The sequence below is a fragment of the Pipistrellus kuhlii genome, unplaced genomic scaffold (assembly GCF_014108245.1).
Source record: "Pipistrellus kuhlii isolate mPipKuh1 unplaced genomic scaffold, mPipKuh1.p scaffold_m20_p_5, whole genome shotgun sequence".
NCBI classification, from domain to species: domain Eukaryota; kingdom Metazoa; phylum Chordata; class Mammalia; order Chiroptera; family Vespertilionidae; genus Pipistrellus; species Pipistrellus kuhlii.
This window is the reverse complement of record NW_023425551.1, coordinates 74,634,376-74,756,271: the sequence shown is the minus strand read 5'-3', so window position 1 is coordinate 74,756,271 and position 121,896 is coordinate 74,634,376. Positions and strand designations below refer to the sequence as shown.

The 121,896-nt window shown below is 54.2% G+C and overlaps 6 protein-coding genes and 1 long non-coding RNA gene across 17 annotated transcripts in view; 3 read left to right on the top strand and 4 right to left on the bottom strand.

Annotated features, from left to right (window-relative positions):
* Positions 1–223: 223 nt before the first annotated feature.
* TAF8 (TATA-box binding protein associated factor 8) lies at positions 224–24,090 on the top strand. Of its 8 annotated transcripts, none has more exons than XM_036413688.2 (10): positions 275–703; positions 1,448–1,604; positions 4,550–4,648; positions 4,934–4,996; positions 6,056–6,180; positions 10,162–10,309; positions 11,652–11,794; positions 14,990–15,126; positions 15,676–15,706; positions 15,744–16,586. In XM_036413688.2, the coding sequence occupies exons 1-10, from the start codon at positions 401–403 to the stop codon at positions 15,777–15,779; spliced, it is 1,242 nt and encodes a 413-aa protein (XP_036269581.1). In that variant the 5' UTR covers positions 275–400; the 3' UTR covers positions 15,780–16,586. The 8 variants fall into 8 exon arrangements, 7 of the variants coding, with proteins under 7 accessions (XP_045429081.1, XP_045429080.1, XP_045429079.1 ...); XR_006740074.1 differs by having other exon boundaries at positions 292–703; positions 15,437–15,706; XM_045573123.1 differs by having other exon boundaries at positions 272–703; positions 15,676–16,586.
* Positions 19,873–22,926, bottom strand: LOC118705235. The gene is made up of 3 exons (XR_004983642.1): positions 22,914–22,926; positions 21,201–21,203; positions 19,873–19,958 (listed from the first exon to the last, which is right to left on the bottom strand). It is a non-coding gene; the product is annotated as an uncharacterized LOC118705235 (long non-coding RNA).
* A 6,456-nt stretch (positions 24,091–30,546) lies between the features above and the next one.
* CUNH6orf132 (chromosome unknown C6orf132 homolog) lies at positions 30,547–64,193 on the bottom strand. Its single transcript, XM_036413702.2, has 5 exons — positions 64,052–64,193; positions 52,166–52,272; positions 39,149–39,224; positions 33,500–36,449; positions 30,547–32,815 (listed from the first exon to the last, which is right to left on the bottom strand). The coding sequence occupies exons 1-5, from the start codon at positions 64,191–64,193 to the stop codon at positions 32,710–32,712; spliced, it is 3,381 nt and encodes a 1,126-aa protein (XP_036269595.1). The 3' UTR covers positions 30,547–32,709.
* Positions 64,194–64,210: 17 nt separating this feature from the next.
* On the top strand, positions 64,211–82,646 carry GUCA1ANB (GUCA1A neighbor). The gene is made up of 2 exons (XM_036413699.2): positions 64,211–64,363; positions 82,110–82,646. The coding sequence occupies exons 1-2, from the start codon at positions 64,265–64,267 to the stop codon at positions 82,443–82,445; spliced, it is 435 nt and encodes a 144-aa protein (XP_036269592.1). The 5' UTR covers positions 64,211–64,264; the 3' UTR covers positions 82,446–82,646.
* Positions 82,647–88,583: 5,937 nt separating this feature from the next.
* On the top strand, positions 88,584–94,234 carry LOC118706052 (guanylyl cyclase-activating protein 1). Its single transcript, XM_036415183.1, has 4 exons — positions 88,584–88,784; positions 93,300–93,449; positions 93,743–93,836; positions 94,071–94,234. Exons 1-4 carry the CDS (start codon positions 88,584–88,586, stop codon positions 94,232–94,234), a joined length of 609 nt encoding a protein of 202 aa, XP_036271076.1.
* A 2,622-nt stretch (positions 94,235–96,856) lies between these two features.
* GUCA1B (guanylate cyclase activator 1B) lies at positions 96,857–107,927 on the bottom strand. Its single transcript, XM_036413916.2, has 4 exons — positions 107,355–107,927; positions 101,543–101,692; positions 98,656–98,776; positions 96,857–97,804 (listed from the first exon to the last, which is right to left on the bottom strand). Exons 1-4 carry the CDS (start codon positions 107,559–107,561, stop codon positions 97,677–97,679), a joined length of 606 nt encoding a protein of 201 aa, XP_036269809.1. The 5' UTR covers positions 107,562–107,927; the 3' UTR covers positions 96,857–97,676.
* Positions 107,928–115,352: 7,425 nt separating this feature from the next.
* The window catches only part of MRPS10 (mitochondrial ribosomal protein S10), a 12,356-nt gene continuing 5,812 nt past the window's right edge, over positions 115,353–121,896 (bottom strand). For all 4 annotated transcript variants that reach the window (XM_036413911.1, XM_036413912.1, XM_036413914.2 and 1 more), the window contains exons 4-7: positions 119,927–120,063; positions 118,740–118,848; positions 117,002–117,091; positions 115,353–115,681 (exon numbers count right to left, since the gene is read on the bottom strand). In XM_036413911.1, the coding sequence (XP_036269804.1) occupies positions 115,598–115,681; positions 117,002–117,091; positions 118,740–118,848; positions 119,927–120,063 (420 nt within the window). In that variant the 3' untranslated portion in view covers positions 115,353–115,597. The remainder of the gene's footprint in view (positions 115,682–117,001; positions 117,092–118,739; positions 118,849–119,926; positions 120,064–121,896) is intronic.

Below are 121,896 nucleotides of genomic sequence, written 5' to 3'. Positions count from 1 at the left end.
AGACTAAGGTGCGATGAGGGCCCTGCAAGAAGAACCCCCATCCGGAGGGGCTGGCGAGCAAGTGAATAGAAAACCCGCAGGCACCAAAGGCTCTGGGAGCGAGGCGGGCAAGGGCAGAGCCGCCTGCCTTCTGCGCCTCCCTGCCAGCTTGGCGAACACCGGCGGGCTGAGGGCAGCAGACCGCAATGGGAGACCTGGACGAGGCTGCAAAGAGGGCCATTGGCGGGCTGCAGACTCGCAGCACAACCTTACATCTCCCCAAAGCTCCCGCTCCAGAAGCATCACCTGGAGAGGTGAACAACACGTGGTCTCGGCCCCTCCCGCAGACAGCGAGGCACTGATCCTGGGCGGGACCTAGCCAGGTGTTGCTAACAGTCACGTTTGGGGCGCTCCAGGGGGGATGCTCTTTATGAGAAACGATTTCAGGGGGAAAGAGGTGTGCAAGCGAGGACGCATTTCCCGGGCCAATTCCGAGGGTCACAGCAACCCGTCGCTCAGTGTGGGTCACGTGCCCAGGGTCATCAGAACCCCCCATCCCCCGCCTCGGCAGGGCTTTGGAAAACCCAGAGGTGCGAGCGCCGCCTCGCCCCGCCCCTCCCCGCCGGGCGACTACAAATCCCATCCTGCCCTGCGCTCGCGCACGTTACGCCAGAGCAAGATGGCCGACACGACGGCCTCTGCGGGGGCTGGCAGCTCCGGAATGGTAAGGGCGGGAGGCGCGGGGTTGAAGCTGAGAGAGTCGGGGCATTCTGCAGCTTTCCCCTAGCCGGGGCCACAAGCTCATCCCCGGACATCCAGCCCCGCCATGAGCTCCGTATGGAGGAGGGCCTTTCAGGCCGTACGTGCCCCCCCTCTCTGGGACTTGGCGGCGGCCTCCCGAGTTGGTGGACCTGTGTGCCGATTGGCTGGTTTCGGGGTTGGGAACCCGGAACACCTCCTAATTGGTCCGAAGAGGCCGTTTCCGCCTTCTTATTGGCTAGCCAAAGTTGGGAGGGATTCCTGTTTCAAAATATTATCTTTCCTACTTTCTGGTGCTGTTATCCTTTGCCCTCCTCTCCTCAGCATTATGTGTTATTATTTTAATTTCCCTTGTTAGTGAAGATGGGAGGAACAAGAGAGATTTTTTTTCTGAGAACTAGAAATAAATTCGGTCTCATACGTGTTTCTTCAAGCTGTATATCCTGATAATCTGCGAAAATAGAAAGTAAGAAACAGCCATTTGTGTTATCAGAATTTTACGCATTAGGGAAGCAAAAAGGCTGTCTCCGTATTTAGAGCCCCTTGGCTGCTCAATTATTACTTATTTGGCTATCACATTTTGTTAAGCACTGGTAAGTAAGTATTTAGCAAATGAATGTTTGCTCGCCATGACGATGTGTGAACTATGTGATTGCATCCTTGTTTAGTGGATGAAAATCTTCTCTCTTTCTGGGCTGCTGATTCACAGAGATCAGGAAGTAAACAGTCCACTAACCCTGCTGACAATTACCATCTGGCCCGGAGGCGAACCCTGCAAGTGGTTGTGAGCTCCTTGCTGACGGAGGCCGGGTTTGAGAGTGCTGAGAAAGCATCCGTGGAAACACTGACAGAGATGCTTCAGAGCTGTAAGTATCAGGAACAATAGGCCTTCTTCAAGTCAACCAGACATCAGTGCTGTGTCCTGCATTGTGATCGTGTTAGAGAGGATTTAAGAAAAAGAACATAGTCAAGTGACTTACAGGCTTTAGAATCAGATAGGCCTGAGTGTAAGTCATCACTCTACCACTTAATAGTTGGGGCAAGTTGCTAGACCCCCTGACTCTTAATTTCCTCATTTGTGAAATGGAATAATAATCTGCACCTCATGGAATTGTGAGTATAAATGAGGCATATATGTAAGTCATTCCATACTTGGAGCATTGTAAGCTCTTGATGACTTGCAGGTGCATAATAGCTGTTTATGTTCTATACTCAAAGAACCTATAATTTTATTGGAGAGTTAAGATTAATTTCTACAAAATAGATGCCACCACATAATATAATAAAACTAGAGGCCTGGTGCATGAAATTCGTGCATGGGGGGAGGAGAGACCCTCAGCCCAGCCTGCACCCTCTCACAATCCTGGACCGATGGCTCCTAATCACTCACCTGCCTGCCTGCCTGATCACCCCTAACTGCCCCCCTGCTGGCCTAGTTGCCCATGAAGCCTGTTTGTTCAGTTGTTTGGTCGTCCCTAACTACCCACCCTGGTCATAGGCAGCCATCTTGTGAGGGTGTGGGGGTCGATTTGCATATTACCTCTTTATTATATAGGATGCTGTATTGTATATGAAGATACAAAGGGTAAGGGTGAATATGTTTTATAGAATGGGGGAGAAAACACACTTTTAAGAGGAAATGCCTTGAGTCCTAGCTGGTTTGGCTCAGTGAATAGAGGTCAGCCTGCTGATTGAAAGGTCCTGAGTTCAATTCTGATCAGGGACATATGCCAGGATTGTGGGCTTGATCCTCCCTTGAGGGGGGTGTGCAGGAGGCAGCAGATCAATGACTTTTCTCTTATTGATGTTTCTATCTCTCCCTCTCCCTCTCCCTTCCTCTCTGAAATCAATAAAAATATATTTAAAAAAAAAAAAAAAAAAAGGAAATACCTTGAGATTTAGGACCTCAGAATGGTCTCATACTGGCTTTTCTGCATATACAATGTATTTCCCTATTTGGGCCTTTTAGTGACTAGGATAGGATGAGGGATGGAGATACAAATATAAATACATATGTGTATATATTTTGCCACATTAGAAAGTAAAACAGAACATTTAAAACATGAGCGTGAACAAGACCCATTATCCACCGGAGCCATGATGTCATCCCTGGTCAGATTTCCTCTGGAAAACTGCCTCAGAGAATGAGTAGAAAAATTAAAAAATGTCTTAATTTGATTATGAGTCCTAGCTGGTTTGGCTCAGTGGATAGAGCATTGCCCTGCAGACTAAAGGGTCCCAGGTTTGATTCCAGTGAAGGGCACATGCCCAGGTTGTGGGCTCGATCCCCAGTAGGGGGCATGCAGGAGGCAGCCAATCAAAGATTCCCTCTCATTATTAATGTTTCTATCTCTCCCTTTCCGTTCCTCTCTGAAATCAATAAAAATATATTTTTTAAACAATTGATTACAAAAACACTTTTGACCTGTGGACTGTGGAAAGGTTTATAGGGTCGCCTAGGGATTCCAGACCATGCTTTGAGAACTTTTGTCCAAAAGGAATGGACTAATAGTCCCCATTAGATCCCCCCCACACACACACCCCCTTTCTTTCCTCCCAAGTAAACATGCTGCCCACCGTTTTCCTGTGTGGAGGCTAGGATTAGTGGCTTACTCAGGGTAGCATGGCAAGTTGGTGATAGGTTTTCAGTAAGACACCTTTCCCTACTTGCTTTTATCTTCTGAACCTTTTTGGATCCCTTACATCTGATGAATTCTGTGGACCCATTCCTGGAAAAGGGCTGTGTGTGTGTGTGTGTGTGTATGTGTGTAAAATTGAGCACAATTTTATGTTTCATGGAACCTCCCATTTCTTTTGAAACCCATTCATGGAGTCTAATTCATACTTTCCCCTTTCTCTGAAGGACTAAAGCATGACTATTAAACAGAAGTTCATCTTTAGACAGACAATGCAGACAATAGACCTTTTTTTCTTGGTTGCAAGATATACGTGGCATAAAATTTATTATTTTAACCATTTTTAAGTGTATAATTCAGTGACATTAAATATATTCACAGTGTTGTACAGCCATCAACACTCTTCATTGCCAGAACTTTTTCATTATTCCAAAAAGAAACTCTAAGCCCACCCTGGCGGGACGGATTTGGCCCGCGGGCCTTGTGTTTGACACATGTGCCATAGAGGATAACTCCCTAATCACCTCTCCCCCCTGCCCCTGGTAACCTCTGAGCTACTTTTTTAGCTCTATGAATTTTTTTTTTTCCTGTCATATAAGTAGAATCTTAAAACATTTGACTTTTTGTGTCTGGTTCAGCTCACTTAGCATAATGTTTTCAAGGTTCATCCATGTTGTAGCTTAGATCAGTACTTTGTTCCTTTCTTTTTAAATTTGTTTATTTAAATAAGTTTTTATTGATTGGAGGGAGGAAGGGAAGGAAGGAGGAAGAGAGAGAGAGAGATAGATATCGGCCACCTCTGTTATGAAACAGACATGTGCCCTGACTGGGAATCAAACTGGTGACCTTTCGGTCACAAGACAACACTCAACCAACGGAGCCACACCAGCCAGGACTATTTCATTCCTTTCTTATGGCTAAATAACATTGTCTTGTATGGACCGACCACATTTTGTTCATCCATTCATCTTTTGATGACACTTGGGTTGTTCCCACCTTACGGCTACCGTGAATAATGCTGCTATGGACATTAGTGTACAAGTATCTATTTATGTTCCTGCTTACAATTTGCTTGGGAATATACCAAGGAGTCGAGTTGCTGGTTCATGTGTCAATCCTTTGCTTACCTTTTAGGGAACTGAGAATAAGACTTTATGCTTTTGATTCTTTCCCAGACATTTCAGAAATTGGGAGGAGTGCCAAGTCTTACTGTGAGCACACAGCCAGGACCCAGCCCACGCTGTCAGACATTGTGGTCACTCTTGTCGAGATGGGTGAGTGCACAGTTTAAACCCAGCTCTTTGGTGCAGCTGAGTTGGAGTTACGGGAGAGAGAGGAGTGAGCCACATCTACTGAGTGTTTTGTTTTTTTTTAATTCCCGAGGGTTCCTCTAACCCATTTAAGAGACCTAACTCCCTGGTGGGGATCTGCTGGAGCTTCTCAGTGGCAGCAAAATGCTTGAGTGAGGAGTTGAAACTATTATATTTCAGCACAAGGTGCCTCTCCCAAGTTCAGTATCTGGTGGTCTGGGCAGTGACTTTTGTTCTCCTGTTTCTTAGGTTTCAACGTGGACACTCTCCCTGCTTATGCAAAGCGGTCTCAGAGGATGGTCATTACTGCCCGTAAGTGACTTTGAACTGAGGTCCTCAGCACGTGCTCAGTTAATGCTTGTGCAATGAATTAATTAAACAGGGCAGGGATCTGTTTGTTCAGCTACTTCTTTATTGCAGGCTCCCTTCCATCATTTGGGGCTACCTGTGACATCGTCTTTGTTTGGGCTAGTGGGACCAGGATATGGCGTTCAGTCACTAGAAAGGAAAACCATCTCTGAGATGTTGCCATGATTCTTGTGCTTTAGCCCTAGAAGGGCAGTTGATGCTGCTTGAGAAATGCTAGTGTTCTAATTCTTCCTTAGATCAAGAGTCAGTAAACTAAGGTCTGTAAGCCTAATGTGGCCCACCACCTGTTTTTGTAAATAAAGTTTTATTGGAACACAGCCATGTATACTTACCTTTGATTGCCTTGTGCTATAATGGCTGAGTCGAGCAGTTGTGACAGACTGTATGGCTTGCAAAACCTAAAATATTTACTCTGTCTCTTTGTTTCTGTCGAAGGCACAGTTTGACGACCTGTGCCTTGGATAGAAACTGGTTGCCATAAACTGAGCTGGGAGTAACTAGTGTGGGCTGGTAGGACCTGGGGAGACTTTACTTGATTTTTTCTCACCACTTTTTTCTGGCTGACATCTTGTGAAGACCTTCTTCCCTCTCAAGTAGCAGTGAAGGTGCCATTTTCAATCCATGCCTACTTACCCTGGCGTGCTGTATGACTGTTATCTGGGTTCTTTGAAAAGAGAGTTAACAGCTCATCTAACCCCTTGGTCACTCAGCAGCCTCCGTGTGCTCTTTTGTGATGTGAACATTGTCCCAGCAAAGCACTCACCTTCCTAAGAGGCTTGCAGGCAGATTGCTGTGGATGGGAATGTCAGCCAGGGTCATTCAGGGCTGGGCCTGTCGGGGTGACCTGAGTTCCTTAAGTCCTCAAAGGCCTTGGTAAAATAGAAATGCAAAGTATCCATTGTTCCGAAAATTGAGACCCAGCATTTACTTTGAGAAAAGGAGGGTTTGGGCAGAGACCCAAGTCCTGGGGTGGAAGAGGAACCAGTTGTGACTCTGTTGCAGCTCCAGTGACCAATCAGCCGGTGACTCCCAAGGCTCTCACTGCAGGGCAGAATCGACCCCACCCGCCGCACATCCCCAGCCATTTTCCTGAGTTCCCCGACCCGCACACCTACATCAAAACTCCGGTGAGTGTGAGGGTATGACGGGGGCTATGACTGAGGCGAAATACTCAATTTCTACTGATTGTTGGATCAAAAGCTTATTGATAAAAGGTGGGCTCAGAACTCAGAATGTCTTTTCTTATAAACAATTTGGCAAAGAAGAATTATGTTCTCCCGTTGGCTAACAAAAATATAGTTAACAAGAAATTGAAGCCTGTCCTGCCAAAACGCTAGAGAAGAGACTGGAAGGGCACTCAGAAAATATTCATAGTAATTCTCAGTGGGTCGTGGCTAACACTTGTTGCTTTGTGTGTGCTTAGTTCTGAGTTTTCCAAACTTTTTATAGAAAAGTGTTATTTTTGAAACCAGGGGGAAAAGATTATTTAAAGCATACTTGGTAATAACATGGAATGAAACTTAGCGTACTCTGAGTTCTGGGTCTGATGAGCGCAGATCGAGTTGTCCTCCATGGCTTAGCTGTGTTCTCCTTCGCCTCATTAGTGGTTTCGCCCTCCTTTGGGAAGGGTGTGGCGTGCAGAGCAGTCCCAGAGGCTCTCCCACACACACACTTCCTTTGTCTCTGCCTCCGTGCTGGTGCAAATATGGCATCATGCGGGCGGGTGGGGCCCGTCCTCCAGGCATTTCTCCACACTCCGGGATCCTGGGGGAAGGAATAGGTAGTCAGTCACCATGGCAATATAGCCGCTGGCCATGACCTGTAATCTCTGCATTAGTGTCCTAGAGCTGCCACAACAAAATGCCATATACTAGGCGGCTTAGAACAACAGGCACGTATTGCCTTACAGTTCTGGAGGGCACGTGGTTGAGCTCAAGATGTTGCCAGGGCCATGCTCTCTCTGAGACTGGTAGGAGAATCCTTCCTTGCCTCTCCTAGCTTCCGGTGGTTTGTGGGCACTCTTGGCTGGGGGAAGCAGGACTGCAGTCCTCTGTTACGTCTGTGTCTCTGTCTTCACGTGGCCTTTTTCTTGCAAGGGCATTAGTTGTTTTGAAACAGAGTCCCCTCTGCTCTTTTTTTTTTTTTTTTTTAATATATTTTATTGATTTTGTACAGAGAGGAAGGGAGAGAGAGAGTTAGAAACATCGATGAGAGTCATCGATCAGCTGCCTCTTGCACACCCCCACTGGGGATGTCCCCGCAACCAAGGTACATGCCCTTGACCGGAATTGAACCCGGGACCTTTCAGTCCCCAAGCCGACGCTCTATCCATTGAGCCAAACCGGTTTCAGCCCAACTCTGCTCTTGTGTGACCGCTTTTTAACTCATCACCTCTGCAATGACCCTATTTCCAAATGAGATTATACGCTGAGACACTGAGGGTTAGAACTTCAACATTTTTTTTTAACTTCTTTATTGATTAAGGTATCACATATTTGTCCTCATCCCCCCTTTCCCATACATATTTTTTTTAGGGAACACAATTCAGAAGAGATTGGGCCCAATCTCAGAGTGGTATGGCCATATACTTGGGACATATATTCAACCCATCACAGTCTCTAACTCTTTTATAGTGTATTTCTGTTAGTAAAAATACTAAGTACACTAGAGGCCTTGTGCACGAAATTCATGCATGAGAGGTGCCTGTTGCTCCTCAGCCCAGCCTGCACCCTCTCCAGTCTGGGGCCCCTTGGGGGATGTCCGACTGCCAGTTTAGGGGTGTTAACTTCAGCCATTAGGAAAATCACACAGAATGTTCTTGACATACAAACATTGTGGTTTTATGAGTTGTTTTAATAATAATGGCTATTCCTTTAAATAAAGTACTGCTGGTACTATGTGAATTCAGAATGTTAATATCACAAAATCATAGAAGGTTGTAGTGGAAATAACCTTGAATTGCCTAGTCCAAACTTTTATAAATAGTGGAATTCCCTTTTCAAAGATTTTGAATGCTTTTTGTCCTAAGAAGCTTAACCAACTTTTGAAGAAACCCATTTTCTGTGAAAGGACTGGGGGACTTCCAGTGAAGCTGAGGGGACTGGGCGCTGCCACCTTTGTGATAGCATGATGGTCAATTTGCTTATTCCCTCTGTTAGATAGGATACTCCAATAAATATTCATGCTGACTTACATGAGTATTGTAATGTACTAGAGGCCCAGAGCAAGAAATTTGTGCATGTCGGGGGTGTCCCCCTCAGCCCAGGCTGCGCCCTCTCACAATCCAGGACCCTGCGGGCAGGGTCCTTAGGCCTGGCCGGCGATCAGGGCCTATTGGGGCTCCTCTTCCCCCTGCTGCTGGCAGCTGGCCCCACCCTCGCCACTGCCACTGTTTGCCATTTATGGGCTGGCTCCCCACCACCACCACACCAGTCACCTCCCTCTGTAGGCGACAGGCGTGGGGTTTGATCACTTGGCTGGCCTGGGTCTCCCTCTGTGGGACGATCCTGGGGCGATGGCAAGGCCTCCTGACCAATTGCATGGCACCCGCCTTGGCTGGCTTGGCGCCAGTGCGTGTCATAGTGTGGTCACCCGGACGGTCGTTCTGCTGTTCAGTCATTCAGTCGATTTGTATATTATGCTTTTATTATTATAGACTACTCCACCAACATAATGGCATTAAAGATAATCTGACCCTTATTAAAGGCTCAGGAAACTTGTTTGCTCCTTTTCAGTGGCAGCCATGTGATGGCCCTGCCTTTTAGGTTTTGAACTCTTGGTGTAATACATGGTGGAATAATAAGTTAGAGATCAGCTTATTGTAATACTTTAACAGCTCACATAGTTGAAAAAGGTACATTACAAAGATATGTAGCATTGTTGGCTCCACTTAATAAATCACAAAATGAATTTGCTTCAATCATAAAATGAGCTTGCATCATCTAATTATTTAAAGAATTTTGTTTAACATTTTCTATTCAATTTCCAACTTTTTAAATCTCAAACAGTGCTCTCTCTCGCGCGCGCTCTCTCTCTTTTAAATATATTTTTATTGATTTCAGAGAGGAAGGGAGAGGGAGAGAGAGATAGAAACATCAATGATGAGAGAGAATCGTTGATCGGTTGCCTCCTGCATGTCCTCACTGGGGATCAAGTCCACAACTGGGGATCAAACCATGACTTCTAGAGCCATAGGTTGATGCCCATCACTGAGTCACACCAGCCAGGCTCAAAGAGTTCTCTTAAAAATGATGGGAAGGTCTTGCATTTTTAATGTTTGTACCAAGTATGTTCAAAATCCAGTCAAATTCTTCATTTTGGGGATGATTTTAAACATGTCAGAGAGTCTTGTTTCTGTGTTTAAGTGTGAATATGGGAACTGTATGCAGGCTGTACACTCGAATTGACATTGACAACAGTGGAAATGTTTTTAAGCACCTCCTTCAAAAATCCCATCTCCATACCAGAAAGAGTAGTTAATTGTTTTTTTTGGTCATTGTTACAATGTCACCTATACCATCGCAATTTATTTATTTATTTATTTATTTATTTATTTTAAATATATTTTATTGATTTTACACAGAGAGGAATTGAGAGGGACAGAGAGTTAGAAACGTCGATGAGAGAGAAACACCGACCAGCTGCCTCTTGCACACCCCCCACCGGGGATGTGCCCGCAACCAAGGTACATGCCCTTGACCGGAATCGAACCCGGGACCTTTCAGTCTGCAGGCCGACGCTCTATCCACTGAGCCAAACCAGTCCCGGCTACCATCGCAATTTAAAATGCTTTGGCCCTAGCTGGTTTTGCTCAGTGAATAGAGCATCAGCCTGAAGATTGAAGGGTCCCAGGTTCAATTCCAGTCAAGGGCACATGCCTGGGTTGTGGGCTCAATCCCCAGTAGGAGGCGTGCAGGAGGCAGCCGACCTATGATTCTCTCTCATCATTGATGTTTCTCTCTCTCTCCCTCTCTAAAATCAATAAAAATATATTAAAAAAATAAAAATAAGTGAAAGGTGGAAGGCTATGGAAACAGCAAAGCTGGGCCTCAGGGAGGACAGGATGACCCGTTGGTATTACTCTGTAGTGTATTTGCTGTTCTCTGCAGACGTACCGCGAGCCTGTGTCTGACTACCAGGTCCTGCGGGAGAAGGCTGCATCCCAAAGACGTGACGTGGAGCGGGCGCTCACCCGCTTTATGGCCAAGACGGGCGAGACCCAGAGTCTGTTCAAAGACGACGTCAGCACGTTTCCACGTAAGAGCTAGCCCTCTGCGGACCCTGTCTCGTCATCTGAGATAATGGCACCTTCCCTTACTGTCAGCATGGTAGGAAGGAGCAAACAAGCTTTGTCCTTGTCTTGGGTGCCTCTGTTTCCTCAGATCTCTGGCTCCTTTTCCCAGTTCTTCGGGGCCTGTCCCTAACTGATGCCTCAGAGCAGTAATGGCCTCCGTTGGGATTGGCTGCTTGAGGTACGTTGAGCTTAGGTTACCTCAGGAGTAACTGAGCCCCGGGCCTCAGAGACCTCATGCAGCAGAAGTGGCAGCCCTGGTTGCCGAAGGGGCGGTGGCCTCAGGGGATCCGGGCAGTCACAGAACACCTGCCGGGCTTTGCGCTTCACCGTGTCCTCACACAGGCACCGTCTCACTTAATTTCCCACCTCAGCGCTACCATTTCGCCGTGTGACCACGCCGCTTCACCTCCATAGGCCTCAGGCGTTCCAAAGGTGAACGAGGGTGACCATTCGTTCAGCAAGTGCTCGCCGTGTGCCTGGCCCTGCAGTCATAGCAGCTAAGTTATCAGGTGCCAGGTGAGGTGCCAGGCATTTCCCCTAATCAGCAGTCGCCAACCTTTCGGACCTCTCGGACCACCAGTGGTCTGCGGACCATTAAATCACCTCATTAAGTCCTCTCAGGAGCCCATGAGGTAGGAGCTGTTATCCCCACAGTTACAGGAAGCCCAGGCTTATCAGGGGGAGAAAAGAAGTAATTTGCCCAAGGTCACGTAGCTAGTGACTTTCAAGCGAGGCTCACCTGATAATCACATTCTACCGGACACAGAGACCTTCTGTGGTTTGTTTATCTCATCGCGCTCTCTTCTCATCCTCAGTGCTGTTTGGAAGTGCTTGAAGCCCTCTAGCTCAGTCCACGCAGGGAGCTCCCAAATCCATATTTGAACTTGACTCCTTCAGACTGATGGGCTCAAAATCTCTGCTCTAGAAACGAGGCTTAGAGGGGTTAACCAGGTGTCAGACCACGAAGCTGATGCTTCACTAGGATGTATTCACTAGGATGCAGCCCCTGTCTGATTTTAGCCCTCCAGCACTTGGGGAAAGTGGGCTCTGAAGTTAACGCTGCTCAGATTCAGATCCCACCCTGTCACTTAACCTCTCAGCGTCTCGGGCGCCTTCTCTGTAAGACGGGGTTGGCGATAGTACTAAGCCATTACAGTGGGTTAAGAAAACCCCTGTGAAGCCTGTAGGACATGGTGAGTGGTTAGAGAGTGACAGCCATTATTGTCATTGGGCGCTGCTCGCTGTGAGGCCCTGAGCCAGCTGCAAGGACACCATGACTGGAGCTGTGCTCTCCCCATCCCACAGTGATTGCTGCCAGACCCTTCACCATCCCCTACCTGACAGCTCTTCTTCCGTCTGAACTGGAGATGCAGCAAATGGAAGAGACGGATTCCTCGGAGCAGGAAGAGCAGACAGACACAGAGAACCTCCCTCTTCATATCAGCACGGTGGGTCCTGCCTTCTGCCTGCTTCAGGGTAGCCCCCCAACTAGCCCACACTGCCCGCAGCCTGTCACGCTGAGACCTGGACATGACCGACCCAGGTCTCTGCCTTCATGTTAGGGACTTGCAAGATGGGCTCATGACGATCCGAGTGTGATGGGATCTCTAGGTTGAGAGGCTAGTCCTGTCTGGGGCTTCATTCATTCATTCATTCATTCAGTAAATATTGAATGAGTGCCTGCCAGAGCCAGGCACAGCTCCAGGTGCTGGGGAATTAGGAGAAGACAAAACCGACAAAATGTCCTACCCTCATGGAGCTAAGGTATGAAGAAATAAATTAAGAGATGGGAAAGTAGCTATGGGCACAGGGGTAATGTGGTTTTAGGATGTCTTAGAAGGTGGTATGTGAGTAAAGACCTGAAGGGAACAAAGCTTACACATCTGGGAGTAGAGCGTTCCTCACAGGGCAACAGCAGGTGCAAAGGCCCTGAGGTGGGAGCTGTTGTGTTGAAGAACAAATGGCCATCAGGGCGGCCAGGGTGGCCAGAGTGGCACGAACAGGGAGGAGAGCAGGAAGGGATGTGGAGAGAGAGCATATGGGGTGGGGTGCCTGGCCCAGGACAGCTGCCGCCCCCATTGCCCCTCCCTGCTGTTCTGGCTGTACAACCACATGCTGTCCTGTAAAAAGTAAGTGAGAAGACTTTGAGAGAAGGATTCTAGCAACAAAGTTCTGTGCAGTGACTGGACTATAAAAGCACATCGTTACATAATTTATTAAAGTGCTACTGGGGATGGGGAGGGAAGGTCTAGGGCGAAGGGTGGAGGCTTCAGGCTCAGAGTGCCCAGGATAGACATCCCTGAGAACTGACATTTGAGCAGAGACTTGGAGGAGGCGAGGGAGGGAGGGAGCCAGGGCTTCTGTGGAAGAATGTTCTGGAAGGGAGCAGCCTGTGCAGAGGCCCGGAGGAGCAGCACGGAGGTGAGTGAGGGTGTGGCTGCGGAAGGAGAGAGGGAGAGGCACACCAGGCCCTTTGTAAGCAGCTTTAAGACTGGGTTTCAGCCGGGTGAAATGGGAGTGGTGGGAGGCATGGTGCAGGGGAGGGATGGGTCTGAGTTACCTTTTTCCAGGATCGCTGACTGCGGTGAGGAGAAGGGACTGTAGCTGGGGCCAGCAGAGCGTGGGCTGTGGAGGGAGATCAGTTAGGAAGCATTTGAGAGAGGAGTCTAGGCCAGAGCCAGTGGTGGGTCCTCGCAGGATGGACACAGAGGGCTGTTTACGCCCAGGGGAAGGTCCGGGGCTCAGTGTTAGGCACATGAAGTTGGAGGTGCCTACCGCATACCCCAGTGGAGATGTTGAGTGGCCGGGGCCGTGTGAACCTGGGGTCGGCAGGCAGGTGTGGGCAGGGCACTGAAGCTGGGCTGGGGCCAGTCCCCAGGGTGGGCTCGGTAGCACGCAATGAACTCCAGGCTCCAGACGCTCTTAAAAGACCCTTCTGCGCCCAGTTTTTACAAAATCTTGGTTGGAATGCTACTTTACTCTTTCACCTGCTCCTGTCCCTGCCCACCTCAAGGCTGCCTGTCCCTGAGGGAGGCGAGGGAGTGGCATTGCCAGAAGCTCTGCTTGGGAGAAGAGAGGCCGTGTCCGCGGCTGGGACCACATCCTGGCCTGTGAGACAGTGAGCCGGCGGAGGCAGCCTCAGTGCCTCCAGCAGGTCAAGGCTGGTTTTCGGCACCCTTGTCACCTCCATCCTTAGTTCAGGAAACACGTAAGGCACAGCCGAAGTGAACTTCCAGTAACTCTAAGCTGAGGTGTTGACCATGGAGAAATGATACGAGGTGGGAAGCGGGTGGTTGCTAAATTAAGCCATGAAGAACTTTGGAAAGCTTAGGAGCCAAACGTCCCAGGCGGTCTGGCGGTGGTCAGACCTGTGCCTGGCCTGAGCGAGGCTGATCTTGGGCTCTCGCTTTCAGAAGAGCCTCCGGAAGCTCCACTGTGGCTCTAAGTCACCTCACAGTCAGGTGTTGGAGAGGAAAGCGCAGGGTTCCTGCATGGCGACGCACAGGGCCTCTGGGAGGACACAGTAGACGGACTGTGTGAGCATGTGCAGCGGAACCAGAAGCGACCCATCTCTTCCGGTTCACGGAGCTGACTGTTGCCTGCCCGCTGGGCCAGCGGTCTCTGCCTCTGCGGGAGAGCCTGCCCTTCATTTCGCGGTTCATTTCGCGTCCTCTGCTCTGGTTGAGGTCAGAGTCTCCACAGAACAGGAATCTCAGTGACAGAACCTTGGCCTGTCTCCAGGGGGCGCAGTCCCACCAACCCCTCTGGTCACTCAGTCTCTTAGGAATGAACCTCTAGGTCAAGTTCTTCCTGTGATTTTGTCCTCCTTCCTCTGCAGGGCTCATTTTACAGAACTTAGAGTATAAATAAGGAAAGGAGAATCAATCACCCATATTCTCAGAACCAGTTTTTTAAATTTCAACATACTACTTTTTTTCTGTTTACACATGATGGTGATTTAAAAAAAATTTGTATTTGGGGTCATATTGAATATATATAAATTTATGAACTTTTCAGCAAAATCACTGTCTTCAAAAACCAAACCTGAAAGGCCTGACCCCCAGGGCGGGTATGGCAGATGGGGGTATGGATGGTGTTCCTGCCTTGGTGCCAGATGCTCCACTTGCCTTGGTGGGAACCCTCGAGGCTCTGCCGTGATGTGATCACTGGTACTGTGTTGCAAGTACCAGATAATTCGAGAATTTTGGGGGCGGAGGGCATCTCTGATGCTTTACATCAGCTTTGGCTCAGGAGAGGCCTCTGCATGTGATTGTTCTCACCCCGTCTCAGTCCTGCAAAGGGTGGATGGAAACTTGCTGCCCTTTTTCTTCATCTCCCCACAAGTGGGGCTTCCTTCTTGAGCACCTGCATTTTAGCCCCAGACCCCCTGCCCCTCCCAGATCGCTATTCTTTCTAACTCGTGCCCTGTCTTGTCAGGAGCTCAGGGCTTTGTGTCCTGTGCTCCACTGTGGGAGCTGTTGGGCTCACCTTCCTCTGAATGCCAGTGCGGCCTGGGCCTCCTTCCATCTGAGGCCCCTTAGAGAGAAGCGGTCCCTGAGCTTCCAGCCTCCCCCAGAAGGGGGCGCTGCGATCTCTTTCCTTACGCCGCTGGTGTTTTGCTTTATTTCGGCTTTTGCTCAAAGGATGACTCTGGAGCCGAGAAGGAGAACACCTCTGTCCTGCAGCAGAACTCCTTGTCCGGGAGCCGGAGCGGGGAGGAGAGCCTCATCGATAACCCCTACCTGCGCCCCGTGAAGAAGCCCAAGATCCGCAGGAAGAAGTGAGTTGGGAGCTGGGTGCAGAGAGGCCCTCTGGCCAACCGAGGTCTCCTCTGCTTCGGGGCAGAAAAGAGGCCACCGGTGGGTCTGCACCACCAGTGGGTCTGCACGTTGGGGTAAGCTACTCGAGCGAGAGGAAGTATCATCCCTTTTCTTCTCCTTCCTCGTCTGCCACATGTGCCTCTTGTTGCACAGAGGTTGAGCTCCCTGCAGCCCGGGACTAACCCGCACAGCCCTGGAGCTGTTGCCTCCTGGAAGGAGAGCAGGTGGGGCCCCCACCAGGCAGGCTCCATGGATTCCTCTTCTTTCTAGGTCCCTCTCGTGAGCTGAGGAGGAAGCCTGCCTTGTACAGAGATGCGGACACCACGCTCCTGGGGAGTGAAAGCCACTCGAGGGAAGCAGAAAGAGTGGCCTCCCGTGCGCCAGCCGAAGCTGTGACTGGGAATGCTTTTAATAGCAGATTCTGTGTTAATATTTCCCATTTTCACTGGATGTTTGGGTTGAGGAAGCTATGATGTGGTGGCAATAACGAGGCTTTCTTAATTAACCAGGCTGGACTGGGGCATAGGAGCAGCTGGTGACGTCATTCATTATCACAGGACCTCATTCATTATCACAGGACCTCATTCATTATCACAGGACCTCATTCCTTTGACCTGAGAGACCAGGGAAGGCAGCAGAAAGAAGGGGCTGTGCCTTCTCTGCTTACTCCAGAAGGACTGTTCACCTCGTTTCTGTTTCAGGCTATCCCGGTCCCTCTTATTGACTCACAGACAATGTGTAGCATCAGTTTATCACTTGCTTTGCCTTGGTGGGAACCTCATTCTTATTTCTCTTCTCACCTGGGCGCCGAGTGCCCTGCTGAGATGACGGAAGGTGACTTTGCCTTCCCACATGGCACTCCTTGACCTGGGCCGGCAGGAGTCGGGAGGGGTGAGCAGGCATGTCACGTGGAGGAGGGTGGTGCATCACAGCACACCAGCTCTCTCATCGCATTTGGTGAACTCTTCCTTCAAGGCAGCGCCCTCTCTGGGGGATTGGTATTTATCGTCCCTCTGTGGAATGTGTGCTTTGGGCCACTGAGTCCTGCCCCGTCCAGGAAAAGAGCTTTCTCTGACAAGAGCCTCTGCAGGATCTATTCTGCTGTGACTTGCTGGAGGAATCCGACCTTAAAGAGCAGGAAAGGGATTGGGGGGGAACGGGGGAGAACTTGAGGGCTGGATGGCCTGTTTGCTGGGAGCCGGGAGCCCGGGGCGTCTGCTGGAAGCCGGCACAGAAGGGCGCCGTGCGTGGAAGCCAGTGGGCCAGGCCACGGAGCTCTCCCAGAAGGTCTGAGTCTGTTCAGCCGCTTTGCATCCTGGGGAGAGATTTCATCCTGCCTGAACCTACAGATCAAAACAAGTGTTTAAGGAAGATGCTGGACAAGCTGATACCCTTTGGCTGGTCTCTGAAAGAAGAGATTTGAAAACCCAAGTCTAAGGAAGAAAAATGCAGTAAGCCTGGAAGTTTACACAGTAGCAATGAGGAGTCTTTGGAATTGTATTGAATTTTTCTTATACTTGGCTTCCACAGTTCGTTCGTGTTTTCTCTCTCTCTCTCTCTTTTCTTTTTTTAATTTTTTTTATTAAAAAAATTTTTTAGTTGATTTTCTTTTTTTAGAGGAAGGAAGAGGTAGATATCGAAACATTGATGAGAGACATTAATTGGCTGCCTCCTATATGCCCCCTACCGGGGAACTGAGCCTGAAACCCAAGCATGTACCCTGACCTGGTATCGAACCAGTGACCTCTTGGTGCATGGGTCAACTCTCAACCGACTGAGCCACACTGGGCAGGCCCACGGTCATCTCTTAACCTTCCATGAGTCCAATTCAAAAACTTGGTGACTTGACAGCAGGCTCCACACCCATCCGGCCTCACTATTCTCTAGGGCTCCCTGTCCCATCCCCCAGAGGGAGAGAGCTGCTTGTGAGTAACTGAAGGGGGGATCCCAGTGAGAAGTGGCCTCCAGCTCGGGGCCAAATAAGAGTTTTTCAGGTTTGTGGTAAACTGAAGCTCTGCCAGTGAAAACAGTTTGTGATCCGGCTGTTGGCGATTCTTGGCCTGTTGATTTTGACTCAAGTTCTGAGTGTGCATCGTGGCTGAGGCAGGAGGAACCTCCCAGCTTGCTGTCTTCACGGCTCTTGGGAGCAGTCGTCCCAGTCAGTATTCGTGCAGTTCCTCTCGTACCATCCAAAACTAGCGCCAAAGGGAGAAGGCCGGATTTGGAAAGGAGTCGCCATTTCTGCTGCGGGGCTGTCAGAGGCTGTGCTGCTGTGATTCTGTTCTGGATACGACACTGGGAGATGGCTGGACAGACTGAGACACTGCGTGTGCATATTCTTGATGTATACTTATAAACTTCTATTTTTCATAATTTGGGGGGAATTCTTGAAGGGAATCAGTAGTAGACACACCCAGATGAAGAGTATAATTTGTGAGGTCTTACTAAAAGGTCATGAGGAAACCTTCGTAATGAAACAATTTTATAAGCTTTGAACTTCATTTGTCTTCAAAAGTCACAGCACTGAGTAAGGCTGTAAACAGATAGGTGGGGCTCAGCCCTTCTGTTGACTAGGTACCGCTGGGAACTGTCTAAAACTTTATTTTGGAAAATTTCAAACCCAAAATTAGGAAAGTTTATATATTTTCTCTGTTTAATTCTTCATTCAGCTTTAACACCATTTTTTTCTATTCAGTTTTATCTATTTCTCCCACTTTTTTTCTTTATTTTTTTCTGCCTAGAGTATTTTTTAAAACTCATCCAAGACCTATATCATTTAAAGTGTAAATATGTCCATATGCATCTCTGATAGGCTTTTTAAAATATTTGAAATAATTATAAGAATCACAGGATGCTGGGGGAAAATTTTCAGGGAGGCCATATGCACCCTTCACCCAATTCCCCCAGCAGTAGAATCTTATATAAATGCAATATCAAAACCAGGAAATCGACATTGGTACAACCCATAGAATTTGTTCAAATTTTACCATTTCCTCTCTGTGTGTGGTTCTATGCAGTTTGTCGTGTAGATTCAGGCATCCACCCCCACAGTGAAGGTACACATGTCCATCACCACAAGGCTTCCTTAGGCTCTCTCTTTAGAATCACACCCATCTCCTTCCCCGCCCTAATGCCTGGCAAGCCACTGCTCTTTTCTCCACCTCTATAATTTTATTTTCTAAATGTTATATAAATGGAATAATAAAGTTTGTAATCTTTTGAGGTTGGCTTTTTTATTCGTTTTTTATTTATTTTTATTAATTTAGGCAAGGAAGGAGAGAAGGAGAAACATCAATGATGAGAGAACCATTGACCGTCTGCCTCCCGCATGCAGCCCCCACTGGGATCGGACATGTGCCCTCATCGGGAATTGATCTGTGGCCTCCTGGTTCATAGGCTGATGCTCAGCCGCAGAGCCATGCCTACCCAGGCGGGGTTGGCTTTTCTCACTCCATAGGAGTGGGAGCCTTCCAGGTTGCTGTGTATGTCAGAAGCTCCTTTTCATTGCTGAGTAGTATTCCATGGTATGGATGTCCCACGATCCGTTTAACTTGTCACACATTGAGTCATCTGGGCTGTTACAGTTTCGAGCTATTATGAATAAAGTGGCTATGAACGTTTGTGTACAGGCTTTGTGTGAACATAAGTTTTCATTTCTCTGAGATAAATGCCCAAGAGTGCAGTTACTGGGGCCTATGGTAACTGCATGTTTAATTTATTATTTTTTTAAATAAATCGTTATTGTTCAGATTATTACAGTTGTTCCTCCTTTTTCCCCCGCATAGCTCCCCTCCACCTAGTTCCCACCCCACCCCATACCCTTACCCCCCGCCCCAACTGTCCTCATCCATAGGTGTATGATTTTTGTCCAGTCTCTTTCCGCACCTTCCATACCCCTTTCCCCCTAAGGATTGTCAGTCCACTTCCTTACCATGCCCCTGATTCTATTATATTCACCAGTTTATTCTGTTCATCAGTTTTTTTATTCACTTGATTTTTAGATTCACTTGATAAGTATTTGTTGTTCGTAATTTTTATCTTTACCTTTTTCTTTTTCCTCTTCTTAAAGAATACCTTTCAGCGTTTCATATAATACTGGTTTGGCAGTGATGAACTCCTTTAGCTTTTTCTTATCTGTGAAGCTCTTTATCTGACCTTCAATTCTGAATGATAGCTTTGCTGGGTAGAGTAATCTTGGTTGTAGGTTCTTGCTATTCATCACTTTGAATATTTCTTGCCACTCCCATCTGGCCTGCATAGTTTCTGTTGAGAAATCAGCTGGCAATCGTATGGGTACTCCCTTGTAGGTAACTGTTTTTCTCTTGCTGTTTTTAATATTTTCTCTGTCTTTTGCTCTTGGCATATTAAATATGATGTGCCTTGGTGTGGTCCTCTTTGGATTCCTTTTGTTTGAGATTCTCTGCACTCCCTGGGCTTGTAAGTCATGATTTCTTCAAATAGGTTTTCAATGTCTTGCTCTCTCTCTTCTTCTGGCACCCCCATAATTCATATGTTGGTACGCTTGAAGTTGTCCCAGAGGCTCCTTACACTATCTTCATATTTTTGGATTCTTTTTTCTCTTTTCCAGTTGGGTATTTTTTGCATCTTTGACTTTATTCTTGGGATCCTCTAGTCTGCCGTTGGATCTCTGTATATTATTCTTTATTTCAGTCAGTGTATGCTTAATTTCTGATTCGTCCTTTTTCATATCCTCAAGAGTCTCAGTAAATTTATCAGCAGTTTCTAGAAACTTCTTGAAAAACCTTATAACCGTGGTTTTGAACTCTATATCCTCAATTTCTTTAATTTGTGACCTGTCTCCGCATCTTGGCTGCTTTCTTGTGTTGATAGAGTGGCTTTGTGTGCTAAGTGTCCTATAGGGCCCAGTGGCTCAGCCTCCCCAGTTACCTGAGATGGACACTCTTGGTACACCCCTTTGTGGGCTGTGTGCACAGTCTTATTGTAGTTAAGCCTTGATGTTGGTATCACTGGGATGAATTGACCTCCAGGCCATTTGGCTGGGAGGATCAGCTGTATCTGTGATGGGAGAACTGTGCTGGAGTCACCCTATGAGGCAAGACTTGCTTCAGTGGGGCATTGATGCTTACTGAATCAGCCCCCTGAGTGTGCATAGAGTGAGGATCTTGTCAAGGGAAAAGCCAGTGCTCTCTCTTACCTTGGGACCTGGCAGAGTTGGGCTGGAACAACTTTTGATCTGATCTGAGGCATTTCTACTGGATTAAGTGGTGGGTTCCTATATATGAGTTAGGCTGTTCTGAAAAAAAGACCTCAAAATATAGTGACTTAAGACAGGAACGTATGCTTTCTATGGAAGTCTGAGCAGGTGGTCCAGGCTGACTTGGTGGCCTGATGGTGGCCTCTGCCTCTGCTTCCTCCATCACCTTGGTAATGTTTATGTCCATCTTCTGGGTCCACATCCCAACGTGCAAGAGGGAGAGGGAGGTGTACACAGAGGAGACCTGAAGACCCCATGGCCCCATCAGGCTGCAAGGCAAGGAAATGTGGGATTTACGGCGGTTCTGTATCCAGGTAAAAACTGAGAGCCTTGTCACCACGGAAACAAGGAAAGAATGGATTTGGAGGACAACTAGCAATCCTTGTCACAAATAAGGATTAGGACATCTGCCCACCCAGGAATGCCAGGTGGGCCAGGAGCAAGCCCTTCTCTACCGCGGAACCCAGACGCCCGGCATTCAGCGCGCCTTGAGGATGGGGCCTTTGGAGTCCAACCGACGCTAGCCGCTGGCCTGGGCTGTTGGCTGCCACTTCCTCCTATGAAGTTGTTCTTTGGGCTTCCTTGACATTGCCCTCCTTTCTTCGTTATTCTGCCTCTTGGCCTCCCTTTTCTTTGCTGGCTTGTCTTCCCCAATCTGCCCAGCTGTGTTTGGTCCCAGACATCCTCTGCTATCCAAGGCAATGGCTCCTCGGCTCCTCCACTTTCAGCTGTTCTCCCCACCCACTCCCCTCGGGAGTCCTCAGTATCCATCTGTCTGTCACTTGCTGTCCCCTGAACCAGCTGGTTATATTGTCAGTGCAACATGGTCAGAGTGGATTTGATTCATGCTTCCCCCAAACCACCTCCGCTCCCAGCTTTCCCACAGCAGCCGGAAGCTGGAAACAGGCCAGTTGCAGTGGCCCTGGCTACTGCTCTTGGAGGCTTCATTCCTCATCTGCACCACGCTCTGCCACCTCTCCCTGCTGGTCTGATGCTGCGGCCTGTGTCCCCCGCCAGGCCCAGCCTGCCCGCCGGCTTTGTCATCTCCCTTTCTGCAGCTGGGCTTGCCTGCAGTTCTCCCCATTGCTCTTCGTTCCAAGTCCAGACCGCCCAACCTGGCTCTCAAGATCCTCTGCCAATTCATTGTTTCTCCTGGATAACTCACATTTCTTTCATTTGTTCAACAAACACGGATCTAGTGCCTCCTGTGCATGCCAGGTGCTGCGCTAGGCGCTAAGGATACCACAGAGAACTAGACGGGACATGGCCCTTGCCCCCAGGGGGCTCATTCCCGTGGGAAGACGTACAAAGAAAACGAACCCAGAGCCTCTCGGATGGCAGAAAAGTGCTAAGGAAAGAGATGGGCCTTTTGCCTTGAGGGGTGCTCTCTTCTCTGCTGCACCTGTGCCTTCCTCTGTGCCTTTCCCCTAACCGTGGCCTCCTCCCAGCCTCCATGTCCTTCTCAGATTACAGCGATCCTTCCCTTCCTCATTCATGCATTCAGCAAACATGCACTGAGCTGCTTTGTGCAGGTGCTGAGCCAGATGTTGTAATAAAGTCACCAACTCTCTGACTTTATGGTCCAGTGGGAGACAGTTTCAAATAACAGATATGTGATGGCAGGTGCTGCGTTGGGGTCCTGAAAGAAAATGGAGCAGTGAGGGGCGAGTGCCTGGAGAGAGGTGGAGAGGGGCCAGTCAGGAGCAGGGGCACATCATGCAGAGCCTCTTGGGCCTGAGCAAGGCGACTGGGTGTTATTCAGAGCGAAGTGGGCAGCAGCCAATTGGCAGGAGTTACTTAGTTTGCCAAAAGGTCATTCTGGCCCTGGCCAGGTGGCTCTGTTGGAGTATCATTAGGTACAGCAAAAGGTTGTGGGTTTGATTCCCAGTCGGGGCGAGTATGGGAAGCAACTGGCTGATGTTTCTCTCTCTCTCTTTAAAAATCAATAAAAGCATTTCTCGGGTGAGGGGAAAAGAAAATCATTTTGGCTGTTGGGTAGTGTCCTGGCTGGAGGGGGCATGGAAGACTATTTCTCTTCAGGTAGTTTCACATAATTTGGCATTGAGCAAGCATGATTAAACTGGGGGGACAGCCAGCCACCCCAGAACTAGGGAGAAGGTAGTCCTGGCCCCAAGCGAGCCAAGTAGTGACTGCTCCCTACAGACTGAGCTCCGAACTAAGCAAGAAAACAGTATGTGATAAACACTTCCGTGGGGCGTGGCCTTGTAGTCAGGGAGACAGATAAACACAGGAGCCTGTCCCACAGCTGTCAACAGAGGGTTGAACTGGAGGACTGGCGGGCAGAAGCCTGTGCTGAGATCCAAACAGGGTGGGGTTAGCAAAAGACGTTCTGGAAGAAGTGAGTAAGGGATGGGGAGTGCCGAGATGGCCGGGAAGACAGGAGGCAGGTGACCAGCCTGAGAGGACTGAGGTGCCCGCCTTCCCTAGGCCCCGCCTGCCCCACAGAGCTCCGAGGCTCCGGGGCCTGCTGTGATGCCTTCCCCTGGAGACTAGTTTGCTTCCCACTGTAACCAGCCTTCTCCCTAAAGCTGGCCGAGGTCCCCTCAGACCTTACCTGGCTGGGCAGTGAGGTTTCAGAGCATGGATTTCCCTGGGACAGGGGTCATCTGAGCTGGGGGGTCTTCCCAGCAAGGCCCCTGGGGGCCAGGGTTGGAGGGGCCCTGCTCCAGCTGTTTACCCAGGTGAGTTCCGATGAGCAGCTTTTAACCAGAAGAGCCAGACCCTGAGGCACTGAGAAGCTCTCTTTTTTGTGGGTACAAGAGGAATGACCCAAGGCCATCAGGGTTTGTCATCATGAAAGAGCAAACTCCTGTCCTAGCCAGTTTGGTTCAGTGGCTGTCAGCCTGCGGACGGAAGGGTCCCGGGTTCGATTCTGGTCAAGGGCATGTACCTTGGTTGCAGGTTCCCTGGCCCTGGTCGGGGTTCGTGTGGGAGGCAACCAATCAATGTGTCTCTCTCACATTGATGTTTCTCTCTGTCTCTCCCTCTCCCTCCCACTCTCTCTCTCTAAAAATCAATGGAAAAATATCCTCGGGTGAGGATGAACTAAAAATAAATAAGAAAGAGCCAAATTCTACCTCTTGTTTCTTTTGGACTTGGCTATGCACTCACCTATGAATTTTCTTCGACCACTGATAATGAGTTTATCCTTCTGTTTTACTCAGGCTCACACTGAAACCCGTTCTTAATTCTCTGAACGTCCAGTGACAGTGCCCGGGTGCCAGTGGGGGCAGCTGCCCTGAGGACACTCTCACTCCTGGAAACAAATTCAAGGTCTTTCCCTCTCGGAGCGGTGGCTTACTCATCGCCTCCATCTTATGGCGGGCTTTCCTTTTCCTTCTTTACTGAAAAGTTATTTTATTCTGAATAGATATGTCCACAGTATAATGTTTAAAAGAGAAGAGGGGGTGTGATTGCATCTCCCTCCTCCTGTTTCCCAGACTCCCAGTTCTCGCCCCAGAGGCTCCCGCTGTGCTGGCATCAGTATGTTTTTTGTATTCTTCTTGAAATAGCCTATGCATCAACTGCAAATGCTTGTATATACGTTTTCCCCTTTTTACCCAATGGTAGGCACTGTATACACTGTATTTCCCCCACTTTCCAGTGTAACTTTGGGCGATGGTTCCATGTCAATAATAAAACTTCTCGGTTCTGTTTCTCTGCTGCACAGTGTCCCATTGTCTGGTCTCCCATCGCTTGCGTACCCAGTCCCCAGCCGGTGGAAGGAGCGCTGTGCGTGTGCTACTGAGTGTGGACAGATGCCGCCCCGTTCTCCTCACCAGACCATCGGCGTGCGCTGTGACCTCAGAGCCCGTTCCCACCTCAGTGTCGCGTTAACCTTTGTAAGAAGTGAGTGTGTGTATCGGCTGGAATCGGGGGCTTAATCACGATTGGTGTGATGATGCCCCACAGAAGGGCACCCGGTGCTGTGCCATCACAGAGCGAGGGGCATCCGGAGGAGCCCGGAGCTGGTGACATTTGAGCTGGCCATGGAGGCTGAGCAAGACAGGCAAGGGAGGGAGGCACGTTCCAGACAGAAGACCACAGCAGGCGGAGCACAGGCCGAGCGTGGGCGCGCAGGTTGACGATGGGCCCGAGGAGTGTGCGTTTGATCCTGTCAGGGTCAAGGTTCAGATGAGAAACCAAGTGGTCTGCTTTGCTCGATGTCCAAGATGTACTGGATACAAAATCATTCCCTGAGCGTTGCTGCATGCCAGGCCCTGTGCTGAGCGCTTCACATAGTGTTAATCCTCACCGGGACCTGGTGAGCTGGTTCCTTTATCCCACTCACACGAGTATCACCTCATTTGTTAACAGCACCGGCACTTCTACTGCTTCACAGAGAGGAAACAGAACGTAGAGGTTAGGGATCTGTGTGAGGACCTCAATCTACTAAATGGAGAACAGCTGGGCTCCCAGCCCTGCCCTCTCCCTTGCAGTGCGGGGGCCCTGCCGCCAGAGGGCGCAGGTATGCTCAATCTTGGATGGAGAGACCCACGGGGACCAAGGCCCCTTCCAACCTGCAGGCTGCGATACACCTGGGATACCAGTTTCCGAGGTGTCTTCTGGAGACCTCTGCACACCCACAGAGACAGACGACACATGCTGCAGGCCTGTTATGCATTTGCTTTCCCCATTTAGTGTCTCCAGGGGCTCATCCACGTTGGTCCATGTGGAGCTTCCTCCTCTGTGTTTATGGCCGCGGGTGTTCCCTTGAGCCTTGTTCTCATCTATCACTGCTTCTCTACTGAGAGAATGGAGGGTACTTCCCGCACACAGTGCTCCCATGACAGAATCGAACCCGGGACCTTTCAGTCCCCAAGCAAACGCTCTATCCATTGAGCCAAACCGGTCTTGGCAGCTAGTTCTTTTTTTATGTTTCTTTTGATTCCACAATAAATAGAGGCAGCTTATAGCAAAAGCAATAATTTAAAACATATAATTAAGAAGCAGGACCAGCCCTGGCCCAGGGGGCTCAGCTGTTTGGACGTCTGTTGTCCTGTGCACCAGGAGGTTGCTGGTTTGCTTCCAGGTCAAGGACATGCCCTGGTGGTAGGGAATGGGTGGGAGACAGCCAATTTATGTTTCTCTCTTACATCAATGTTTCTCTCTTTCCCTCTCCATTCCCTTCTCTCTAAAAACAAATAAAAAAACAAATACACTATTTAATAAAAAAAATTTGTTTAAAGGAGGGCCAGTGGAAAATAGACATTAAATGAATCAGAAAGAAAAGGGCCAGTAAGTATATTGTACATCAGGTGCTGATAAGAAGGAAAAAAGTAAAGCAAGCTCATGCGATGGGGAGGAGGAAGGGTATTGCCCTTTTACGGAGTAGTCAGGAAGGCCTGGCTTCCCCAGAGTAACCCTTGGATTGAGATCAGTACCCAGTGGTGCAGGTACGGCATGTGCCAAGGCCCTGAAGCAGGAGTGGGCTAGCGTGTTGGGCGTCCATGTGACCAGCACGGAGTAGTAAGGGGCAGAGTGGCAGAATTAAGGTCAGGGATGAGGGCGGGTGGATCGTGTGGGGTCTGTGGCCTTGTGGTCTTTCTTTCCTTGGGCCTGTGGGGCTGCAGAGGTTAGGAAAGAGGGAAAGAGGGAGTCTCCAGGGCCCTGGCCAGGTTTCTCTCTTCTCACAACCCAAGTGACTTCTTGGTGCTCCAGTCCCGTCACCTGTTAAATGGGATAATACTCGTTCTTCAAGGTTTGTGAAGTTGGAGGTTTGCCCTCTCCCCACCCCCATGCTCAAGTATCTCTCTCTTTAAAAATAAATAAATAAATAAATAAATGTAAGATTTATCTTAACTTTTAAAAAATATATTTTATTGATTTTTTACAGAGAGGAAGGGAGAGAGATAGAGTTAGAAACATCGATGAGAGAGAAACATCAATCAGCCGCCTCCTACACACCTTCTACTTGGTTCCAAGGGCAACCAAGGAACATGCCCTTGATCGGAATCAAACCTGGGACCTTTCAGTCTGCAGGTCGACGCTCTATCCAGTTCTGTTGCTCAAGTATCTCTGATCATCATCACCAAAGCCTACTTCAGTGGTCACTGCACTGGGACAGTGCGAGCCAACAGTGTCCCAGGTGGCCACCTGCTCTGTGGGAGACCAGGCGTAACCTAGCTTTCAGGGCATCTGAGCTGCCATTTGGGCTGGATTTGTGTGTGTGGCGGCCCAGTACACTGCAGGACACTTTGCAGCATCCCTGATTTCCACCTCCTAAACACTCTTAGGATCCCCCCAGGCCTGATAACCGGAAGCCTGCCGTCATTGCCGAAAGTCCACCGAAGAGCCACAATCCTCCAGGTCAGAACCACTGACCTGACCGTGAGCAGCAGGGCTCCGTGTGCAGGCTCTGTGAGAGGCTGATGGGAAAGACTGCGGGCAGCAGAGCAGCTTCCTTCCCTGAATCGGAATAGATCTTAAGCTGCTTCCTTTGTTTAATCCCCCCTGAGGCTGGACCACAGGAATGTTCTGGAAGAGTGCTGTATAATGAGTGAGGCATGCTTCAGAGCTCCAGAGCCTGCTGGGAGTCCTGGCTCTGACACTGCCAGCTCTGCGGCCCTGGGCGAGAGATGCAGCCAGCCGCTCCGCCCCTCCTGCTCCTCCATAGACAGGAGGACAGAGCCCTGCCCGGGCTGGGCTGAGGCAGCCTCACAGGGAAATGACACGGTGAGCGCTCAGCAAGGGCCGGGGCACGGCAGCTGCTGCAGGACGGACTCCCCGGAGACGGAGGGTCTGGGTGCGGGACACATGGGGACGCGGTCAGGTTGCACATCGAGGGGGAGGGAAGCCCAAGAACGGGAGGGGCGGGGAGAACCGCGGGGCTGGCTGCCTGCACTGGCAGCGGAGGCCATGCAGCCCCGGAGCTACGGCGACCCCTCCGGGTCCTGCTGAGACCTGTCAGAGAAGAGGCTGCCCCAGGAGCGTGGCCTCGGGCGGGAGGCTCGAGAGGACCGTCCAGAGGGGGCCCGGCTGGGAGCAGCCGGCTGCCGCCTCTCCCGCTGGAGCTTTGGTCCCGGGTCCCGGAGCGGGAGGCGGTGTGGCCGCGCATCCGCAGCAGGAAGCTGTGGGCCGGCCTGAGGCCGGGTGAGCAGCAGCGGGCATGCTTTGGAGACCTGCAGACAAGCCTCCCAGCCCCCAGGGCCCGGCCCCTGTCCCAGCGCCCGCACACCCTGCCCCAGGTCCCTGTCCACGCCCGCTGTCTTCTTACCGCCGCCCTGGAACCGGGAGGGGCAGGCGGAGCGAGAGGCGGGGCCCCCCTTTTCACCCCCGTCTCCGCTCCTCCAGACACGCTGGCCCGAGGCAGAGGGCAGGGCAGCCGGCTCCTCGCCGCGCTCCAGCCTGTGGCCTTGGCAGCCACTGGCCCGTCCAACTTTCGTTTCTCCCCGGGAAAGCTGGGAGCGGCGCTGCTACCGGCGCGGGTGGGGCAGGGTGGGGCCAAACGGGACACTGCACGCAGCCCTTCTCGAAGCTTCTGGTCCCAGGACTGGCTGTCCCTCCTCTCCCCCCCCCCCCCCCCCCCCCCGGGGACTTGCCAAAAGCCTGAATTCTTGGGCCCACCCGAAACCCACTGGTTCAGGAGCTTTGGGCCAAGTGTTGGACAAGCCCTCCAGGGCTCAGAGTTGAGAATCACTGGGGTACCGGACAGCCTTTGGCTCCGGTCTGGACCGTAGGAGGAGCGGCGGGAAGCTCAGCTGAACTTGAACCCCAAGTCCACCTGCCGAGCTGGAGGTCAGGTGAGCAGAGCGCCACCTGCTGGTCAGAGTCCCGCCGCGCAGGCACGCACAAGGCGCAGGCAGGGTCGCAGGGACCCAGGACGAGCGACACATGGCAGCCGTGATCCTGCCCTGAAGGAACTTAAATAGTGCTCAACAATATCTGAATAAATACTAACATGTATTCACTCAACAAACACACGTTCAGTACCTCCTGGTGCTAGGGGCTGGGCTGGATGCTGGGGTTACTGCGATGAGTAAGACAGGCAGTCCCTGGAATCACAGGCTGGGGAGGGAGGAGGGGAGCAAGTACCCCAAGGGGAAAGGACAGGGGGCCGCGGGAGCCTTCGACAGGAGCTGATGTGGCCCAGGCGGGGAGGAAGGTCTGAGCCTGAAGACGGGGGGGAGGGGGTGTGGAGCAGAGGGGCGTGGTGCAGAGGTGTGGAGGAGGAGGGTCTCTGAGCAGAGCAGGGCAGGAAGAGGGGAGGTGTGTGTATGGGGGGAGAGAGGGGGCGGGATCTCTGATCTGAGCGAGGCCTTAGGAGGCAGAGGGGGCAGAAGTGGTGTGGGCACAAGTCTTTGGGGAGAGCGGGGCCTCACCATGGTGTGCGGAGGGGTGGGGTAGGGGGGAGAGCAATGCCTTTGGGAGAGGCTGGGTTTGAGGGGCTGGCCAGGCACCCACAGAGAGATGTCCAGGGAGCACTCCCAAGGCGGAATGTGCAGCTGGGGTGCAGGTGAGGATTGGGTGGAACAGTCTTCAGAAGAAACCATAGAGAAGGAAGATGTTGACGAGGACGGGTGCCCAGACCCCTGGGTGGAGAGGGGAGCCGGCTGGAAGGCAGAGGGGATCAGAGAACAATTCTCCAGGAGGGGCAGGGGGTCTGGCTCAGAGCCCGGGCAGGGGCCCTGCGGAGCTGTACCTGCGGGAGCTTTCAGAATGCACGGCCTGTGTCCGCCCCTTTCTCAGGCCGCACTCTCTCCCTTCCCCGCCAGAGCCCAGCAGCGGGTCTGCAGCAGCCGGCCTTCCCGGGGCTCCGAGGGGGCAGCCCGGCTCTCAGCCGGTGTCAGTGGCCACCCGTCCCGGCCAGCTGCCTAATGATGGACGCCAGCCCCGCCTCTGAGCTGCAGAGATGAAAGCGGCCACAGGCGGCTGGGGCGGGGCGAGCAGGCAGGGGCAGGCCTGCCGCCAGCTTCCCACCGGAGCTGAGGCTCAGCTCACCCGAGTGAGGGGAGGCCTCTCTGCCTACGTAAGGGGGGCCCGGGAAGCTGTGCTCCTGTCTGAGAACAGAGCCTTCACACAAGGCTGACTGTGGCCCCGGCTTCCCGCACAGCCTGCCCCACACCCACCCCCCATCCCCGCTTTGGGCGAGGCCGGGCCACACCCAGAGGGCAGTGAGGAGGCCCCGAAACCAAGGCGTGGCCACCTGATTCAGGCTGCACATCCTGCACCTGCCACCCTCATTACCCTCCTCCTCCTCCTCCTCCTCCTCCTCTGAGCTGCATCCTCCTCACCCCCACTCTGATAGGAAGCTATAAAATGTGGGGGGAGGGCTGGTGGGGAAGGATGCGGTGGTCATGAGGGCTATTCTGCACAGTTCACGTCTCTCCTGGAGCCTTCTTTCTCACCAGCAACATGGAATGAAGGCACACAAGCCCAGCACGTTTTAGAGGACGGGCATGAACAAACTCCAGAATGAGTGTCAGCTTTCCAAACTGCCGAGGTAGGTCCTGGGGGCTACCACAGCCTCTGTGACATCAGTCTCACGTGCTGCCCCCAGAGCCGTTTGGGGAGGATCTGTGGAGCGCCTGAATTATGTGCAAAATGCATGCGAGGCATCTTTCTGGGAGGGGCCCACAGCTCTTAGAGAGGTCTGGGCCCCCACACAGGGTCTCAGACACCTTTGAGGTGAGCCAGCTGACACCCAAGCTCCCACGGCTTGTCCGAGGCAGAGCCAGCCCTGGGACCCTGGCCCCCATCCTCCACTCCTCCCTGCGGCCCCTCCAGGCAGGTGAGGGGAAGGAAGAGCGTGAGCTCAGGAAGGGGAGAGCAGACAGACGGGGAGCCCTGAGTCCTCACGCTGTTACCAGGATAAGGACATCCCAGTGGAGGGTGGGGGACAGCAGGATGGGAGGAGGAGGAAGCTTTATGATTTGGGTGAGGGTAAGGGGGGAGGTCAGGCCTAGGAAAAGCTTCCTGGGAGCTGAGTCAATGAGGCATCTTCCCAGTTTCCGTTTCCCATAACCCTCCTCTCCCCCCGCTTCCCAGAAAAGGGCTCCGAGGAGGAGAGACAACCCTCCCTGACACCATCTCGGAGGATTCTCTGGTTCTGTTGCCACTTTGGAAAAGCTGAAGATGCTGTGTCAGAGCTTCCTGGGAGAGGGAAAGGCCACACACACACGCGTGAAGCAGTCATCACCCAAAGATGCAGTTTATTGAGCAGCTACCATGTGCCAGGCCGGTGCTGGAGGCTCTGCCTAACTTGGCATAAATGTCGCCACTTTCCAGGCCTCCTCCGACTCCCGGGTCAGACTAAATCCACCCGCTCCCTCGCCTTCCGGTTACTCTCACCTTCCTGTGCCTGCTCCCTCCATCCCTCTCCCCTCCACTCGGCTACAACCTGGCCATGGGCAGGAGTCAGTGCACTGACCACTGTACCCCCACGCGAGGCACAGGGCCCGCCCCCTGGTGGCCACGCAAGTACTTGTCTCATGAACTCAGGCCTGTCTCGGTCTTCACAGCAGCCTTATGAGGTAGGAATCATGGCCATGCCTGGTGCACGGCTCAGAGAGCCAGAGACTGGCTGAAGGACACGGGTGGTTCCCGCCAGACTTCAGCTCTGCTCCGCTCCCTGAGGGATCCGTAGAACAAGAGAACCCAAGGGTCAGAGAGAAGGTTTGGGTCCAGCGGGATGGCCCCCAGTCAGGCCAGCCTTCCCCACCGAGCTCCCCCAGCCTCTCCCCGCGCCCCGCAGCTCCGAGTCCCCCATCTGCAGCCACCAAGCTGGCGGCCAGGCCCAGCCGGCCTGTGTGTTCCTCAGGCCACGTGAGAGCCTGTCCTTCCCCCCCACCCAGAGCAAGCTGGGAGCCCACGCCCCACCCCTCCAGCCTTAACACCGCAGATAAATTAGGGGCTCATTATAAACATGTACAGGGGAAATACATACATACATACGTACATACATACACACACTCAGAGCCAGTGACAGCGCTGGGGTGGGGTTCGCTTCTTGAACACAAGCGCCTGCCCCGTTAGGGTGCCTGCCCTCTCCCTGAAGTGGCTCACTGCTGTCCCCAGAGCTGGCACCTCGGCAGGTCCCCACAAACCAGAGGTCCACCATCTTGCCCCAAAGGGAACCGCTTCCTTGCTGCCCCCTCCAGGCTTGCCCCTCTGAGGTGGGCCCCTGCACCTCACAGGCAGCCTGCCTCGGCCGGTCCCAGGAATTCGGCCCCCCAAGCCCTGAAGGCAGGGAAGGCAGACCGAGGAGCGCTGCTTCCGAACCAGGACTTCTGGGAGAGCGGAAAGAAGGGTCTGATTCACCGGAAACCAGGCATACGCCAGGACTGCTCCGGGGAAGGAGGCACGGCCACCCTACCGCTGGGCCCCTGCTCTGGACTGGCCCAGCCCACCACTCCTGACTTTCCGAAACATGCGTGTTGGCAACGATCTCTCAGCTCTCATCTCCTTCCTCTGCCACCCCCCACTCTCCAAGACCTCACAGCATCGTGGCGACACCTGTGAAGACCCGTAGTACCCGGGCTGGGAGGAGCTGGGAATGATGCCCCCTCCAAACCCCTGGCAGGACTGTGGAGATGATCCCAGGCCTTCTGGCTCCTGGAGTCCAATCTCCAAATCCCAGCTGCCTGGGTCCAAGTAGAAAAGCCAGCCTCATTCTCTGTCTCCCACCCGAACTCGCCAAGGCTTCTTCCTGTAGGACTCCCTGTAGCTAACGGCCAGGCCAGAGAGAGAGACAAACCATCAGTTCCCATGACCCTGCCCTGGGCCGATCGCTGTAAAGCACTGCCTGGTGCCAGCTCCATGTAGGCACATTCCAGTCCCACCTTCTATGCTATGGCCCCCAGGACTCAGCTCTTGGGGTGGCAACGGATGGAGGCTGGAGAGAGCAGCCTGTGGTCCCCTGGACCCACCCCACCCCCACCAAGCCCTTCATGAGGGCCTGACAGGCAATCACAGCCACCCCAGGCCCAGGTCCCGCTCAGGTGTAATGCCCCGCCCCTTGTTTTTAGAACCTGCTCAGTAGGCCATGCTTGTAAAACTGCTTTAAATGGGCCTACTTAAGGCAGATAGTACCAGATAGCAGACCAGGCTCCAGGCCCTGGGAGCCGCCTCCTCTCCTCCCTCCTCCCCTCCCCCCATCGCGGGCAGTCCACAGCTCCCTGGGAAATAGAAGCCCACTGCTTCTTGCTGGCTGTCCGTCTCTCTGTCTTGTCCATCTCTGTCTTCTGAGAACAAAGGCTCCTGTGTCTGAGTCTGACCGCGTCCCTCCCACCCCCACAGAAACCAGCGCCCGGATCGACCCCTAGGAGGAGAGCTGCCAGGCCCGGGCTCAGGACAGGGCGTTCCGATGGGCCCCTGAGTAGGCGTAGGAGATGGGATGGCGGGTCCCCGGCCGCACGGTGAACGTGTTGACGGGGCTTCCATAGCGGGGAGACCTGGTGGGGAGCAGGAGAAAGGAGGTGAGTCTCTGCAGCTGGTTAGCCAATAGCCCCCCCTTTCCCCAGGGCATAGAGGACCAGATGCCGCTAAGCGCTCTGGTTTCTGCCCCACGAGCCCTGGGCTTGATCAACCCAGGCCTCCCCCTCCAGGCCAGGCCCCGGTGGCCACAGAGCACTACCCAATCCTTCTCCTCAGAACCGTGGCTCCTAGCCTGGCTCCGGGTCTTCTGTGTGGAGGGGAAATCGGCTCCCAAGGGCCTCTCCGACCTCCCTCCACCCCACACTCTGCCTGAAGCCCTGGGACTGCACCTCACCCTTAGCCGAAGCTCTGGGACAAACCGGGCTGGGGAGGAGGTGCAGAGAGGGGGAAGAGGGCGAGGGAAGGATGGGAAAAGAGAGAACAGGGGAGATCAAGGGAGGTGAGGAAGGAGGTGAGGGGAGCGCCCTCTGCAGGTAAAGTGAGCCTCCCTCCCCTTTCTCTGGGCCCCGAAAGCCAGAGGGTAGAACATCAGATGTGCCCCAGACAGATGGCCGGCCAAGGCCTGGTCACGGGGCCTCCCCCTCACCTGGCTGCCCCCTGGCGCTCCCTCCATCGTCCTCTATCGCCCTCCATTACCCTCCATCGCCCTCCATCACTTCCATCGTCCTCCACCAACCTCCATCGTCCCGGACCCAGCTCACCTGCCCGCAGCAGCAGCAGCGAGAACCAGGTCGCCGGCGCTGGGCACCGCCGGGCCGGCCGCCTTGAACTTGGCCTCCCCGCGGGCTGAGCCCTCCAGCGACATCCTCCGCGCGCGCAAGCCGCCAGGGGGCGCGCGGCCCGCCGAGTTGACGCGCCGCATCTCGGGGCCGCCGGGCGCCCCGAAGGGCCCTCCGGGCTGCGGCCCGAAGCAGTTGGGGGAGCTCAGGCTGCGGCCCGAGCCGCCGCGGGACGGCGCGTGGCTGCGGGGGGGCTCCCCGACGTACAGGCGCTTCTTGATGAGCGAGCGGCCGCCGCCCGAGAAGCGCTGCAGGCCCCCGGCCCCCGGGGAGGGCTCGCCCGCCGCCGCCGGGAAGCGCGCGTCCAGGGGCCGCCCCGAGTCCGGGAACCGGCTCCGGGGCGGGGAGGCCCGGCGGCCCGGGTGCGGGAGGGCTCGAGGCTGAGGCTCGGGGTCGTTGCTGAACTCGGGCGGCGGCGGGATGACCTCGAAGCTGAACTCGCCCTCCTCCTCCCGCTGGCGGGAAGGGGAGGACGGAGACGAGAAGGACCTGGGCGGCGGGCGGCCCTGGGGGAGGCGGGAGGATGCTGATCGGTCCCAGGCCTGGGGCTCCGCCTTGGTCCAGCCGTGCCCTCGGCCAGGCTCCGTGTCCTCCAGGCCTCTGCCTGGCTGGGTCCTCCACGGGCGGGGCTGGGGCTCCCTCTCGGGCTCCGAGGGCGGCCTGGGGACCACGGTGAAGGAGTTGGGCTGGGGCCCCCGGAGGAAGATGCTGTCGGAGCCCGCCTGGGGCTGCCCTCGGAGGCTCCCGGGCAGGGAGGTGCGGCCCGGGCCGGCCCCTCGAGCTCGCCCCTTCTGTGCCCTCTGCCTGGCCGCGAGGAGCAGGGCCATCGGGGAGCCCTTCTCCACCAGCTCCCCGGTCACCGGGTGCCTGAGGGGCTCCTCTGCAGGCGGGGCGGGGGCCGGGGCTTTGTCTGGCAGCCCGCGGGGCTCCCCCACCTCCACAGCCCCTCCTCGGGCCACGGTGGGCATCACCACGGCCACCTCGCGGCTGGGGCTGCTCTGGCTGCCGCTGTGGCCGCGGTGGGGTTTGTAGAGACCGGTCACCTCTCCCCTCCCCGGGGACAGCTTTGGTGGGAGGGCCGGAGGGGAGAGGGCGCCCTGTGAGGGAGGCTTCCTGGCCTCGGAGGGACGCCCTTCTCCTGCCTCCGGCTGGGAAGGCGCTGCAGATTCTTGGGGTTCTGGCTTCTTTCTCTGCTCAGCGGGGACCGGTTTCTTCTCTGTCCCTGGGAATGGCGTGGCGGGCAGGGCTGTGGCTGTGGCTGGCGTGGCTGGCCCGCTCGTGGCTGCATCAGGTGTGGCCTTGGGTGGCGTGGCCGGCCCCGGCGCGGCCGTGGGCTGGTGCGGGGCGGCTGGCTGGGCGGGGGCGGCGGGGCGGGGCAGCCCGTTCTTGGCCACGGGCTTGGCGATCTGGCCGTTGGCAGCTCTGTGTTCAAAGACTCTCCCCGCTTCCAACCGTGGCTTCGGAGGCAGAGACCCCGCACTGGGCTGGGGCTCCCTCTCGGCCGACGCGGACAGCCGCGCCTCCAGCTCGCTGCGGATCTGCTGGACGCTGAGCGCCGGGGAGTCCCGGGGGGTGTAGTCGGCGGGGGGCAGGGGCAGGCTGGCGGGGGCCTCTCTCTCCGGGCAGGGACTCTTCTCGGGGTGCCCTGGGGGGGCCTCCTTCTCCGGCAGGCCGGGGCCCTTCCTGCCCTCCTTGGCCGGAGAGGCTGCGGTCGGGCCGGGCCGGTGGCCGGGGCCTCGGTCCTCTCTCTTGGAGCCGAAGAGGTAGGCCGCCAGCTCGCTCCGCAGCTTGGCCATCTGGGCGGGGTCCCGCCAGTCCACGGGCTCTGCAGAGGCCGTGTCCTCCGGGCTGGGGGGGTTGGGTTTGGGTTTGGGAGCAGGAGAGCTGGGTTTGGGGCTTTTCATAAACCTAGCAGGTGGAGGGGTTGACTTCTCGGCAGAAGGCAAAGGAGGGGCCGGCGGGGGGAGCGGGGGTGCCGGGGGAGGGAGCGGGGGTGCCGGGGGAGGGAGCTGGGGTGTGGGGCGGGGCAGGGGAGAGGCTGGGGGTGGGGTCTCAGCGTGTCCACTGGTCCTGGCCTGGGGCTGGCTCAGCCCGGGGCTGGCAGGGGCCTCGGTCCGAAGCTCCCCGGGGCGGTCTGGTTCGGGGGCCCTATCTGGGTAGACCTGGGAGGCGGGGCGGATGTGGAAGCTGGGGGGCAGGGGCATTCGACTGGGGGCCTTCGGGGCGGCCCCTTCTCCCTCTGCAGGAGCCCCGTGTGCCTCCTGCACTGGGATGGACGAGGTCCTGACCGGGGTTGGGGGAGGCACCTTGAATGACCGGGGGAAGGTGAGGTGGGGCTCCGGCTTAGGCCCCAGGGGGCTCCCCTTTGGCTCAGCAGGGCTCCTGGGGGGGCTGGTCCGGGGGGCCTCTGGCTGCTTGCCATTCAGCATGACCTCTGATTTCCATTTGGTGACCCCCGCCGGGGGGGAGAGGTGAGTCCTCGGAGTGTGAGGAGACACTGGGGCTGGGGGTGCTGGGGCCGGCATAGGGGGCGGGGGTGGGGCTACAAAGGCCAAGGGCGGGGCAGGGGGAATGAAATCGGGAGGGGTGGGTGTGGTGGGGGTGGACAGGGCCCCTGATACTGGGGGTGGGGGAGGGGCCATGCTGGGTGGCGGTGGGGGCTCCACCAGCAGGGCAGGTGGCAAGGGAGGCGGCGGTGGCGGCAGGGACTGCCCCGGAGGTGGCTTAGTGTCCAGGGCAGGTCCTGGAGGTGGCCTTGGGGCGGGGCCGGGGGGAGGCGGGGGGATGGGTGGGTCCTCGCCATAGTGCACAGGCCTGAGGTCGCCCACAGAGCTGTACAGTCGGAGGTTGCCATTGGCTAGTGAGCTGGCACCTGGAAGGAGGGAGAGACAGAGAAGAGGAGGCGTGAGGCCGACCGGCTCTGGCAATCTCTGTGTGCCCAGGGCACGTGGTGGGCGCCCCAGGGGTCACTGGCCAGGGCCATGCCTTCCTTCCTGAGCACCGAGTGAGGGAGCGGCAGTGAGCCCGGGGCTGTCCTGGGAGTGGCCCTGTCCCCTGGAGGGCAGGACGCCTGCCGGTCCCGGCCCGGCCTCTGGACTGTGCCATGTACCCTGTTAGCTCCAGGGAGTCATATTCCGCCCTTCCCGCCCCGCTCACTCTCTGGCACCTCACCCCTTTTCTGAGCTCTCTTCCGTTACCCACTTTGAGGGCACCATCTATTTTTAAAAATATATATTTTATTGATTTTTACAGAGAGGAAGGGAGAGGGATAGAGGGTCAGAAACATCAATGGGAGAGAAACATGGATCAGCTGCCTCCTGCACACCTCCTACTGGGGATGTGCCCGCAACCAAAGTACATGCCCTTGACTGGAATCGAACCCGGGACCCTTCAGTCCGCAGGCCAATGTTCTATCCACTGAGCCAAACCAGTTAGGGCCACCATCTATTTCTTATAAAACCAGAAAGATCAGGGTTCAGATCCAGTCCTACCACTTACCAGATGTGTGACCTTGGACACACTAATTAACCTTGCTGAACCTCAGTTTTATTCTCTCTAAAATGGCACAATATCAGTTCTTACCATAGCGGTTGTGAGGATTAAATAAGGTAATTCACGTAAATCCATATAAAGGGCCTATCACGGTGCTGTGCCTGTTGTAGGCATTTACAAATGAATAGTAACCACTTTGATTACTACCGCCCATGCTCCCGTTTCAGGCTGTGCCAGACAGACAGGGGAAGTAAGAGAGAGGAAGTCATGGATCAGGGGCAGGGCCTGGAGACCCCTCAGTGAGGAAGTTTAGGTGAAAGTTTAAGAGGGAGCAATTCGTATGAGCAACTCCTCCTTCTAAAGACCCTGAATCTGCGCAGAGCCCACTGTCCACCTCACAGAGAACTTCTAGAACATGCTCTGCCTGTGGGGTGCAATAGAGGTGTGTAGGAGAAGGAGACCAGGACAATCTGTCACCAGAGAGTGCCCTGGGCCAGCGGCTCACACCCTGCCGTTCTTAAAACCCCTCCCAGCTCCTTAAAGCCTGCACAGCCGGATCCCACGCTGCTTCTCTGTTAGGGGCATCCTTCCCCACAGCCCCTCCTCCTTGCTTCTAGCACAGAGCACCACAAACCTGGGGAATGTCAGCTCTGAAGGGCTCCCCCAGCTATCTGACTTCAGAACAAAGAACAGAGGCGGGCCCCGCCAGTGTCGCTCCGTGGTTGAGCATTGGCCTATGAACCAGGAGGTCACAGTTTGATTCCCATCAGGGCATGTGCCCAGTTTGCAGGCTTGACTCTCCAGTAGGGGGCATGCAGGAGGCAGCTGATCAATGATTCTCATCATTGATGTCTCTCTCTCTCTCTCCTCCTCTCCCTTCCTCTCTAAAATCAATAAAAATACATTAAAAAAATACATTCAAACAAACAACACACACACAAAAAAACAACAACAAAAAAACAAAACAAAACAAAATACCCAGAAGAGAGTAGGAAAGGGAAAACTAACATTCATTGACATCCTAACTCCCAAGTGATAGGGGCTGAGATACAGCAGTAAACAAACAAACAAAGCTTAGTCAAGTCTGGCTGGCGTGCCTCAGTGGTGGAGCATCGACGTATGAACCAGGAGGTCACAGATCAATTTCCGATCAGGGCACACGCTTGGTTTTCGGGCTCAATCCCCAATCCGGGGCATGCAGGAGGCAGCCAATCAATGATTCTCTATCGCCATTGATGTTTCTATCTCTCTCTCCCTTCCTCTCTGAAATCAATAAAAATACATTAAGAAACAAACAAACAAAACAACTTGGTCAAAATCCTAGCCCTCCTGGGCCTTATGTTTAAATGGGACAATGAGACAGACCATTAGTAAGTTATGACCACATTAGGAGGTAACATGAGGGGGACACCGGGAAGGGGTGCTGGAGGTGCGGTCTGAATAGGTGATCAGAGACGGTCTCTCTGAGGAGGTGCCATTCGAGCACAGAGGGCGGGGCTGGGGGAGGGAGCTGCCGGAGGTCCCGAGGGGACAGTCTGGGCAGAGGACGTGCAGTGTGAAGACTGAGCGGAGACGTGCCTGGGCACTGAGGGAGGCAAGGAGAGTGGTGGAGGAGGAGGAGCCGGGAGCAGGCCGGGAGACCTGGCGAGGCCGGGTTCTGCCAGTCCCGGCGGGAACCTTCCCTCTGAGTGGCCTGGAAAGTCGCTGGAGATTGTGAGCAAGAGGTATGGCAACAAGGGACTTACATCCCATCCGGGACTTCATTACTCCGCCAGCGCTGGGACTGTTTCCCAGGGTGCGTGGGAGGGACAGGTGTCAGGGGTTAAGTGATTTGCCCAAGGGAGCAAAGCGCATGTGCAGGGGTCCTGGCATTTGGAGCCAGGTCTGTCTGACTCCACGGTTCTTGCTCCCACTTTGAGCTGCCCTTCCTGCTGTTCTGGCCATCCCCTCCCCTCTGGAAGTACACCTTACCCAGCCCTGGCCTCCTCAACCCCCACCCTCTGCAGCTGGGGACGTGGGCCAGACACCCGGGCCTAAAGAGGAAGGAAAGACGGAACCCCAAGCCCAGGGTTCTCTTACCTGTCACTTCCTTGTCCGTAAAGTCTTCTGGGACAGAGGGGGTGGGCACTGCCAGGCCATGGTTCTCCTGGGCATTCTGAAAGAGAGCGGAGAGATCAGGAACGGGGAGCCGGAGGGGTCATCCTTACCCACGGCTGGGTGAGGGCACGCACGTACTGCTGTGAGGGGTACACTAACGTATACAGGGCTCATTCCAAAAGCGGAATGCTATGATACAGAGAGTTCTGTTATTCACACCAATTGTGGTCTGTAAAGCTGCCTCAAGGAAAATGCAAGGTTAGGTTCCTGCAAACCTTGGCTACAGAGTTTTCATCAATGGATCAATACATAATCTTGCTCTAGGTGGTTTGGCTCAGTGGATAGAGCCTCGGCCTGCAGACCGAAGGGTCCTAGGTTCGATTCCGATCAAGGGCACATGCCCAGGTTGCTGGCTCGATCTCCAGTAGGGGGCATGCAGGAGGCGGACGATCAATGATTCTCTCTCATCATTGATGTTTCTAACTCTCTCTCCCTCTCCCTTCCTCTCTGAAATAATATATATACATATATATGTTTAAAAATACATAACCTTGCTTTATGTGTATTTCTGTTTAAAGACACCTTGTTTAATATGCACTGTTGGCTCACTGACATTGACCTCATGGCCGATACTATAACTCATGATTGAGTGAAGCTGATCTCACACACGTATTTTCTCTCCCGGGTACATCTCAGCCTCCTGCCCTAAGGGGCTTTAGCATTTCAGCACTGCGCCTGGGGCCATCGGAAACAGTGAGATCACCCACAAAAAGCACAAAAATGCAAAAAAGCAGGGCACAAAACAACACAAGGCCTGAACAAGAAGCAGAGTGTCCTCTTGTTCCACCTCGGCTGGGAATGTGTGCATCAGGGGGCTGAAGTTTTTACCCTTCTCTCTCTACACATGACTGGAGCATCTCATTGACTTTGGTGTAGCAAATACCTTTTAGTGGGTAGGTGAGTTTCCAAATATGAAGCCCATAAATGATGAGAATCAACTGTGTATGAATTATGTCAATGAAAAGGAGGCAAAACAGAGCATCCGGGGGATGTCCCTAAGTTCAAAGCGGAACCCCAAGGCCCAGCCTGCTGCTCACTAGTTCTCATCGTGAGCTACAGGAAAGCAAATGAGGGGAGAGAGGCGCGCGGGAGCTCTGACACCCTGCGATGCCCTTCGCACGTCCCTCTGCTTCGCAGGCGATGTGTTTGCACAGCTGGCGGGTTTGTACATACTGTTTTGCATTCCATTTTTCTCTCCAAACACACATTTCCATATGTCAACAAGCCTCACACCTGTCCTTTGAAGAGCAGAGAGCATTTTACGGCAGCTTTGTGGGTCCCCAACAACCTGGCCCCACACTTCCCCGCCAGCTTTTATTTCCCACTCACCTTTCACACCCACCGACAGACCGACCCACTCCCTCCCAACCATCCTTCCAACCCAGAACCTTCCCCGGCCTGGTGTTGGTCAGGCTGTGACCCTCTTCTCCCCCGTTTCTAACAGTAATACCCCTTGCGCTGTGTTCTAAACAGGAGATCCCAGTCACATCAGCTACTCCCTCATGGGCTGATGCTGCTAGCCCTCTGGGCAGACGATATAAGAAGGGTGTTTCAGAAATAGCTACAAGGTCCTGGGTTACGAAGGGTCATCCCCTAATCACTCTTTGGTCTTTTGGGGGCAACAAACACCTTCTTATTCTTTCTTTTTTTATTTTTTAATATATTTTATTGATTGATTTTACCCAGAGAGGGATAGAGAGTTAGAAACGTCAATGAGAGAGAAACATCGACCAGCTGCCGCTTGCACCCCCCACACTGGGGATGTGCCCGCAACCAACGTACGTGCCCTTGACCGGAATCGAACCCGGGATCTTTCGGTCCGCAGGCGGACGCTCTATCCCTGAGCCAAACCGGTTTCAGCAACACCTTCTTATTCTTAACAAATTCTGTGGCTGGAACGGCCTGAAGCCATCATCTCCTTCTGCCCCCACTAATGCCCACAGCCCCCACACACCTGCTCTCAACATCTCTCCACCCCAGTGATTCTGACGGGGGCAGCCGGTCTGTGCACACTCGCATGCATGCACACACACACACACACACACACACACCCCACCGATGTCTAATCGCCTCCTCAAATATGCACACTTCCATTTTGAAGAGACGAAGACCAGGCCTTCAAAGGCCAGGCTATGATTCCTCTTTCGAACATCACTGGAAAATAGAAAGACTTGGGGACCTAGCACAAAATGCATACTTTGGCCCTCGACAGTTTGGTTCAGTGGCTAGAGTGTTGGCCTGCAGGCTGAAGGGTCCTAGGCTCGATTTCGGTCAAGGGCCCATACCGAGGTTGCAGGCTGGACCCCTGGTGCAAGTAAGGACACATGTGGGAGGCAACCAATCGATGTGCTCTCATGTCGCTGTTTCTTTCTCTCTGTCCCCCCCTTCCCCTCTCTCTGAAAAATCAATGGGAAAATATCCTCATTCTCGAGTGAGGATTAACCACAAGAAGAAGAAAACCCATGCTTTGTATTTTGCCCGCAGGGCGACGTCCGATGAGCTGTGGCGAGGCGGGGTGGAGATGGAGATGTTAAACTCTCACTTCTGCACCTACTGTGTGCCGGCACCATCCTGAGCGCTTTACCCATGTCACCTCAACTCCCTTACCAGGGCCAGGGTGCGAACCCAGGCCTCCCAACATCCCTTCGCTACACATCTCCGAGAGCCATTCTCCTCACTCACCAAATTCTCAGGGCCGCTCTGAGAACCAAGTGGGATACTATTCCTGAGCCAGGAGATCGGTGCTCGGTGGAGGTTATGTCACCGGCCCTCCCCCCACAAGGTGAAAACACCGAACAGGCTAGGCTGCCCACAGTCCGGGAAGTGCCTGGGCACCGAGTGCGGAAGTACAGTCACGTCTGGAGGAGGAGGAGGAGGAGGGGAGGAGGAGGAGGAGGAGGGGGAGGAGGAGGAGGAGGAGGAGGAGGAGGAGGAGGAGGAGGAGGAGGAGGAGGAGGAAAACTGCGGATTTATGGGCCGGAGGTGACACTGCTCACCCAGCTCTGATCCTAAGACTCTGGAAGCTCAGGACGCCCAACACCATGTGGCCTGGGAGCAGCAGCCCGGCAGAGCCAGGCTTTGCCAGGCCCCCGCATACAGGGGGTCCCAGGGCGTACCCACCTCCCACTGCCGGGCTTTGGGTGGGGGCAGGTCCCGAAGTCCAGCCGCCTTCTTCCAGGAGCCCCAGGACTGAACTGAACACACACACACACACACACACACACACACACACGCACACGCACACCCACACACCTCCACGCCCCCGCTGGCCCTGCCCGGTCACACTTGCGCCCCACGGGCTCTCGTGGCTCATTTTTGCTGTCCCTACATCCACTCTGTGTATTCAGAGAAGGAAACACAAACTCATTGTAAAGTCAGTCCTAGAAACCAGACCCAGAAGTGCCCTCCCTCAGCTCGCCACAGGGCGGGCAGCTGGCACTGAGCGTGCTGCGCGATGGCGACCCGTCTCCGCGGGCAGAGGCCTGGGTGCTGGGACTCCTGACCTGCCTCCCCGCCTCAGAGAACGGAGGAGAGAAGGGGACTTGGAGGTGACGCCCAGAGGCAATGCATGGAGGACATCAATGGGACCATCAGAGTAACTAAACGTGTCTGAAGGTGTATCCGATAACAGCATCACATCATCATCCAACTCCTGGATGTGAGCGTAGCGCCCCCTGAAGCATTTAAGAGTTAAAGGGGTGTGATGTCTCGACTTAATGGCTCAATGGAAGAAGCACTGTGTGCATGTCAGGTGAGGGAGGGAGCCAGGGGAGCTATTCCTGAAACCTGTCTCACCTTAGGATTAGTTAGAGAGAAAAAGTGACCGAAAGCCACCGAACTGTACATTTAAAAGTGATTAAAATAGTATTACGCTATGTGTATCTTACAATTTCTTAAGTATATTTTTTATTGATTTTTTACAGAGAGGAAAGGAGAGGGATAGAGAGCCAGAAACATCGATGAGAGAGAGACATCAATCAGTTGCCTCCTGCACCCCCCCACTGGGGATGTGCCCTCAACCAAGGTACATGCCCTTGACTGAAATCGAACTTGGGACCCTTCAGTCCACAGGCTGACGCTCTATCCACTGAGCGTCAGTCCACAGGCTGACGCTCTATCCACTGAGCCAAATTGTATCTTACAATTTTTAAAAGGTATTTTTTATTGATTTTTAGAAAGAGGAAGGGAGAGGGAGAAACATTGATGTGAGAGTGAAACACCAATCAGCTGCCTCCTGCACCCTGCTTACTGGGGATCGAGCCTGAAACGCAGGCATGTGCCCTGCCCAGGAATCGAACTGGCAACCTTTCGGTGCAAGAGATGGCGCCCAACCAACTGAACAACACCGGCCAAGGCTGTGTCTTACAATTTTAAAAAGTTAAACAAAACAATGACAAGAATATAGAAAGAGAAAGTGTTGGGTGAGACTCAGAGCTTATCCATCCACTGGTCACCAGCCCCTCCCCTGCCCTTTCTCCCACCCTCTGATGCGCCCAGTCTTAACAACAACAATAATAACACCAGGTGCTCGTCCTGCGTTTTCCATTTCTTAACTCGTTTACTTTTCACAACGACCCAGTGGGACAGGCACTGTTACTTCCACCTCCGTTTTGCAGATGAGGAAACGGGTGCACAGAGAGGGTGGGTGGCTTGCCCAAGGACCCAGAGCCAGCTGTTACATCACTGTCTTTCCAGGCGCCTGGTCATCGCTGGTCCACCCCGCTGGGCTGGGCAGCCTGACGTAATGTCTCTCCCCTCTGTGGTCCTCACCTGTGTGAGGTGAGGCCCACAATCGACATTAGATGCTGGTGTGTGCTAGGCACCCCTCTGAGAACTTCACCTGTAGGAACACAGTTATTCTTCACAGTAACCCTAAGGGTCAGGCCATTGCTTTTGTTTTTTTTAGACGAAGAAAGAGGCACAGAGAGGCTAAGTACACTGCTAGTAAGTGGCAGGGCCAATATTGGAACCTCAGAGTTTGCCCTCCAGCACGGGCTCCAAAATCTTCATCCAGGAAAAATCAAGCTTATGGTGGACGCCTATAGCCTTTGCCACCCCAGCCCAGCCCACCTGTGGGTGGCGGCCGATTCTTGGTACAGGCCTGGCACAGATGGCAGTTCAACAAATGTTTGTTGAGTGAGCAACTTCCCAAATGAGTAGATGAATAATAGAAAGAACACAGGACAGCGAGGAGACAAACTGTGTTCTAGTGCCAGCCCCCCTGCCCCCCCATATTAACTCAGAGCGAAGTCACTTCTCCCTGAGCAGTCTTGCCTCTGCTGTAAACAGGACCGAAGGATCCCTTCAACCACCGTGCTCTGTGAGCCTAGCCACGCGGTCGGCAAACTGCGGCTCATGACCCACATTTTGCTCTTTGGCCCCTTGAGTGTGGCTCTTCCACAAAATACCACGGCCTGGGCGAGTCTATTTTGAAGAAGTGGCGTTAGAAGAAGTTTAAGTTTAAAAATTTGGCCCTCCAAAGAAATTCCAATTGTTGTGCTGTTGCTATCATATTTGGCTCTGCTGACTAATGAATTTGCCGGCCACGGGCCTAGCCCATAGGTGTCCTGCCTGTGACTCAGCTCACGTAGGCCACGTGGGCGGTGCCCGGACCCTCGGGGCCACCCCGTGATGACGGGGTGTTGGGACAGAAACTGCCATTGTCTCCGCATAGTTATTTGCCTCCAGAGAGGGAAAGGGGCAGGTGGGGAAAAGGTCGAGGAAAACTGGGAGGAGGAGTGCCTGAAGCCACAGGGTGAGGCCAGGCAGGCAGGGCTGGGCCTGCGGTCACTTCAGACACGGGTCGCCCACTGCTGCAGGCAGTCCGTGGGTGCGCAGGCTGTGCCCCACCCTGGGCACCCCCACCCTGGGCACCCCCAGCCTGGGCGATGGATGGACCCTGCGCCCTGCAGGGGCCGGCTGCCCCTGCACACACTCAGGGGAGAGACGCGTGTGACCTTTCATCAGAGAGAGGTGCACCCCCTGTGGGCAAGGAAACACCTGAGAACATGCAAATGGGCATCTGAGTGCCTCTGTGGGGCCGGCCCGCCTCTGGCCAGCGGGCAGCCGGCCATGGCCACGCCGCTGCCTGCCCTGCTGCCCCGGCAGGCCTTGCGCAACGCAGGGGCAGAGTCCAGCCCCGGCCCTGCCGGGTGGGGCTCTCACACGAAACCGGGCCTCAGCCCTTCCTCGTCCTGACAACGCCCAGAAGCTAAGGTCCCGGGCCACCGCTCTCACCTCACCCAGGGACTGGAGCCAGCTCCCGGCTCAGCCAGGCAGCCCTTTCACAGCCACCCCGGACGAGTCTTCTGAAAGTTACCCAGCAACGACTCGTTGGGGGACGCTAGGGACAAGGGCGCCATCCCAAGAATATTTATAATTATTTCCTTCTTCATAGTAATCTCTATTTCTACGTACTTAACAATGAACTTCTGTTTCCATCGTAATTAAAAAAAAAACACACACAACACAAAAAAACACCAATACAAATAATAAGTTAAAAAAAAAAAATTCTGGTGATCAAATGGGAAAGAACACAAACTTTGGAGTCAGGCAGGCCAGACTGGCGATCTTACTTTCACTCACTGTCCCGAAGCAGTCGTAGGCAGCATGTGACACGTAGTCAGTGACCAATAAGTGTGCCCCTCGCTTGCCTTCGGGGGCTCAGTGTTTTCATCTGTAAAATGGGGACAATCCCACTTTCCTTGTGTGCTGCCACCCACCTGAAGATGCTGTGGCGTTAGCGTTCAGGAAAGGCCATCTCGCCCTGGCCGGTTTGGCTCAGTCATTAGAGCGTCGGCCTGCGGACTGAGGGGTCCCAGGTGCAACTCTGGCCAAGGGCACGTGCCTGGGTTGCGGGCTCCATCCTCAGCAGGGGGGGCGTGCGGGAGGCAGCCGATCAATGATTCTCTCTCATTATGGATGCTTCTATCTCCCTATCCCTCTCCCTTCCTCTCTGAAATCAATAAAAATATATGGAGGCTCAATGGAGTCCTTGCTCCGGGAAGTGTTTGCCTGGTGGGTCTGAAGAGACGGTCAGGGTCAGGAATCCCCCACTGCCCTTCTGACTACACACGTCTCAGAGCCGAGGAGGAGGAGGAGGAGGAGGAGGAGGAGGAGGAGGAGGAGGAGGAGGAGGGACAGACAGGAAGGAGGAAGGAGGAAGACACTCTTCAGGGTTTAGGGTCAGGGCCCGCTGCTGACACCCTGCTGACAGCGCCCGCCTTGGCCTCCTCATGCGTGGGACACATCCTCATGCCTGGGATTCCTCAGCCTCCAGCCAAACCCCAAGGTGGGTCCCCAGGGCTGGGCTAATGGGCAATACCTGGTTGACCTTGGGCACAGGCCAGCTCTGAGTTAGCCGCACATCGCGGAATGCAAGCCTCCTCACCAGGTTCGTCGCCAGCTCAGCTGGGGCGCCTCAGGGTGGAGTGCGGAGCTGCAGGGGGTGAGGGAGACGACCCTGAGCCAGCCTCAGAGCCGGGCAAGGCTGGGGGCACCGCTGTAGGCTGGAGGAGCAGGGGACCGGACCCCAAAGTGACAGCCACAAGGAACGCCGTCCAGGCACCAGGTCCCGGGCTGGTGAAGCCCAGCCAGGTGTCTCCCTGGCTTTGTGGGCAGGGGAGAGGAGGGTCTGTGTTCCCCATCAAGCGGCTCCTCTGAAACCAGCAGCCAGTGAACTTTCTATAAAAGAGCCAACTGCTGCCGGAACCGGTTTGGCTCAGTGGATAGAGAGTCGGCCTGAGGACTGAAAGGTCCCGGGTTCGATTCCAGTCAAGGGCATGTACTTTGGTTGTGGGCACGTCCCCAGTAGGGGCTGTGCAGGAGGCAACTGATTGATGTTTCCAAATCTTTATCCCTCTCTCTTCCTCCCCTCTTCCTTCCTCTCTGTAAAAAATCAATGAAATACATATTTTTTTTAAAAAAAGAGCCAATTGCTTCACTGGCCCAGCCGCACCCTCTGCCACAGCTCACCCCACTCCTGTGTCCAGAGAGGAGTGCACCACGAGGCCGCCCCTCTGGACCGCCGGCCACCAGACCTGCTCTGAGACCCAGGCTAGCAGGCCCTGCCCTGGGCTGTGTGCTAGGGGCCCAGCTCTGGTTCCTGAGGGCAAGGGGTCCACCGGCCAAGGGGCGTGCCCTCACCTATACCACCCTCTTCTTGGCCCCGTCAGGCCCCGAGGGCCCAGAAGGTCCTGGGCCCACCTGAGCTTCTTCCCCGTCAGCCCTCCGAGGCTGGCAGGGTGGCTGGTGTGGTGAGGATGAGGGTGTGGGTGGAGCTTGGGAGTTCCGGCTGGCTGGCTGGCTGGCGGAGGCCCTCTCTGCCCTGGAAGGAGTGAGGTGGGGAGGGGAGGGGAGGGAAAGGGTGGGGAGGGGTGGGGAGGGGAGGGGAAGGGTGGGGAGGGGTGGGGAGGGGAGGGGAAGGGTGGGGAGGGGTGGGGAGGGGCGGCGCTCTGCCTGCAGGTCTCTGACAGGAACACGTGGAGCTCAGGTTCAAGAGCGTGTTCGTGACGTGTTCCCCACGTGAACACACAGAGCTCCCTCACCCACAGCCCTCCCAGCCAACGCCAGCCACATAAACCTGCCAAGAGCCAGTCCGGCTGGCACGGGCCCTCTCGGAGCTTCCGGGCGGGGGTCCAGGGCAGGTGGGGGCCTGCCCGGGGCACAGCGGGCCTGCCTGACTCAGAGGGCGGGGTGGCCAGGGAGCTCTCACTGCCCGGGGCGCCCCGGGGACCTGTCTGGCCAGTTTGCCCATACTTGCCACATTGGCATTTAATGTTTAATTCCTCACACGTATCACTCTGGGGATGGTTTCATGCAGACCAGGGTGGGGAAGAGGGAACCCCAGAAGGAAATATAACCCTCCCATGACCAGCTGACCCAGGGACTGGGCTCTGAACGCTGTGGACAGGCTCTGGCTGAGCCCTGGGCCCGGCTTCCCCTTGGAGGTGAAGGAAGTGGGAGAAAGGGTCCTTCCCGCCCCGCCCAGGCCCACGTGTTCGGGTCCCATCGCTGCCTCATTGAGCTGTGTAATGGGCAGGCCCTGTCCCCGAGGGTCACTCCTGTGTTGAGGGGCCCGCTTTGAGGGGGGCCTCCAGAGAGCTGACCACACTGGGAGTTACTTTAACCCAGTCGCAGCAGGGGGACCCTCCTGTGGGTGAGGAGCAGGGACGAGTGCCAGTTACCCGAGAATCAATCAGGTCCTTCTCGTGCTAGGCCAGTGGCTGCCCGGCACCTGAGGAGGCATTTCCTAGTCCTCTGAACTCCCCCTCCAACAGAGCGAGGACGCTCCAGGGCAGGCAGACACCTGCTGTTGTCCTTACCCCTCACCGTGCCCTCTCTCCCTCTCTCCCTCTCCCTTCTCTCCCCTCCTCCCCCGCCCTGCCCCGTCGCAGGCTCCTGTGGGACCCGACAGGGAGGGTGCGCTTGGAAGGCAAGACGACCAGGTCCCGGCGGAGCAGGAAGAGCATGGGCCTGGCCCAGCTGAGCCTGGCTCCTCGGCACTGCTGCCCCCCTGGGTGGGGAGGGAGGGCACGGAGGGAGAGGCCCAGCTGGTTAGGACGGTGCCACTCCCCACCGGCCTGACTCGGAGGGGCTGGGAGCGTGTCTGTGTGTGGACCACACCCACAGGAGCTGTGCCTTCCTGCTTCTCCTCCTTCGTGCCCGGCCCCTGCCCCAGCTGGAAGACGGCAAAGGGCCTGGCCCTCGGCCTGAGGGCGAGGAGCCAGTTTCCCCTCAGCCCAGGAGCCGCTGATGAAAGAAGATGGGGCTGCTGCGTATCTTGTTACCTAAGTCGGGGAGCACAGCGATGGCCCCGGGATATGGGTCATCAGGCCAAGGGTTCTAACCTAAGGTGCCCATAAGAGGGCTTCCGGGGGCCCGAGAGCCCTCGGCATAAGCAACATCGCATGTATGTGGCCCAGAGCCTCGTCTCGGTCTCAAAGGGGTCTGTGTCCCCACAGAGGCAAGACAGCCTGGTGCCCAGCAGGCCCAGCTGCAGGCAGGAGAGAGGCAGGCCGGAGGTGCAGGTGGTTCTGCAGGCTGGTGCTGGGAGGGAAGATCAAAGCTTCTAGACAGTGGGTGGAGGGCGAGTAGAATGGCTTGAATAGAGCTTGGAGCCTGGAGCCCGGCTGCAAGGGTTCAAGTCCCAGCTCCGCCACTTAGGAGCTGTGTGACCTCAAACAAGTTCCCGCCACACTCTGCGCTTCACTTTCCCCTCTGTGCGACGGCGCTTAACGACAGCACTTCCCTGAGTCCCGACAGGTGGCTGTGACTGACACACCCCGGGAACACTGCTCGCCACTCCACCTGCCCTTCCCCGTTCAGCGGGCACCCAGTGGGCTCCGGAGGCGAGGGGCAAACTTCCCTTTTGGGGTTCAGTCCCTGCCTCTGTAAAACGAGGCTGGCGTGGACCTCATGAGCCCCTTTGAGTTGGCCGTTTTCCCCGCGTTCTTTCTCTGGCGCTCACCAGTGAGGGGGTGCGAGTGTGCTGGGGACGCCCCACATCCTGGGCTGGCTCTGGGGCTTGCCTGGAAGGGCCGCTCCCCGAAAGCAGCCTCAGGTCGCCAGGCCTGGCCAGCCGGCCAAGCCCGCTCCGGTGGCCGCCTGCCTGACTGGGGTCTGCCGGGCCCCTGAGCCAGGACCTGGTTGGCCCAAACCAGATCGAACCAGAGTGTCCAAACCAGAACTGAGAGCAGAAAGGCTGGGACTTGCCCTGGTCCCCAAAGGGACCCAAAGTGGGTGGGTGGGGCCTACAGGGTGCCAGCCCATCAGGATAAACTCAGCATCAACCTGTTCCATGTTGACTCAGCTCTGGACAGCAAGAGCCACTCCAGGGGGAAAAGCCGTTTATCTCAATATTTCACAACCAGACTGGGCCTGGGCGCATCAGCCATGGGCCCACAGGTCTGTGATCCAAGTATGTGTGCTGGGGGCCGTGAGGGGAGAGGACCTAATCACCTCCAGCAATAGGAAAACGACTTGGTCTGCATTTATGGGTGCAGTGACCCCTGTAACAGGTCTACACACCCTGGAAACGAAGGTAGGGCTGAGTCATTTGCCTTACACCTTTTCGTTTTCTTTCTGTGTTTGTCTGTGAATTGTTTTTATAAACAGAAAGTAAGTTATTTAAAGTTGTATTTCCATAGGTCTGTGTGCTCAGCCCTCCACCGAGAGGCCTTGGGGATCCAGCAAGGAGAATGAAGGCTTGGTCTCTATCCCTCCCAGAATCTCAGCTCTGGTGGGTGAGGTTGGACACACCAGGAGAAAGACGGTGGTAGAGAAAGGTGGTTGTGCCAGGTGGTGCTGGGCAGAACCTGCCAGTGCCCAGGACCGCGGTGCAGGTGCCTGAGGTCAACAGGCCCTGGGCACTCGGGCCAGGACTTGGCGCCTCATCAGTGCAGGTGGTACCAATCCTCACGGAGCCCAGAAACAGCACTGTCCCGCCCAGGACCCCCTGACAGACAGGAGTGAACCTAGAATCGACGGGGCTGACTGCTGAGACTCTAGACCTGGGCTGTCCAACAGGAGCCGCTGGCACACGCGCTGCTGGAAGTGCGGGGGGGGGGGGGGGGGGGGCGGCGGTGCTATAAGTGCAGTTCCCCACATTGTTGTTGTTGTTGTTAATCCTCGCCCGAGGATATGTTCCCATTGATTTTTAGAGAGAGTGGGAAGGGAGAGGGAGAGACAGAGAAACATTGATGTGAGAGAGACACATCACTTGGTTGCCTCTTGCATGCACCCCAACCAGGACTGGGGAACCTGCAACCAAGGTACATGCCCTTGACCGGAATCAAACCTGGGATCCTTTAGTCCAGTGTTTCCCAAAGTGTGGTCCGCGTCCCCCGCAGGGGTCCGGGAAGAGTTTGGTGGGGGTATGCACTGCACCGTGCTTAGCTGCGCCTAATTCTAAGTTCTCGTGAGTACGAGGGGTACTCAGCGTTACGAAAATTATAGAAGGGTTACACATATGTCGAAAGTTTGGGGAACACTGCTAGTCCATGGGTCCATGCTCTATCCACTGAACCAAACCGGCGAGTGCAAGATTTTAAAGACTTAGTGTGGAAAAAAGAGTGTAAAATTTCTCATTGGTATTTTCCCGCATTGACTCAATGTTGACATGATAATCTTTTGAATACACAGGGTTAAGTAAAATATGTTATGAGAATTAATTTTACCTATTTCTTTTAAGGTAGCTACTAGAACACTTAAAAATTACATACGAGGCTTACGTGGTATTTCTATAGGACAGCGCTAGTCTAGGCTGTCCCAGAAAATCCAGAAACTCTCGTCGCAGTAAAAAGAACCAGTCTCAGAGCAGTCTCCCTTGTCAAAGAGCAGGAGTCCATCACAGGCTCCAGAAGGGAGTTTTGGGTTGTTCTGTGTGTGTGTGTTTTGTAGTTTCAGATCTACAAGCAAATGCCCTTCTCCCAAGGGTGGCTGCTCTTTGTCCTTCAAGACAGCTCACGTGTCACCTCTTCCAGGAAGTCCTCCGTGACCACCCCTATTACTGGATCAACTGCCCCTGTTCTGGCCCATGCTCTAATAGTCTGTTCATTCACTCGTGACCCGCCTAGAGAGCTGCAATGTTGGCTCAGTCACCTCCACATCCCAGCACCTAATGAGGGCCTGGCACGGAGCAGACTGCCATCAGTGATTATGAAATATGAACCCTCCTTAGCTGGAGGTACTCACCACTGCACACAAGTTCCCCTTAACCTCTCCCTGGGTTTCAAACACCCCTGATCCCAGCCTTTCTGCCATGAGTCTCAGCCATGCCTCCTCCCAGTAGCCACCCTGGGTTGGCATCGGAAGAAAGGGAATGGGCAGAGGGTGAAGCCGGTGTCCACTAGCCCAGGGCAGGTGGGGCTCCCCACTCTGTGGCCGCCGAGGTGGCCCGCCCAAGAAGACCCTCAGACCCCAGCGCAGCGCTGTACTCACCAGCGGAAGGAAGGTCAGCAGGGGCCGGACTCTGGGCCGGGCCTTCAGCGTGGCTGTTCCGGACTCGCTCACCGTGTCAAACCGATTGTCTCCATAGTAGATCCCATCTAGAGGAGAGACAGGAGAGGGGAGACCGTGAGCTGGAGATCAGAGGCACGTTGGCCACTGAGTTCAATCCGCCCAGTGGTTGGCCGGTTGACTCGGACCCCACAGATGCGGTGTGTGCTCATGGGGCAGGATTGGGGGGACTTCCGGGGCCGGTTTCTTGGGGTCTTCTGCAGCCTTCCGGGGACGCTCAGCTCGCAGCAGCCATCTCTCTCCTGAGCCAGCCCCTGCAGGCCTTACACTGTCCCTCTCACAGGTTGACTCTCCTTTGGGGGCCCTGGGAGCTTGGCCAGGACCCCGGCTGGAGCTTATCTCAGAGAGAGGGGGGAAAACAAGCTGCCTTTCTCTCAAGTGTTTGGCTTTCTAATCAGGAACAAGCAGAGGAGATGAGGCCACCTGCTGGCCCGTCACCCAGCACCCACCTGGGCTCCTCCAATCCCCATCCACCACTGGCTGTGGGCATGGCTGGGTGTGATGCGCCCTCGAGGGCAGAGCGGAAGGAGCAGGACAGCAGGGTCCATGTGACCCAGTACTAAGGTGACCAGACGTCCCACTTTGAACAATTTTTCCCCTGGCGTTTTAAAAAAAGTCCCGATTTTTAAAAAACGCGGGACGCGGGACAAATTGTTAGAAATCGGGATGTCTGGTCACCTTACCCAGTACACATCCCAGCTCTGCCACCGACTGACTGGTTGTGTCCCTTAACCTTGCTGGCCCAGCCAAAACCAGTTTAGCTCAGTGGATAGAGCGTCGGCCTGCGGACTGAAAGGTCCCAGGTTCAATTCCAGTCAAGGGCATGTACTTTGGTTCCGGGCACATCCCCAGTAGGGGGTGTGCAAGAGGCAGCTGATCGATGATTCTCTCTCATCGATGTTTCTAGCTCTCTATCGCTCTCTCTTCCTCTTTCTGTAAAAAATCAATAAAGTATATTTAAAAAAACAACAAAAAACCTTGCTGGCCTCAGTTTCCCCAGGTGCACCATGGGAGTGATGATAGTGCCCGCCTCTTAGGACTGTTGCAAGGAGGGAGTGTGGCCAGCACATGGTAAGCGCTCCACAAGGGTGGCCTGTCCCTGCAGGCAGGTGATGGGAAGGGTTCTGCTTCCGAGAGCAACAGCCTGTGCCCCAAGCCGTCTCTACAGTCCTGGGGAGGGTGTGCGGAGCCCCCGCACTTTCTCAGCCAGTCTTCCTCATGACCCTTCACACACACACACACACACACACACACACACACACACACACGCGCGCGCACACACAGACACACACACACACACGCACGCACAAAAACAAACACACACACACACACAGGCACGCACGCACACACACATTGCTATGAACCTCACGTCCCACCTCAGGTTCACACTGCCGCCTCCCAGAGGCAGGGGGCTCTGTGGCTCCTGCTATGTCCCTCACAAGCAAGGCGGGCTTACGTACACTTCCCGGGCCAGGAGGGAGCTTCTATCTCTACAGCCAGAGGGGAAAGAGAGAGGTCGGAATTCTATGAATTTAAGGAATGATGCTTACGTTCCCCCTTGCAGGCGACTTTAGGAAAGAAGTGCCAGAAAGCCACGTAATGTATTCAAAAGAGACGGGGCTTGCCCTAACCGGTTTGGCTCAGTGGATAGAGAGAGAGCATCGGCCTCTGGACTCCAGGGTCCCAGGTTTGATTCTGGTGAGGGGAATGTACCTTGGTTGCAGGCACATCCTGGGTAGGGAGTGTGCAGGAGGCAGCTGGTTGATGTTTCTCTCTCATCGATGTTTCTAACTCTATTCCTTTCCCTTCCTCTCTCTGAAAAATCAAATCAATAAAATATATTGATTTTTTTATTGGTTTTTTTACAGAGAGGAAGGGAGAGAGATAGAGAAACATCGACCAGCTGTCTCTTGCACACCCCCTACCGGGGATGTGCCCACAGCCAACGTACATGCCCCTGACCGGAATCGAACCTGGGACCCCTCAGTCCGCAGATTGATGCTCTACCAATGAGCCAAACCGGTTTCGGCTCAATAAAATATATTTTAAAAAAGAGAGAGAGTCTGGGTTTGTCCAAGAGGTCCCGGGATCCGAATATATCCAACCCCGAGGCATACAGCTATGGCTTCTATGTGACAAGCCGGGCTTTGAATGTGACCTTGACTCCTGAGGTAAGGGTGCAGTGCCCTCTGTCTGCCATCTACCAGGCAGAGAGGCAGTGGTACATCTAAGACTCCAGGGCCAAAAGGGCCGGTTTTCCCAATGTGCTCCCCAGTCTCAGGGTGGCTGGACCCCTGCCTGCCTGCCGCGTGCACTCCCAGTCAGGACTCCCCAGTCCTGGCTGCTGGGCTCCAACCGGAGGCTGCAGACCAAGTATGGGGGGGCGGGGCAGGGGGGTGGGGAAGCCCGGGGAGAATGCAGAACCAACTAAAGCAGAGATAATGGCAGGCACCAGCAGCTATTCTGCAAGCCCACAGGATTCTCTGGCTCCCAAGAGTCTGAGTGTTGGCGCCAGGACCTCCTGGGACATTCTCTAGATAGTGCGTGGGGGTGACGGGGGTTGGGGGGACACGGGGGGAGGTCCAGGTCTTAGATCTGATAGGGCTTCGGCCCTTAGCAGTAGTGAGGGTGGGGACGGACACAGGTCCTCTCTCCGAGGCCGACCCTCTCGCTAAGCTCTGCAGCGTGTTGGGTCCAGGAAGCCTCTTTCTCCAGCTGGGTTATCACAACATGAACAGCTACTGCTCTTGTGCACCTGGGAACTTCAGAAGCAAGCACCCCCCAGGCGATCACTATAGTCGTAGAAATAACACAATACTAGGTAAAGCTTAAGGAACCGTTTTAACGGGCCAGGCACCTTAAACATTATTCATTCCTTTCATTCTCAAGACAGCCCTGTGCCATTTGCATGATCATTCCCCCAATTTTACAGGTGAGGAAACGGGGCACAGAGAGGTCTAACACGCTGCTGCCCAAAGCCCCAAAAGGGTGAAGCTGGGCTCTTGGTCCTGGGTTAATCTCTGAACACACACCGCTCCCAACAGGGGTGGGGATGGTGGTGGGGGTGGGGCTCACCCCACCACTTACAGGACATGGAAAGGAGGTGGGGGTTCAGGGGCCGGGGAAGGAGGCTTAGCTTGACCACAGAGCTGGGGAGGAGTGGGAGGCGAAGCCACTGGCCCAGGCCCACCCAGGGGTCAGGGCACAGCCAGGTCTGACCCACCCACAGGCTGGCCCTCTAAACACCTACAGGGTCCATGACTCAGCCTTGACTACCAGGCACTGCTGTCTCGGTTGGTGTGTGGCTGTTTTTAGCAGGGAAATCCTTCTAAGAACAACTGTTCTCTGGAAAAGCCGCTGACGGGAGGGGCTGGGCTGAGGCGGGTGGAGGGCCCGGTGGCTCCCGCCCCACTGGGGCACCCTTGCGAGTCCAGTCTCATTTGGAGGTTCTAGGAGGTGTGGCTGGGCGTCCGGGGAGGGTGAGGCAGAGTCAGAGGGGTGTGATGTGAGGAAGACTTGACTGGCCACTGCTGCCTTTGAGGCGGCAGGGGACCATGAGCCAAGGACCACAGGCGGCCTCGGAAAACGGCCGGAAAAGGGGAGAAAACAGTCTCCCCCCAGCCTCCAGGAAGGAGTGCAGTCCTGCTGACACTCTAGTTCTGGTCCACAGAACCCACCCCCACCCCCAATAAAGAGCGGTGGCCAGGTGGGGGGTGCGGGGTGGGGAGGTTAATGGGGGGGAGGGTCATCTGTAATACTTTCAACTGTAAAGATACTTTTTTTTTTTTTTTTTTTTAAATAAAGCACTGTGGCTAAAACCTGGCAGACCTTCCCTGGCCCCTCAAACCCGGGCTGGCCCACCCACGATTGTGCAAGGCACACCAGCAGGGGAGGCAAGTGTGGCCACCTCCACAAGCTAGGTCCTCCGGGTTCAAGGTCAGGACCGAGGTTTTCTGAGCCCCTAAGTCAAAGTCCACAAGGACACAGAAAGACAATGGGGGATTTTCCTGTGCAGGTGCAGGGCCCCGCAGAGAGCAGGGTCAGGGACGAGGGGCCGTCCTGAGAGGCAGCCCCTCCGCCACGGAGGAGGCGGAGGGGCCAGGCCACCTCTTGAGGGAGGAAGGGACAGTGAGGAGGTGGAGGGGGTGGCGGAGAGGAGGCGGGGCGTTCACCAGAGGTAAGTCTCTGAGGACACGATGAGACTTAGAAGAGGGTCCAGAAACAGCTCAGACAACGGGGGTGGGGGGTGGGGGGCGGCGGCGTTCACCAGAGGTAAGGGGGAGGGGCAGGTGGAAGAGGGCAAAGGGGGTCCATGGGGATGGAGGACACTGGACTTGGGGTGAATACACAGATGCTGTGATGGAATGGCACACCTGAAACCCATGTGATTTCATTAGCCAATGTCGCCCAATACATTCCATTAAAAAGAAATCAGGATTTTACTCGGAGATGACTTGTGGACTGCAAAAATCAATGTGTTAACATTCAGTATGTTGACATACATGCAAATGCTATGCATGTTTGATTTCCTTTGGAATTTGTCACAAGACAGCATGCTGCCATGTGAAATGCCCATTTATCTGTAACCTAAGCCCGAAAAAATAAAAGAAGAAATAAAGGAAAGAGAGGCCCATCCTGGCGCCTTGTCCGCCCTGACCTTGGAAACGCCCTGTGTCTGCCTTTCACGGCCCTTCCCCCTGGGAGGGTCCTGGGGGTCTCAGAGGGGTTGCACTGGCCCCACGGAGCAGAGAGGCAGCCGAGGAGCGTCTGGGTGGGTGAGAAGGCGGAAAGGGAGCCACCGTGGATTCAGAAGCTTCCAGAGAGAGGGGGCGGTACCTCAGGAGACCCCGAGCAATCCCAGCAGCCGGGAAGCCGGGAAGCAGGTCTGGGCAGAGCCAGAGCCCTGTCCAGGTACTAACTCAAGCCTCTCTGTCTGGCTAATTCTTCTAAAACGACACAGTGATAAAACAGGAGAGAGTCCAGGCCTGCCTCCATTTACCAACCCGGTCATTAAAGCAATCTGTTTCCCCCCTGAAGTCCTCTTTCTCATGGGATTGTCCCAATCTCCCCTCCCCAATGCAGTCCTCTTTCTCATGGGATTGCCCAAATGATGTCCTTTCTGTGGGACTGTGCACAGGACTCCGGCCAGTGGTGCTGTTTCTCCCTCCCGGACGGACAGGAAGTGAAGGCAGCTTTGCTTTTATTTACATTCCCTCAAGGGCTCGAGTTCACGTAAAAACCACCTAATATTCTAAACACCAGGCTCCAGCATGGTCCTGGTGCCACGCCTGTTTCGGCAGGAAGGCTTCACCTCAGACTCAACCGGGGAGGGCACTCCCTCCTCCCGCAGGAGGACCTGACCCTGTGGCCGAAGGTGCTGGGCTCTGAGAAGCCTGCGGCCAAGGCTCGGCCCCAGGCCGGACACCCCCGGCAGGGAGGCGAGGCAGGACGGTGTGGGGTCGGGGCCAGGGGACAGAACTGGCCTGAACTTGGGTTCCAGACCTTGCTCCATCACTCTAGTAAATTGGAGTGTTACTATTAATAGATCTCTCTGAGGCTGTGTCCTCCTCTTTGTAAAAGTGAGCGATGGCCCTGCTGGGGGGTTGAAAGATCCTCCCTTCCTCCAGTTGATGGATGGATTTAAACCCCACCTGCGGCCAGACATTCCTGAGCACTGAACCACCAATCAGCACCTGCCAAATACCCTAAGGCCCCCCCCCCAAGTCCCTAGGGCCCTAATCACCAATCCGCGTGTGCCGAGTGCCCTAAGCCCCATCCCCTATCCTTCCCTTAAAAGTGGACCCCGGCTCTGCCCTCCCTCTCTCTCTCTCTCTCTCTCTCATCCCCTATCCTCCCCTTAAAAGTGGACCCTGCTCTGCCCTCCCTCTCTCTCTCTCTCTCTCTCTCATCCCCTATCCTCCCCTTAAAAATGGATCCCAGCCCTGCGCGCTCGCTCTCTCGCTCTCTCTCTCTCTCTCTCTCTCTCTCTCTCTCTCTCATCCCCTATCCTCCCCTTAAAAGTGGACCCCGGTTCTGCTCGCGCGCTCTCTCTCTCTGGAAGCAGCTGGAACCCTCTCTGTACTGCGGCCCAGAGTGGGTGGGGCAGGCCCAAGGACACAGCGCAGCAGGGGTGCCGGGGCCCATATAGGACCCATATAGGGTGCCGGGACCCATATAGAGTGGTGCTGGGCGCCAGGCACAAATAATGCAGCGCCTTCCACACGGCCCGTGGCTCCCTGCCTCTCCCCAGACAGGCTGGCCTGGTTCTCTCGGTCTGGGGCTGTGTATGAGTATACACGTGTGTTAGGTGGAGGGAGGAATGCCAGCTTTGGGGAAGCTGAGAGCTGGGCTCAAGCTGCCGCCTCACACCCAGCCCTTTCCCCCCAGGTCTGGAGCCTCCCACCAGGTTTGGGGAGTCTCTTTCCTCACGCAGCCCGAGGCTGACAGCCCAGTCAGCGCCCTCCCTCCCCAGCCCCAGAGCTGCCCCTGGGTCTCCCTGGAAGCTGAGGTCCAGGACAGTTATTTAGCTCTTTCCGCAAATCCTAGACGGGTCCACACTAGAAGAATATTAATAACAAAAACGCAAATGTCTAACATGCATTGAGCTTGTGTGACGAGCCGAGTGCCCTTCGCAAACCCGCGGGGGAGGCGCTCTCACTGTGTGCCTTTTGCAGTTGAGAACACTGAGGCTCAGAGAGGTTGGGCTCCCTGCCAGGGCGGCCCAGCTGGTGGGTCGTAGGGGCCAAGCCTCACGCCCAGGCACCTAACTCTGGAATCCAGGTTCCTCCGCCGTCAGCCAGCGCAGCAGGGAAAGAGTGTGGGGACCCAGCAGCTCTTCCCCGGATCCTGTTTTCCAGAGTGAAAGTCGGGGAGGCCTAGAGGACCAGGATGAACCCAGGAATCAGAATCCTCCTCCCCCCCCTCCTCCCAATGGCTTTGAGCACTTCCTCATGCTGTCTCCCCACCTGTCAAGTGGGGATAAATTGCTCTTATTTTGCAGGAAGCCTCCCAAAATTAGGCTGGGAGGGAAGACGCCAGCAGGGATAAGATGAAGGCTGGGGTGATGATGTACAATCCCAAATTGATAGGAGCCCCCAAATGACCCCAGCAGCAACGGCCAAGGTTCTAATTGGATTCCAAGGGCTTAGAAGGGGTGCTTAGAAGGGTGGGGCTTGAGCTTGTTGCTCTGACCCAGAGTAACCCAGCACCCCAAAAACAGACGCCCCTCCCCTGCCTCTAGCTCACTGACTGGAGCTTCTAATCCCTGGCCACAGGGCAGCCCCAGCTTTGCAGGGAGGCAGTGGGGGATGGGAGGTATCGTGTCCCCCCCGCACCCCCCCCATGTGAATGAAACCCACAGTGGCGTTAATGAGGCCCTTCGCCGCTAATTAACAGGCCCACATGACAGGAACCTGCAAAGGCCAGTCTGTCCCAGCAAGCTCCAGCAGGCCTGCCCCCAGCGCCAGAGAGGACTTTGTCCAAGGGCAGAGGGGACGCTGAAGGTGGGGCTGGGGTGGGGCAGGGCCACAGAGCAGAGGAGGGGGAGCAGAGAGGAAGCAGCCTTGGGGGGTGGGGGGAGCGATGGGGGCAGAGCTCAGCACACAGTCCCTCAGCTTCCCAGCTGGGATGTACTACTCCCAGCAGGCTCTGGCCTGCGGGAGGCCCAGCCTGGGAACCAGCGGAGAGAGCAGTCTCCCTCCATCCCTAACTGGCCGTCAGCATCGGAGCTTAGCCAGGTCCCGGGAAGCACGCTACTGCGCGAGCCGCCCTGAGCTGAAAGGAGAGCCTGCTGAGTCTCTTTCCTCAACTGAGAAAAGAATGTAGTGCTTAGCACAGTCCCTGGTTCAGGAAATGCTGATAATGCCGGTGTTATAATTGTTATTAATTGAGTGACTGTGAGAGAAGGGGCGTCTTGAGCCGGTCCGTGGTGGTGGAGGGAGGGCCTGTCTTTCTGAACTGAACTGTGGAGAGGAGCTTATAAATATAATGGCAGCAGAGAGGGTGTATGTGTGTGTGTGTGTGCTCTCACTGCCAGCAAACCACAGCACACCTCCAGGGGGCGGGGCAAACAACAGCCTCTTTCCCAGCCCTGCCCGCTCAGGGCAGCTTTCCGCAGGCCAGGCCGCTGCCAGCCGGGCCCTGGCAGGAAATGGGTGCTCGGCCTCGGGGCTCATGGCTTCCTACCCTGTAGCCTGGCCTGAGACCCAGCTCAAGGGACGCTGGGTGCAGGGATGACGGAACCAGCAGCCACCCTAGGAGCACGGGGCCCTCCTGATCCCACGCATTTGTTTAGAACCTGCAGGAAGCCTCAGGGGGAAGAGCGTGGCCCGGCTCCCACCTGGGGAAGGAAACCCCAGGATTCTCAACATTCAGTTGTTAACCCAGCCCGGCGACTCTGACTCGGATCGCTGAGGTGGGACCGGAGAAATGGGCATTTTTAAGTAAGTGTCCTAGGTGGCTGTGACCCAGGTGGTTTGCAGTTGGAGGGGAAGCAGAGTTCTGCAGCGAGCGGGGTGTCCCACTGCTGGGCCGGGGCGGGTGGTGGGAGATAAAGAAGCTGGGCTCTGCTGAAATCGGTGTGGCTCAGTGGATAGAGCGTCGGCCTGCGGACTGAAAGGTCCCAGGTTTGATTCCCATCAAGGGCATGTGCCTTGGTTGCGGGCACATCCCCAGGAGGGGGTGTGCAGGAGGCAGCTGGTCGATGTCTCTCTCACATCGATGTTTCTAACTCTCTATCCCTCTCCCTTTCTCTGTAAAAAAACAATAAAATATATATTAAAAAAAAAAGAAGCAGCTGGGCTCAGCGAACCCAAAAGACCAGTGAGGCCCCCAGGGCCTGGTCTCCGGCTGCTCAGCCCCACACTCCTCTTGGGATTTGCCAAGACCCTTGCGAGGCCGGGGAAGGCAGGAGGCCCCATGAAGACTGCAAGTGCATTGCGTGAAGCCCTCGAGTGAGGTAGGTTTCTGGGATAAACGTTAGGGAAATTCTTCAAAGAAAAGCGTGTCCATCACCACCTCCACATGATTGTTTGCGTTTTACCCTCTGTGCCCAGCCTGCCCTGTGCAAACAGATTTTCCCCGAGCAAGCAGTCACTCTTTCTGTCCCGCACACACAAGCTGAATGCCCGCCTCCATGCCAACCACCTTCTCCACGGCCGGATACCGCCAGCCCCGCAGAGGGCGTGACAGGCTCCGGGACCCCGGGGGTCCTTCGGATAGCTCTCCATGCCCATTTCCTCTGGTCCCCAGCAGTGCTAGGAAGAGGGACTGAGCTCAGGGTTGGGGAAAACCTGACAGTAATAATAAAGGGCCAACTAGTGAGTATGTTCAGCTTTTTGGGCCACACAGGCTCTGCTGCAGCGACTTAATTCTGCAGCTTTAGCAGGACATTGGCAATAAATAATATGTAAATGGTGGGTGTGGCTGGGTTCCAATAAAACTTTATTTACAAAAACAGGCCATGGGCTAGAGTGGAGCCAGGTCCGTAATTTGCCAGTCCTTGCTTTAGGGCATTTCTTTTTAATGCTCTTCAAAGCACTAATGTGTACAAACCTCAAGCAGGCATCTGTAGGCAGACTGCACACCGTCCCCATTTAACGAAAAAAAGTCACGGCCCAGAGACTGGCTCACCCTCACGTTATTGGCAGAGGCAGGACCCTGAGGCAGTTCTGAAGTCTCCATCACCTCACAGAATCTCCAGCACCTCCCATCCCAACCCCAAGTGCTTGTCCTGTTCAGCAGGAAAAGGGGACCTCTGCCACACCCACCGGCACCGGTGGAACACCCCAGAAACACCAGAGAGCCAGCGCCCCGAGTCTCCCACCCCTCCATGTGCAGGGTGCGACCAGGCTGAGTCAGCGGGCGGCCCGGCCCAGCCCAGCCCAGCCCAGCCCAGCCAGGCCCGGCCAGGCCCGGCCCAGTGAGGGGCAATGGGAGGAGCTGCCCCCTGGGTTCCAGCCCTGCCAGGCTGGTGAAGGCAGCAGCTGGTTGGAGATGCACCATGCCCCCATTTCTCTCCCGGAGGGAATGATCCCCACCAGCAGCTGGCTCAGTGCAGGCCACAATGTAGAGAAGGGTGTTTGTGTGTGTGCGTATTGCCTCAAGTCAAATTCACCCTTGAATTTACCTTCCACGAAGTCAGTTCAACAGACTGGCTAAAAGTATGTTCTCTGCAGCCAGACTGCCAGGGTTCAAACACTGGCCCTGCCTCTGAGAGAAAGTTCGGGGTAATGGAATGTTCTAAAACCCAGTTGTGGTCATGGTTGCACAACTCCTCAGGTCTACTAAAAAAATCATTACATCGCACACTTAAGAAAACCCTGGCTTGGCCATGTAAAGCGGTGTGATCTATGCTGCTTCACCTCCGTCTGTCAAACGGGAACAATGGTGCCTACAGGATCGGCCAGCTGAGGACTCGGAGAGTCAACAACACAGGACTTTGGAATGGTACCTCACACCGCAGGGATCGATAAACGCTTGCTACACAGGCGAGGGGAGGTGTCTGGGCCGCACAGAGTTACTCGTGGCGGTGCACACGTCTTTGTAAATTCTTGCACCAAGCCTCCAAGCCGCCCAGCCCCTCCCAGCCTTTGCTCCCGCTGTTTGTTCTGCAAAATGCTCGATGCCCTTTCCTTTCAGTTGCAATCAGAGGTCGTCTTTCCTCTCCCTCCTTCTGCACTTAATCTTTTGTAGCAAGGGCATGGGAAGGGCTGAACAGTGTGTGGTTAACTGTTCACCCTCTGGTTTGAGATCCCTGGGTCAGGGAGAGGTGCCCTGCTCCTGTCCGGGTGGCTGGTGGCCGGTGTCCCTGCTGTGACAACCCGGGTGCCGAACTGAACCCAGCAGCGGCGGCCGACGCTACCACACCCTCTGTGGGTCCCAGTCTGGTGGCCATAAAGGTCAGTGAAGGTAACGGGGTGACCATGAGGGCAGGTTAACTAACAGAAGCACGGAGGGGTGACCCTCCTTGGGCCTAGGGCCTTGGGTCACAGGCCAGCAGGGAGTTCCTGCCCCTCCCGCCCGGTGTCCTCACAGACACAGAAGGTACAGAACACAGAGAGTTGCGGCGATAGGGCGACCCGCAGCCGGCCGGAGCCCCGGGGCTGGGCTGGCTGGTGTGCTCAGATGCCTGCAGCCATGCACCACCCTGACTGCGGCCAGGCTCAGGGTCAGGACGGTTCCCCCGCCTCCCTGGTCCCACCCCGGTTCCCATCGGAGCACGCAGACAGCCAGGCCCGGGGGCGCGCCGGTGTCTGGCACAGGCTGGCACCCAGCGAGCAGGGCCTCCCTGTGCAGAGCGAGGGTGTGGGCGCCGGAGAGCAGACCCTCCCTTTGTCTGAGCCCCGGGGCGAGGGAAGGAGGGAGGGAGGGACGGAGGGGAGAGAGCCCACAGGAGGGGTGAGGGCTGAAGGGAGCACCCTCGCCCTCCGCTGTGGGGCCACTTCTGATCCACAGAGCTGCTGGGGGAGGAGGAGCCACTGCGCCCCAGGAAGCCTGCGGGCGGCAGCCCCAACTTGCAGCTGGAGGGAGAGCAAACACCTGGGAGGAGGACGGGCCCGGGGCCCGGCGCCGCGGTCCGCAAACATCCCCGCCCTCCGGGAGGGAGGGTCCCCTCCTTCCTCCTCTCCCCCCGAAACAGCCCGTTCCCAGAGACTCCCGCCCGGCGCACCTCCCTTCGCGGCAGCTCCCTCCCGGCCGGCCGGCCCGCAGGTTCCGACGTGTCCCTCCCCGCCGCCCGGCGCCCGCCGGGGGCCCGGCCCGGACCCAGAGCCGGAGCCGGGGCGGGCGCACCCCTCCCCGCGCACTCACCCAGGTCCCGGGCCCCCTCCTCCGCGGCCTCGCGGGTGAAGATCCAGGGCGGGTTGGTGACGTACAGGGAGGCGGTGGGGCTGGCGTGCTTCTTGCCGAAGATCTTGCTGAAGGTGCCCTGCACCGTCTGGCCCTTCTTCATGCTGCCGCCGCCCCGCGCCGGGCCGGACCCGCGCCTCCTGCTCCTGCCCCTGCCCCCGCGGCTACCGGGCCATGGCCCGCGTCCTCCCCGCGTCCTCCCGCCGCGGACCGGACGGGCCACAGGTGGTGCGGGCGCCGCTCGCCGCCGGGAAATGCGAGCTACCTGGGCAGGTAGGAGGCTGCGGCCCCGCCCCGCCCGCGCCGCCCGACTCCCCCGGCTGCATTCCTGCCCGCCTCCTCCCACTGCGGGCCATTGTGGGCACTGCCCCCGCCCCGCCCCGCCCGGGGAGGGCCGCCCCCTCCCCAGGTCCCTCCCGCCCTCCTCCTCCACCCCTCTTCCCCCATCCCTCCTCCCCCCGCCCCGCCCGCCGCGGGAGGGAGGGAGCGGGCTAGTCCCTCGCTCTACCCAGGGTCACGGGCAGGTCAGGATGGGGACCTGGGGAAGGGCTGTGCCCGACGCTGCGAGCAGCTGCCCTCCAATGGACGGGACCAGACGCCCCTAAGGAAATGCAGGGTGAGCCCTAACCGGTGTGGCTCAGTGGATCAGCGTTGGCCTGTGGACTGAAAGGTCCCAGGTTCGATTCCAGTCAAGGGCATGTATGTACCTTGGTTGCAGGCACATCCCCATTAGGAGGTGTGCAGGAGGCAGCTGATTGATGTGTCTCTATCCCTCTCCCTTCCTCTCTGTAAAAAGTCAATAAAATACATTTTTTTAAAAATGCAGGGGGAGCGGGGAGAGCAGTAAGCTCGCACCCAATCTGACGGCAAAGGGGGAAATAGCTTCGTTGACAGAGCTCCAAGAGAATGCAGGATGACTGAATCTGGGCGTTTTTAGTACGTCACATTTTTTTTTCCTTCCTGTCAAGATAAGTGAATGTACATTTTTAAAAACTCAAGGTGAGCCAGCCCACTTAGGGTGGGGTTCACTCTCCCATGGAAATGAGCTGCGGGCCTTTATTTATTTTTTGTTAATCCTCACCCGAGGATATTTTCCCCCATTGATTTTTAGACTGAGTGGAAGGGGGGGGGGGGAGACAGAGAAAGCGAAATCAAAATTGGGATTGGTTGCCTCCTGCATGCATATGGGGAACGGGAGAGGGAGGGGGTGGGGGTAAGGGTGCCAGCCTGCAGCCCAGGAATGTCACTGAAATCCAACCGGTCACCCTTCAGTCAGAGGGCTGACGCTCTAACCGCTGAGCAACCTGGCTAAGGAGAGCTGTGGACCTTTAAGGTGCATGGGGTAGGTCCTGGCTAAGGGGTGGGGGGTGGTTGTCCTCTGGGGAAGGTCCGGTCAGGTGAGGTCCCCAGGGGACGGTGGGAAAGATGCGGAGGCCGGAGAGTCAGGCCACAGGGTTAGATTTTGACGCTCTCTGGGCAGCTGGGAGGTGGTGCTCCGTCTCCGACAGCGTTTCCCCGAAGCTCCTGGAACAGCGCCTGCTGCGCTTCCCCGGCTCCCGCTCCCAGGAAGCTGGGATTGTATCTTTTCTTTGTACTAAAGGCTTTTCCTCCTCAACCTTTTATTTTGAGAAATTTGAAAGACCGTAAAATGACCACCTGTATTCCTTCCTCCTGGATTTCTCAATTGTTAGCATGTTGCCATAATTGCATTCTCTTTCTTTCTCTCCCTCTCTCTCCACACACATTTATTTTTTGATTTTCATTTTGCTAAAGGTTGAAAGGTGTGGATATCGTGGCAAATCTCCCCACCCCATCAGTACTTCGGTTTCCTTTGCCTAAGAATAGGATATTCTCTAGGAGACCACAATAGAGTCATCACACTCAAATTTAACATCAATACACGATGGTCATCTCCCAAAATGTCATTTTCGGTTTTTTCAATCCACAATCTAATCAAGACTCACGCACTGCATTTGCTTATCATGTACCTTTAATCTTTTACTCTAGCACAGTTTCACTCCTTTATTTTTCACGACAGTGACTTTTTTTTTTTTTTAATCCTCACTCGAGGATATTTTCCCATTGATTTTTAGAGAGAGAGTGGAAGAGAGAAGGAAAGACGGAGAGAAATATCGATGTGAGAGAAACACATCTATTGGTTGCCTCCTGCATGAGCCCTGTTCAGAGCTCAGACCAAGATCCAGGGAGGATCCTGCAACCAAGGTACATACCCTTGACCAGAATCGAACCTGGGACCCTTCGGTCTGCAGGCCAACTCTCTATCCATTTAGCCATACTGGGTAGGGCAGCAGTAACATTTTTAAAAAGTCCCCTCTTCTTGCTCCAGAGTCAATGAACAGGATGAGTTGGACCTTCAGAGACCGTGGCTGTGAGGTGTTCCTCAAATGCTTTTGGTTAGAGACATGTCTGTGGCCAACCCCTCCCTCCCACCCTCCCTCACCCACCCACCCACCCACCGCCATGGCATTCCTAGAACCAATTCCTGCTCCCTCGAGGAGTATCTGTGCGGGCCCGGTGCTGTGCTGAGGGTTTGGGGTACATGGGGATATAAGAGAATTTGGAAGTGTTATTTATACTGGAGAGCATCTTGGGGTCTCATCCAGTAGGTAAGGTTTTTCATGATTCAAGGTGGCAGGCCACGATGATGCTGTCAGTAAAACACACAGCAGGAATTTTAGAGCAGGTGGTCAGCGTGAGCTGGAAAAGTCCGGGAAGGCTGCCTGGAAGAATTAGGACTTGAGCTGGCCCATGAGGGATGACGAGGATGTTAATAGAGAAGGGAAGGAGGGCATTCTAGGGCATACACACATGCCATCCATCCTCCCGCCCTCCTATCTCCACATCATGGTTCCTCCCACCATCTGCCTAGGAAGGGCCCAGGCAACCCCGATGCCCCATCATGCCCTGGACATCCTCACCACCCACCCCAGTGCTCTAGACACTCAGGTACAAGATCATAAGGGCTTCTTGCGTGGAGACCTCTGAGGTGTGAGGTCCTCTCACCTGGGTAGCGCCTGGCTCTGGCACCCAGAACCAGCCCCGGCAGGGCCCTCAGGGAGTGCCTCCACTCCTGTGCAACTTCCACCATGGAACTAACGTTCTTCAGACCTGCCGTGTGCCCGGCTCTGGGCTGTGCAGGGTCCAGAGAAATCAAAGGCGTGGTTCCCGAGTTCAAGTTGCCTTCCTCTGTTTGGAGAGATGAAGAATTGGGAGGTACATGAGGAGGAGAGGAACAGTGGTCAGAGGTACAGAGGAGGAGCAGCCGGGGTGGGCTGGAGGGCCTAAGGAGGGCGTGCAGGAGGTGTGAGGGCCGCTGCAGGGGCTCCGGACGGCGGGGCTGGGAATTCGGGGACAGAATGGAGGTCACAGCGAGGTTGGCCAGCGTGTGGAAGGCTTAAAAAAGGCCAGCTCGGAAGGTCAGAAACAACTCCACCTGGAGATGACTGATTAAATAAATGATGGTGCATCCACACAATGGAATAATAACGCAACCCTAAAAGTGAATGAGTCAGCCAACCGTGTCCAGTTATCTTCAAGATAAACTGATAAACTGTTGACAAAACGGTGTGTGTGGTGTGCTGCCGTGTGGGGCAGGATAAGATCTGTTCGGAGAGAAACTTCGGACAGATCCATAATAAACGAACAAAAGTGTTTACCGGCGGGTGGAGGGAGGGGGACCTGGGCAAAGGGGCGATAGGCGTGGGGAGGAGAATTTTCACGGAAGGCCCCTTTACGTTTTTAAATTTCCAACCACATAAAGGTATTTCCTAGTCACACATGAGAGAAGAATAACTCGGCAGAACCAGCAGCATTCGCATCACGCTGGCCCGATCCCAGACACTGAGCAGCCTGTTTGGGCCTCCGTCTGTTCACCTGTAAAACAGGCTATTAATTTAAGGTCATTATGAGTCTCGGTGAGCTGACGGATGAGGGGGCCCGGGAGAGCATCCTTGTTTGAACAGGATCCCCGAGTGACTCAGGAGCGTGTTAAGGTTTGAGAAGCTCCGGCTGCCAGGAGCAGGCACGCTGACCGTGCAGGCAAGGGTGCCTGGTAACAGCTGTGCGTTCAGGATGTTCACCTAACATCTGGAAGAAGGATGGGTGGGAGGGGGAACGTGGAGGCGGAGGGGCGAAGAGAAGGGGCTTCATTCATTAGTGAACTGGATAAGGAGGTGGTTCATGGATACCAGCAGGAGGGGCCCGGGCCCCACGTGTGTGCTGGTGGCAGAAACAGAAAGAGCAGAGTTGTTTGTGGGACCTTTCTTAGGAAGAAAGGAAGGTACACAGCTTGCATATAAGAGAAATAAAACATAAACAAACAAACAAACAAACGCAGGGGTGGCAGCAATCCCTCGGTTTCCTCAGCTGTGCACGGACTGGTAGCAATCCCCCCTCTAGGTGGTTATGAAGATGAACTAAGATGATGGATGTGAAGTGTCCAGCACAGGGCACTCCTTAAGGGGTGTTCATTTCCCCTTGCTTTTGGAGGAAAAGGGGGAAGCAGGGTGATGCGTGAACACCCGAAGGGCTTGAGGCTGCTCTCCTTGCCCCTACACCCCCATTGCACCCCCACTTCATGCCCATGTTGGTGGGTGCTCAGGGGAGTCTCTGGACAGCCTGAGTCCCGCAGCGAGCAGAGCGAGCCGCCCACTCCCAGTTGTAGTTTCACCCTGTCAGCCTGGCAGCTTTCCCTGAGACCAGGCTGGGGCCCAATTGTCTGTCCAGCTCAGCACCCTGTACTGTCGCTGCTTACTCCCCTCCCTCCCCGCCCCCACCGCTTCATCTAATAACAACACCTCACTCCTGCTCCCCCTGAGAAGAAACAGCCAAATAATAGGCTCGCCTCGAAACAGCCCAAAGCCCTGTCCTGTAATTAAATCTCTGCTGGGCAATTGCGTAGTAAGTTCTGGAATGTGGGGTGGGATTGGGGCCCAGAAGTGGCAGTCTCCCCAGAGACTCGGGCCTCTGTCAAGTGTGTGGTCTTCCCTCCACCAAAGTCAAGTGCTCCTGGCGGAGAGAGTGCCCTCTGCCTCGGAGCAGGGCAGGCTGAGACGTCCCAAGAACCGCCTTCATCGTCCCCCCAGGTCCCTGCAGCTGGCTCTCCAGGGCCAAGGTCAGACCTCGGGTCATCCTAACTCCCAAAGCATACTGAGCTGCAGGTGGCCTGGCCCAGCCCCTGGTTCCAGGCGGGCCACACTGGGTGCCTGGCCAGCGCCAAGGCAGCTTCCTCTGGCTGCGGGCGGTGGGCTCCAGCCCCTGCCTGGCACTCTTCTGAGCTGGGCAGGCGCAGAGGAAATCTGGCTGGTGTGAATCCCAACTATCTGAGAGGGGGCTCAGGGAGGTCATGACCTGGTGCCTGAGAGCATATGGTCCAAGGTCCAGGCCTGGGTGGAGAGAGGTGTGTTCAGGGGTGCTGGGGAGAGACCATGGACTGTCACTGGACCAGGACACTTGGGAAGGTCCCTGCTAGGGAACAGGTTTCAGTTCTGAGGAGGCTGCTCAGGCGGCTGTGACTTGGGCTGAGTTACCACCTCACTGAGCCTCAGCTCCTTCCTCTGTAAAACAGGGCTATTCAGTCAGGTCATCAGACTCAGCGAGGTGGTGGGTTCAAGTACCCAGCCGAAGTCAGTGCCTGCATGTTCTTGTCCCCCTTCTCCACCCCGACTTTGGCACGGAGATGCGGGACAGAGAACACAGAGGCCATGAGGGGCTGTAAGAGAGCAGTGCCCATCAGCAAAGGTCCTCAGGAGCGGTGGTCGCCGACCGTTCGGACCTCACGGACCACCCGTTGTCCGCGGACTGCCGGTTGGCGACTGCTGTTGAGGCGAAAGGAGACAGGGTAGGGCAGGTGTCTACAAAGTCACCCTGAAGGCCAGGCCAAAACATCCCACCATAAAACACATCCTACCATCTGAAGTAATGTGTGTGTTTGGGGGGGAAAAAAGGAATTGGTAAGAACAAAACCCAAAATTCTATGCAGGTTGCAACTGTAAATATTTATTTATTTAAATATATTTTATTGATTCTTTAATTCTTTACAGAGAGGAAGAGAGAGGGACAGAGAGCTAGAAATGGCACACCCCACAGGGTATGTGTTCACAACCAAGGTACAAGACCTTGACCGCAATCGAACCTGGGACCCTTGAGTCCGCAGGCCGACACTCTATCCACTGAGCCAAACCGGTTAGGGCACAACTGTAAATATTGAAAGTGTATCTGTGCGTGGCCAGGTCCGGGAAGCACACAGACTGGGAATGCCAGCACTTCTTGTGGGCCTTTCCCTTTGAGTGAGCTGCTCTGTCGGGAGAGCATTTGTTTTAACTTAACTTTGTTAACAAATAACAAAGAGCACAGATTAACATGGAGTGCATTCTCTTAGGTTTTTTTGTTTTTTTTTTTAATATACTTTTATTGATTTCAGAAAGGAAGGGGGAAGGAGAGAGAGATAGAAACATCAATGATGAGAGAGAATCATTGATTGGCTGCCTCCTGCATGCTCCACACTGGGGACTGAGCCCAAAAACTAGGTATATGCCTTTGACCGGAATCAAACCTGGGACTCTTTATTTATTTATTTTATTTATTTTTTAAAAAATATATTTTATTGATTTTGTACAGAGAGGAAGGGAGAGAGATAGAGAGTCAGAAACATCGATGAGAGAGTCATCGATCAGCCGCCTCCTGCACACCCCCTACCGGGGATATGCCCGCAACCAAGGCACATGCCCTTGACCGGAATCAAACCCGGGACCCTTCAGTCCCCAAGCCGACGCTCTATCCACTGAGCCAAACTGGTCCCGGCTCAAACCTGGGACTCTTTAGTCCGCAGGCCGATGCTCCACCCACTGAGCCAAACCAGCTAGGGCAATTTCCTTTTTTTTTTTTTTTAAGAGGAGAGACCTGGGGATGCGGACGTTAGTGCCACTTCTCCTACTCGCTGTGAGACCATGAGCCTTCCCGAGCCTCGGTCTCTCCATTTGTAAAGTGGGATGGTGGAGCCAACACTCAGTTGTGATTTCACATCTGGTTGGCGGGCAGAACAGAGGCAGAACAACAACCGCCTGGCACCTCCTGTGTGAGGGGGCTACTTCCGGCTCTGAGGAAAGAAGTGAGCAATGGGACGCATTAAGCATTTTCTGGGCCCAGCCATCTGCTCTGAACCGGGCCCTGCGCTCGGGCTGTGGGACCTTTTAACTTCAAGATGAGTCCTCGCCCTCACCGGTTTGCTCAGTGGTTAGAGTGTCGGCCCCAAGACTGAAGGGTCATGGGCACGTACCTCAGTTGCAGGCTCAATCCCCAATTGGGGCACATATGGGAGGCAAACAATCAATGTGTTTCTCTCACATTAATGTTTCTCTCTCTCCCTCTCTCTCTCTCTCTCTCTCTCCTTCCCTTTCTCTCTCTCTAAAAAAAATCAATGGAAAAAATGTTCTCAGATGAGGAGTAACAAAAAGTAAGATCAGTTCTTACCCTTGAGGGACCTGCGCTGCCCCACACACTTCTCACATATTTTGGAGACCAACTCTTGAACTGGGACTTCAAGCCTTGGGAGCAATTTCTATGCAACTCATCCTGGGTCCAGCTTCTTTCTCTCTCTCTTTCTTTCTCTTTCTCTCTCTCCTGAGAAGAAAAGCAGCCATATCTACCATTCACCAAACATCTTTCTGTGTCGACACGCTGGCCTAGTGGATTGCATGCATTAAGGCCCTACCATCACGTCAGCCCTGCAAGTGTGGGGGCAATACACCCATTTTATGGATGGAGAAAAGACGACCCCAAATGATGTTTACTCATACATGCCTTCTGCCATAGCTGACATGGATGTGATGTCATTGCTGTGCTGTTTGTGGGGGCGAGGAGCTGCAGGCACCCAGGGGGAGTAAGATATAAAACGTGGTGAACACACTGGGTGAACCACACAGTAATTGGAAGCATGTAACTAGATGTTCATAGAGCAACACAGATGAGTCTTAAAAACATTAGGGAGCCATCAAAGTAAACAGAATGAGATCTAAATCACACATGGCACTTATGTAAATAAAAGCAACATGCATACAAAAGAACAATATGTGTATTTTGCAAGAACACATATAAACAAGAAGATACTCATTAAGCGCATGAGAATGGTTGCCTCTGGCTGGGGTGGGTGGGGAGTGTAGTTGGAAACCGGAGATTAAGGAGGGAAATTAAGACAATGGGAGAGAAGGCCCTCCCGGGCCAGGGATGATAATGCATGCACCACCAAGCGAGATGTGTGCATAGCTCATGTGTGAATAGCTCGGCCTCCAGTACTCGGGCCAACAAAGGAAAAATAAGTAAGGATTAGAGAGGTTAAGTAATTTGTCCAAATCACAGAGCAGAGCAGGTAAGGAGGGGTGGAGAGAATATTCAATTAACCGGGCCTACTTCGACCAAGACACTTAGAACCACCTGCCTGCACCTCAGCGGCAGAAAGGCGGGAGGGACGGAGGCTGAGTGTGAGGGAGGGTGTGGGGGCTGTCAGCGGCTCCTCCTGTGGGCCAGCCCCGCATCTCTCCTCATCTGTCCCAAGCATCCCCCGAGCCCTGTGCGCACAGATCACAGTTCTTCCTTCCCAGGACTTGCAGGAGCCGTACAATGAGGCCATGCCAGGAGTGTGGCGGAGAAATCAGAGGAGCGGGCTTCCAGGAAACAGTTGAGAAAGAACAACGATATGACTCTTAGCACTGAGCTTCAGCAGGCAGGCACTGCTCTAAAACGTAGTCCTCACAACAAGCAGTCCAGGTCCATTCTCTCTCTCTCTTTAAAAAAAAAAATATTTTATTGATTTTTTACGGAGAGGAAGAGAGAGGGACCGAGAGCTAGAAACACCGATGAGAGAGAGAATCATTGACCAGCTGTCTCTTGCACACCCCCTACTGGGGATGTGCGTGCAACCAATGTACATGCCCCTGACTGGAATCGAACCTGGGACCTTTCAGTCCGCAGACCGACGCTCTATCCACTGAGCCAAACTGGTTTCGGCGAGGTCCATTTTCTTATCCCTTTGCAGGTTAGGAATTCAGGCACAGAGAGTTTACTGATTTGTGGACGTCACACGGCTGGGAAGATCTGGGGTTTAAACCCAGGCAGAGTGATTTAGAAGTGAAATAAGACGGCTATAGCTTGACTAGCCAGGCCTTCCTAACAGAGGTCTCCCAAGCCACTGCCCCTTGTTGAGGTTCCCATAGGGGACCTGGGATGGGGACAGTCCTGGCAGGGCCCACTCCTGCGCACAGTCAGGTGGGTCCCTATCTGAAGTCTTCAGAAAGCGACTCAATTCCCCTTTTTCAAATGTCCCAAGTGGAGGAACCCAGCGTCCTCCCTGTAACACAAGGAAACAGGCCCAGGGATGGGATGGGATTTAGCTCAGGCCACCTGGGGCTCCTAGCAACCAGCCCAACACTCAACCCCTCCTGGGCTGAGACAGAGTGGGGTGTGTACTGAGTCATGGCACCCTGCTCCCCCAAACCCTCTCCACCAGCTCCAGCCTCCTGGGTTCCTTTCCGATAGATGCTGATCTGGGACCCAAGCCATTTTCCCCAGAGCCAGACCTGCTGGCCACTTCACCAAGAATGCCATGCTCCTACCTTCCTGCCCTCTCCCAAACAAGATATTACCACCCTAGAGCCTTGGAGATGTCCATCAGGGGCAAGCCCTGCTTGCTGCTTCTCCTCCTCCCTCCCAGTCTCCTCAGAAATTAGGGGCCATTACCATCAGGGCGTGAGATCTGAGCACAGGGCACACGCCATCAACACCCCAACTTCCAGTCAGCCTCTGGGCCACAAGGTCCACCCACTGACCAATTGTCAGGGCTGACACAGTGCCAGGAAGGAAACAAGTCCTGGGCCCCACCCAAGTCAGGTGTCAGCGGGCAGGAAGTCGCCAGCTACTCTGTTTTCCTCCCCTTGGTCCTCCCCTCACCCCACCCCCTGACCCCAGGAAGAAGCCCAGGTCTCTCTACATGTGGGATTTCTGACGCATTCCTGGGAGGTGCCCACCACGTCTGGTGTTGGGGAGATGGTACTCAAGGAAGGAGGGGGGTCTGGTGTTTGAAGATGGTGACAGGGCAGCCCATTCAGCAATCTTCCATCAACCCGATTACTCACATATGATGATAGCTGCTAGTTATTGTGTGTTTATTCTGTGCAGACACTGACCTAAGTACTTTGTCCAACTCTTTTTTTTACATTTTTTATTGAGGTATTATATGTGTACATATCTTACCAATCCCCCCCCCCCCCGCCCCACTCCCATACATGCCCTCCCTTCCCAGAGTTTTGCGTCCATTGGTTATGCTTATATGCATGCATACAAGTCCTTCGGTTGACCTCTTATCTCCCCCATATCTCCCTACCCTCCCCACAGTAATTTGACAGTCTATTTGTTGCTTTACTGTCTCTGTATCTATCTTTTTGTTATCAACTCTCTTGATAGAGACCTTTAGTACACTCATTGTATACATGAACAAGCCGAAGTACAGAGAGTCAATTACTTGCCCAAGTTTAAACAACTAGTAAAATAGTAATTCCAGGATTCAAGCTCAAAAGAGCCTGACTCCTGGGTTTGCAGTCCCATCCTCTATAATATAACAACCCATCATCTACCCATTTACTGACCATCTATCCATCTACTCACCCATAGCCAACCAACCCAGCCACCTCTCTACACATCTATTCATTCATCCCTGCATCTCCTAACCCCCTATTTAAATGGTCTAGGAGAGGGAACAGCAGATGCAAAATCTCAGAGGGAAGAGAATAGGGTATGTTTAAGAATTTAGCTATTGCATAGAGGAAAAATAGCAAGAATTGAGGCTAAAAAGGTGAGCAGGACTCAAATCAGGAGGGACCACCCATCTACCATCTATCTACCTACCTACATTCTGCCCATCCCCTCCCCCGCTCTTCCATCCATCCATCCATCCATCCATCCATCCATCCATCTGTAATTTGGAGAGCATATAGGAGGAAAGAGAAAGAGCTCTTTGCTGCATTTAATGCAAGGATGAAGACCATTCTTAGCAGTCAAACTGTCGACATTCCAGAAAATGTTCTATGCACAGTTACTGTAAAGGGCCCCAGAGGTGCCCTGTGGAGGGACTTCAACCACATCAATGTAGAACTCTACAAATATTTCTCTCTTCTCCGAGTCCAGTGTGACTAGAGAATGGTCTGGTTCCTGAGTAGGGGTGATGGGGGATTGAGAAAATGAGACAGGCACAAATACAGTAGGGAAAGCTGGGACTGGGTGGGACCACTGACCTCTGACTGAGAGACAGGGACCAAGAGCAGATACAGCACGTTTATTTTATACTGCAAAATAAGAGGAAGTTTTACTAAACTTCAAGACAAAGGAAATTATGTGCATTTTTGTGGCTTCTGTGTATCTGTCACTTCTGGGTGGGTCCGGATAATTGTGTTTGTTCCTGGTGCTTAGATGGATTTAGATAATGAAACCTACCCTCTGGCGCCTGAGCTGAAGGTCAGGCTGACAACACTCCTGTCTCTGGCAAGGTGGGTTTCTAAGACGTGGTTCTGCCAACACCACTGGATTCAGCTGACAATAATTAAAGAAATGCTCATGTGCCTTCCCAGGTGCTCTCTACAGAACTCAGTCTCCCTGGAAAGGAAAAGAAGAGACTCTGGGTTGACAAATGGTGGGGAAATAGAAAGGCACTGGCCATGATTCACATGATCTGCAGTCACGTACAGAATGTAGCCAGGTATTCCACTGGGCTGCCGCTACAAGGTGAGGTCTGTGTGCACTCATTCCCCATCTGCTGCTATTCAGGAGAATGGTTTTCTTGTTGAAATCAGAAATTTCTTGGGTGAAAAATATATCTGCAGGCTTTGGTGTCTCAAGCCCAGAAAGATGAATTGATTCTTGAGGGAAACGACACTGAACTTGTATCAAATTCACCTGCTTTGATTCAGCAAGGCACAACAGTTTAAAAACAAGGCTCTCAGAAAAACTTGGATGGATCTATGTTTCTAAAAAAGGAACCATTCAGGAAGCTGATGAATAAGATCTAAGTTGTCCAGCTACAGAAACTGGGAGATGCTGCCTGATTCCTCAGACTTATTTGTGACATTGTAAAGATGCAATAAAAGCCATGTTTTGAAAAAGAAATAAGAAGAAGAAGAAGAAGAGGAAGAGGAAGAGGAAGAGGAAGAAGAAGAAGGAGGAAGAGGAGGAGAAGGGGGAGGGGGAGAGAGCAAACTCACCAGCAAGTGCCTGGGGAAATGGGGACTTCAGGAAGTACCTACAATAGATAACTCTCCTCTTGTCCCATTACCCAAAGCTCAGGGGTCCTGGGAGATTGTGTGAAGAGAGAATTGCAGCGAGGGTCATTGTCAAGGTTAAAAGAAAGACCTTTCCAGGCCTTGAAACTTCAGCTCCCAGCCCTGCCCCCTGTCTAAAAGGCCGCGCTGGGCTCTGCCTGAGTGGGTGCAGGCGTGGAGGCAGAGTTCTACTCAGATGCCTTTTTTTGGCTCTAGCTCAAACCCCAAGTGGAAACAGAGAGGGAAGGGGCAGGTGGGACCTTCTGCTTAGGAAGACAGAGGAATTGTGCTGTCAAAGGGACATCACAATGTCACTGCCCACCCACATTCTCCCCTTGGTGGCACTCCCAGTAGCCGCCCAAGAGCCCCTGACTACCAGACGTTCCATCTCATCACCAAGGAAGACCTGGTCAAAGATGCTCAAGGTGGGATGACATCACAGGGCTAGATCAGGGCGGCCTAATGTCGCAAGAAGTTTGACTGACAGGATGGAGTAGGAAGGCCCGGCCTGGCCCACCTGGGTGGCTAGGAGCTGGGGGCCGCTTACAGAAGCTTAGGGGCCAGTATCACTGTCCCACCCGTTCCCTTGCTCTAGGGTCTGGTGGGGGCAGAAAATATGCCACCATCCAAGCCCCCTGGTTCTTCTGCCCCTTCACATCCCCAAGACACGTCCTGGACTCGTCATTGGCATGACCCGGTCTCATAGCTAAAGTTTATAGCGTGCTTGAACGGAAAGGGCACTTTATAGGAACTGTCTCCTGAGTGCTCATGGTAGCCTTATGAGACAGGTCCCCGTGTTATCCTCACTTCCTAGGTGGGAAAACTGAGGCACAGAGCGTTAGAAATGCCAAAGGTCAGGTGTCAGTGGGTGGTGCACCTGGAATTTGAACTCCGGGCCGGGCCGCATGTCACACCATTTGCCTCTCGCCATCCAAGCCCTTCTGAGTCCCTGCCCCCAGCGCAGGCAGATGTGCTCTCAGCAGGGTTCAGAGAGGGTGCTCAGAAGCAGGCTGACGGTAATTACCGTTTGCATTGTGCTTGCACGGTTCCCACCCGCATCGCACCCCCACGGCAAGCCGATGGAGCAGATAGCAGCCTTATTATCCCCATTCTGCAACCGGCTCGGCCACTTGGCCAAGGCTGCCTGACCTGTAAGGGCAGAGTCAGGCCCGGAGCTCAGGTCTCCAGCCTCCGAGAGACCCAGGCACGTTCCACGGAACCGGGCGCCTCGCCCCGTGCCATTTGCATGTCAACAGGGAGGAGGCCCGTCCACCAAAGAGCGAGCTGCTGAGGGTGGAATGCCAGGCGTGGGCCAGGAGGGCGGAGGTGCCAGGGGCCTGGCGTAGTTGGGAGGATGGTGTAGCAATGTCACGTACGAGGTCCTCTGGCCCTGCCTAGAAAGCTGCACTCCTGACTCACCTCTTCCTTATCCTCAGCCCGGGCTGAGGGACAAACACATGCCCAGACTGTCCCGAAAGGCCGCCCCGGGCTCTGCCTGAGTGGGTGTGGGGTGTGGAGGCAGCGTTCTCCTCGGAGAGCTTGCTTTGGCTCTAGCTCGAACCCCAAGTGGAAACCGGGAGGGAGGGGGCCGGTGGGACCCTCTGCTTGCCCTTTAAGTTTCATTGCTCCCTGTGGAATGGGAGGCTGAAGCCAGGGCTGCCGGAAGCAGGTAGGGGAGAGGGGCCCTTCCTGAAACCTCTAAGCCAGGGTTCTTACCTCGCCGCTGCTGCCATTGGTGCTGCGCTGTCTGTGCGCTGGGCCTGACTAAGCCTCAGCAGCACCCCTGGCCTCAACCCACGAGATGTCAGCACACACACACACACACACCCCTTGTGACAACCAGAAATGTGTCCAGAATTGCCAATGGCCCCTGGGGAAAATTCTCCCTCTCTCTCTCTCTCTCTCTTTCTCTCTCTCTCTCACACACACACACACATATACACACGCATGTGCACCTGACAGGGAGGACCTGACTGGGGAGGAGATGGTTAAATGAAACCAGATGTTAACCTGGAAAGTATGCAGTGAGGCCCCACCCTCCCTCTGGAGCTGCCTGTGCTCCGGGCTTAGTCACCTGCTGCCTCGCTGGGCCCCCAGAAGGGGCAAGGCAAGGTGATGGCCTCCTGGCTTCCCCCTCCTCCCCTCCTTGCCAAATATCTTCCCTTCCTCCTCCCTCTCCTCTTCTTCCTCCTGGAGACTGTCCGGTCCCTCTGTCCCTGGTTCAGTGAAGCCTCATTCCTGGGTGTGCTTGGGGCCCTGGGGCCCCCCACCAGGGTCTGAGGGTTGCAGCAGCAGCAGCAGCAGCAGCTGGGACATAGCTGTCGGGTAGGCCCAGGGCAGGTGAGCCGGAGGCAGGGCCTGAGCTGGGCAGAGGAAGGGCCGTGTTCAAATCCTGGTTCCCCCACTAACCAGTCACTAGACCTGGAACTTGTACAAGGCTCTTTCCCAGCACCTCACTACCTGCATGAACTCAATCAAGTGCTCAGATGCCCTGAGCCTCAGTCCCTGCACTTGAGGACTAGGAGTGACATCTCAAATGGCTCTGAGGAGAACTGGTACTGATAGATTCTCAATTTTGTTGGCAAAGAGGGTCATCCTTCCTTCTGTGGGGTCTCTGGTAAGACCCCCCACCCCAAACACTCTGAACACACCTTCCCCGGTTACCCCTGACACCAGCCTCCCCAGCCCCAGGGGCTGAGCCTGAGGGTGGGGTGGGGAGCAGGTGCGTTGGGGGTTGGGCCTCTGCAGGTCCCTCGTCGCCATGGCCACAGGCTGAGCCCTGCTGTCCTGTCGGAAGGGCCAGAACCCCACATTCTCAGAATCACACTTCACAGGAAGAAACCCGAGCTGCTCCCGGGGCCCAGGAAAGGGAAGATTCTACTGGGCCAGGCTCTCACCCTCAACGCCCGCCCTGAATAGAGGCTGTCATGAACTCCACGGCAGTGACTCTCACTGCCTGCAGGTGGCGCTGGCAGCGATGAGGGCCAGTTTTGGCTGTCACCACTGGGAAGCGGGTAAAGTGAGTAGATGCCAGGGATGCTGCAAACAGGCCTGCCTCGCACAGGCCAGTGCCCCCACAAAGAATCATCCAGCCCCAGAGGCCGCAGTGCTGAGGTGAGAAGCCCCCTCTGCCAGCCTCCGTATCTGTGTTCCTCTCTGGGGAGTCTGTTACTTGCTCACCCAGGGCCTGGCATATCAGGGGGATAGATTTGAATGAATGAAGCAACCAATATCGTACCGTCAGCTCTGCGGAGGGAGAGCTATTCAGAGTATAACTGTCAGTGCCTTGTCCTGTCCACGCAGAGTCCAAGAACCCAGAACCCAGCCCCAGCATTCAAACCCCCAGCGGTCCGGCCACCCTGGCCATCCGGCCGCCTGGCCCTCTGGGGGGCCTGGTGGGAGGGCGGCCCCGCGCGCCCGGCAGGAGCTCAGCACGTATTAATAGATGGGATGCGAGCAGACGTGACTTGGTAGGCTTGTCCCCGCAGTGTAGGGGGCACAGGATGCATCATGGAGTACAGGCTGCGGACCGTGGGGTCAGCCAGGCCTGGGTTCAAATCTCGGCCTGGCTTTTCCCGGTCACGTGACCTCCGTACTTTGTTTTCTCAGCTTGAAATGGGTTAACAATAATGCCTTCGTTAAGGAGTTCCTGGGAGGGTTAGAAGCGATAATCCACTTAGTCCGGTGCCACGGTGCTCAGGGCCTGAGGTGGACAGTGATGGCCGATGACCGCCATCACAGCTCATTTCCCGAGCTTGCTCCTCTGTGAGTGATCCCGCATCCCGGGGTGAGCCTGGAGTCGGGGAGACTCTGAACACCCGCTCATGCCGGCTCCAGCTGGGCCGGGTGCCACGCGGGGGAAGCCCCAGGGACACAGGCATGCAGGATGTGGTCCTGGCCACTGGGAGCGGTGAGCAGGCTCGCTGGAACCTCAGCAGGAGCCGAAGAACCACAGTTTGGGAATAGGATGAGGCAGGCACAGCGCCCGGGGGCTGCCCTAAGGAGGCACTCCCTGCCCCGCACCACTCCGCACGACTCCGAGTGATGCGCTGGCCTCACCCTAGTCCTCCCCTGCAGACTCACATGCCAAGAGGAGGCCTGAAGCATGGGGGTGGGGGTGGAGGCAGGGACTGCAGCACCAGGGGCTTCCTGGAGGAGGAGTCCCTTGCGCCACTGGCTTGAAAGGAGAGGGAGAATTTTGAAATGCAAAGCTAAGGCATATCATACACTCGTGGGCAGGTACCTGTAAGAGCAAGGGCTGCCTTCGGGAAAGCCCTGGGCATGTTTGAATTGTGCAAATCGTTTGTAAATTAAATGCAAAGGAGTGTGCACTGGGACTTGAGGACCAGGGATTTCTTTTGTAAAACGCCGGGGCTCAGGGTCAGTAACTCTGCAGCTAGGGGTCCTTTCCCAGTTCCCCGGGGCTGCTTCTCTGCAGAAAGGAATTGGCCTCCCCTTCCCATGCTCTCTCCCCGATGTGTCGGGGGAAGCAGCGCAGAGCCGGCCTGACACACAGCACCGTCCTTCAGGGAGCACTGTCCTGCCTCCAACGATCCCCAGGGAAGTGGGCATTCGGTAGCCAGGAGACAGTGTGGGGTTCAGAGTCTGAGGACAGTCACGGAGGCCACGGCAGAGGGAGAAATGTGGCAACAGGGACCTCCTAGGGGTGGACGCCACCCCTGACCACGACACACTTAACAATGAGACGTTCTAAAACGGAATGGGCCGGCCGGCCGGCGGCTGGGGCCAGCCCTCACCGGAACCAGTTCCTGTGCAGCCATGTCCGGTGCGTTCGCATGAGCACTCCGAGTGAGAGAAGGAGTGAAATCTTGCAGGATGAGGGTGAGCGGAAGCGCTGGGCTGAGAGAATCTCCCTGATGAAGGGAGGGAGGGAAGGTGTGGGCCGGGGAGGGGCCGGAGCCACGGCCACGCGGCCTGGGAGGGAACGCGTGGCGGAGGGTGATGGGCAGATGGCGAGGCCCGAACACAGGGTGCGGGAGCCCCGCGCTGAAGCTCCTTCTTCCAGGCGGGCCTGGGCTTTCCTCTGGAGGCAGCAGAAACCCGAGGAGGTTCTGAGGAGAAGGGCCTCCGATCTGGCCATGGGCCCGGAAAGATGAGAGTGGATGAGAGTGAGTGTGAAGCAGAGGCTGAAGGAGGCAGGAAGACGAGAGAGAGAGAGAGAGAGAGAGAGAGAGAGAGAGAGAGAGGGAGAGAGAGAGGAATAGAGAGAAGGAGGAGAGGGAGAGGAGAGGTAGAGAGGGGAGAGAGCGGGGGAGGTAGGGAGAGAACTGAGTGACCCTGCAGGAGGCAGGGGTGCAGAGGGCAGGGAGAGAGGGGCCAGAGGAGTGTGACCTGGGGACCCTGACAGACAGGTGGGGTGTGGGAGGGATGGGAGGGTTTAGAGGTGTCCCCAGGCTCCCGGCCTCTGAGCCCGCGGAGGCCTCTGCGAAGCAGGTGGAGGTCTGCATTGCGGCGGGTGGGTCGGCAAACCGAACCATGAAGGTGCTGCCTGGAGGTGCCTGGCTCCTGCAGCCTGCAGAGCTGTGCTGGGGGGGAGGGGGAGGGGGAGGTAGTGTGGGGGAGGAGGAGGACTCCGGGGCTCCGACCACAGCCCCTCTGCTTTCCCTCCTGCTCCTGGCCCCAGCAGGCAAGTCCCAGTGCGATGTCCCGCTCTCCCTTTCTCTCCTCCCTCCCAGGACTCCCAGAAGCCCTCCACACCCAGCTATGTGCTGAAGGCGGCGCTGGGCAAGAAGGGGAAGGTGGCCCTGGCGTGGCCGCCGCTGTCCCGGTCCTGGAAGAGGGACCGTGAGCAGGCTCTGGCCGCAGCCTACATGCCGGTGGTGGTGGACCTCAGGGGCCAGAGCCAGGACAAGTTCACCTTCAACTTCTACACCTCCCAGTACCCCAACACGCTGAGCCCCTTCTGCACCATGCAGAAGCCCACGTGCGGCTACCTGTACCGCCGGGACACGGACCACACCCGCAAGCGCTTAGACATGCCTCCCGCCAATGCGGTCCTGTGGCGGTCCTAGCCCTGTGCCAGCCAGAGGCCCGCCTGCCCCTTGCCCAGGACCCCCGTCCTGGGGGGAAGAGGCTGCGCACCCCAGCGGCGGGGGGCCGTGAGGGGCTGGGACAGCCGTGCCCGTGACACCTGTGCCGTGCCCACTGTCGGCACTGGCAAAGGGAGGTCTCTCTTCTTGGCACCAATTAAAGTCTGTTCTTCCTTTCGTTGGCATCTGAGCGCGTCTGTGAGCGGGTAAACTGAGGCCCGGGGGCCGCTTTAAGCAAGGTTATGTCCAGGCGGGGGTCTGAGGACTTGATTCTTCGTCCCCTCACCCCGAGAAGAGCTTCCAGCTTCTTTCAGAGCCCAAGTCCCAGCCGCTCCGAGGACAAGAACGAGATGCACCAGCCGACCACACCTCTCAGCGCAGGCTGTGGCCGCCAGGGGGAAACGGCGTGCTGTGGGGGGTGAGTCAGTCCCGAGGGGCCTCGCTTTATAGGAAACCAATACTCTGGACTTGCCTTTGTTGGTGGGGATGGACTTCCTGTCTCTCCACTGGTCCCGGAGAGCTGCCTCTGAGGCTGGTCGGGCTCGTGGGCCATGGGCCATGGAGAAAAGGGATGAAGGCTGAGGGTACGTGACCAGGGCAGTGGCCTGGTGAGTCCCTGGTCACTGTCCCCCCCCCCCCCCCCCAGAGAGTGGTGGGGGCTGAGGCCAGCTCTAAGCAGCCCCTGAGAGCCCACTGTGGGACTTTCCTCCCAACGTCACAGTCAACAGCTCGTGATGGCAGCTTGAAACGGGCTACGGGAGTGTTTGCGGCCAACACCTACACAGCGGGGTTTCTTTTCCCCAGGGAGTCAGTTGTCAAACAGTCCCCAGCACAACCCTGAGCAAATCAAGCCGGATTCTTTTCTAGGAGTCCCATCCCATTCCGGGTAGCATGGCGTATTCAGTGGTGCATACGTCCAGAGCACCGCAGCTGGGCGGGTGTGGGATAGCAGGACAAGGCATCCGGTGACGCCGACCAGCAGCCAGTGCTGGGCCGGGCTTTCCTGGTACCTTCCTCTGAGCAGGAGGCGGTGAGGAGGCAGGAGGGCCAAGGCCTCCCTGGAGGCTGCCGGGCAGCCTGGGCTCCGGTCCCTGTTTGCTGCGGGTGCGCTCGCACCTTAGGGGTTCCTCAGCTGGCTGGGTCAGGCTGCAAACAGGCCAGTAGGTACCTTACCAGGTCTCTCCTGCCGGGTGGTGGGTGTTTGAGGAGCCAGCATGGGAAGCAGCTGGAGGGGAGTGCGAAGCGGGGGAAAGTGTCTCACTCTTCCCTTAACGCCCCAGTTTTCAGAACAGCTCTCTCTCTCTTCCTGAGCATAACCAAGGTCAGGAGGGGCAGATGCCTGTTCTGCCGCCTGGCGGAGGGCACTGGGGAGGCCATGGCTCCTTCCGCTAACGGCCCACTTGTCCTCTCATGCTTGCACCCAGGTGGTGCATCCCAGCCTTCGGGGCACCTTCTGCACCCCTCCTGAGCCTCCTGAGGCAGGGGTGGGCTTTGTGACTGTGCCAACCGCCAGTCTCAACTTTCTGCAGTCTGATCAGACAGTTACCGCTTGTCCACCTGCCTCCTGTTTTCTACAATTTTGTCAGAGCCTCTAATCGGCTGTCTTCCTTCTCTCCTCCCAACCCTCTGTGGTGGGTAGCTTTGAAAATTTTCATTTATAATTTTTAAAAAATACGTTTTTTTATTAATTTCAGAGAGGAAGGGAGAGGGAGAGAAAAACATCAGCGATGAGAGAGAATCACTGATCGGCTGCCTTCTGCACACCCCACACTGGGGACTGAGCCTGCAACCCTGGGCACGTGCCCTGACCAGGAATTGAACCGTGACCTCCTGGTTCATAGGTTGACACTCAACCATTGAGCCATACTCACTGGCCTGGCAAAAATGCCTTGATTGCCATTGTAGTGGGGTTTGGAAAAGGAGCAGAGATAATGTTCTATGTACAGACAGACGTCCTCATCCTCCATCCACTCCATCGTCCACCTGCTGAACCCCAGCGCCACCTGGATCCTCGGGCCTCAAAGACGAACAAGAACCACCTCTGTGCGCCCGGACCAGACAGCCTTGGGGACAGTGGGGGCAAGGCCAGCGTCTTCACTCCCTTACCTGCCCTCTCCTCCATCCCCTGAAGAATGGTTGCCCCCTGGAGGTTTGCCTTGGTAGAGCAGCCTCCACGGAGGCTCCAGGAACCTGTTAAAGAAGCAGCAGGTCCCAGTGGGTCTGGGTGGGATGGTCCCAGGAGCAGAGCTGGTGCTCCGGGTTCTGTGTGCTTCTGTGTGGGAGGCGGTGGGGGGCGGGCAGCCTTGAAGGGGGGTCGTCAGGCCCGGGTTTGCGGCCCCTCCAGTCTCTTCCCTCCGACACTGCCCACCTGTCCCTTCCCTTGGTGCCATTCTGCTGGTGGATCCTGTTCCTCTGGTGTGGCATCTGTCCCGGGGGATTCCTGCAGACAAAGCAGCCCGGGGAGCCATGAGGCCTCTCTTCCCGTCCACTCCGCGTACGGCCTCTCCTGGGCCCGAGGAGTGAGTCCCAGGCCGCCCTGACGTGGCGTCCGTGTCTTCAGGGAGAAAGGAGAGTGGGCCTGAGAGGGCCACTGAGGAGGGAGACGCTGTGGGACCTGGCAGGTGCCCCACGAGGCAGGGCAGCGAAGCAGCCTGTGATGTGCGGGGAGCACTTTGGTGCCTTCCACCTGAAGCTCCTCGGTGAAGGGAGAGCTCTCCCTGGAGGCCAGCGTCTTGCTCTGGTGGCTCAGCATCCTGAGCTGCTGAAGGGTGTGCGCCTGAGGAAGGGCTGCTGGGTGGGGGCCCCTTTCCTTGCCAGGCAGTGGGCTCAGCCTGTGGGTACACGTGGGTCTGGCAGTGGGTTCGGCCGTGGGTGCGGCAGTGGGTGTCCTGCAGTGGAAGGGGGGCTGCTCCCTGGACAGGGCTGCCGCCCCCCTGAGCTGACCTGCAGCCCCAGGAGCCACAGCCTGACATTCTTACACACAATTGCATGCGAATCGCCACCTTGGTGCTTTCGTTCTCAAACTGCCTCGGAGGGCTCGGGTGTGTTTGTTTGAATGAAGAGGGGGTTCTTTTCCTAACGTAACCGGCCCCGTGCACCATGCAGAGGCAGTGGGGTGGCCGTGGGTCAGCAGCTCCACAGCGGAAGCTGGCATCTCCGGCTTCCGTGGCCTTTCCCTCCACTATGGCCTCCAGGTCTGAAGGAGGCCGCTGCACTCCAGGCCGCGCTCACATCCAAGGCCAAAAGCGGGGGCGGGGCGGGCAGCACCAGTGGCGTCGTTATCACTTTTTATCGAGAGAAAGCGTTTCCCCAGAAAACCCTGGCAGACCTTCACTCGCATTTCTTTGGCTGCACCATGTCCTGCAGCCACGTTAGTGCCCAAGAGGCTCAGAAAACAAGTCTCTTTTCCAGCAGCGTCTTGTAGGAGAGGCAGGCGGAGGGGAGGGGGGGGGGGGGCGGGGCTGAATCCAATGAGGTTTTAACGAAGGCCTCCACCTTCTCTGGAGCCCAGCCGCAGGCGGATGTCGGTCCCCACACACAGGCAGGGCCGTGGCTAATGGGATTAAAGGGACAGACAGGGTTGCTGTCATCCAGGGACACTGCTGTGCCCAAGACTCAATGTAACGGCACCTAATCTGAAGGCAACAGCACGCCACCCCGTAGCAGATACGAACTAATGCAGCAACCGCCAATATGGGGCTCTCACTCTTTGCCAGACCCAGCTCTAAATGCTTTCCGTTTATCGACTTTAATTCACTGCATCCTCTTCCCAGCCCTGTGCGGTGGGCACCCTTAGCTGCATCTGAAGAATGAAACTGAGGCCCAGGGCGGGTAAGGTACTTGCCAAGGTCACCCGGCAAGTAGTGTGAGCCAGAAATAAAATTGTGCTGCTTTCAGCCACTGAGGTTTTAGGGTGGTTTGTTCTATAGCATCCCCTGGCCAATTCTGAGATATTTATGCATGTATTCTGATATGTCATGTATGTTATATGTAACATAGATTGCATGCCATTTATATAAGTTAATTTATATGTAAGTATATTGATGTCATTATATTGTTATATATTTTATTTACATACTAAAGGCCCTATGCATGAAGATTCGTGCGAGAATGGGCCTTCCTTCCCCTGGCTGGCAGCACTGCCTTCTCTCTGGACTGAAGCTGCCTTTCTGCGTTGGCTCTGGCTCAGAGCTGCCTTTCCACCTCACCTGCTGCCCAGAGGCCCCGAGCAGCTGGGGTCAGGTGGAATGCCCCTGGCTGCCCAGCGCCTTAGTTTGCAAATTAACCACCAGCTTTGATGGGTTAATTTGCATATCCATTCCTGATTGGCTGGTGGGCATCACAAAGGTATGGTCAATTTGCATCTTTCTCTTTTAGTAGTGTAGATAAGTACATTTACATAAATACTCGTGAATATACATTCACTCTGAAGAAACAGTGCTTTGCACCTGGAGTAAAGAATCCTCTCCTTGCAGCCTGGCAGCAATGGGAGGGCCGGGCACACAGCTGGGGGTCCTGAGAGGAGCTTGGCAAGCTCATGACATTTGTGCAGTATTTATTTCCTTAAAAGTATATTTTTGTTGCTTTCAGAGAGAAAGGGAGAGGGAGAGAGAGATAGAAACATTAATGATGAGAGAGAAACATTGATCGCCTGCCTCCTGCACACCCCACACTGGGGATCAAGCCCCCATCCAGGGCATGTGCCCTGACCGGAAATTGAACTGTGACCTCCTGGTTCATATTCATAGATTGGTATTCAATCACTGAGCCACACTGGCTGGGCTGTGCAGTATTTAAAGGTACAATCTTTGTATCAGTCAGGAGAGGGTAGATTAGCTGAGGTAACAAACCACCCCCACAAGGCACCCCTTCCCCAAGTATAAAAGATACTTTTGTGCTAGGGTATCTGTGTACAACCTGGACACGATCCAAGTGCCTGCTGGGAAAGCAGGCATGTGGGTGCTGGTCCCTCTGGCTGGGGTGGGGACAGGCACAGTTCACATGTAGAGGAGGGGGAAGTTGGGGAGGGGCAGAGCCGGACACTCCCAGTAGCACCCTGCCTCAGCGCACCTGGATGCTGGCTCCCAAATGAACCGCTGCTCGTCTGTGGCCGGAGCATGTCCCACAGGGTCAGAGCAAGCTGTTGCTGCACAGACGGGCCCTCCAGCTCGGCTGGGAGCTTTCCGGGACCAGCAGGTAGCAGCTCACCCACGCGTGTGTGCCCCAGCCTCTTGTTACACACACACACACACACACACACACACACACGCCCGGGCCCTGGGCGGTGAGGTGTCGGGTTCAGAGTCAGTTGCTGGGCTGAATTCACGCCTCGCAGGATGGGAAAGGCGCGGCCTCCGGGGATACGGCGTGTGGTCAGGACGGGGCCGTGCGTGTCTGCGTGGCTGTAAACGCTCGCGCAGGGCATTGTGGGAGGGCGTTCTCTCCCGCGGCTGCTTCGGGCTCGTCTCGGGAGCCACACTCTGCATCACCAAGTGCTCTTCCACGGGAGCAGTCAGGGGGGATTGAACCCCTCCGTTGTGAGGGCCAAGCAGGTGCTCAGCCTGGTAATACGCAGCACCCCAAGAGCCCCAGCTCTGGAAGGGGACCCGCCCTATGTCAGGGTCCTCTACTCCAAGTCCGAGGGAGGAGCCTGCTCTCAAGAGGACGAGAAGGGAGTGGAGGTCACGGGGTCAGAGCGGCTGCTGGCTGGCACCCATCTGCCCTGGTAAAACGGGATAAGGAGGCTGCCAACCGGGTAAGGAAATCCTCTCATCTTCAGCTCAAGGCTGTAATCCCGGGCCTTGTGCGAGGGTTGGTTCTATTTTCGCTCCTTTCTCTCCCCAGGAACAGCCATTGGCGGCAAGGACTTAGGGCGCTTGCAACCTGTTCTCTGGCACCTGCGGGTTGGGGTGTTGCCTGGCTCAGCCCCCTGCCTTCTCCCTTCCGCTCACCTCCGCCCGACACTTCCCTGAACCCGGTCATCGGCGCCTTCCCCGCTCACACGTGGACGACTCAGGCCTGCGAGCCAGGAGGGCCCAGTTCTCAGAAGCCAGGCCGCCCTGTGAGGGGGCGCGGGCACGGGCCTGTCCACCGCAGGCGTCCGGTCCGCGGGCCCGCACGATGGGCAACGTGGTGGAGGGGAAGTCGGTGGAGGAGCTGAGCAGCACCGAGTGCCACCAGTGGTACAAGAAGTTCATGACCGAGTGCCCCTCGGGCCAGCTCACCCTCTACGAGTTCCGCCAGTTCTTCGGCCTCAAGAACCTGAGCCCGTCCACCAGCCAGTACGTGGAGCAGATGTTTGAGACCTTCGACTTCAACAAAGTGAGCAGGGGCCTGGGTGTGGGTGATGGAGGGAGCCCCCGTCTGCCCTGGGTGCGGGGGGTAAGAGGGGGGACGGACGGACAGGGAGAGCAGATGTGAGGACAGCAGGGACTGCGGAGGACGGACTTCATTTGCACAGGTCTTCGCTCACCTGGGAGGCTGAACGCCCAGTCAGGGACACTGGTCTCACACTCACGGAGCACCTCCTGAGAGCCAGGCACAGGGGTACGGAAGGAGGCAGACCATCCCTGCCCTGCTCCAGGGGAAGACAGACAGGCCCCGGGTTAGTGTTCACAGACTGAGCTGAGCGGCTCCCCTTGCCTCCCACACACACATTGGGATTTACTCCAGAACGAGGGTGAACACTCACAAGACAGTCACTGAGCACCTGTAAGTGCTGGATGCCGCGCGTGGTGATCTGGCACAGAAGCTCACAGGACGCAGAAGGAGGGGTGGGGAGTAGAGAGCAGGGTGAGGAGGTTTCAGCCCTGCTGTCCGGGTCGGGCAGGTGTCTTGGGTCACGCGTGATGGTCTGTGGACACTAGGCCTGGGGACAGGCGGGGTGGCCTGGCCACTGGGGAATCCAGGCCACTCCAACTCCAGAATGCCCGGTGACCTCAGTTCCCCTTGCTCAAGTGGGCCGAAGGGTATGTCTCCTCAAGGAATCGCCTGGACGCGTTGGGTGAAGCCCGCCGGAGAAGCGAGAGGGAACACTGACAAAGGAGTTAGGCCCCGTGGGTTTGGGCCCCTGGTGTTCACCAGCTGGGTGACCTTGAACCCATTCTCTGACCCTCAGCCTCAGCTTAGTTATCTGTATCTGCCATGGACGTCGGATTATTAGTCAGGATGGTTGTTAGTTTCCCAAAAGCAAATCCTGCAATTATTTGGAGCAATTCAGTCAGGATGTAGTGGTGGAAGAGCCCATAGCTGGTCTTCCCGCCCTGGCTGGTCCCCACCCCCCTGGCGCTCCCTGGAAAGGCGAGGTGTGAGGATGCCCTGCAGGGGGTCCGCCGCACGCTGGGGAGAGGCTGCCCAGAGCTTTCCCGGCTCCGCTCACCACCCGGAGAGCCAAACACCCTTATAGGCAGGGCTTGTAGGGAAAGCCGGGGCTCAGAGGCTATTTAAAACGGGCTAATATCTGGGGTCAAGGGGCCAAAGCAGATTATGAGCTTTGAGTCCCAGCCTCAAGGGCAGCAGCATCATGAGGGCTTTCCTAAAGGGGGCGCAAGGGAGCAGAGTCCTGGAGCCTGAGCATGGAGACCTGGAGGGATGGCATTGGCACGCTGGGCCTCCCAAAGCTGCCAGAAGCAGCCATAATTCCTGAGTGGGCAGGTGGGGAAGGGGAGGGGGAGTAGAGGGAGAGAAGCCTCAACACCTTACACCCAGTGCCCCCAAATAGCTCAGCTTCTCCCGAACTACGGAAATCCTTTGGGGTAAGACATTTCTCCCCTCGTATGACACCAGGGAGGGGTGACCACCAACCTGGTGATTACCTAACCCAGTGGTCAGCAAACTGTGGCTCATGAACCACATGCAGCTCTTTGGCCCCTTGAGTGTGGCTCTTCCACAAAAATACCACGGCCTGGGCGAGTCTATTTTGAAGAAGTGGCGTTAGAAGAAGTTTAAATTAAAAAAATGTGGCTCTCCAAAGAAATTTCAATCGTTGTCCTGTTGATAGTTGGCTCTGTTGACTAATGAGTTTGCTGACCACTGGGCTAGTCCCGCCCCAGAGCATGTCTTGCCTTCTAATGCAGGATGTTGAACAGCATTCAGCCACTGTGCATGCCTGTCTCCCTGGTGGAATGTGAGCTCCAAGGGCAGGGAGTGTTTCCTTAAAATTAGTGCCCGGAGCACAGGGGGTACCTAACAGGGATTTGTTATATGAGTGAATGGGTGTGTGCGGACTCATGGGTTTATGGCCAGTTTTATATTTCACACTAATGTTCATTTAAAATCAGTTATTGAAGTGAAGAGCATCCTTGTAACATCCCCAGTGCCTCGAGGACACCAATGGTCTGAGTCCCATTGTCCCGAGCACAGAGCAGGCGAGTGGGTTGGCCAGGATATTGATACAGAGGGGAGTTAGAGCTGGGTGTGCAGGCAGTGGCCCTGGGTCTGCATTTACGGGCGAACACACCACACCCATGTGGTTACCTTTTGTCAAAACGGAAATACTGGCCGTTGGGCCCTTTACAGAAAGTGTCTGCCAGCCTGAGTGAGAGGAGGGAGCCGCTGGGTGAGCAGGGAGTGGGAGTGTGACTAGGGCACATGCTTTGCTTATTTCTAAGTTTTGCGAGGGCTTGGCCGTGCCCGCGGTCACTCAGGTGCGCCCACGCCAGGGTGAATTTCCCACCCGCATGTCCGAGCGCCAGGTGGGACCGAGGAGGCCCGGGTTCAGGCAAACACTGGCACTCACTGGCTGTGCGGCCTGACCTCTCTCAGCCTCAGCTCTCTCAGCTGAAAACGGAGACAAAACTCCCAGTTCCGGGGAGCGGTGGTGAGGTTAAAGGAGCTCAGCACAGGAGGCATAAGGAGCAGCGAGCCTGCTGCAGGATCTTTCTGAACCAGCCACAGCCCAGTCTGGAAGCACGCACACTGCCTCTGCCGTCCTAGAGTGAGGACCCTGGCCTCCAGGCAGCCCCGTGCTCGGCCGAGGTCACCTCTCTCCTACGGTGCGGTTAGGGCTTTCTGAAGGAAAAGCCCGTATCTTTCCATCGGTCCTTTAGTTTTTTCTTTATTTTTATTATTATTTTAAATATATTTTATTTATTTTTCACAGAGAGGAAGAGAGAGGAATAGAGAGTTAGAAACATTGATGAAAGAGAATCATCAATCAGCTGCCTCTTGTACACCCCTTACTGGGATGTGCCTGCAACCAAGGTACATGCCCTTGGCCGGAATCAAACCTGGGACCTTCCAGTCTGTAGGGTGACGCTCTATCCACTGAGCCAAACCGGTTTTGGCTGCTTTTTATTTTTTAAAAATATATTTATTGATTGATTTCAGAGAGGGAGGGAGGAGAGAGGGAGATAGAAACATCAATGATGAGAGAGAATAATTTATCGGCTGCCTCCTGCATGCCCCCTACTGAGGATGGAGCCTGCAACTCAGGCATGTGCCCTTGGCTGGAATCGAACCTGGGACCCTTCAGTCCACAGGCTGACACTATCCACGGAGCCACGCTGGCTAGGGCTCCATCGATTTTTTTAGTCATTAAACTACAACCACAACAACAAATTGCACAAGTGACACAGCACGTTGTAGAGTTTCCAACAACACAGAGAGAGAAAAACGAAAACAGAGGCATCCTCCCGAGTCCCCGCCGAGGAAGCCTGTTTCCCAGCCGCCCCGGCCTCGCTCCATGCGGTCCTGGGAGGCGGGTGGGCGAGGACCCGGGGCTAAGGCGTGGGGCATGGGGCAGCACACGACGTTCACTGTGACCCACGGTCCTCACTGTGGGCTCACCGTGGGCACGGCCTCACCCCGGGCCACGGGCCGGCACAGAGCCGGGCCTCAGAGGCCATGCCGCCAGCTCCGGCCACATCCCTAGGAACTGCGCCGGCTTCTGCTTGCACACGGCCGGTGGAGGGAGCTCATCGCTGACCGAGGCTGGCCCTTCCGGGGGCGGCTCTGCCTGTGGGAGTTCTTCCAGCTTCTCGGCGGCTTCCTGGCCCGAGTCATGGCTGTGAGTGGAGGAGTGGGAGCCGGACCCCGAGTCCACGTGCTCTGACTCGGCGCTCCTGCCCTCACTGGGCACAGCCCGTCTGCGAGATAGGCTTCCCTCGCAGCCTCACTCGGTTTGGAGCGAGGGGGGCAGAGGACGTGGTAGGACTGGCCAGGCCACAGACGGCCAGCTGGTGAACACTCAGGGAACCCCAAAGAAATGTCCTGCAGGAATGCCCCCTCCCCCCAGGGCCAACCTCTGCAAGAGCCGGTGAGGGCCTCGGCTCCCTCAGGAAGCCACCCTCAGCCCCCAGCCCCGGCCCAGCAGAGTGGGTGCTCTGTCCTGTGTCCGGACATGTTGTTGCCAGGGGCAACACAGGACAGCACAGTGATCTCTTTACAGCGGCGGTGACAATAACAGCTAACACTTACCGGGTGCTTTCTCTAGGCCAGGCGTGTTGAGTGCTGTCCATACATGTACTCATGTCACCCCACGCCCCACGGAGGCAGGAGCCATTATGATTATCACAGGAGAGACAAGCGGGGTTTGGGTCCTTGCCTCCACACCGAACCCCTGCCCTCACCGAGCTGGGAAAGCTCACCCAGCCCCCAGCACCCCTGGGTATCCGTGTCTCCCTCCCACCCACAAGCCGCTGGAAGGGCTGGGCTCTGAGAAGCACCGGGAAGCAGCAGGGACCGCACCAGCCCAGTGCCACCCACAGCCCAGAGCGGGTAGCTTGTCAGTGACCGAAGCCTCTGGGGCAGGGCGGGCGGGCTCTGGGCGGCCAGGACAGAGGGGGTGGGCACCTGGGGGTAGGGGGGAGAGGGCTCACGGCGGCCTCCCCCGCCCAGGACGGCTACATCGACTTCATGGAGTACGTGGCGGCTCTCAGCCTGGTCCTCAAGGGGAAGGTGGACCAGAAGCTGCGCTGGTACTTCAAGCTCTACGATGTGGACGGCAACGGGTGCATCGACCGGGACGAGCTGCTCACCATCATCCGGGTAACTCCAGGTGCAGAGGGCCGGCCTGGGCGGGGCGGGGGCTGGCGGACTGGAGCTCAGAGCGGGTTTCAGTCAGCGGGCAGAGCTGCGATCTCTGCAGGGGGCAGGATGGAACGGCGGTCCCTGGGGCAGCTCTGACCTCACGTTCCTTCCCCTGTCTGGGCCTCAGTTTCCTCCTGTGTCCCAAGAGACTGAATAGCTAAGTCTCAGCTCTGCCTCCACTCCCCACGCAGCCCCACCACCACGGAGGAGGGCTGAGTCAGGATGGGCCTCTCACTTCTTCCTCCCTGCAGGCCATCCGAGCCATTAACCCCTGCAGCGACTCCACCATGAGTGCGGAGGAGTTCACCGACACCGTCTTCTCCAGGATCGATGTCAATGGGGATGGTGAGGAGGCCCGGGGAGGGGTCACCAGGGTGTAGGGTCCCAGCACAGACCCGGATGCTAGGGATCCCTAGACCTGACCTTGGTCTCTGGCTCCTTTGCCTCCCCGCCCCCCCCCCCAGCTGCTTCCCCTGCAGCGGTCTTGTGCCCCTCCAAAGACTCCAGCTCTGATCTGATGGAACTCTGGTGCCCAGGAGCCACACCCCCGCCTCCCCGTGACCCCCTTTCTCTCTCCAGGGGAGCTGTCCCTGGAGGAGTTCATGGAGGGCGTCCAGAAGGACCAGATGCTCCTGGACACGCTGACGCGGAGCCTGGACCTCACCAGCATTGTGCGCCGGCTCCAGAATGGGGAGCAAGACCAGGAAGGGGCCGGGGGTGGTGCGGCTGAGGCGGCCGGCTGAACCAGCCCCCATGCTTCTGTGTTGGGTGGCGGGAGGGTGTGGTGGTGCTGGTGTCGCCATTGTTGCTTTTATAGTAGATAGTCCTCAGAACAAACTCTCCACTCAGCTCGCCTCGCTGGGCTGCACAGTGGTAGCACAGGGCCAGGCTGGGGTCCAGAGGTGGGGGCAGTGAAGGACAGTTTCTGAACCTGTGTGACTCCGTTGGTGGTGACTGCTTCCTGCTGGGGGCGCTCAGCAGCCCTCTGCCATCGGCCACTCCCCAGCTCCCCCCCCCCCCCCCCAGCTTCTCCAGGCCCCCTCTCTAGGCATGGAAGTGCCCAGCTGATCTGATGGAACCTCTGGAGCCTGTGGCTGCAGCCTCCATCCCATTGCTACAACGAGCTCCAGGACCACCCAGCCAACGTGTGTGCTTTGCATGGACTCGCCCTTCCCGCTCAACAAGCATTTATGGAACCCCTGCTGTGTGCTAAGGCTAGATGTTAGGTGTGCAGAGAAGAGGAGCCTTCTCATCTTCAAGGAACTCACAGACTAAGCTCGTGGTAATAAAACTAGTGGCCCGGTGCATGAAATTCGTGCACATTAAAAGGCGATTAATTAGAGGAAGTATTTTAATATTGCTATTTGCCCTCTCTCTGTAATAGAAGTGTCAGAGATGAAAGAAAATTAGTAAAATGTATATGAAAACCTTCCTCCTGTCAGAGTCCGGGGTGTGCCGAGAGACCTAGAGTCAAGTCCCGCCCACCACCCACACGTGCTTTGAAAACACAGGAGACCTAGACACGGCCAGCCCCACCCCCATTGGGTGAGACCCAGACCCAGCTGGCCCCACCCCCATCAAGCTCCTCTGGGAGGGGGTGCAGCCTCAGGTCCTCCAGCCTGGCGCTGGGTGGGGGGCGTGGCCTAAGGTCTCCCATCAAGCTCTGACAGGCGAGGGGCGTGGCCTGAGGTCCCCTGTCAAGCCCTGCTGGGAAGGTGGTGCGGCCGGAGGTCCCCCAGCCCAGCACTGGGGTGAGGGGCATAGTCTTTGGTCTCCTGGCCCAGCGCCAGGGGAGGGGTGTGGCCTGAGGTCCCTCGCCCCGGCCAGATGCCATGCAGCCTCAGGTTCCTGATGTTCAGTCATGATGTTCCAGCTTCCTGGCTAATTTGTATATTCCTCTATTATATAGATAGATGTGCTAAGGGAAGCTATGCATGGACTCCTGCAGGGGCACAGGGAACTGAGAGTGAGTCGGGCTCAGAGACAGCCTCACAGAGGTGGTCCTTGTCTTTGAACATGAAGGAGGAATTGGGGTTGCATGTGGAGAAGGTGGTGTGGGGGGAGGTTGGAGGGTGCATTCCGTGTGATGTGTTTGTGTCGTATGGGGGGGGCTGTGTGACATGGGGAGGAGTTTCCTTAGGTGTAAGTTGAGGGTGTCTCTTAGGATTTACATTTTACCAAATTTGAAACAGTAAGGGGTCATCATATCCATTTTCAGGGAGCACCTCCAAGAGCTCCAGTTGTGGGGCTGTTTTGGGGGGTGGGGGAAACACTCCTTCAAGAGGTTACAGTGCTACCGAGGAGATGAGGACGGAGTGTTTGGATGGGAGCGCAGATCCGAATCATGCCTAATGACGGGCCACACGTGCGTGCATTCACACCCTGTGGGAAGGTATGCTGGAGTCGGATGTTGACCAGAAAGTGAAGGAGGATGAGGTGGTATTGTAGAAAGTCCTCGATGATCCAGAGGAAACCCATATTTATTCAGAAGTGACCGTGCCAACCTCCTGCTTCCTTGCTGGCTGCCTTGTGGCAGAGGGTGCCTGTGCCTGGTCCCACAGCTCTGTGATCACTGGGGCAGCCGGGCCAGCCCATCTCTCCAGCTACAGTGACACCTGGCATCAGTCGGGAAGTGGGGCGATCTGTTCCTGGTGGGGCATTCTTTGCACACCCCAACTTCAGGAAAACCTGTCCAAGGACCTGGGGAGACAGGCTGAACCCCTTGTGCCCATTTTTCAAGATGCTCTCTCTTCTGGGCTGTGAGTCTTCACTTCGCTGGGTGTGTGTGGGGTGCATGGAGTTGATAAAAACACAGAGGGAGGGAGGAAAGGGGGAGAGGGAGAGAAGCCCTGGCTGCAGAGAGCCCCCCTGGGGGCTGAGAGGGCGCATGTTGCTCACACCCATCCTGTCCATCACGTGGAAGCCAGCCAGGGCCTGAGCACGGACACAGAGGGAGGTGACGGTCAATGCCGGGGCAGCTGCAGGCACAGGGAGCTGGCACTTCTGCTCTCTGGCGGCAGATCCTGAAGGTCGGAGCTGGGAGGGTGTCTAGACCATTGGATAAGGACGTTCCCCCATCATCACCCCACCCCACCTTCATGATTTGGGGCATCTCTGTGTCCCACCTGGATTATTACTTTTTCTGTAATCAACCAGTTTTCACCTAAAATTTATTCCTATAAAAGCCTTTATATGAACATCAGACCTATGAAGCCACAGGGTCAGCAGGTTGGTTTATTTCTCTACATCAACATAAAAGCACACCTCTCCAGGGTAAAGCAGTGTTTTCCCGGGTCCCGCTTAAGTGGGTCATGCTGGGTGGCACTGCCCAGGGCCTTGTGCTCTCAAGGGTGCCTCTGGCTCAGCCCCCCATCAACCAGGGTGGCTCCATTTTAATCTAGTTTCTACACTGGGGTTGTGCACAGAATTTGTGTAACGAAAATAATTCAAATTCCAAAAAATAATCATCTGAACATGCTGGTCTGGTCCAGGCCTGCTCCCTGTGCAGACCAGGAAACCGAGGTCCGAAGGAGAAGTGGCCGTCGGGGTCACACAGCAGGTCTGACCTAGAACCCAGGTCATCAGCCTCCCCCATCCTCTCCCCCTGTTCTCCCCAGTTCTCTCCATTCCCTAAGGAGACATGTTGGGCTTGTGGCTGGGAATCGTGGGAGGGCAATGCTGGGGAGGGCGTTGGAGAGGCAAGTGTGGGGCCAGGGGTAGGGAGGGGAGCAGAGGGTGGGGTGCAGCGGGGGCTGAGGGAGCAGACAGCTGACCCTCCGAGGGCGGGAGAGCCCAGCCTGCCTCCCCACAGTGTCCCTGCTGACACCCAGGAGGGGACAACTGGGGAGGAGTGAGCACCCTCTGTGAACATCCTCAGGATCCGGGGGGAGGTAACTACCCCCTCACACACTAGGTGAGTCTTCTTCAGACTCAGCGCCTCCCAGGCCCGCCTCCTGCCAGCCTGCCTCCCACTGGGTGGGCATGCTCACTGTGAGCTGGGCCTGTGGGACCCACCCCTCAGGGCGCCCTGCTTCCAGCTAAGAATCATGTAGGGATTGGCGGGGGCCCCACCATGGCTCAGCCCAGGAGCGGCTGGAGGGGGTAAGCTGAGGGGGCTGGGCCAGGCCCCCTGCCCCCCTGCTCCGGACACCCGCTGAGCCTGGAGTCTGGGCGGGGCAGGTGCCCTCAGAACATGGCGCTCCTCCGCCTCTGCTGGGAGATCCAGCCGCCCGGGCTCACGTCCATCTGCAGCATCTTCATCACCCACTGATCCCGGCGGGCGCCCTCAACGAACTCGCTCAGAGACAGCTGGCCTGGAGGGGGCGGGATGGGCGTGTGGGAGAAGGGGAGAAACGAGCAGGGGAGGAGGGGGGAGGAGAGGAGAGGCCTTCAGGGGGGGGGGGGGGGGCGCTGCAGCTCCCACACAGAGGAGCCACAGAGCGGGGCCTGAGCTCAGCGCCCGGGATCCTCCCGGTCCTCCTGGAGCCTTCAGGCTTCTAAAGGGACTTCTTTGCAAATGAGCTAAAGTGTTCCTTTGGCCCGTGGTGCCCTGGGAGTGCCCTGGAGGGCTCTTCTGGTGTGCTCCCAACAGCTGCCTCCTGCACAGCCACGCAGTCCTCTCAGCCATTGCCACCCCTTTTCCAGACCAGGTACTGAAAGGGCAGTGCGGGGTTAACTCCTCTGAATGAGAGGGCAGGGCGGAACTCCTGATCCTCCATTTTGTGTAACTGAACCCTAGCCCTTACCCAACCAATCGGGGTCAGCCAAAGCAGTGACATCACCGCCCCTATAAAACCCTTCCATCTGCTGAAGCTCGTGCTCTTCTGCCATGCCGCTGTCGGTGTGAGTGGAACAGAGCCCATGCTAGCATGGAACAGGCTTTCTGCTATTGCATCGGACTCGGCTCCCTGGTAGTCCTTGGGGAATCACGAAATCTGGGCATCCCAGTACCATCCGTCTGCCCACTCGCTCGGTGGCCCGGCCTCCACCAGCCTCTTGGTAGGAGTTTCAATGGCTCCCACAAAACCCTTTGCTATCTCGTGGTGTGCTCTGCACACCCAGCTCGCAGATGAGGACGCCAGCTGTTGAGAGGTGGAGGGGCTGCCCCAGGTCCATGGCCAGGAAGTGGGGGTGCTGCGGGGGGCACCCCCTCCGCCCCTCTTACCGTCTCCGTTCGTGTCCACCAGGAGGAAGATCCTGTCCACGACCTCCTCCGGCGTGAGCAGCTGGCCTTGCTGCCCGGCCTCCCCTTCCACCCTGCAGGCTTTCTTCAGCTTGTAGATCGCCTGTGGAGGAAGCCAGAGGCATCGAGGGGCCCTATAAACTCCGCCCCTCCCCCAGCCCAAAGGCCAGCACCCTCTCCCCAGCGCTGCTCCCCGACTGTGCGGCCGAGGGCTGCAGGACCCAGGTCCAAACCAGCAACGATGTGCCCACCGGCCTCCTCGCACCTGCCCTCACATGCCACCCCACCCCGATGCCGCCCCACCCCGATGCCGCCCCACCCCGATGCCGCCCCACCCCGATGCTGCCTGTGGTTCCATTGTGAGCCTCAAAGACCTCTAATGAGCCCTGGCAGGTGTGGCTCAGGGCAGGCGTGTGCCCCGGTTGTGGGTTAAATCCCAGTCCGGGCACGTGGGGGAGGCAGCAGATCCATGTTTCACTTTCACATCAACGTTTCTCTCTCTCTTGTCGCTCTCTCTCTGTTCCTCTCTCTCTCAAATCAATAAAAGCATGAGGATTGCCGAAAACGGTTTGGCTCAGTGGATAGAGCGTCGGTCTGCAGACTGGAGGGTCCCAGGTTTGATTCCAGTCAAGGGCATGTACCTTGGTTGCGGGCACATCCCCAGTGGGGGGTGTGCAGGAGGCAGCTGGTCGATGTTTCTCTCTCATTGATGTTTCTAGCTCTCTATCCCTCTCTCTTCCTCTCTGTAAAAAAATCAATAAAATATATATATATTTAAAAAAGCATGAGGAGCCGGGACCGGTTTGGCTCAATGGATAGAGCGTCGGCTTGGGGACTGAAGGGTCCCGGGTTCGATTCCGGTCAAGGGCATGTACCTTGGTTGCGGGCATATCCCCGGTAGGGGGTGTGCAAGAGGCAGCTGATCGATGACTCTCTCTCATTGATGTTTCTAACTCTCTATCTCTCTCCCTTCCTCTCTGTATAAAAATCAATAAAATATATTTAAAAAAAATAAAGCATGAGGATTAAAAACACACACACACACCCATAAACCTCCAAAAACACAAAACAAGTCTTAAACAAAAACAAAAACCCTCCAGTGAGGGATGTGCATGGTCCTGTGATGATTTCAACACTACTTTACAGAGGAAAATGGAGATTCAGCGAGGAAAAGAGAATTCTTTTTTTAATATATATAAAAGAGTAATATGCAAATTGATCAAACAGCTGAACAACTGGTCACTATGACACACACTGACCACCAGGGGGCATATCCTCAACGCAGGAGCTGACGGGGGGAGCACCATTCAGCCACAAGCCGGGCTCACAGCTGGCGAGAGCAGCCTCCGCAGCCCCCACTGCAGCACTGAGGATGCCTGACCGCGGCTTAGGCTGATCCTGGTGGGAAGCGAGCCTAAGCAGGCTGCTAAAGGGTTCCTTAGTCTCCCAGACTGCTAAAGGGTGCAGGCTGAGCCGAGAAACACCCCCCTCCAGTGCACGAATGTTGCACCCCGGGCCTCTAGGTTAGCATTTTTATGAATGTGTGTGTCTATGTGTGTGAGCTGGGATGACGGAGACACAGGTGTTCGGACTAGAGGGAAAGAACAGGTTCCCCCTGTGTTTCTCTCAGCAAGGCCATGTTTGTGCCGTGAAATGGAGACATACACCAATAGGGCCTCGCTCAGTTCTCAGATTGGGTGTCCTCTGAGGACAGAGGTGTCTGGCCAATCCCCAGGGTCTCACTGCCCAGCACAGCACCTGGTACAAAGCAGCCCCCTGACTGACTGGGAGCCTCAGGGGTTACAGCCAGCTCCAGCACACCCCATCCCAATGGGTGAATTTGGACAAGCACAGAACCTCTGTGAGGGGATTTCTTTTACTTATTTATTTTTTAAAAATTTTTATTGACTTTTAGAGAGAGAAGAAGGGAGAGGGTTAGAGAGATAAAAACAATGATAAAGTAGCATCACCCATCGGCTGCCTCCTACACATCCCCCGCTGGGGATCAAGCCCACAACCTGGGCATGTGGCCTGACCAGGGATTGAACCAGCAACCTCTTGGTTCCTGGGTTGATGCTCAACCACTGAGCCACACCAGCTGGGCTGTGAGGGGGTTTCCTTTCCTGTAAAATGGACTGACGGTGCCCACCAGCAGCGCTGGGCAGGGACAGCTGGCGCCGGTCTCCTGTCAGAGTCTGCCCTCCAGTAGGTACTGACTTCCTTGCTCACCCTTGTTAGCGGTCTTTTCAAGCACCAACTTTCTTTTGTGCGTTTTTTTCTATTTCATTACTGTCTGCTCTTTACTGTGTCCTTTCCTTCCTCCCCCTTCCTTTGGGTCTAATTCACTCTTTTTTCTAATTTCTTGAGATGACTGCTTGGATCATTGACTTTCAGCCTCTCGTTTCCTAATCTATACACTTTAAGGCGATACATGGTCTGCAAGCCCAGCTTTAGCTGCATTCCACAAGTTTTGTTGTTATTTTTGCATCATGATTCAGTTCACAATAGTGTGTGTGTGTGAATGTGTGTGTGTGAGTGTGTGAGTGTGTGTGTGGGTGTGTGTGTGAATGTGTGTGTGTGAGTGTGTGAGTGTGTGTGTGGGTGTGTGTGTGAATGTGTGTGTGTGAGTGTGTGTATGTGTGTGCGCTTGTGATTTTTGTGTCTTTGATTCATGAGTATTTAGAAGTGTATTGCCTAATTTCCAAGCACGTGGGGATTTTTAGTGTATTTTATCATTGATTTCCTGCTGAATTCCACTGCGGTCAGGGAGCAGGCGGGAAGGATTTCGATGCGCAGCCCCAGAGAACCCCGCTTAGGGCCGGCCCTCAGCCCGGTGCTCCCGTGGGTGCTGGCCGGGGCGGACACTGACCTCCACGATGTCCAGCAGCTCCGGGCGGTCGATGCAGCCGTTGCCGTCCTTGTCGTAGATCTTGAAGGTCCACTTCAGCTTGTGCTCCAGCGTGCCCCTCAGCACCAGGTTCAGCGCTGCCACGTACTCCAGGAAGTCGATGGTGTTGTCCTGTTGGGAGTGGGAGCGGTGAGCCCTCCCGGCCCGCTGCCCACCTCCAGGGCACAGGGGGCACCGCGCTGGGCATCCACCCCCACAGGCTCAGGGCTTGGCTCGTCCTGGCAATGCGTTGGGCCTCTGCACCTTTGCTCACGCCGTCCTCCCCGCTGGCCCCCGTCCTCTCCACTATCACCCGCTCCACCTGCTCGTCAGGGCTCAGCTCCACGGCCCCCTCCTCTAGGAAGTCCTCCTGCTCAGCCCGCTCAGCCCGTGATCTCTCCCCGTCTCACCCTCACAGCACCTGCCGCCTGTTCTGTGCAGCTCGGGGCTCACTCCGGCATCGGCACCCAATTGCTTCGTAGGTAAGCCTCCTTCCCTAGCTAACGTGCGCTTCGGGGAAAAAGGGAGGGGTTGCTTTGCTTTTGTTTCTCTCTCATGCCTAGCACGTTGCCCTTTCTGCAGAGTCAGGGTCTCAAACATTTACAAATGCCCTCGCTGGTTTGGCTCAGTGGATAGAGTGTGGGCCTGCAGACTGAAGAGTCCCAGGTTCGATTCTGGCCAAGGGCACAAGCCCGGGATGTGGGCTCAGTCCCCAGTAGGAGGCGTGCAAGAGGCAGCCAATCGATGGTTCTCAGCATGGATGTTTCTATCTCTCTCCCCTTCTCCCTTCCTCTCTGAAATCAATAAAAAAATATTTTAAAGAAATATATTTGTGAATCAATGACTAAATGATCGACTTAATCTGAATCTGAGACCACGGTAGTTTTGAAAGATTAAGAAGCTGTGCTCACATTGAAAATTCCTTTGGCGCTTCCATTCACACAGTGCCCGAGGGAAGGGAGACAGGCCGTGCAGCCCCTGTGGACCTGACCCTGAAGGACAGGCCTGCGCCCCACCCCACCCAGGAAGCGGGGAGACGGAGCTCAGGTGCTAAGAGGCCAGAGGGAGGAGGAGGGCCACTTCAGAGGTGACTCTGAGCAGGAAACCGAACTTTCCTGCAGCAGAAATGTGACGGCAATGATCATTCTAGCAGCAGTGAGTGGAGGCTGGGGAACCGTGTGACTCAGGAGCGGGAGGGGAGCTGCTGGTGCAGGCCGCCATGGGCCGGTGGGCCCGGGTCCCAGGCTGAGCTTCCCGGGCGGATTGCAGGGTGGGGACCTCACTCTCCAAACCAAATCCCTGAGGCCTCAGCTCCCAGGAGTGTCTCGTTCCCGTGGCCGTGTCATCAGAAACGGTGCTGCCGGCCCAGAGCACCTCTGTGGGGCTCCCTGGGCCAGGCCACCCCGAGTCCCAGCCCCAGACGGGGTGCCTGGGGGAGCAAGCTGTGAGCAACAGGAGAACAACAGGAGAAGACGGCCGAAAGCCGGGCAAATAGCAAAGAAGCCTCTGGGTAAACCAAGGAGAAAATAAAAGGAGCCTATCTCAACACCTGAAGTGTTTTATTCTGTATCTCTTACGTAGTTCCTTCTGGTCACCTTGCTCTCCCTCCCCCCCACCCCCACCCGCCCACACACACTGTGTATTTACATAATTGAGATCGGACTGTAGCTATAGTTTCAGTTCCTGAATTTTTACTTTAAAATGTCCCAGGTCTTCACAATTATTGAAAATCACACCTTCCATTTTCTGAGGTGTCCCGGACACTCCCTCTCCGAACGCGGGTGCAGTGTTTTACACGGCACAGCGAACACCTCTGGGCACACGTGTTTCTCCAGCGTCTCTGGTGGTTTCTTTGGGCTAGACTAGGGGTGTCGAACTCAATCAGAGAAGGGGCCAAAATCTAAAATCCAGCCTAAATCGCTGGCCGAATGGTTTACTGAACAGTCATAAACTGTCATGGTGATGGAAACGCAGCGGAGTGCAGTGATGACAGCGCGGTGCGGGCCACATTGCAAGGCCTGGCGGAACGGATTTGGCCCTCGGGCCTTGTGTTTGACACATGTGGTAGAGTCTTAGCAGTGGCTGTTTGTCCCCACCCCCACTCATCTTTAGCGTACTGTTTTTGTTTTTTGGGTTTTTAATTTTCTGAAACAATTGTAAGATACGTATTTTTAAAAATTGATTTCAGAGAGAGAAAGGAAGAGATTGATAGAAACATCAATGATGAGAGAGAATCGCTGATTGGCTGCTTACTACTGGGGATCAAACCTGAAACCCAAGCATGTGTCCTGACCAGGAATTGAACTGTGACCTCCTGGTCTGTGGGTTGACGCTCAACCACTTGAGCCACACCAGCCAGGCAGTAGGTGTATAGTGTTATGAAATGTTTATCACATACGTAGATATGAGTAACTCTCAACACAAACTCACTTGTTACCTGTCAGTAGTCACATTCTTCTCCCAATGGTGACATCTGGCAAACACTGATCTGTTTATTCCCATCACTATAATAGTTCCACTTTGGGAATGGAATTAGAATCATATAGTATGTAAGCCTTCAAGGTTGGCATATATATAATTGATTTCAGAGAGGAAGAGAGAAGGAGAGATTGAAATATCAATGATGAGAGAGAATCGTTGATCTGCTGCTTACTACACACCCCACACTGGGGATCAAGCCCACAACCCAGGCATGTGCCCTGAATGGAATCAAACCGTGACCTCCTGGTTCACAGGTCGATGCTCAACTACTGACCCGCACCAGCTGGGCTGAAGGCAACTTTTTTTTCTTTATAATTCCAGTTATTTTTATTTTATTTATTATTTTTTCAAATCCTCAACCATAGATATTTTTCCATTGATTTTTAGGGAGAGTGGAAGAGAGAGGGAAGGACAGAGAGGAACATCGATGTGAGAGAAATATATTGATTGGTTGCCTCCTGCACGAGCCCCAACCAGGGCCCAGGCAGGGAAAAGCCTGCAACCAAGGTACCCTTGTCTGGAATTGAACCTGGGACCCTCTGGTCTGCAGACCGACACTTTATCCACTGACCCAAACCGACTAGGGATGAAGGCAACTTCTTATTGCTAAGTAGTATCCACTGCATGTGGGCCCAAAAGAAATGTCTGTCCCTCCCTTGACTACCTAGAAGACCTGGAATTTGGGGCCTTGTCCATAATTGATTTCCAGTGGTAACCTCTTCTGAGCTGTCTGAACCGCAGGACAAATTGCCATTTCCTGAACATCTGCTCTTTTTATCCTGCAATGACCGCGTGAAGCCCCCAAGGCGCCTGAGCCCACCCCTCGCTCAGGACGTCCTGCGCCCACATTCCCTTCCGGCTCTGAACCTCCCGTGCAGGTGGGTGTCTGGCTCCCCTGTGTGTGGGGTTCCCAGAGGAGGAATTAAATTTGCTTATTTTCTCCTGCTAATCTGTCTCCTGTCTATGTGACGATTAGACTGGTTAGAAGAACCTTGACAGTGGAGGTCCTCCCCTAACCCCTTGCCCCACAAGAAGCATTTTCTGGAGCGCCCCCTACAGACAAGTGGTCTCCCCGTGAGGCTACCAGGAAGCCAGGGCCCTTTCCCGGAAGCTTCCGGCTGGGACTAATCCCTCCCTGTGCCCCGCCCTCCACCCGTCAGCCTTAATTACCCCCCGAAGCCCAGGATGACGGAAACAACTGTCTACTCCAGAGGCAGGCGCAGCATGACAGGCGTGTGATCTGCTCTGGGATCGTCTGCCCTGTTTCTCCCTGAATTGGCTGCACTGGTGACCAGCCCTGACCCCAGCACATGTTACATAAGGGTCCCAAGAGACATTTGAGCTTCAACCCTTTGCTTCCATTCCAGTGCGTCCTCCCTGCTGGTCTCCACCACACCCGCTCCTGTTACCCCAGGGTTTGACGTGTGAGCTGGATCTACGAGCTCTTTTGATTTTATTTGCCCCAGAAATCTCAGACCAGTTGCCTGGAAATGAGACTCACTGATATACAGATGGTGCCAAGCTGGGAAGCAGAGTTGGGTGTGGGCTTGGAGACGACATGGGAAGAGGAGAGAAAGAGGGCTCAGCCCCTGACGGAGGAACTTACGAGCAGCACACCTCCCAGGAGAGTTCTTCCTGGCGGTGGAATGTCAATCCAGAGGGGCTGGTGGAGTCAGAAAACCAACAACGGATGCCCAAACAGTCAGTGAAAATTTGATGAGCTACGGGGTATTTCCTTTGTCTTGAGCACCCTCGGGCCCGTAAGATGCTTACTGATTACAAAGGGAGTAGAGTAACTTGGAGTGGAGCAACCCAGCAGGCACCACATGACTACATGAAGAAGTCAACAACCCCAGTAAAGGGACAGACCAACGTCACCTGCCCCTGACATCGTGCCCTGAGGACAGATGCCACTTCTGCCACAAGTGCACACTCTGGGTCTGAAATGTCAGGGTCAAATAAGACAGAGAAAAGCAGAAATTAAAGGATCCAAGTTCAAGGTGAGGAGACAGGAAAGTAAACGCAAAGAGCGATCACCCCACACTGCCCAAGGAAACAAAGCCTCGAAGGGCAGTATCGGCACAAATTGACCAAATTTGAATATGGATTGTTAATTAGATAATAGAATTATGTCAGTGCTAAATTTCCTGACTTCAATATCTGAATTAGGTTATCTAAAAGAACGACCTTATATATTTTATTGACTTTTTACAGAGAGGAAGGGAGAGGGATAGAGAGCTAGAAACGTCGATGAGAAACATCGACCAGCTGCCTCTTGCACACCCACTACTGGGTATGTGCCTGCAGCCAACGTACATGCCCTTGGCCGGAATCGAACCTGGGACCTTTCAGTCCGCAGACCGACGCTTTACCGCTGAGCCAAACCAGTTTCGGCCGACCTCATTTTTTAGAAGAAACACAGAAATACTTAGGGATAAAGGGCATAATGTCTTCAATTTTCTCTGAAGTTTGAAATCCTATCAAAGTAAAAGTTATAAAGAAAGGAGAAAGAAATTGATGAATGTATATGCTACTTTGTAAGACAAAATGGGGTAGAAGGGGCCCAGCTATATTATGCCCAGGGCTAAATAATCTATTTTAGCCCCTGAATTGTTATATTGAATTTTTAGTTGAATAAGAGGAACAGCGATACATTTAGGATAGTAAGTTTTGTGAAATAGGACCTGCTTTTAAAAAAATAATTTTTTCTCTTTATAAAACACAAACTGCCTCCCAGTCAGGCACACTTGTCTGGGAGTCTGGACCCCTGAGGAGATGATCTTGGGCAGGTGGATTCACTTCCTTTTGCCCCCGTTTCCTCATCATTTAATCTGAAGTGACAAACCCCGCTCGCACCCTCACCGGCTGGCTGCTGACTCAGAAGCTGAGAGGAGTCTGGGTCTGTGCCAACGTGGCTGGTCCCATTGGGGCAGCTCTTTTGCTTCAAATTATTAGAGTGACAGGGGCTGGTGGGGGTGGAAGCCGGGCCCTCAGGCTGCAAAGCCCTGGCTATCCACACAGAGAGGACTGGCCAGTGTGCCCGCTGCCCAGCCCACCGCCAGCACCAGGAGTGGAGAGAGGGACAGTCGGAGGAAAGTGGAGATGGAGAGGAGGGAAGAAAAGGTGGGAAAGCTCAGAATGACCAGAGAGGGAGAAGGAGAGAAAGAATGAGACAGAAAAGGAGAGGGGAGTGGAGAGAGAGGAAGAGCAGGAGGACTGGGAACTGGGAGCCCCCGTGAGGCTGTTCTTTGAGCTCAAGGATGAGATGTGGCCAAGTGGACCGGCCGCCAGCCCCCGCTTCAGGGCGCCTTACCCCGTTCTTGTCGAAGGCGCGGAACATGCCCTCCACGTACTGGGTGGCCTCCTCGTTGCCCGTGACCTTGAAGAAGCGCTTAAACTCGTGCATGAAGAGCGTGCCGCTGGGGCACTCCACCACAAACTTCTTGTACCACTCCTGGAGCTCCGCCACGTCCACCTCGCCGGCCGCCTCCGCCTGCTCCCAGCTGAACTGCTGCCCCATCCCGGCCCCGAGCGGCGGGGGCGAGGGCCCGTCTCCTCCGGCTGCTGCTGTGGATTCTTACACAGGGTCCGCTCCCTCCCTTTCCTCCGCTTAGCCAGCCTCCTCACCATCCCCCGGGCAACTGAACATGATGGACAGGGGAGGGCAGGCGACAAGGTGGACAGAACCAGGCCAGCTAAGCGTCCTAAGATCATTAGAAGATTCCCTCGGAAGGTCTGACCTCCAACTTGCTAAGCTCCCCCCAGCCTCACCCGTCCTCTCCCTATTGTTCACCGCTCAGCTACGCCACCCAGAAGATTCTGAAGAGGGAGAAGGGGGGGAAACTGAGGGGAGGGGGGAGTGACAACCAGGTGGGAAGACAGGCTGAGACCCTCCCAGACCCTCCCTTGCCCCTTTATTTTATTTACTTATTATTTTTTAAAAAATATATTTTATTGATTTTTTTTTTTTTTTTTTTTTTTTTTTTACAGAGAGGAAAGAAGAGGGATAGGGGGTTTGAAACATCAATGAGAGAGAAACATCGATCAGCTGCGCAACCAAGGTAACATGCCCTTGACCGGAATCGAACCTGGGACCCTTCAGTCTGCAGGCCGACGCTTTATCCACTGAGCCAAACCGGTTTGGGCATTTATGCTAATTTTTTATTGCAGTATAAAGATGATACCTCCAAGAAATCAGAAAGCCTGCAGCACTGATTTTTCTAGATCTGAGGGGCAGTCATTCCACTGACTGTCCGTCTAGGGGCAGCACCGCCGCCTCCCATTGGGTGCTCACACCTCAGGTGTCGGTACCGAGGCCTGACCTGTCATGGCTCTCTGCCTCCATGTGCCCCTAACCTCTCCGCTGTTCTAACTTCCTCCCCATTCCTGAAGTAGGAACTCTACTTCCTGTCACCTGCCAAGTGCTGGTGGGTTTCCCCCCCCACAGCCCCCACCCATCAGGGTCTGGAGAATAAGGCCAGTCTCCTCCTTCCTCTTCACCATTGCTTCCCCTCTGTCTCCTTTTCCCTCAAAAATGCCGGTCCCTTCGAAGCCACGTCCGCCTCCACGTACTCATCCTTGTTGCCATTATTCACTGTGACTTCACGTGTGTCTCACAGTATCCGTGCAGGGACAGCCCGAGGGGGAGAGCTGACCCACCCCACACTCAGGCCTCCAAGGTCCGTATCTCCTTAGTTCCCAGAAGCTCTCCTTCCCTCCCACACTGGCCTCCCATCGCTGTGGTCCCGGCCCGGCCGCAGCTGCAGCATCCGGGGCTTGCTGGACACGCACATTCTCAGGCCCCACCTCGCCCACCGAGCCAGGAACCCAGGGTGGGCCCAGCATCTGTTTTCCTGGTCCTCTATATCCTCCCAGAGTGCAGCTTAGGAGCCGCTCCCAGGCGGGCCTTGCTATCAGGCTCTCTGTCCCCCCATTGTGGCATTCTAAGAATCACCTCTCCTTCCAGCTCATGTATCCTAACCCCCTCACTCTACGACACCAGCCGTTTTGAGACTTGCAACCTGTTGGTCTTGTATTTTTTAAAACACCTGTCATCTCGCTTACAGTGGATCCCATTTTCCTCTTATCCTTATCCTTATCCCCGGCCTGACACACCCGACGTTTCCTGGCCGTTACCCTGACCTTTGCTCCCCTCTCTCCCTGCAACTGCTCCCTTGGCAAAACCTGACCCTGGCTACAGCTAACCACCACCTGTGCTAACACCTCACCTGCACCCAGGAGCTGAACACAGAAACAGTCATCAAATCACGCCGGCTGCACACACATCCAACAACGGCTTACCCCTCCCTGCCGGCTTCACCTCCCCTCCCTGGGATGGCCATCGCACAACACGTCCCACCCTCCATCTTCTACTCACTTCCATGTTCAGCTGATGACCTGCCATGCTTCATTTCAGAGAATCAGGCACATCAGACAACCACCTCATCTTCCCACCGGACACACTCTCTGCATCTGAACCACGTGCTCTGCCTCCTGGTTCAGTGGAAGCAGCGTCCCCTCCCCACCTCTCCCTGCCAAGTCCTCCAGGGCTCAGCTCTCTGCACTTCCTCCCCACAGTGATTCCTTTCTCTTCTGCATCCTGCTTTTCCTTCTCTGATGGAGCAGTCCCACCTGAAGACATGCTTTCGGATCACCATTAATAAAACAAAGTCAAACAACAAAAATCTGGCTATGACGCCACCTGTAGGGTCCCACACTTTACCAGGCTCCACCATCCGACTTGTGGGTGAGTGAGTGACTCCAGGCCTAGCCTTCCAGACACCCTAGCTGATACCAAATGGAGCAATGTCCCCGCAGGGCCCTGACCAAATTGCAGGTTTGTGTGCAAAGTAAATGTCTTTGCTTTAAGCTACTAAATCTTGGGTGTTTTTCTAGGGTAGCAATCAATAACTAATCATTCTCAAGCCTGTTTTGTGTCCTCATCTTTCTTTTTTTTTTAATTTTTTTAAATTGATTTTACACAGAGAGGAATTGAGAGGGGCAGAGAGTTAGAAACATCGATGAGAGAGAAACACCGACCAGCTGCCTCCTGCACACCCCCTACTGCGTATGTGCCCGCAACCAATGTACATGCCCTTGACTGGAACCGAACCCGGAACCTTTCAGTCCGCAGGCCGAGCTCTATCCACTGAGCCAAACCGGTCCCGGCTATGTCCTCATCTTTCTTATGCTCTCAACGTACTCCAAGTGGATGCTCATCCCATCGCTCCATGAACAAGGCTTACACAGTCAGTGGTCACCAATGACCTGCTTTCATTACTTGACTTGCCAGCAGATTCATCATGGTTCACCACGTGAATTCTTCCTCCAGGTTTCAAGGACCCACGCTTGTCTGGTTTCACTCTAACCTCACTGATGGCTCATCGCCTCCATTTTACCAAATCTCTACGTGCTTGGGGCTTCCCAGGCTTGTTCTTGGTACCCTTCTCATCTCCCCACCTTCTCTCCAGATGAACTCATTCATCCCCAACATCACATACAGTTGTAGGCTGATAGCTTCCACATTTACATATTCAGCCTGGACTCTTTCCAGAACTCAGATTCACGAACTCAGCTGCCTACTAGACATCTACCCTCAGATGGCAAACTTAGCAAGGCCAAGGCCAAAGCTCAACTACTGATTTTCTTCCCAAATCCCTTCTCAACTGCAGTAATGGCATCACCATTTACCCAGTTGCTTAGGCCAAAACCTAGATGTCATTCTTGACATCTTAGGTCTCATTTCAATCTATTAGTAGGTCATTCCATCAGCTCCACCTCCAAACTACATTCTGAATCAACCACTTCTCATCACCTCCACTACGACAACTCCAGTCCAGGCCACATCCTCTCACCTGGACCACTGCAGAAGGTCCTAACCAGTCTTCCTGCCTCCTCTGGACAACCCCCTCCTCCCAGTCCACACCCAGCAGCCAGAGTAGTGTGTTCTAAGGCGCAAATCAGTTCCTATCACTCACCCGCTCCAAACCCTCCAATGGCTGCCCATTTGCACGCAGAATAAAACCCATACAGCTCATCACAGCATCTGCCCCTGCCTGCTGTTGTCACGTTCCTCTGTCCCTGTCTGCAGACACACCAAGCTCGCTGGGTCCTACCCCTGCCTGGTCCTGCTGCTTGGCCTGCTCTCCCCTCAGGCCTTCACATGGCGGCCTCCTTGACTGCCCCCCCTCCATCGCCTCCTCAAGGAATTCTGACATTATCCTACTTCATTTTCTTCAATCGTGTTTAACTGCAGTTGAAAACTATCTTATTTTTTTCCTTGTTTACTATGTCTTCCCCTTAAGAGTCTATAATGCTTGAGGACGGGGACTTCACCCGACACCATGGAATTCCCAATGCCTAGGACAGGGCTTGGCAGATACAAAGAACTCCAACACGTGTTGAGTAACCGAGCCAAGTGCCTGACACACAGTTAGTGCTGAATTAATGGGAGCTATTAGTCCTTCAAAGACAACTCCTCTTGACTCCTTTGAGTGCCTGGGTTAGCAGGTTTTTATTGATGTGAAAGATAATGGGCCTTTAGAACTAGAAGAAGCTAGCTCAGGGATTTCAACATTTCTCCCCCCTCATCACACCCGAAGACATGTGTCCATCATCGGCTCAACTGGCTCGGTGTGAAGACGGTGTCATACCTGACCATCTTTTTGAATTTATGGACATTTAAGCAAGATTGAAGAGTGATTACAGGACAGTGTGTTCACATTAAGAAATTGTACGAATGAAATGTAACTTAATTTAGCCTCTGGCTAAAGAATCTAAACTTCAAATGCCTTTTCATGTGGGTCAGTTGACCATGACCTGCCCCATTAAGACGCTGAGCTGCTGAAGTATAAATATATCATTTCGAAGAAGATTAGGACTCCACAGAGGGAAATGACAGCTTAAAGGAGTAATAATAGTAAGGGTTTAAGGAGGGCAGGGGTAGGAATTGAGCAGGGATTTGCAGAGAACCCGGGGTTCACAGCCAGTCAGCCATAAGCTTGGCTCCAGATTTAAGAAATGCTTGAGCCATAGACCGAGTCTGCTGAGCCCTCCCTGGGCCGGCCCCAGCCTACTGTCAATAACCTCCGTCATCAGCCTAACTCATGTGCTGCCCCTCACACCCTGTGGGCCTGAACACTACAGGGACCAGGAATCGCACTGTGTATTATACTTTTTATCTTTATTCAGATCACATTTACATCTTTTATGCTTTAGATTCCCCCCACTCCCAGTTGATCATTTTTACTTGTAAAATTTAGGGGAAATCAGTACATTTTACCAAGGTGAAAGGGGAAATAAATCCGGATTTTAGGTTTGAATATTCTGAGAACCTCCTACTCTTTGAAAATTAGGTTCTGGGGCTGTCCCTGTCACTAATCCGAACTCATACAAATCAGTCTCACCCTTTTTGCCTCAGCGTCATCTGTGAACAGAAAGGATACTGAATGGGGAAGTCAGAACTTGGTTTTCTGTCCCAGAAAATGGGGGTAGTAAAGATTAAATGGGTTATAAAGATTAAATGAGAATATCTGTATTGTGAAATGCCTGACATAATGCATGGCGGTGATTACAGTGCTCATTACATGCTTTCTCAGCTAAATTAACCATGACAGCCCTTCTAAGGCAACAGCTTCCCCCCTGGGACACTCGGAGATCCTTTCCAGCTGGTACCTAACCCGTGCAGTGCACAGGCATCTGGGGTGCCATCGGATTTGCACTCCATCTAGTGAGAACTATTATTCACTCATGCCTGTTATTTACTCGGAACTGTGAGGCATTCTATAAGTTACCTAATTAAACACTCCTACCTTAATGAGGAGGCATTATTTTCTACATTTTACTAACGAGTAAATTGAGGCTCTGACAGGATTAACTATCTTGTCCAAGTTTATTGCAGTTAGTGCGTTTTAATTCTTATCTGACGCAGACCTGTCTGACTCCAAGGTCCATGTTTTCCCTACTCTGCAGTAAAACTAAATGTAGGGGAGGAATGGCAGCTGACAAATAAAATGTTAAGAAATTAGACTCCTTTTAAAAAAAATGTATTTTTATTAACTTCAGAGAGGAAGAGAGATAGAAACATCAATGATGAGAAAGAACCATTGATTGGCTGCCTCCTGGATTCTCCCACTGGGGACCGAGCCCGCAACCCGGGCATGTGTCCTTGACCGGAATCAAATCCGGGACCTTTCAGTCTGCAGGCCGACACTCTATCCACTGAGCCAGACCAGCCAGGGCTGGACTCCTTTAAAACAATTGTTTTATATATTTACTGTGGTCTGTATAAGGTGACTAAGGGAATTCTTTGACAGTTTTGAAACTAGGCACCAAACAAGTCTAATTCGTAGAGTTCTATCAATAATTTCAAACAGACCATAATATTATTTTGTTTCATATGAAAAGGAAATATATTTCAGATTAGAGGAAGCAACAATGAACTCTGGGCTACCTCTCAATAATGTCACTTCCCTCCTCTCAATAATTTCACTTCATACCTGCCTTCTGGTTCATTCTACCATCAGGTCCCATTTTCTTTTCTTTTCTTTTTTATTAAAAAGTCCCGATTTTTGGAAAGAATTTTTTAATTATTTTGGACTTTTTTTTTTTAAACATATATTTATTGATTTTTTACAGAGAGGAAGGGAGAGCTAGAAACATCGATGAGAGAGAAACATCAACCAGCTGCCTTTTGCACACCCCCTACCGGGGATGTGCCCGAAACCAAGGTACATGCCCTTGACCAGAATCAAACCGGGGACCTTTCAGTCCGCAGATCGATGCTCTACCACTGAGCCAAAGCGGTTTCGGCTCAGGTCCCATTTTCTCTTACCACCTCCCATCCCCACTATGAACAGAAAGTGAGACTTGGGCATTAATTCTAAGTTTTAGAATATGCATTTTACGTGGGAGACCCAACTAAAAAAACAACACTTTCTCAGCCTACCAGGATAAAGAAATTACCTTGTTTATATCAAGATGTATGTAGGTTTCAAATACTTATGTCACAAAAGTATCACTACTTTTTGCCACTTGCATAGTTTATTTGCATATTCATCTTAAAACAATATTTTAATATGCAATTTAAAGTGCCAACCTGGGTTACAGGTTAATTGAAAATGAAAACAGTCAGACTCAATGCACCCCTTTAGCTCAGAGTAAGTAAGTCATGGGAGCTGAGTGTGCATAAATCATCCTACCACACTGCAGTGATTAATAGTGTCTAAACACATACAAAGAAGTTGTATTTATTTTTAGAGAATTATTTAAAGTTCAAATGGGTCACAAATTGCTGCTTTGCTAGATATAATTACCATTCTATTGCTCTTGTTTTATTGACTAGTTCTTAATCCTGAGGCTTATGCCTGCTTACACCCAAGATAAGCATGCTTTAGGCATTTGTGAATGACAGAGTCAGCAGCTGAGCTCGGAGGGAAGGTGGTTAGGGGCCACAAGGCTGTAATTCTTTCCATGTTAATGACAGTAATGTAAGGCTGACACATAAGCAGTATGCATTCAAAACACCGACACCTGATAGCAGGCAAGGAAGAGAGAATGGGAATTCCAGAGCGAGGGGGGGAACACTGAGAAGAAATAACTACTCCAGAGATGTGAAGAAAACTACAAAGACGGAGCCCTGGCTCTGCCATGAAAAGGAAACCAATCACTCCCTTGGGGTTGATCCCTCAACAGTTTCAGGCTGTCGTGGTCCTGCTCCTTTCAGGGCTGGAAGCACTATTTAATTTCATGGAAAAGGAGACATCTCCGAACAAAAGACTGCCATTTACCCAGAGAGAGAGGCCTTCTTATCAGCGAGGAGCTTAATAAGGAAAATAGTTTGTGCCTTGCACAACTTTCAAAAGCCGTTATTTCTATTCAGTTTTTGGTAAGTTAACAAAATAAGAGCCTGTTGAATGAATGAAGCACAGGATGGGAGAAACGATACAGTGGTAATATCTTGAGAGCTTAAGTTCCATTACTTTTACTAGAAGGTGCAGTGTATGCCTCAAGTGTGCTTGGTCTGCTGCAAAGTATGTTCATTTTCAAGAACGGAATGCTTAAATGAGGTCACATTTGGAGGTCACACCCCCGGACAAACAACCATATGCTGGCCTGTTCTAGAGTATCAGAAACTTCAATTGCTCAGTTAAATTAATCAAATTAACAAACGTTCCTTCTAGGAATTTCAAAAGAAAAAAAAGTATGTGAGCAGTATTTCAAATATTCACTTTCAGATGAATGATATGATGTAAATTAAAATTAGTACAAACTATTAATTGAATAGTAGCAGAATTAAATATAGACTCTTTTGTTGCATAGTGGTCAAAATGGTTTATTCATATCTGGTAAAATCAGAACTGAAATGATGACACGTATAAAGGACAGATAAAGTGGCTCTTTCACTACAGTCCACTGAATCCTTAACGCTCCCTTCCCCGCTGCCCATGATCTGACAGGTGGACTCCGCAGAGACCGTCTCAGCTGGCAGAACTCTCCACCTCCGCCCAGGGGCCGGCCCCCCTCATTCAAAAGCCCACACAACTGGTCTCTGAGACTTTATGACGTGCTTTCTTCCTTCTCCTCTGGCATCTTTTCCCAGATTGGCTTCTTGATGTGTTCTGGTAACCGCTCTAATTTTGTCTAAAAAGAGAAAAATAAAACTATAATATAATGTGGTCTTAACTGAACTCTTTGGCAACAAAATAGATTAGTTTTATTCCCTGAAATCCTCTTGGCTTCTTTTACCTCCCAGCCCTACCCCCCCCCCCAATACCCCTCTCATCTTTTTGTAGTCTGTGAACACAGAGAGAAGAAAACTTGATGGTATATAAAACTCTGATACATATAATCTATTTGATCCTCAGTGATCTCTAGGGACTGCCACCTAATGTGGCCCCATGTCTGGATAACTCCTGGGAGGGAGGGAGACTTCGGAGGCAGCTCGGAGAGGACTTGGCTGCAGTGCAAGATTATTTGGTTGAACTGGCACCACTGCACAGGGAGGTGGAGACCCCAACCACCGTGGCAGGTCTGCCTCCAGGTCTGCCAAGGCCCTCCCCTCCACTCCATGGGCAGGACAAGGCTGCAATCCCATACAATGAAAGGGTGATATACAAGTCCAGCCAATGGTGGAACGACTGGCTGCTATGATGCACACTGACCACCGGGGGCAGACCCTCAAAGCAGGAGCAGCCTCCTGGCGGTCAGTGTGCTCCCACAGGGGAGTGCCGCTCTGCCACAAGCTGGGCTGACAGCTGGCAAGCCCTCGGTGTGGCTGGAGCCTCTCCCGCCTTTGCACTCAGGCCCCGGGAGCGGGCCTACGCCATCCTTCAGACATCCCCCGAGGGCTCCCGGACTGCAAAGGGCACAGGCTGGGCTGAGGGACACCCTCCCCCGATGCCAGTGCACAGATGTGCTGTTGATATTTGGCTCTGTTAACTAATGAGTTTGCGACCACTGCTCTACTGTATTAAAACAATACAGATTGTGGGGGAAGGTCATAAAAAGACATGACTGCCTGTTTGACCTGTGAGCTGAACCCGAGCAATCAAAGGCTCCTTGCCTCCTCCCCTGTGTTTCAGAATGTATGTCCTGCTGCTTTCCCTGCTCCAAGGATACAGGTTTGAGGCAGAAATGTGGTACTGAGAATATCTGGACCGGGTACATGACTGACCCGTTAAGGTCTCCTGGATACACGGATGACCCGAGGTGGGCGTCTATATGACTGCTAAGGTTTGGCAGGTGTGTTCAGAAAGCACACTGTCTTGCAGCTGCCCATGACAAAGCTGGTCAATTCTCTTGCTTATTAAACCTGCCACCTACCATTCGGAGCGGCCTGCCTCTCTGTGGCCTCTCCTTGTCCTCTGCATTCCGGGTGGTTTCAGATCGCACCTGGGAAGCTCCCGGGAAGGCTGTGACCCCACTCACACTACCCCCAAAAGAGGTAGGAATTAGTCATACCTTTGCAACTTCCATGGCAACTCCTTCAGGTAAGTTCCGCTGAATGTATTCCAGGTACACATCTGCTGTGCTTCCAGTTAGATGCTTTAGCTGAAATTTCAAACATGAAATGGGTCCACACTCTGCTGTCAGAGTAGACATTTTAAAGTGTTAATGGTAAAAGTGGTAGGACCTTCTCTTCCTCTCGGACTCTGACACAGAATCCCATTTTAAAAACCCTGTAGATCCTCTGGTGGAACTGGATGGGGGAGCACGGCCCTGAGGCCTCCGCCTCCCAGGGGTCTGAGAGCCAGAGCCCACGGGACCCAGCTGGAAGCACGGTGTCGAGCAGTATACCCACACGAGTTTCACAAGAATACTTAAGACAAAGCACAAAAGGAAGCAAAGACTAGATTATAAGAGTTAGTATGAGATTTTCTGCATGCTCCATGCTGAATTGTTTCTGTTGGACATGGGTGCATAAAATTTTGGTGTTTTTTTTTTTCTATTTAATAGTGGAACTACATCTTAATATTTGTATCCTCAATGTATCCTCAATGTCTAGTACAGAGTTTCCAATGGAAAAGATGCACAGTTGTTTTAATAACATTTATAAATAATTTACCATGTGATGAAGTATTCGCAGTGTTTCAGATAAATACTCATTTAATCCTCACACTAACCTAGAAGATGGGTACCATTATTATTCCCATTTTGTAGGTCAAACAATTGAGGCCCAAGGCATACAGCTAGTAAGTGCCAGGACTAGGACCCGGCTACCTGACTCCAGAATCCAGGCACTCCTTAACCACAAGACTATGTCAACCCTCGTGGATGCAGAAGTTAATGAGGTGAATGAAAAAATCAAAATGCTGCCATAACAGACATGGGGAATCCAGGAAGCTGTGAAAAGAATTATTAGAACTGTATGAAAATTTAACTAGAGTTTTTGAAAAGAAGGCAAAATTATTCCAATGTTATCTTATTGTACAAAAATTAGTCAGCTGCCCTAGCTGGTTTGGCTAAGTGGACAGAGAGAGTGTCGGCCTGTGGGGACTGAAAGGGTTCGTTTCTGGTCAAGGGCGTATGCCCGGACTGCGGACTTGATCCCTGCTGGGGACATGCAGGAGGTGGGCGGCTGATCAATGATTTTCTCTCATCATTTACGTTTCTATCTCTCTCTTCTTCTCACTTCCTCTCTGAAATCAATAAAAATAGATTTAAAAAAATAAGTAATTAGTCAGCTTCCCAGCTGGTTTGATTCAGTGCTCAGAGTGCAGGCCTGTGGACTGAAGGTCACGATTCAATCCTAGTCAAAGTCATGTACTTCTGTTGCAGGCCTGCATGAGGCAATCAATCAATATTTCTTTCTGTCTCTCTACCTCCTTTCCCCTCTCTCTAAAAATCAATGGAAAGAATATCCTCTAGTGAGGATTAACAGACAAAAAATAATGCTTATATGGTTTGATCTGTTGCTCTGAGAAATACAAATTGTTCTAGGGGCAATCAAATTTTTAAAAAATTAGTCAGCAGCATCTGCATTATTGAGCTGAAGTAGAACTATTCTAAACGATGGCTTTATTTGAGTTTGATTTTCCTATCTGTTGCTCCCATAAACACAAAAGGACCTTTTACCTTCTTTGCAACCATTAGCATAAGCTGACTAAAAGGAAGTCAGCCAAGGTGAAAGGAAAGTTATGCTAGCATGAAATGTGGGCATTTCAAAAATACCTGGATATCTGAAATATTATAAACTCACCTCAAAGCACCTGTAAAGTGTTCTCATTTCATACTGAACTCTGTGCTTCTTGAAAATATGCACTGATTTGAGAAGAGTAAATCGCTCTATTTTCCTTGGAGGTTCATGTCTGAAAATGAATGGGCAAAACAACATGCTCAAACTAAGTGATGATAAATCCTTAGTCAGTGATATCAAAGCACGATCCCACAATTCTGTAGGTCAGGTTCATGCACAATTACAGGCATTAACTACCATTTACAGACTTCTACTTGTCAGGACTGTCATCTATGCTTAACAAACGATGTCATAAAGCTCAGGCCAAAATAAACACCTTGGACAGCAACACAAATATTTTTTCTCTCACAGCCCCAAAATTGAGCCTTGTCATGCAAGCACATACACCCTTTCTCTCTCTCTCTCTCTCTCTCTCTCTCTCTCTCTCTCTCTCTCTCTCTCTCTCTCTCTCACACACACACACACACACACACACACCTCCAGCTTTTACAGCCACGAAGTCCCTTACTGACCAAATTTATGAACTGTGAAAAGTGACACCAATGGGATGGACACAGTTGTAATGTCTGCTGTGTTATTTTAGGAAAACTTACAGATGATCCATAATCATAAAGCCATAGTCTGTTATGGAACACGTGGATTCATTGTGTTTTGTAAAGAGGCGAGCTGGCACAGCCCCGATGGCCTTGTTCTACATCAGGAGCAGGTGACGAGACAAAGGAGGGAGTTACTCTGGACCCTGCAGTGACTTCAGGGCCCAGAACGCTTACCTTGCTCAGACATGAAATTACTGAGTGGCTGGTGTTTGTCAGGGCAGTTTTGAAACAATGAACATATTAGCCAAAGATCATCAAATCAAAGGGTCTATAAAAGGACTGCTTGCCCACCTAACTGCCTCTCTGCCCCATGGAGATCCCAGACAAAAGATCTGTTGCTCTGAGAAATACAAATTGGATCTCCTGTCTGTGAAATTGGTAGAGAAAAGATTTCCTTCATTTTCCTGGTTCACTCATTATAGCATGTAAACATTCTAGAAGACAGGAGGGATAACCCTGCTTAGGAAAAGCTACACCCTCCCTATCATGAGTTCTATTCCATTTTAAAAGCTCAGACGTGGCTGGAATCAGCACCATTTTCTGGCTGACAATGTTATAACAACTGACAGTCAGATTAGGAAAGATTATACTTACACTTCAATAGAGATCCCAAGTTCTTTAGCAGCAAGCACAGCAAAATATTCATAGCTGTCCAACACTGCCTTATCATGGCCTTTTACTAAAACCGACAGGCGCTTATACAACGTGTCTGGTTCATCAGAAATAGTTATCTACAATTTTGAAATAAAAAAGAAAAATTTCATTTGTGGTTCCTCTAATATTTACAACTAAAATATTTAACGTATTATCCTCACTCAATTGAGCAACTTCAGAGTTTAGTAATAAAGGGGGAGAGAAATGCTATGTAACATTTTAACACTATAAGCTCAAGTATCTCATTACTATCACATTCAGATCTGCACAATGACCCTTAGAATCTGTTAAAATGCAGTTTGAATCAAAGGGACTTTCAAGGCAACAAAATCACTAATGGAACCTTCTAAATTAAGAGTTATTGAGCCCCAAATCCACAAGGGAAAGGATTTTGGGGTCTATTAACAAAGTAGCCTGGTCAGAAGACCTGGATTGGGAATTAAACTGCAACTTCCAGCTAAATGGCAATGGACAAGTCACATAATCTCACTGCACTTTAGTTTTCTCATATATAAAACAGCATACCGATGCTACAGCTCACAGCATTTCATTAGAGAACCAGAGGCCCTGTGCAGGAGATTCGTGCACTCAGGGGGGTCCCTCAGCCCGGCCTGTGCCCTCTTGCAGTCCGGGAGCCCTCGGGGGATGTCTGACTGATGGCTTAAGGCGTCAGTCGGATATACTTAGTGCTGCTGTGGAGGCGGGAGAGGCTCGCCACCACCCCACACCTGCACTTGCCAGCTATGAGCCCGGCTTCTGGCTGAGTGGAGCTCCCCCTGTGGGAGTGCACAGACCCCTAGGGGGCAGCTCCTGCGTTGAGCATCTGCCCCCTGGTGTCAGTGCACATCATAGCAACCAGTTGTTTCACCGTTTGGTCCATTTGCATATTAGCCTTTTATTATATAGGACTATAGGCTTGGTACACGAAATTAGTGCACAGAGAGGGGATCCCCTCAGCCCAGCCTGCACCCTCTCCAATCTGGGACCCCTTGAGGGATGTCCAATCCCGGGAATTGGGCCTAAACTGGCAGTCAGACATCCCTCTCACAATCCTGGATTGCTGGCTCCTAATCACTCATCTGCCTGCCTGCCTGGTCACCTCTAAATGCCCCTGCTGCTGGCCAGGTAGTTCCTAATGGTCTCCGCCGCGCGCCCCGCCCCGCTGGCCTGGTTGCCCCACACAGCCTGCTTGTTCAGTTGTTTGGTCGTCCCTTACTAAACCCCCTACTGGCCTGGTCATAGGCAGCCATCTTGTGAGGGCCTGAGGGTCAATTTGCATATTACCTCTTTATTGTATAGGACATATATATCTTTTATTGATTTCAGAAAGGAAGGGAGTGGGAAAGAGGGAAAAACATTAATGATGAGAGAATCATGAATTGGCTGTTTGGTCTATTTGCATATTAGCTTTTATTATATAGAATAAGAAAACAGATTAAAGTGTTTATAAATGATAAAGCATACTGTATAATAAAAGCATAATATGCAAACTGACTGAATGTCATAATGACCCATTGGCAGGGGGCAGGGCTGGAGAGCAGGCAGCACCAGGCCAGCCAAGGCGCAGTAGCGGCCAGTGGTGGAGGGACGATGGGGGAGGCGGGCTGGCCACTCACCAGCGGGCAGCAGCCCCTGATCAGCCTGCCCGGTCTCCTCCCGCAGAGGGAGGCCAGACTGTGGCTTACAGGACATCCCCTGAGGGCTCCTGGGCTGTGAGAGGGCACAGGCCGGGCTGAGGGACCCCCCATCATAGGGGGCATGAGTTTTTGTGCATGAGGCCCTCTAGTTGTTATATAAAGGTAATTACTATTCATATTCTCTTTTTTTTATCCTCACCTGAGGATATGTTTATTGATTTTAGAGAGGAAGAGAGAGAGACAGAGAGACAAACATTGATGTGAGAATCATCA

Coding starts and splice junctions, on each gene's coding strand:
- TAF8 (XM_045573123.1), top strand. CDS start 401: ATGCTCTTTATGAGAAACGATTTCAGGGGGAAAGAGGTGTGCAAGCGA. Junction 4,997..6,055: donor GAGGATGGTCATTACTGCCC/GTAAGTGACTTT, acceptor ACTCTGTTGCAG/CTCCAGTGACCAATCAGCCG. Junction 6,181..10,161: donor ACACCTACATCAAAACTCCG/GTGAGTGTGAGG, acceptor TGTTCTCTGCAG/ACGTACCGCGAGCCTGTGTC.
- CUNH6orf132 (XM_036413702.2), bottom strand. CDS start 64,193: ATGAAGAAGGGCCAGACGGTGCAGGGCACCTTCAGCAAGATCTTCGGC. Junction 39,225..52,165: donor TGCTGACCTTCCTTCCGCTG/GTGAGTACAGCG, acceptor GCTCTCTTTCAG/AATGCCCAGGAGAACCATGG. Junction 36,450..39,148: donor TACGGACAAGGAAGTGACAG/GTAAGAGAACCC, acceptor CCCTCCTTCCAG/GTGCCAGCTCACTAGCCAAT.
- GUCA1ANB (XM_036413699.2), top strand. CDS start 64,265: ATGGCCCGCGTCCTCCCCGCGTCCTCCCGCCGCGGACCGGACGGGCCA. Junction 64,364..82,109: donor AATGCGAGCTACCTGGGCAG/GTAGGAGGCTGC, acceptor CCTCCCTCCCAG/GACTCCCAGAAGCCCTCCAC.
- LOC118706052 (XM_036415183.1), top strand. CDS start 88,584: ATGGGCAACGTGGTGGAGGGGAAGTCGGTGGAGGAGCTGAGCAGCACC. Junction 88,785..93,299: donor AGACCTTCGACTTCAACAAA/GTGAGCAGGGGC, acceptor TCCCCCGCCCAG/GACGGCTACATCGACTTCAT. Junction 93,837..94,070: donor GATCGATGTCAATGGGGATG/GTGAGGAGGCCC, acceptor TTCTCTCTCCAG/GGGAGCTGTCCCTGGAGGAG.
- GUCA1B (XM_036413916.2), bottom strand. CDS start 107,561: ATGGGGCAGCAGTTCAGCTGGGAGCAGGCGGAGGCGGCCGGCGAGGTG. Junction 101,693..107,354: donor GCGCCTTCGACAAGAACGGG/GTAAGGCGCCCT, acceptor CACTCCCAACAG/GACAACACCATCGACTTCCT. Junction 98,777..101,542: donor AGCTGCTGGACATCGTGGAG/GTCAGTGTCCGC, acceptor CTTCCTCCACAG/GCGATCTACAAGCTGAAGAA.